At 45.8% G+C, this 144179-nt stretch overlaps 1 protein-coding gene and 1 long non-coding RNA gene across 8 annotated transcripts; one reads left to right on the top strand and one right to left on the bottom strand.

The window, feature by feature from the left end:
* Positions 1 to 8010: 8010 nt before the first annotated feature.
* Positions 8011 to 17768, bottom strand: LOC117015161 (uncharacterized). 2 transcript variants are annotated; one of them, XR_004421675.1, is made up of 4 exons: positions 17675 to 17768; positions 14450 to 14528; positions 13967 to 14065; positions 8011 to 8460 (listed from the first exon to the last, which is right to left on the bottom strand). It is a non-coding gene; the product is annotated as an uncharacterized LOC117015161 (long non-coding RNA). The 2 variants fall into 2 exon arrangements; XR_004421676.1 differs by lacking the exon at positions 17675 to 17768 and having other exon boundaries at positions 14450 to 14628.
* Positions 17769 to 31457: 13689 nt separating this feature from the next.
* KIRREL1 (kirre like nephrin family adhesion molecule 1) lies at positions 31458 to 142136 on the top strand. 6 transcript variants are annotated; one of them, XM_033093391.1, is made up of 16 exons: positions 31458 to 31497; positions 31720 to 31807; positions 124263 to 124412; positions 126203 to 126352; positions 131463 to 131620; positions 133522 to 133672; positions 134695 to 134800; positions 134947 to 135095; positions 135328 to 135455; positions 136130 to 136304; positions 136387 to 136487; positions 137964 to 138162; positions 139411 to 139518; positions 139692 to 139831; positions 140400 to 140477; positions 140730 to 142136. In XM_033093391.1, the coding sequence occupies exons 2-16, from the start codon at positions 31756 to 31758 to the stop codon at positions 141204 to 141206; spliced, it is 2322 nt and encodes a 773-aa protein (XP_032949282.1). In that variant the 5' UTR covers positions 31458 to 31497; positions 31720 to 31755; the 3' UTR covers positions 141207 to 142136. The 6 variants fall into 6 exon arrangements, with proteins under 6 accessions (XP_032949282.1, XP_032949285.1, XP_032949281.1 ...); XM_033093390.1 differs by lacking the exon at positions 31458 to 31497 and having other exon boundaries at positions 31577 to 31807; positions 124242 to 124412; XM_033093392.1 differs by lacking the exon at positions 31458 to 31497 and having other exon boundaries at positions 31578 to 31807; positions 124242 to 124412; positions 136178 to 136304.
* The last annotated feature ends 2043 nt before the right edge of the window (positions 142137 to 144179 follow it).

Below are 144179 nucleotides of genomic sequence, written 5' to 3'. Positions count from 1 at the left end.
AGATGTGGAAGCAACCTAAGTGTCCTTTGATAGACAGATGGACAATGAAGATTTAGTACATATACACAATGGAAAATTACTCAGCCATAAGAAAAGAAGAAATACTGCCATTAGTGACAACATGAATGGGTATTATGCTAAATGAAATTAGTCAGACAGAGAAAGACAAATGCCATGTAATTTCACTTATATGTGAAATCTAAAAAACAAAATAAAAAAACAGAGACAAACTCATAGCTACAAAGAACAAATTGATGGTTACACATGGGATGGGGTTTGGAGAATGGACAAAAAGGGTTAAAGAGATTAAGAAGTACAAATTGCCAATTATAAAAGCAATCATAGTTATGTAAAGTACAGCATAGGGAATATAGTCAATAATATTGTAATAACAATGCTTAGTATCAGATGGTTACTAGATTTATTGGGGTGATAACTTCATAAAGTACATAAATGTATAATCACTAAATTGTACACCTGAAACTAATATAATATTGTATGTCAGCTGTAACTGAAAAATAAATTAAAAAAAGAGTATATGGCTGACATTTGAACTTTTATCACACATTTCTCTCCGCTGCTTTCTCTCCAGTGAATTGACCCATACTCTTCCTCCATCTCAACATGAGCATCTCTATCCATGTATAGTGCCAGTTAGAATCTCAAAGAACCTTAAGGATTTGACCATGTGCTTCCACTGTCTTTGGGGACTAGGGGAGATGTGAGAGAGAGAAGGGAAGCAGTAGGTTGCTTAGCAAATCAACATTACAACTATCTTCATTATCATCCTTATTACTATCATCATCAACAACAGTCCAGTTTTTTTAACTTCCGGGATGGAGGTGCAGGGTGAGGGTCATGCTCATTTAGGTTGAGTCTTGGCCCTAAGGTGACACCTAGTCTAGCTGTGAAGACAGGCCAATCAATAACATGTATAAGGTACTTAATGTACACCTGGCACTTTGAGAACTTCATGGAAAGGGAAAACATGGCTCAGATAGTCTAGGAAGGCTTCATGCAAGAGGTGGGCTTTGAGCTAAAAACTAAATGAAAAGTAGCAATTAGGCCAGAGAATAGAAGGGCAATGCAGGCAGGAGGAATGCTGTGAGCAAATGTATAGGAAAGGATCAGACATGCCTTGATTGGGGAACCCCAATGGCTAGTGCTGAAATAAGAAGGGGAGTAATGAGTGATTAGGGTAGGAAGGAATTGGGGACAGTTTTGGAGGGTCTTGAACATCAGGTGGGGGCCCAATAGACCCTGGAGAGTTACTAAGCTGGAAGTCATCCCCACTGTGCCTGAAGCTAAGACCTACCATTTTATTTTATTTTTTATTTTTTAAAATTTTTATTGAGGAATATTGGGGAATAGTGTAAATTTCCAGGACCCATCAGCTCCATGTCAAGTCACTGTTTTTCAATTTAGTGGTAGGTGGTGCAGCTCAGCTCCAAGTCATGTCATTTTTCAAGTCAAGTCATTGTTTTCAATCTAGTTGTGGAGGGCGTAGCTCACGCCCCATGCAGGAATCAAACTGGCAACCTTGGTGTCATGAGCACTGTGCTCTAACCGCCGAGCAAACCAGCCATCTCTAAGACCTATCATTTTAAAACCAGTTTCCACACACTTACTTCTTCTCTTCACTGTCTCCCCAAAGATTAGACCAGACATTTCTGTACTGTAACATTAATCTGACTTTGAGGAGAACACCTTCTCACTGGGGTCTGGACTCTTTCCTCATACATTTAGAAGACCCAGCCTGGATTTAAGGCAAGGACCCTCAGCTCCCCTTCCCTTCCCCAGCCTTCACATCCCAGTTCCCTAGCTGTGTACTCATGTTATATCATAAGTCACAGTACCATAAACTACTTCGGAGTATATAATAAGTACATTATTTACCAATGGCCTGGCTAAATGTTCAGAAGGACAAATGATTAAGGCACAGATCTGTCAAAAATGTCCCATAAAAAAGTAATTCTGTGTCACCTTAATGGGCTTTATAAATTACTCATTCATGCCATTGCCAGATCACTCTCTGGGGTAAATTCTTCATACCTACTGATTTAGTGCTGAGGTCTGGAGAGGATGAGATGAATTATGGTAGCCAGTTGGGTAGACTCCCCAGGTTCCAGGCTATCTGCCAGAGTCCCAGGGATGAGGTTCCTGGAAACAGCTTACCATCCTATTTCACTACACAAGAATGCGGGGTCAGAAGTAGACTGACCTTCTTGGCCACCTGGAGGTTTGGCCTGCAGGATAGCTGTAGTGCCTAGGGCCCTTTTCCTACATTCACTCAGTGAGCATGCTTTCAGCAGTTCATGAGCCCCAGGCTCTGTGCTAAATTCTAGGAAGCCAAAAACAGAGATGTGTGCCCCTGTGAGCTCAATCTAATGATGGAGATAAGAATGACCATACAATGTGATCAGTGCTACTTGAGCCCATTGGGGAAATATCTAAGTCAGCTGGAGAAACTAGGGAAGACACAAAAGTGTGGGATTTAAGAGCATTCACTCTGCTAGAGAGGCCTTACTTCAACTCAGTCAAGATTGGCTGGGCTGTGGTGCTGTGAAAATGAACAGCCCTACAATCTCAGTGGCTTACAATTACAAAGGCTTATTGGGTTTCAGTTGAAAGCTCTGCTCTACCTCATTATCATCCTTTTCCCAGGACCCTGGCTCCTAGAGCTGCTGGTCAAAAGTGACACTTCCACTCCCATTTCATTGGCCAGAGAAGGTCATATAGCTAGCTATGCTTGAGCTCCACCGAGATAACCTGGAGAGAGAGTGAGAGAGAGAGAGATATTTGTGAACAGCCCTAACGCTTACCCCAAGTGCAAATTCTGACTCTATGATCTTACTAACTATGCAGCCATGGAAGGTTCCTAAACTTATTTATCTTTCAATTTCTTTAGCTATGAAATGGGGGTAATAATAATAACTACTATTTTTTGGAGGAATTGAATGAGACTATCTAGGTCATACACTTAGTACTGGGTCTGGCACATGCTAAGTGCTCAGTAGTTTGGTTAGCTGTTGTTATTACAGTTTCCATTATCAGCAATAGTAGTAATACTAGTGGTAGTATCATAGTAGAAGTGGACAGAAGAAGCTGAATATTGAAAAGTGGGTCACACCCACAAACACACAGGCACAACATATATCTACACTGACCTTCACAGGTGAACTTGTTCTGAGGTCATATCATTCTCCCAAAATCCACTCATCATCACCACAACACCACCTTCAGCCAGAAGTAGATGGTGGTGATGGCAGTACGGCAGGACTGAGCAGCTGTCTCCATCTTCCTTTCTCTTTGCACATGAGCTAAGCATTTGCCTAGTACGCTTACCCACTCAAGGCTTCAGGTACCTATTTTAATGCACAACCAGTGCAACAATACCATCTAAAGACCCAAGAGCTGAGTCAGATAATGTCTTGAATTCCCCTTCCATGCCCAAGCCTTTGACTCTTCTCTCCATCTACCACCACCCTCAAGCCTTGAAGCTCCCTTGGGCTTCCTCTGCCTTCTCAGAGGCCAGACAGACATCTATTCATGTGGTTCTTACGTCAGCAAAAAAGTGTGTGCCAAGGGAACAGGAGGAAGAAGATCATATAAACTGGATTATTTCCTGAGTGTTTCAAACCCATTGTTAGGAGGAGGGCCCTGAACTGTTTTTGACTACAGAGGTTCCCTGCCTCCATCATCAACTTTCACAGAAACTCTGAGGTTTAATGTGTGGATTGTTGTTTAGATTATCAAGGGTACATTTCTAGGCCCACAGTTTCATGGCCCTACCTGCTCTGCCTGAGCAAGCAAAGCGGCTGCAAGGCTTTATGTTCTACTCTAAAAAAGAAGATACAATTTTCTATCTTTCATAATCGAACTAACTCACATCACACTTATTCAGTTTGGGAGCTTTTCAGCACAGCTTGAGCATCAGTCAACTCTTCATTCAGTTCATTCCACAACCAGTCCCTACCATGAGCAAGAGGCTGTGCTGAGAAAGGTAGGTACACAAAGATATAATACTGTGCAGTTTGTGCCTTCTGAAATGTGCCACCTATTAGGGGATATAAGACATAGTTGCTGTGAAATGATAATGTAAAGCAGAAGGTGTTAAAATGTCAAGGGTCAGTAGACAAACAATAGCTCTCTGATGACACACTGCAGATAAAGGAAAAGTTGTGACATCAGAAATTTTCCTTACCCACATTCCAGCCTTGTAGACATGGTCCTAGCCTTGGAGATGGCAAGCAATCAGGGTCTAACTGCTGAGCAGAGGTGAACAGACATCTACAGATGTGGAAAGAGTGAGACAGGAGAAAGTGAGAATGAGATTGGGTAGGTTGGAGGCTAGTTCACGTGCCCCTCGCATGTTTCTAAAAGCAAGGGTGGGTCAAGGCACAAAGAAGGGAAACTGACAAGCTTTTTGCTCCTCCCGTGTAATACTTCTCTTATTAAAATAAAACCAAATGGGGCGCCAGCACAGTGGCTCAGGTGATTTTAGCCCGGTGCTTCTAAGGCTGAGGTCGCTGGTTCAATTCCCACATGGGCCAGTGAGCTGCGCCCTCTACAGCTAAGATTGTGAACAACAGCTCTCCCTGGAGCTGGGCTGCCGTGAGCAGCCGGAGGTTGGCATGAGCTGCAGTGGTCTACTGTGTGCTGCCATGAGTGGCTGGTGGCCAGCAGCCAGTGTGAGTGGCTGGCAGCCAGCATGAGCTGCTGAGTGCTGCTGAGTGCTGCCATGGGCTGCTGTGTGCTGCTGTGGGCTACCATGTGCTGCCATGAGTGGTCGGTGGCCAGTGTGAATGGCCAGCAGCCAGCGTGAGCAGCCGGCAGCCGGTGAGAGCTTCCATGAGCTGCTGTGAGCGGACAACCGACAACTGGCGACTGACTGCCTCAGCGGAGGGGGGGGGGGGCCAGGGAGTTGTGTCCTACACGACTAGACTGAGAAACAATGGCTTAAACCGGAGTGGGGGGGAGGAGGAAGAAAGGGGGGGAAATAAATAAATAAATAATAAAACCAAATATTTGTTGCATATCTACTAAGTGTCATGCACAGAGTAGAACACTTTCATTCTATTACTTAATCAATCTTCACAGCAACTCTTTGATGTGCTTTGAAAAACCTATTTCCCAGATGAACAAAATGAGGATGAAGGAATAAACTGACTCACACACTGATGAGTGTTGAGCCAGAATATGCAATCAGGTATTCTGAATCTGGCCTCCAATCTTTTCCCCTTACAACCAACCATCCTCCGTAGCTGGCCATAGTGAAACTTTTTGTTTTTTTAATTTATTTATTTATTTTATTTTATTGGGGAACAGTGTGTTTCTCCAGGGCCTATCAACTCCAAGACCTTATCCTTCAATCTAGTTGGATTGAAGTGGATAGTGCAGTTCACTGGCCCATGTGGTAATCAAACCGGCAACCCTGTTGTTCAGCGCTCACGCTCTAACCACCTGAGCCATCTAGCTGCCCTAATTTATTTATTTTTAAATTACAGTTGCCATACAATATTATATTAGCTTCAGGTGTACAATATAGTGACCAGAGATTTATATACCTTATGAAGTTATTACTCCAATGAATCTAATTAGTACCCATCTCATACCATGCATCGTTATCATATTATTAACTATATTCCATCTATGCTGTACTTTACATCCCCATGACTATTTTTATAACTGGCAATTTGTGATTCTTCATCTCTTTCACCTTTTCACCCAGCTTCCCCAAACCCCCTCAACTCTGGCAACTATCAGTTTGTTCTCTGTATCTATGTGTTTGTTTCTTGACTGTTTATTTTGTTTTTTTAGATTCCACATGTAAGTGAAATCATATACTATTTAGCTTTCTCTATCTGACTAATTTCACTTAGCATAACATCCATACATGTTGTCACAAATGGCAAGATTTTATTCTTTTCTTATGGCTGAGTAATATTCCATTGTAGTCGTATATCTGTACCACATTTTCTTTATTGATTTGTCTGCTGATGGACACAGGTTGCTTCCATATCTTGGCTACTATAAATAATGGTGCAATGAACATACAGGTATATATATATATTTGAGTTAGTGTTTTGGATTTCTTCATATAAATACCCAGAAGTGGAATTTCTGGGTCAGAGTGAAGCTCTTAAAACACTTATCAGATTGTGTTGGTCCATGGCCTAAAACCCTTCAATGGCTCCCAGTCCCCAGAATGAAGTCAAATCCTTAGTAGGAAACACAAATCCCTCTATGTCTGCCTATGTCTTCAACCTTATATCCTGTCAATTTCTGCCTCATTTTTTGTACCCAGTAATTAGAAGAACTAGCATTTATCGATATCTACAAGACCAGACAATTAAGTTCATGAACTCATCCTAGAAAAAATGCTACATACCTCATTGCTAAATATCACTACAGTCATCTTCAAAGTATTCCTCTTGGAAGCCATGCCCTGACACCAGCACACAGTCCACCCTTCAAAGCAATTTTGGAAATTGTTTTCTGGAATGGCCATTAGAGCTGTCATCATATTGCCCTTGATGTTCTGAATGTCATCAAAATGTCTTCCTTTCAATATTTCCTTTATCTTCGGGTAAAGAAAGAAGTCATTGGGGGCCAGATCAGGTGAGTAGGAAGGGTGTTCCAATACAATTATGTTTACTGGTTAAAAACTTCCTCACAGTGTTGTGTGAACTGATACTTTGTCGTGATGCAAGAGCCATGAACTGTTGGCGAAAAGTTCAGGTCACGTAACTTTTACAGCAATTCCAGAGCAACCTTGCTTAACTGTCCAGTTAGTACAAATTCATAATGAATGATCCCTCTGATATCAAAAAAGGTTAGCAACATCACTGCAACAAGTTTGCAAACTTAATTGTCAGACCTACTATGCACTAGTCACTTACAAGCACTTCACATGTACTAATATGTTTCATCCTCATGATAGATACTATTGTATCTCCGCTTTAAGATTGAGAAAACCAATTCACAGGTTTTCATAATTTGCCCAAAGTCACAAATCTTGCAGAGCCTCGGAGCCATGCCCAGGCAATCCAATTCTAGAAAAGAAACGCTGAGTTCTTGATGATTCTCACACACAAAAAGCTGTCTCAGGGTTCCATGATTTGACTTATATTCTTCCTTCCATCTGAAATAACCATTCTCTTATTTCTTTCTCTGGATAAAAATCAAGACCTGATTTAGTACTTATCTTTTCAAAGTATTTTTATTCTAAATTAAGAGTTTTTACATTTTTCTAGAGTGTATTGCTATGGAACCCAGTGAACATCTCTATGTTATCATCTCTGCGTATTTGTTTGTCTCCTCTCTTAGGTTTAAAGCAACTTGAAGACAGACCATACCATATTTATCTTTATTTCTCCAATCTTAAAGAAAAAAGCTTATCTACTTCGCCCTCCAGTTGTCACTCATTTCTTTCCTTCTCTTTACAGCATAACTTCTCAAACTATGTTCACTGATCAAACGAAGTACCCAGCTGAGCCCAGCACAAATAACCAAACTGCAGATTTATGAGCTAAATAAATGTTTGATGCTTTTAAAAAAAAAAAAACGAAAATGTCTCTCCTTGTATTCTTTCTTGAACCCACTTCAGCCAAGCTTCAACGCCCCTTCACCTTACCAAGCAGGTTTATGTCAAGGTCACCAGTGACATAAATAACCTTTCATCTCATTTTGGTCTTTGACAAAGTTGACCACTCATTCCTCCTAGAAATTCTCCCTTTCCTTGGCTTCCAGGACACCACACCCCCTTGTGTTTCACTCAACTTGATATAGGATTCTGGTGTCTGATGCCCGGAGATAATGGTCTCACGAACCTGAAGAATGAGAACGCAGACTCCGAAGAAGAGGTAAAGGAACAAAGATTTTTATTAAAGCGAAAGTGCAGCTCTCTTGCTAGAAGGGGTATCCAAAACTGGGATGCCTACTGGCTAACACAAAGGCTCTTTCATACTTTGTCTTGCATGCTTGGGGAAGGGAATTGGTGCCTTCTGATCCATTTTGTCTATCAGATTCACTCTGTTTGTCCAGCCTAAAGGGATTTAGAAATAACCCATTTATCCCTGGAAGAATGTTACATTGTTGCCCTGGAGTGAATGAATCATTCCAGAGCCTGGAGTTCTAAGATATGGCTGCCTTTGTTTATTCTACCAAGGACTTCCCTGTTTACCTAGCAACATGGTAATTAACCTGTCTCAATCCCCTCTCTGAAGACATAACTCTAACTGCCATTAGGGTATAAGGGCGATGACTGCTCTGGCTGCTTCATGCTGAGGAGGCAGGCAGCTAGTGTGGTCCAGAGGTCTATCTAAACGTCTCCAGTAGATGAGCAAATCCAGGTGAGGTTCCACACTCAGGACCATCTGGAGGTGGGTGGTCTTTTCCCACGATCCAGTTGTTATAGTCACTTGAACGATCGAAGCCAGCCAGTAGGTAATCTGCAAACTGAAATACATTGTAGGCAACAGCATGATATAATCCCTACAAGAATGAACAAGAGTAAAATGAGAAATGCCTCCTTTAGCCCAGTTAGGCTGGGAAGCCAGGAAGTAAGGGAGGAGAGATCAAGTCCATAAAACCCTTCTCTCTGTTTAATACCAGACACTATGTCGTGAATCTGTTTAACTTTGCCTTCAATTAATTGTGAGTTGTCAGAGAGATTAAAACAACATAATGCTTTAAATTCCTCACATCCATAGCTATGTCTTAAGAGTAAATAATTTATGGCAGCTCTGTTTTTGAGAACTGCTTCTCTGATCTGTCCTAACTCCTGCCCAATGGCGTGGATAGCCTGTGATGTAGCGTTTAGGACCTTTGCCATGGAGTAGGCTATTTATCTAATCTCTGCATTTAGGGCAATAGTTATAGCCGGTACTTCAAAAAGAGATAATGATACATACTGAGCTGGGCTGAATAGATGTACATCAATGTTACAGCTGGAATCTAGAGCAATGGGCAACAGTTAGAGCCAGGGCTTTGAGGTCTTTCGATAAAAGTTTTCCAGAGCCCTTTTTAAGTTTAGTTTGCTTATTTTACCTTTCCTCTAGGTAAGGAACAATGATAAGGAATTGACTGAGTAAAATAATCCCAAATCTGTGGTCTTTCTTTATCTTTACAACCGGGCTGTCTTCAGAGGAAAAAAATCTGGAGTGAGCAGTTGAGACAGAATAAATGGCTTCTATATTAATCAGGAAATTAACAGGCTTACCTGCCACGTCAGGGTCACCTGCAGTTTCACCTCTATGATGAGAGTACCTTGGGAGCCGCTGGGAACTTCAGGCCCAACAGTGATTGCAGCTATTTGTGAGGAAGGAGTTGGACCCTGCTCCCTTCAGAATAGGGGGCAATTCCTTCTCCAGTGCTCTTTAGTTTGCACAAGGGGCACGGCTGCTTTGGAAGATTAGGACACTCCTTATTCCAGTGGGCTGGGCTTCCACATCGAAAGCAGGCTCCTTTATCTGGCGTTTCCTCTTCTGGGGCTTTTGGGGTTCCTTGAGGTGGCTTCAGCCCTGGGTTGTCTATAACTGTGGCCAAAAGTTTGGCCTGTCTCTGGTCTTATCCTCCAATTTTACTATTCCTTTCTTTCCTCATTTCCCGGTCTCAGTTGTTAAAGACATTTAAACAAATTTCCTGGCCTTCTTTTAGGATCTGAGCCTCTTAATCAGGGATTGACTTAACAGTGAGCTAGAACCATTAGAATTCCCTGCTAGTTAGGAGAAAACATTAGGCTAAGCTTCCTTATATTGGCCTATATTTGATACCAAGGAAGGCACATGAACTCTAGCAGTTTTAAAATACAGAAATTTACTTAACTATTAGCAAAACTTAATTCTTATTTTTTTTGAGTAACCAAGGACCTGATTGAGACAAAATAAAACACAGAAAATTATTTTGATGACACATATAATCTTTGCTTTTCAGACAGAAAAACTTTGCCATAACATCAGTAGCAGAACAATAGTCTAACTTTATCTTAATAGAGAAAACTTAACTTGAATTTTGTACCAGCTTACTTTTGAGATTTAAATTTACTTAATTAATCACATTCAGCTTAACCATATAAAATGTTCTCAAGATTTTTCTTCACAACCTTTTATAAGTTTCCCAGTCCCTCTTAGTTTGTCTCCTCTCACTCATTCAGAAATAACCACCCTTAGGAAAAACTACTTTTTTTCAGTACCTTCAAAAATGCATTTCCATACCTTATACTGTTCTTGAAAACTACATCATTTCCTTTCATATTAATTAGAATTCATAACCTTCAGAACCTTAGTTTCTACTGAAAACTAAAAGCCAGTAACGAATATTTCCATTAGCAAATCCACAATACATTTTGTAACCTTCAAAAGTATAGGTTTGTTAGCAACATATCTACCAATTTTTAAAATTACATTAAAAAACAAATTTCCTGCCAGATCTTAAGTTCTTTTAGAATTTTTGTGACAAGAAACCAAAAAGTAATTAACATTTTAACATTGTTATTTTGAAATACCTAGACATCCAATAATTTTTATTTAATACAACTTAGTAAAACTGAAATCTTAAAGTTGCCAACAGATGCTGAGAAACCACGTCTAAGCATCCATATCATATAATTATTACTGAAGTCTTATCTAAAAGCTTACTTTAGTTAACTCTTTATTAGCTCTTAATTCTGAAGGCAATTATTACCCAAGTCATTTTCTTGACAACTTTTGTGACAAAGATAACATAAATATATTTTTGTAAACCCAGGTAAAACAAGATACCATATTAAATGTTAATAACCTTAAAAGACATATGTATTTAACTGAAAATTAAACCAGCCTTAGTATCAAATATTTTTTTAGATCACGTGATCCTGAAAAGTACTTGAGTTAATTTTTAAGTTTATATAGCGCTTAATTTTTTCTTTAAGCCAATTAAATATAATCTGGGAATACCATCTAGAGGCAAAAACACTATTATATATAAAACACAGACAATCACAGATATTAGAGATCATATATATATATAAACAGAATTATTAACAATTGCAGAGAGGTCCTGAGATTTTATAATTACCCCTACAATTGCAAAGTGGCTGGAATAAGGGGTGGGATGTCTGGCTTGAAAATTAGCTTCTTGGTTTTAAAAAGTGTCTTTTTTTTCCTTCAGTTACCTCAGCCTCAGGCATTCCTGGTTATAAGTGGATTAGGAGATGGGTGGAGCTCCCTTTTCTCTGAACTATCAATTTAGTTTTCTTTTTTATGTCCCCAATGAGGGCTTCTAGAAATCTGGCACGTCTGGTCATCCCTTCTGCAGTTATAGTTCCAGTAAGGATCAACAAAAGGCACCTTACCTCGTCCTGGGGCATTGCCTTATGGATTTCTGGCAAATACTTCATCTGCCTCTCGGTGGGCCACTTCTAAGATGTGATCCCTTTCAATAGCAGTATAACAGGTGGCCAAGATAAACTGAATATCTCTCAATGAGAGGTCAAAGGCCAAAGTTAAAGTTTGAAACCCATCTGCAAATCTATTAGGGTTTTCAGAATATTTTCCTCGTTTTTCTTTACATTGCTGGATATCTGTTATCAAAAAAGGGATTTGTGGGCAGGCCCGATGGCTCAGGTTAGAAGCGTGGTGCTCCTAACGCCTAGGTCGCCAGTTCGATTCCCACATGGGCCAGTGAGCTGTACTCTCTACAGCTAAGATTGTGAACAGTTCTCCCTGGATTTGGGCTGCCGTGAGCAGCCAGAGGTCGGCATGAGCTGCCACTGGCTGTTGTGTACTGCTGTGGGTGGCTGTGTACTGCCGTGGGCTACCATGTGCTGCCAGGAACAGCTGATGGCCAGCATGAGTGGCCAGCAGCCATCGTGAGCGGCCGGCTGCTGGCGAGAGCTGCCGTGAGTGGTTGACTGGTAACTGGTGATCGGCTGCCTCAGCCCGGGACAGGGCGGGGGGATATGGGAGGGAGTGCAAGTCTTATAATACCAGCATGGGTCAGGGAGCTGTGTCCTACACAACTAGGCTGAGAAACAACGGCTTGAACTGGAGTGGGGGAGGGGGGAGTGGAAGAAGGAAAAAAAAAAAGAAGGGGACTTGAACCCTCACCCTGTACCCTCCACTCCGGGCTCTTTCCCTAAGGGGAAAGATAGCGGAAGTGGGTGGTAGGATTTCAGGGTAAAGCATCCCATTGCTGGTGTGGGGAGGGCTAAGGATAGCTTCAGGATCCTCGGAGGGGGTACTAGCTGGAGAAGATGGGTATGGTGGAGGATGGGATTTCCCCTGAGAGGTTATAGGATCCTGTTGCCTTTGAGTAGCAGGGGGAGGCTATTATAGGGGATCATCTATAAGGTCTAAATGATCTGGGCTTTGATTTTAATCTTTGTTGGCATTGATTTCTTTGTTCCCATGGCACAGAAAGGGGTCCTGATAGAGGGCAATAAAGGCCTGAACATATGGAATTTCTGACCATTTGCCTTCTCTTCTACAGAATAAATCTAGTTGTAAGGTAGTATTATAGTTTGAACTTCCATTAGTTGGCCAACTTTCTTGGTCACCTAGTTTGTATTGGGGCCAGGCTGCTGAACAAAAGAAACTCAGACACCGTTTCTTCACAGTTTGGGTTTGGACTTGTCCCAATGTTTCAGAATACAGCCCAAAGAGGTGCAGGCACTTGAGGGCTTGTTGCCCATCTGAAAAAAAGAGGAGGGAGAGAAGAAGGATGTCCCTTTGCTGTCTCTTTCCTGCCATCACCTAATTCCAGGGCATTCCCTGGACCTGTGGGTTCCGACACTCTGTGTGACCAAACGCCAGCAACAGAGGAGACATGGGCTGCCAGGAGTAGTCTTGCTTACCCAGGCCATGCCACCCATGTTCCTGAAACTTGCCGTGATGCACCCCTATATTTGGTGGTGCTTCAAATATTTGGTGGTACCTGTGGGTTCCGACGCTCTGCATGACCAGATGCCAGCAACCGAGGAGGCATGGGCCACCAGGAGTAGTCATGCTTGCCTGGACTGTGCTACCCCTACTTCCAAACCTTGCTTTGCAGTACCCATGGGAAGGGGTATTTTTTGTGGTTGTCTGTTTTTGACCTGGCCCTGGGTGATAGAGTTTATGGCCAATGATTAAACACCTAACAGTGGAAGAGTGTATGCCATGACTTCTGACATCTTATAGGCCTACTGCCTGTCCCCCGAACCTTTTTCTTTCATCATCTAACAGGAAGCGGACTGTTGAGATGATACTCAGAACTTGGAGGGGGGCCACTTTTATAAGAGGAAACAAACTTCGACAGCTAGAAGGGAAGAGATTCAGAAATCCTATAATACACTCACAGGGGGATGCTACATGGCCAAGATGCTACATGGCCAAGTGAAGGCCTTACTAGTGTTCTGGCAGTGGGAGAGGTGGATTAGTAACTGGCTTAGATATTCTGGCTTCTAGGGATGCAGTCCTAGATGTATAAGGTGGACAGTGCAATCACCAGAAAATCAACACTAAATATGTGCTACACAAAACAACATTCTACTTCCTTACATTGACTGCAGGACCATTGTGTTGAGCAAAAGAAAAGATGATGTAGACGTGCAAGCCAGAAGAGTGGGCTCAAAGGTGGCCTGAAAACAGAAATGGGGCAGATAGAATATGGCCTCTCATAGTGAAAAGTAAGGCAGAAAAGGAGGATTGCTTGCGGTCCCCAGAGGAAATTGGCAAGGTGGCAAAAGAATAGAGGCGATGAAAAATTAAGTCTCCAGAGAGACATTGTGCCATACAAACATAGACCTGATGGATGCTTGGATTTGTCTTGAGCCCAGCAGGTCCTAAACGACCTGTTTCAAAACCAGGTTATCCTGTCACAGGAGTCTTCAAGCAGCAGACGCCCTACTGGCTGTTAACTGTCTGACCTGTACCCACAAAAGACGGCAAACAAGAGATTACAGAAGAATGAGCAAGAGGTTCGGGGGCCTCTAAAAGGAGCTTACCTCTACGCTGGTCTGCGCTGAAGGGAACTGAGGAAGTCTGATGGGGATAGGTCCCAGACCAACTTCTCAGTTCTTGGCATGAGATGGAAGGAAGGAAAGCTAGAGAAGAGAGGAAAAAGGAGGGGGGTCCTTAGGTCGGCACCCTGATGGGCAGTCAGTCCAGCAGAAGGAACCAAGGGGCATTCGGGACCCACCATAGAGTGGCTACAGCCAGGGTCCCTCAGTTGTCCCCAACTGCTTCTCCTAGATTCGCGCCACATTTAGAACCCATGGAAAGGAAGACGGTCAGGACAAGCCAACATTCCCGACAAGGTTGGGGGGATTGACTGAATTTTTTCTGTTAAACCTGTCCTCTGAGTCTTGTAGGTAAGCAGTCGTGCTAGTTGCTTTTAAATGGCTGATGGAGGCCCGATTTTTTGAGAGAGAGAGTCTTAAAATGGAAGCCTGAAGCCAGACAAGCGGCAGCAGAAGCAGTGTGCTTACCTCTCTTTCAATCCTGAGCAAGCCCTCAAATGATGCAGTGTTCTGGCGTCTGGTGCCCGGAGATCATAGACTCACGTACCTGAAGAATAAGAATGCAGACTCGGAAGGAGAGGTAGAGGAGCAAAGATTTTTATTAAAGTGAAAGTACAGCTCTCTTACTAGAGAGGGTACCCAAAACTGGGATGCCTACTGGCTAAGGCAAAGGCTTTTACTTTATTCTTTCTCTTTCATTCTTGGAAAAGGGAATTGGCGTTTTTCTGATGTATTTTGTCTATTAGATTCGCTCTGTTTGTCCAGCCTAAAGGGATTTATGAAATAACCCATTTATCCCTAGAAGAATGTTACATTGTTGCCCTGGAGTGAATGAATCATTCCAGAACCTGGAGTTCCAAGATATAGCTGTCTTTGTTTACTCTACCAGGGACTTCTCTGTTTACCTAACAACATGCCAGACTAACCTGTCTCAAACTCTTCTTCAAAGTCTCTTTTGCTGGCTCCCTCTCATTTCCCTGACCTCTAAACATTGGAGCATCCCCAATTTCAATCTTTGGATTTCTCCTCTTTTCTTATCTACACTCACATCTTAGGTGAACTCATCTAGTCTCATGACTTTAAATGCCGTCTGTGTGCTAATGATAACTTTATATCTCCTGTTCAGAATATTCTATCCTGAATTCTAGATTCCATTATCCAACTATTTACCGGCTATCTCTGCTTGGGTGTCTACTACACACCTCAAATTTAACATGTCCAAAACCAAGCTCCTCATCTTCACTTATGCCCTCTACCATCACCTGTCAAGACCTGCTCCTCTGGTTTCTTTTGTCTCTCAGTAAACGACAGTGCCTCATTCTTCCAGCCACTCAGGCCATAATCCTAAGAATCATCCTTGACTGTGTGTAGGGAGGAGAGGATTGCTGGAGGCAGAAGGCAGCAAGGCTCCTTATTTCTCTTAAAATCCCATTTTCCCCTGGGTCAGCCCTTCCCCAGGGCCATATTCTTAATGTCCCTCTCCTCTGCTCTAAGGCAGGTTTTGTTCCAAGGAGGTGACTGTGCAAAACTGTCCCCATCCCTCCCTCTCATCTGATGGGCCATTGAGCCCACAGAATTTGGTGGGGTTAATTCTGAGAGGAAAAATTCCCACCTCACCCCAGGAAGTTCTCTGTCTCCCAGAGATCCCTGGTGCAATAGGGAGCAGAGAGGGGGCCAGCTCTCCAGCTGAGAAGAGGGCTATAGTCTGGGCACTGGGCAGCCAAGGATTTATTGTGGCCCCTTCCCTCAGGCCTTTGTGGCTCTAGTTTATTTTCCAGTATGAAATGTAGGGATGGGGGTGTTGAGGGGATGGGAGGGAGGCTGCCTCACTGCTGGTGACCCTGGAGATGCTGACATTCTGAAGGCATCTCCTCTGGAGGCTCCAGCCTGCACATCCGTCCCCTTCCCTCGCCCCCCGCCCCAGGCTGCCTTTGGGTCACAACTACCAAATGTCCCCCACACCTCTGGGCTGCACCTTGCACTCCTGGGAGCAACTGCAAAGGGATCTGAGCCAAGGCTGGTGTTTTTGGTGGTGTGGGAGAAAGAGGAAAACTCTGCAGCCAGAGGTCTAATCCTGCTTCTGCCATTTGCCAGCTGAGTGTCTTCCAGCAAATCATTCAACAACCTCTCTGAATGTCAGAGGAGGTGGAGTCTGGGAACGTTGCTCCTCCTTCCGGAGTCAGAGAAGGTGAGTCAGACAATTAAGTTTATGAACTTGTTGCAAAAATGTTGCTAACATTTTTTGATATCAGAGAGATTATTCATTATGAATTTGTACCAACTGGACAGTTAACCAAGTTTACTATTTGGAAGTGCTGAAAAAGTACTATGTGAAAAAGTTAGACGAAAACGACCTGAACTTTTCACCAACGATTCATGGCTCTTATATCATGACAATCCAGCTCACACAGCACTGTCTGGGAGGGAGTTTTTAGCCAATAAACAAATAACTGTATTTGAACACCCTCTCTACTTACCTGATCTGGCCCCCAATAACTTCTTTTTTTACCCAAAGATAAAGGAAATATTGAAAGGAAGACATTTTGATGACATTCAGGGCATCAAGGCTAATACTATGACAGCTCTGATGGCCATTCCAGAAAAAGAGTTCTAAAATTGCTTTGAAGGGTGTACTAAGTGCTGGTGACGGTGCATAGCTTCCCAACGGGAGTACTTTGAAAGTGACCATAGTGATATTCAGCAATGAGGTATGTAGAAGTTTTTCTAGGATGAGCTTGCGAACTTAATTGTCCGACCTCATAGATCATGAAAAATAGAAAACACAAGATTCTGTGTTGTATTGTCGACGAAAAAACATCCAACCTGAGAAAACATGTAAGAGTTTATTTGAGGGCGGCTCAGTTGGTTAGAGCGCAAGCTCTGAACAACAGGGTTGCCCGTTTGATTCCCACATGGGTCAGTGAGCTGCACCCTCTACAACTAGACTGAAGACAACGAACTGCCGCTGAGCTTCCAGAAGGGCTACTGGATGGCTCAGTTGGTTAGAGCGCAAGCTCTCAACAACAAGGTTGCTGGTTCAATTGCCACTTGGGATGGTGGGCTATGCCCCCTGCAACTAGAGATTGAAAACGGTGACTAGACTTGGAGGTGAGCTGCGCCTTCCACAACTGGATTGAAGGACAATCTAGACTTGGAGCTGATGGGCCCTGGAGAAACACACTGTTCCCCAATATTCCTCCAAAAAATTTATTAAAAAAGAAAAAAATGTTTATTTGAGCCAAACTGACAACAATGGCCGGGAAGCAAAATCTCAGTGGATTGAGAAAATGCTCCACAAAATGGCTGTTTGCAGCTTATTTTATACAAATCAAAGGAGGAGGGTTACATGAAATCCACTGGTGGTAGATTTAGGGAATGGGATGAAGCAAAGCAGGGAAATCTCTGGGGTGGGATAAAAGTAAATTGGAGAGACAGGTACTTCTACATAGGTAGGTACAGGATATTTAATAGTTCACTTTTTACAGCACATGAAAATGGTAATCAGGGGACAAGAATAATAATGAGGGATTCTGTAGTTTCCTGCTTTGGTCCAGAAAAAGTGATTCCTCTGACATTCCAACGGTATGTTATCTTAGATGCAAAAAGACAACGGACAGGCTCACTTAAGGTAAAGATTGACCTTTGTCAAGGAAGCTACAAGCTAAATATGTGACTTCCTACCATATGGCCCACCTTAGTTAGGAATTTTTATTTTCACACCATCCTATGTGATTATTTTCAGTCTCCTGAGCTTGTCAGATTTAACATGTGGCCCTTTTGCATTCACGGTATCCAGGCTTTGCAGCCTCGTAGCTGAACAACCGTTGGCAGGTTACCTAACATCTCTGGGACTTTAGTTCCTTCATCTGTAAAATGGAGGAAACGAGTAGTTACTGAGAGAGGTAAATGAGATAACTCACAGTAAAGCACTTGGAATAATACAGGCTCATAGTAAACTTCAGGAAAAGTGCTGCCCACTATTATCATTATTATTATTATTCAGCATCATCTTAATAAATAAAATACCAATGCTGTAAATAGAGGTAAATCCAATTTTATGGGGCCTGAAGCTTATACAGTTCTTTGGGCAGGGTGAGGTGGGGGCTTTCTTAAAAGAAAGGAATACAAAATTAAAAATGAAAAATTAGGTACAAAAATGAAAATTTATTTTAAAATGAAAAAAGATCTTAACAAATTACAAATTGTAAAAACTTAACAAAACAAAAATTATTAAAATCTAGAAAAATAGCATAAATCATTTTTAACTGCCTGACACACCCATAAAATATTTTTTCTACTTTTTTGGCTGCATATCCTTTGATTGATTCTTCATAATGATTTTGCAACTTTTTTTAGAGAGAGAAGAAAGATAATTCAGTTTTCGTCTAGCATGACTGATTAAATTTTTTTCTTATTTTTTTTATATGCTTCAAAAGTGTCTTTCAACTTTAACATTGCTATTGGTAATACCATATATAATTTTTGGATTGCTGTTAAATTTGAAAAAAAAAAACAAAACAAAACTATACACTTTTTTTCATAATTGAGTGGAAAGATATCCAGACAATTCAAGTTTTCTTATGTTGTAACTAATCTGAAATACTTGTTAATAAGCTACACCAATCATTATTAACTAGTTCGTCCTCATTGTAGTAGCCTATTAGTTTTGTTATCTTTATCAAATCACCATGAACTTTCCAATGTAATCATTTTATAAGACAGGTATGGGTAAACAGGAATGAGCCTAGGAGGCAGCCTTTGATTGGGGTAAGGGGGTAGGGGAGTGAGGGTTGGGGTGGCTCCAACTTAAGTTTACACAACAAACGTTGTGATAACAAGTTTAACTACACACTTCTCCACCCCAACAGACAAAGCTGGACACAGTAGAAGATTCCAGTACAGGCTGAAGCAAATTACATTTTGGTTAGAAAAGTATAAAACCCCAGCTAAAGAGAAACTCAGCATAACTGTCTACTCTAGACTCTTGCCCCCCCCTCCCCCCGCAACTCCTCTGCCGGTGTTTCTCTTCTTCAATAAACTTTCTAACTTCTATTCCTTTGTGCCTCATGAATTCTTTCACAACCGGCAAGTGAGCAACCATGACAATCATGTGAGTTATTTCTCTTCATTAATTGGATTATTAAACAATCCAAAAATCTATTATAAATCTATCTCTTCCTCTTAATGTAATATCTCTTTGGGAATAATTTAATTTTTTTGTTACCATTCATTTCTTAATGTCAGAATAATTTCTATCTAATAATTTAATATGAGAATACACAAGAAACATTTTTCTATGATATATTTGTAATTTATACACTATATCATCAGGCATATTCCTGGCTGGAAAGAGTTTCCATTTTGACAAAGCATCAGTGAGAACCAAATTACTTGCAATGCTACACGTGATTAGAATTTTCCATGGACTAGCTTCTTGCTCCATACATCTCAAACACGGCTTCCAGCTTCAGGCACTAAAGGACATGTTCTTCTTACCATGACCCTCTGGTTCTGCATCTACATGTCCTGATGCTACATGAGTCAGCTTGGTGGCCACAGGAGCATTCTTGGAAGCTATTCCTGCACCAGGATAGGTAGCATAATCATACAGGCAAGTGATTTTGATCCACATCACATAACCTCTTAATCCAACCTAAATATACTCTCAACCCAATTTCCACTTATCCAGACCCCCGAAATGCCCATGACTTCTCTACCACCTGACATGAGGGGAGGAGGGGAAGTCATAAAGAAAGAAACAAGAGTCTTAATCATTTGTGGTTACAGAATCTTACTCTTGCATCTTTTATATAGAAGAACACAAACACACAGTCAGAGTGCCATCCAGGGCCTTAGAAGTGTCCTGAGCAATTGTGCTTCCTTAATTTTATGGTAAGTCTGCCTCTGGTGGTAGACTCTTAAACTAGGTATAATTTTAGATGCTTTAGAAGGTCTCTCTTAGTATAAAGGTTATCTATAATTACATTATTAGAAATTCATTACTTTTGTTAAAGCATTGCCCCAGTGCTAGCTCTCTTTTAAAATACGTGAGAGTGGGGGGTGGGCAAGATGTGGAGTTCTTCACATTTTAGTATAAACTCCTTCATCAGGGGAAGTTTAGAGCAGTAGGGAAGCTCTCAAGATTGTGGAATAAAGATTCAAAAACGCCAGACCTATCACCAAAGGCAAACTTCCTTCAATTCACACTTTTCTTGGGGAATGGATGTGCTGTAAGCCCATCTGTAAGCCCCAAATTTGGGGTTCCCTATGTAGGAAGGCAGAGTGAGGGAGAAATCCTATAGCATCGCATCATTTTTAGTCAATTTTCCATTCTAAGCAATAATAGAAAAGCATTACTGAACTGGCCCGTGGCTCAGGTGGTTGGAGCACCTGGCTCCTAGCGGCCAAAGTCGCCAGTGCGATTCCCACATGGGCCAGTGAGCTGCGCCCTCTACAGCTAAGATTATGAACAACAGCTCTCCCTGGAGCTGGGCTGCTGTGAGCAGCCAGAGGTTGGCTCCAGCTGCTGTGTGCTGCTGAGTGCTGCCACAGGCTGCTGTGTGCTTCTGTGGGCTACCATGTGCCATCATGAGCAAGCGGCAGCCAGTGTGAGTGGCCAGCACCCAGCGTGAGTGGCCGGCAGCCGGCGAGAGCTTCCACAAGCTGCTGTGAGTGGCCCACCGACAACTGGCGACCGATTTCCTCAATGGGGTTGCGGGGGGAGCCGGGGAGAGGGCGGGAAGTGGGGGGAACGCAAGACTCATAATATCAGCATGGACCAGGGAGCTGTGTCCTACACAACCACAACTAGACTAAGAAACAACGGCTTAAACCAGAGTGAGGGGTGGGGTAAGGTAGAAGAAGGGGAAAATAATTAATTATCTTAATAGCAATTTTTTAACAGCATCACTTCACTTGGTAAATATTTTTTTATTTTATTCAGTACTTTAAGCCACATGATGTTGACTTAGCTGAGGATGGATTAGAAAAACAAATAATTTTTCTAATTTGCTTCCTCCCCCATCATCTGCCCCCACTACCCAACTTCTGCTTGCGGGAGACCATGACTCAGGTCCCAATCTAGCTGAACCGTGGATAGTTTCTAGGTGCTACTTTCTCTGAGGTAAGTAAGCCTTTGATGGTGTATTTGTGAGAGGGAATCTCTCAGTCCACCTTGGCTTCTTTTTCCATTTAGACTAAATAGAGGTGGCAGTAAAATCACCCAAGAAGATCCAGAAGCAGAGGAGGGAAGAACAGACAAAAGTCAATGTTGTGAGGAGCATGGGGCAGCCAGGCGACTGTATATCTCACAGTCTCCCTCGCTGGTTCTGAGCTTTCTTCTCCCATGTAAATGAGGCAGGAGAGGGCAAAGCCCCAAGAATACAGACAGAGCCTGATGTTTCTTCTTTCATAGCGGTAATCCTCTAACAAGCCTCCTCAGAAAACTCCACTTTGATAACCCCAGCACTTGAGCGAGCCACACTGGAACCAGCTGTGAAGAGGCAGGCTATGGCCTGGCTGTATGCAGTGCCTTTGACAAGAGAATGAAAATCCTGGGATATTAGATAGAAACCAGGCTATAGAACACATAGTCCAAGGTCTCCAGGAATAGAAGAAACATGATAGAGTTTGACATAGTGGGTGAGAATCCTAAGGTCACATTTACTTGCTGTGTGCCTTTGGTCAAGCTACTTAACTTCTCTCTACCTCAATTCCCCTACACAGAAGTGAAGATGATGACATCCACCTTGTCATTGTGAGGATGAAGAATAATGCCGGTACAGTTTTCTAGCACAGTGCTGGACATGTTGTAGATGTTCAAGAGGGATGGGTTCACAGAAGGTACAGATATTTGATTGGAAAAACATTCTTGGGGCCAGCCCGGTGGCTCAGGTGGTTGGAGCTCCATGCTCCTAACTCCGAAGGCTGCCGGTTTGATTCCCACATGGGCCAGTGGGCTCTCAACCACAAGGTTGCCGGTTCAACTCCTCGAGTCCTGCAAGGGATGGTAGGCTCCACCCCCTGCAACTAAGATTGAACACGGCACCTTGAGCTGAGCTGTCGCTGAGCTCCCAGATGACTCAGTTGGTTGGAGCGCATTGTCTCAACCACAAGGTTGCTGGTTTCGACTCCTGCAAGGGATGGTGGGCTGTGCCCCCTGCAACTAGCAACGGCAACTGGACCTGGAGTTGGGCTGCGCCCTCCACAACTAAGACTGAAAGGACAACAACTTGACTTGGAAAAAAGTCCTGGTAGTACACACTGTTCCCCAATAAAGTCCTGTTACCCTTCCCCAATAAAAAACAAAAACATTCTCTAAGCATCTGCCATGTGGCAGGTTCTGAGCAGACCCAGAGGGAGGAACTAATGTGTGAGGAAGGTGCACGTAGTTTGAGAAGTAGGCAAGACATGTCTGTACACATGCCTATAATAGTGAACAGGTGGCCTTAGGAGCAGAGAGTAAAGTGGTAAAGTCCGTGGTAAAGATGCATCTGACTTGGGCCTTGAAGGAGGAGTTTTGAATGGAGATTCATGGTAAAAACAAAACAGAACAAAAGAACATCATGTGGAGGGGAAAGCATGTACAAAGGCACAAGGGAGTGAAACCCTAGGGACTATTTGGGGAAAAACTAATGGATTAGAGATTAGGGACCACCTGGCACATGTGAATAAAGCTGGAAGGCAATAAAGCTGCCCCTGGAGCCCAAAGGTAAGTTAAGGCCAGAGAGGGGATGACTTTGCATGTCTTCAGTGCCTGGCTTAAGTGTTCATCATGCACTAGGAGACAGGGAATCATGACAAGTTTTTAATGGACATTTTTGAAGAGACAGCTCCATTCTTCAGAGCATCCAAGTAGGGGCCTGGCCCCGTGTGGGGACAGAACCAGGAGTGCAGTTTCCAGGCTCTCGTCCTCACGTGGAAAGGTACTTACTCGGGTAGTAAATGGCCATCAACTGTCATTGGATAGCCAGCAGCTGTGGCTAGTTGGCTGTCAGCTGTAACCAGTGAGCCATTGGCCACTAATATAACTGCCATGGATAAGCTAGCAGCAAATGGGAGCTAGCAAGAAGATGGTGGCTGAGCTAGCAAGTGCGGATTGCAGCTAGCAAGTGGGGTTGGTTGTCAGAGAAGTGGACAGCAGGTTGCGGATAGTGTGGCTCCTGCTTCCTGTGTCTCCAATGCAGCTGCCAGTAAGAATATAGTCGTATGACTCCCCTATCTATGGCTCCGTGGGTGTTCCTTTTTGGCCTCACCATATCCTGTGTTCTTATGTGGGGAGCGGGACCAGACATCCCGCCTGACACCCGGCATGACACCCCACCATTCTGTTTCATCAGAAGAACAAAGAATGTGTCCACCATCGAACAGGAGAACAAAGGGGGCCAATGGGCAGAGAAAAGTACTAGGGAGTTACACCATTATAAATACACTTTAGCACCGTGTGACTTAGCCATAAATCGCCACACTGTGCTCAGGTGATGTCCCCGACTCTCGGCTGTATTTATAGCTTTGTTCACTGTTCCCCGGGATTTTTTTCACATTCCAGCTAATATGTGTCTCCCACACACACACACAATCACCCTGAAGAAGAGAAGATAAACTTTCATGCCATTTCTGCTCTTTTTCCAGTGCCTTGGAAAGATGATTTTCTGGAACTTACCAAGTGTCTAGTTAATGGGGGAGTTCCTCTTGTAGTTTAACAGCCAGTCCTCTGGCTGTGTACTCTGTAAAATAGAACAAGCTGCCTCTCTACTATGGGAAATACTTTGTAGAATTCAGAATAAGGAACATCTCTCTCTCTTTTTTCAGTCCTAAGATGCTACTATGTGCCAGGCACTATGGTGACAGCAGTAAACAATAGTGAGACAGTCTTCACTTCTACAGAACTTACCATCCAGCAGGGGAAACAGACACTGAATGCTTAATTACAAGTGTGATTAATGTTACCAGTGGAATTAGAGAGTGCTTGGGGGCAATAACAAGGTGATCTAACCTGTTTGGAGGAATTAGAGAGCCTTCCATGGAGAAATGACATTCAGTGTGAAGTCTGAGGGATGAGTAGGACTTAGCCTAGGGGATGAGGTAAGGGTAGGGCCCCAGGTGGAAAAGAACATTGCAGGTAAGGGAATAGTGCATGTGGGAGCCCCAGTGGTAAGAGATATGTGGCCAACTCCAAAACCTCAGAGAAGCCTAAGAGCTGGAGCATAAGGAGGAAGAGGGATAATGGGGAGCACTGAGGCTGGGGGACAAAGCAGCTCCATCCAAGGCAGGCTCAGGTAGCTGACGGAAAGATACTGTGTCTGATCTTTGGGGAAAAGGTGAGTATTAAGCCAGGGAGTGAAGTGGTCAAATTTGAGTTTGAGAAAGACCACTGGGGCTGTAGACAACAGCACTGAGGAAGGGTCTTAATAGGTAGCAAGAAACTATTGCTGCTGGTCAAGGCAGGAGACGACAGAGGGAAGTGACAGTGGCGAGGGAAGGAAATGGACCACTACCTTGGAAATAACAACAAACAGGAAGAAATTGGAGACTGATTGGGTATGAAAAGGGAGAAAGAAAGAGCAGTCAAATACAGACTGGGGGCGGTCTCTGATTGGAACAACAGGATGGAGGCTAGTGCCATTTTTTTTAAAACACATTATTGAGGTATGATTGACATACAAAAACCTGTGCACATTTAATGTATACAACTCGATGAGTTTGGAGATAATCCATGAAACCATCACCACAATCTATACCATTAACATATTCACCACCGCCTAAAGTTTCCTCCTGCCCCCTTTATTGTGAGTTTAGGTTGTGATAAGAACACAACATAAGATCTACCCACTTTGCAAATTTTTAAGTATAAAGTATAAAATACTTTTTGACTAATACCTCCCCTTTCCCTCTTCCTCCATCCCTTGGCAACTACCATTCTACTCTCTGGAGGCGTTATTCATGAAGGAGGACCACTGAAAGAGTAGCTAGGTTTCCATCATTTTTTTTTCTCCTTCCAGGGCAACTTTGTCCTCTGGCTATGCTTTCCCCTGGATCTATTCGCAAAGTCTCAATTCAGGCTCTACATGGGGAGAACTTAGTGTGGGTCTGGAGGAAGATGGAGGCTCCCAGCTGAGGGCTAGAGAAGGGAGGGTAGAGAAGGAGAAACTGTTATGGCCTGATGGAGGAGGACTTGCTACCAGCCAAGCCTCATCACTGCTGAGTCTTGAAGGCTGAAATAGAGGCACTGGAGTGACATTAACACTATCTGTCCATTTGGAAAAACCGCCAAAGGTAGCCAGACCTTGTCTGGCAGTTACAGCTAGGCTGTTTCCTGGCAGAGACGCTGGAAAGCCACTGGGAGGAGGGAGGAATGCCACTAGTCTGGAGTGTGGCTGTCACATGCAGGAAGGCCTACCACGTCAGGTGCAGGAAGTGGGAGTTATGAAATGGGTCCCTGACCCTGGACCTCGGAAGGAATCCTGACTAGCAATAGGCCTCAAGAGTCTCAAGAAGCAGTTCTCAAACAGGGAGCATTTATAGAACACACCTATGTTCCCTAACGCAACCCCTCAGCAGACATCTCCAAGGAATGGCCCCTGACTCCTTATTAGAGGCTGAAGTATCACAGGGCCATGGGAGTGTCACAGCTGGCAGGAAACTAAGGCCCAGAGATGGGAACTATCTTATCTAAAGCCACCCTTTGAACTTCGAAGATCCTCATTTTCAATTCTCAGCTCTAGGAAACTTTCTTTGATGCTGCCAAGCTGAGTTCAGTAATTCTTGCTATGCACTTTAAAACAACAACAACAAAAACATGGGCAGTTTTCTATCTTTGCACCTCCCAACTCAGTTTTAATGATTTGCTGGTCTTTCGCACTAGTCTATGAACTCCTGGAGAATAAGGGGGCATGCTTTATTCAAATGTGTATCCCAAGTGCTTAGCCCAGTGCCTGGTGCAAAGTACACTTTTAAGACACATTTGTGAGATGAATAGATGGATGAATGTGTGACTGAATTAATTAATTAATTATTTAATTTTAACCCAAACTCTTAGCAAGCCTCTGTTGGAATTATAAGGGTGAGAGTGACACTGTTAAGGCTCGTACTTTAAGTTAATGGCTTCACTTATAATAAGGGTCAAGTAAGCCTAACCCTTATATCCCTATTCATCTAAACCCTATTCAATATCACCCTTAAACCTACCTTGATGTCCAGTGACCTTAATACAACTTCATGCCATAATCTTAGCTGCCAACTTAATCTCATCTCTAGCTTGGATGCAAATATAAACCATAGCCCTGTAACCTCATCCTGATACTAATGATGGGATCTAATGATGGGTGGTTCTAAGTTTTTGAGGAAGCACTGGGGATTGCTAAAGTTCAGGAGACTCAAGACTTGGAGTAGGACCCAAGGGCCAGAGGAAGAGGACAGACTCCCCTCTTCTCCTTAGTATCACTTGATTCTCTGGTTTTCCAATACCTGTAGAAGACCAGAGCTACATAATGGTCAGAGCTGTTTGGACATAAGGGGGCCTTTATTGATAAAAGCATTTGGAATAAGTCTGGGGTGCAGAGGTGGGGAAGTTGGAGTTAGCGAGATATGGGGGTGAATCCTTATCTAAGAGGCAAGAAGCCTGGGTTCTCGTCCCAGTCCTACTCTAACTGTAACTTGCTTGTGACCTTTGACAGATCATTTCACCATCTCGAACGTGAATGGACTTCACGTTGTCTGAGGCCTCATCTAGTTCTGAAGCTTAATGTTTAAGTCATTAGTTCATATAACTTTCTCCATTTTTTTCTAATTAAATCTATTGCCCACTCTTCCCTCCTCCACACACCCACTCCCCACCTCAATGGCCCTGCCCAGGGCCCCTGAACTTTAACCTTCTCTCTTTTTCGGAGCTCATCTCTTTAACCGGTCTGCTCATTTGAAGCAGGACTCTTCCAATCCCTGAGAGCTCAGGCAATGAAATCCTCATTAAACCTAATAAGAGATAACTGGTCCATTTAGCACAAATTGTCTCCCCATGTTGGAACTGCAATATGAAGCACTGAGAGGGAAAGGGCTGAAAATGAGTGTAAGAAATAGATAACAGTTGCTCACAGGCGAGGCTAGCATGGTAACACATGGTAACACATCTAGGGGTCTGTTTTGGCCAAGATCATGTTTTCTAAAACTGTGCTTTAGAGCAGCTTCAACCTATCCAAATCTCTCCTTAAATACTTTGGACACTTCTCCTCAGTAGATAGTCCCTTCTAGGGTCTAGCCTTTAGTCATTCAGCTTCAATTGCAGTACTGCTCCCTCAGATATTCTCTGACACCCACACCCCATCCAAAGAGCCTGACCTCCTTGGTCCACCTTCCCCTAAGGGACCACTAAGAAGTGGTCAGGATGCTTCAACAGCTGCTACTTTTCTTCCTGCCCCCACTTCCTCCCCTGACAGTGCAGATCTGAGTCTCTCCCCATTGCCATTGCGGTTGTCCTCTGTCTCTGCTCTTATTCTTATTCATCTCAAAAGCTGAGCATCTTAATGAAAAAGAGAACAAGAGAAAATAGATTGGTATTCAGTAGGAGAGCCCAAGGCCTAATCTCTGGAAGGACTTGTGCAGCCACCTGGGTGATAGGACACAAAAGTGGAAAAGGAATGAGGGAAAGCCCCTTTGCTAGGAGGACTTTTGAAAAAGAGGTGCATCTCTCACTGCTCTGGTTACAGTCTCTGCAGCAGGAGGAGGGGTATGGTGACTTCTGACGGTTCCTTACTCTTGGGGACTCAAGGTTTCCTTTATGGTCAGGATTATTTTCCAGTCTGAAAATCAGTATCGTGGCCTTTCCCTGGTAAGCAGCAGAAAAACAATCCTCTGCCCCCTCTAGGGGGAAAGAGGACAATTTATAGAATGGTTCTGCTGTTCTTAGCCTTCTTAGCCTTCACTGAGACAAATAATTCATTTCCATCTCTCAGAGTGGCTTCTCCTGCTGATGGTCATAAATTGCCTTCCTGCTTACTTTCTGACCTGTTGATCTTTTTGCTTTTGTTTTCTAAAAAAAAAATAAAAAAGTATTAATATTTCTCTTAACTCCATATATAACTTTTGGCAGCTTCTCTCCTTTTTTCTGAGTGAAGTAGTGTCCTTAGGAGGATTATTCCCTCAGCTTCCATGCCTGCTCACTTCTGTCTGGGCAGGGCCATATACATGAGGATTAAAACAATTCGAATTCTGCAATAGGAAGATTTGAAAGTTCCCTGCTCTGGGGAACTCCCAAGCCGAGAAAAATCACAGCTAGCATCTACTACTAACCATTTACCCAGCACTGTTCTAGGAGCTGTATGGACATTGACCCACTTAATCCTCACAAGCACCCCATAAAGTAAGTACTATTATCATCCTTGTTTGCAGATGAAATAACCAAGGATTAGAGAGGTTTAGTAAATAAACTGCCCAAGGTCACACCGAAAGTAAGGAGCAGAAGCTGGATTAGAATCCCCTTGGGCTGGTTTTAGGGCTCATGTGCTTTGTTCTCAACTGCTCTGCTGCCTCTCTGATGGGGAGAGGGTACCCAGCTTCTTCCATTCCCTCAGGGAGCTCCAGACTGAGGTGATATGCATATCCCTTGACCCCAAGGAGCCCCAAGTTTGATAGGGGAAGCAGATATCCTCTCCTGGGGAACTGTGTCTAGTCTGGTGATGGGCTTTGCCTTTGTGGTCATCTGTCTGATACTGGGGACTCAGCCCCAGGATGCCCCCAGTTTGATGAGAGTTATGTGATTAAGCTCCAGCAGACTCAGTTAATCCAATTAGACAGAACTGTGAACGTTAGTGTGAGATGAGAATGAAGCAAATTTGGAAGGAACTTCATTGGAGTTTTCCCTAGAAGGAGGGGAGGGTATGCAGAATTGGCAATAAGCAGAACCGCTGATGGAGGGAAGAGGGCAAGGACCCCTGTGGTGCACGGGCTTGCTGAGGACAATGCCTAGAAAGCAAGGGTTTGCTTAGCTCAGGGGTTCTCAACCCATTAGAATTACCCGGGGAGATGTTTAAAGATACTCATGCTTGGGGCTTCATCCAAGAAGAATTAACATTTGAGTGAGGCAAAGACACTGGTGATTTTAAAAGCCCCTCAGGAGATTCTAATACACAGCTGGTGTTGAGGACCACTAGCTGGAGTTGGGGTCCTTAAAATCTGGAATCTGGGATGTTGAGTGACTTACTTATGTGAAGGAGATTCTGGAGAAGTATGTTTGCTATGAATTGAGCTGGTAAGAAATTGAGATTAAAGGGAGTGGGGACAGAAAGTTAAGGGACAAAGAGAAAGGTAGATTACTGCTTTGGCTGTCAAGGATTTGGAAAATTTGGTTCCTCTGTCGCTAGGGTTTGGAGGTGAGATAAGAGGCATAAGGGGCAGTGAAAGCTTTGATAAGGCAACCCCTCTTCACACTGAAAATAATCATCAAATCTGAATACTAGAAGCTGGAAGATGGGCAAGAAGCACTAAGTTAAGAATATTCTCTTTCCTCGCTTCTGAACTTTTTCTTAACATTCTCCCCAGTCACTAGCACCATGGGCCTCCTTTTCATGCACCTTCATGCAGAGTGAAAAGGAGAAAAGGCTGCCTTACTGATACTCCAAAAACACCACTACATCAGGGCCTTTGCACTTGTTGTTACCACCTACCGGTTACATTCTCCCCTCAGAAGCCCCAATCCCTGAATTCCTCAGTTCCTTCAGGTATCTGCTCAAATGTTACTTTAGCAGAACAACGTTCCCTGACTACCTATAAGAAGAGCAATTTCACCCTCCCTTCCAGTCCTTACTCATTTATCATGCTTTATTTATTTAAAAGCATTTACTACAACGTGGTGTATTTTATATTTTTCTACTGTCTCTTAATCCCCTCCAGAATGGAACAGTATGAGGGAGAGATTTGTCAATTTTTTTCCCCAGTACTTATCTCCAAGGCCTAGGATTGTGACTGAAAGATAAACAGGCACTGAAGAAATATTTGTGCAATGCATGATTAATGAATAAGTAAATGAAAATCCCTTATGTATATGCACATTGATGTGTGGCTGTATTTGTGATTATATTCCTATTTCTCTGGGTTAGGTACGGCTCTTTATTCTTAAACTGTTTGCCTGTGTATATGTGTTTTTTAACATACGAAGGACTCTCTGGGTCTGTGCGTAATGTGCTTATAGATATGAGCTTGTGTGTTTTTCTGCCTGTGCTACTGTGTCGTCCAGTTGTGTGTGGATGTGTCTGGGATGTGTCTGGTGTGAGGATCCGTGGAAGAAAGAGTTGTGTTCACCCCACACCAGCAGAGGGCACCAGAGAGCCACGCGCTGCCTCACAGGGGCCGAAATTGAGAAATCTTGGCAGGTAGTGTTAGGGACCCAGGAGACCTAGAATCTGCGAGGAAAGAAGTGGACACCTCTCCAGACCAACACAGTACTATAAAATTCTGCAATTCCTGTTATTTCTCCTCAACTCATTCCCCAGAACCCAGATGTCCTGGCACCCCGAGCAACCCTGGGAGAAGAAGCATCTTGTTACAGGTTGGGAGTCAAGCTGGGCTCCTAACAAGGAAGGGACCACTACTGAATGCGTTACTCGCACCAGGAATCCCCTCCCTTCCCAGTACCTATATCTCTCAGCCCCAAAGGATCTCAAACTCCTTCCTGCTTGGAGATCCTCCTGTGGCTGCCCTCTTTGGCCCTTCAAAGCCGTGGATGGAATTGGCTACTTTCTCCTGGATGGGTAGATGTCCTGGATGAAGGAAGGAGTCAACTCTGCCTCTCCCCCAGCCAGGGCCAGAAGAGGACTCCAACACTTACCCTGGCCTCGCTGTGTGCTGGGGAGGCCTCCTGGCAGGGACTCCAGGCTGGTCCAGGAAGCAGATTCTGCAGCTCTGGGTTTTGTGCGGCGGGGCGGGGGGAGGGATGTATTATCCCCAATCATTCATTAGTCAATTGAGAATTCTCAGTTTGGGGAACCTAGGGGTTAGATTTGGGGTATGGAATTAACAAGGAAAACAAAAGGATGTTATGTTTTTTTATTCCATGAACTGTTTGCCTCCCTCGCCCACACACTTACACACACCCAAACACGGAGATACACTCACACACCCCATCAAGGTCCTCCACTGGGCTAGAGGCTTGTCCTCAGCCCATGCCCCGCCTCCCCAATCCACTGCGTAGTTCGGTAGCCCGGGACCAAGAATGTGAATATAAAATGGGAGGGAGGCGCTGGTGGGCAAGGGTCCAGCCGTCTCTGCCCCAGCGCCCGCGATTGTCACGCTCGTTACCCGCTTTGCCTTTGCCCTCGACCCCTTTTTCTCTTTGGTCTCTTTCCATCTCGGTTCCAGAGAGTGTGTGCGCGCGCGTGGGGGGAGGTTAGGGGAGGGCTGTAGAGGAAGAGTAGACGTCAAAAGGAGGAGGGAAGGAGGGAGCAAGGGAAGGAGAAGGGAAGAGAAAGGGAGAGCAGAGATGAAAGAGATCCAGAGAGATAAAGCTTGAGACCAGAAATAAGAAAAGGGTGAGGGGGAGGAGAGAAGAGAGCAAGAGGGAGAGGGGCGGGGGGAGCGAGCGAGGAACCGGACTGGGAGGAAAGATAGATAAAAAGAGCGGAGGGAAGGGAAGTGAGTTTGTGCGCGCGAGTGTGTGCGTGTGCGCGCGTGTGTGCAGGGGCGGGAGCGGGCGGGGGCGGCCCGGGCTCCTCCTCCCCAGCCCGCTCCTCTAGCTCCCTCGCCAACTCCAGGCCCAGCCGCGGGCGGGCGCACGGCGGACGGACAGCATGCTGAGCCTCCTCATATGGATCCTCACTCTCTCTGATACTTTCTCCCAAGGTAAGGGCTCCAGGCCCGCCCCGAACTCGGCTCCCACCCGGGGGCTGGGGGACCGCGCCCCGCTGGGGGGCGAGCAGCCGGCGGCGGGTCCCCAGGGTCGGAACGCCACGAGGCGGGTGCTGTGTACCGGCGCGGAGCCCTGGGGGCGCGGGCGTGGAGTAAAGCGGGCTAGAGAGAATGAGTTTTCGGTTGATTTGCCCAAGTTGCGTCCTCTGGCTGCGCGGGAGAATGGAGGAAAGAAGAGACCCGAACGCTCAAAGTCTTTTCCGGAGCCTCTGGCAACCCTACCTACCTCCACCCTCTGAGGCCGGGAGCCGGACGCCTGGGTCCTGTCTGAGGGGAAGTCTGGGAAGAGGGTGGGATTTCAGATTTGGGAGGTGGGAGGTGCGCGGAAAACTAGGGACCCAGGCTCGGTAAGGTGTGCTAAGGAAATCCCCCTACTTCAGCCTAGCCCTTCTGGGGACCCAGTCAGAGCCTCTGCTCCAGACTGCCTGGGGCTGCCCCTTCAGAGGAAGGGAGGGGTGCCTCGGGGCTCCTGGAGGGGATTTGAAACCCATGCCTGCTGGAGAGGAGTGGAGTTCCAAAGGCAGTTTCAGGAGGGCTTGATATTCAGGGGGCCACTTGGGGGCCGAGGGTTAACATCCCACTTTGGGTCCGGAAAGTGCTGATGTCGGGAGCTTATTTGGAACTGGCAGAGGTGAGGCAGGGAGCTGAGGGAGAGGTTGAGAAAGACGAGGTTAGTGTATCCTCATCAGGCAGGCCTGGGGGTGGGGGAGGGAAGGGGAAATAAAGGGCCCAGATTCCAGCCGGGACTGGGCAGTCTGTGGGAGTGGATTCTTGCCTTATGGGTCTGACTCTAAGGAAGATTTAATACTGCTGAGCTAGCCACCACCCCCCAAATGGAGCTGATACAGAAATTGATACACAAACACCAAAAAATAATCATAGACACTGAAACAGACTACTCACCTACCAAGACAGACATACCCACAAGCATCCCTCACACTAAGACAGACACATATACAAAGACACTGACACATCTAAGGAAGACAGATTCCTCTCCATATCCGTTCATGCTTGCACATTCATGCACCCAGACACATCAAAACTCATAAACACAGTACATGCATGCAGGCGGACATTTACAAGGACACAACGCACACGCGCGCGCTCACACACACACACACACACACACACACACACACTGAAAACCTATAGCCACCAGCCGTCCAGCAAACAAAGAAACTTGAACACACATTCATATAGGCAGACACCTTTGGAGATGTACCGACTACAAAATGGAGGAGGTGGTCTCTTTTTGGGGTGGGGTGGGGATCTGGGAAGAGGGAAGTCAGCTTGGATAGAACACACCATCAGTCATTGCCCTGCTCTCATTTCCGTTCCTGGGCTGATAGGTGTGTGTTTAGGGCTGGGCTATTGTGCTCCTTTCCTTGTGGGGCCCCTCCCCAGCTCCAAACGAAAAGCCTGGCTGAGTTGGTGGGCATGGGTTTTGATCCATCTTTCCCCTTAGGGCACTCATGCCCCCCACCCTCTACATTTAAGATATAGGGCACACATTGATGGTGTGAGTTCAGTGGGAATTGGTGCTGGGGGAAAGGAGGCCTGGTCTTGGGGTTGGCAGGCCAAGTCAGCCACTTGGCAGAGTTGGAAAGATGACTTAAGTTCTGACTTTGTTCAGTCAGGCTGTTAGGGAGGAGGAAAGAGGGTGGGAGGGAGGAGGGGGCAGCTGGGTCAGTATTGGTATGTGTTGGGGGCAAGCTTATGTCTGCCCCTCTCCAGCAGCCCTAATATTTCAGCAACATGGATATGAATGAGCTTCAAGGAACAAAAGCTGCAGTTAGCAAACAGGAGAGACATGTGGATTGAATCCGAGAGAAGAATGGTCAGAAAGAGAAGTGTGTTGTGTGCTTTTCTCCCTTTGGAAAGGGGGGAGGGATTAGGGGTTAGCTGAGCTCCCAGGTTCCTGCCTCAAACAAGGGTAAAAGCTAGACCTGATGAAAGTATGCAAAAGTATTTGGTGGGGGAGAGGGGAGAATACCAAAGAAAAGAAAGGGAGAGAATAGCCCAGAGGGGAGAGGAAATCACTGCTCAGTGTTCTGAGAAGCTGAACAAGGACTGGGATGGAGGCAGGGAGGGAAAGTGTGGGGACTTGGGGAGACTGGGACACTCAGGAGGTGGTGGGGAGGTTGTAGGAGCTCCTCTTCTTACCTTCCATCCAGGGACTGGGGCAGTGAGAGGAAACGGGGGATTGCTAGGGGGTTGAGGGATGGAGGTGGGAAATCAGGAGAAGGTGGCAGGAGAAGGCAATTGAACTGAGGGGAACAGAGAGGAGAGAAAAGAGAGATTCAGCATAGGCAGAGAAATAATAATTGCATTTTAAAGAATTTCAGTGGGCTTCATCAATCTTCATTTTTCACTAAATAATTTTCTGTATCTTATCTAAATGAAAACCATTATCCTTACCCCTGTTTCCATCATGCTCCAGCTCCTCATACTGATTGTGCTGAAAATTGAAATATTTATTCATTTTCTAGGATATTTTCTCACTCCCCAGTCTCAGAGAATAGAAATTGAAAAAGAAAGATTATAGCTAATCAGGGCAATGTGAGATGACGGGCTGGCTCAGTATGGGAGCTGCCTCCAGGGTGGGAGGTGGAGGTAGAGGTGGGAGAAAAATCTGTCCCTCTAGCCCCCAGAGGTCCCTTAGGTATCCCTGCTAAAGACTGGCAGAGGGGGAGGGGGGAGGAGTAAAGAGAAGAGGTGTGAAGGCCTAAATTCCCAATGTTCAACTCCCTGAACACAGCTGCTTCCTGGCAGAGTCTGGAAGGAAGAGTAGTTGGGAATTGGGTCTCCCCTCCCCACACTACACAGACATACTTACTTCAGATGTCCCATTTCTGCCTGCCCCAGCCCAGAGTAGGCTTTGAGGGTGAGGAAGAGGCAGGGGGAGACAAGGCAGAAATCAGCATACCAGGTTCCCCACTCCTTGACTTTGATTGGATTCCATCTTCCACTCACTTAGACCTAAAGGGAGGGTGTGAACCCAGTATTCAGTGCCTAGTGTTACCTCTGGCCGCAGCCCTGGACGCTGAGGACCTGGATCAGGTGGACATGGAGGCCTCTAGGCCTTCCCCACTTCCGCTTTTCACCATAGCTGCATGGTTGGTTGTCTTATACTGCCTCCGTTCTCCAGTGTGGTGTGGAGAACCAGCCGCTGGTCCCAAGCCACTGGCCTCCAGTGCTCCCCACTTGACCTGAGAACTGCAGACTCTGATGGAAGCTCCTCAAGGCCCTCTATATCCTTAGGGAGCAAGTCTTAATTTCTTTATTGTCCTTCCAGTTTCTGATACAGTGCTACACATGTGGTAAGTGCCCTTAAATATCTGGTCAATTGATTGATTTGATGAGAGTGCTAAAATATTAGAAGGAGGCAGTATTAAATTGTGATTAAACCCCACCTCTGGCCACTTGGTAGTCTGTTCAGCTTGAACAAGTTATGTGCCTTCTCTGTGCCTCAGTCTGCTCATCTGTAAAGTGAGGATAGAAATAATACCTTGCAATGGCAATTAAATGTGTAAATTTATTTAAGTGTGTGGAAGAGTGTCTAGCATAGAAAGAAGTGCTCAATAATGCTTCTGCTATGACTTTGTGACTAGATATAAATGGATAGGCAGTTGAGTTGGCTGTGCCTCCTTTCCAGCTCTTCTTTATGTTTCCTTTTTTTGTTTTCTTGCTCCAGCTGCCCAGATTCTTGATCCTGGGCCCCAGTCCCTCCTCTTGTATCTCTCATGGAGAGGACAAGGTTGTGGTGGACCCACAAGGGGAAATTTGACCAACCTCCCCCTGCAGGACTCCGAAAAGGTCTGGGGAGGGAATTTGGAAGAGAGTCAAGTGGAAGAGGTTGGCATTCTGGTGAGAAAGAACCAGGGCTCTTGTGAGAAATAAGGAGGCACAGTAGCCCGATGGCAGCATTTCATTCTGGAAATATTACGGATCATTTATTGAGCCCTGTGCTAACTACTTTATCTGCATTATTTAATTTCATCAATACAACAACCTCCTGAGATCAGCTCTATAATTATCTCCATTTCATGGATGAGAAATTGAGGTTTAGACAGATTAAATACCCTGCTGACCTCAAAGCCTGCCTTGCACCCCTTCCCCTTTGCCAGGAGTCTCACATACCAGCAGGGATGGATGCTAGGACAAGGTTTTTCCTGGTCCATAGCAGAATGAGAATTAGGAGGAAAAGGGAATGTCTATCTCCTAAAGATGAACTCATTCAGATGTTTAAAACAATCTTTTATTCTGGAATTCTGTCCTTCTACATACTTTATTGTTGAATGGTTTTTCTTTGATCATATGGCAGTGCTCATAAGTGGCTTTTTAAAAAAAGGACTTTACTTGGCAAATGAAAAGATTCTCAATCTTGTGTTTGTTACTAATATTAAACACAGCCTTCCTTATAGGTCCATGAACTACAAATTTGGGAACTTCCATGCAAGGCCGACTCCTGGAGAAGTCCAGAGTCCTACAGAGGTGAAGCGCTGAGTGGGGGCCTGGGGAGAATGCCAGGATAGTCAGCTTCCAAACCAACCCAGTCCCTCACAGACATGGTTGCTGGGGTGTTGGCTGGTCTATTCCAATCTGATATGGGTGGTCCTGCTTTGGCCTAGGGTAGTAAAAAGTGATTGTACAGGTAGGCTCCATATCAAAGCATCAAAACGACTTTTTATTGAATTCCTACTGTGTGCTTTTTATATGTATTATTCCTTATTCTTTTTAAAGACCTCCTGGAGTGAGTGTTACCCCCATTTATAGATGAGGAAACCAAAGCTGAGTTTAATTAACTTGCTCAAGGCCATACCTGGGGTGTTAGATCCCAGATTTAAACTCTTTGTCTCACTTCAAAGCCCAGACTCTGCAAGGCAACCTTCCCTGCACAGTCACAGCACCTGCAGTGCCTCTCATATGTAGAGCCAGGCAGCTCTGCAGGGGAGAGAGAAGGACTTCTTCCTTCTCCTGTGCCCCACAACAGCAGACAGGCTACTCCTGGTGCCTAGCTCAGCCTTCTTCCCCAAGGCTCAGCCCCGGGCACCTAGTCCTCATCCATCTCTGTGCCTTGCTTTGATAATTATGTGTTTTATTCATTGGGGTGGAGAACTGTACATACTGCCCCTTGTCTGTCAGGAGGAGGTTTGTAATGCCTCAGACCCCTTTCGAGTCTTAACTTTGTAAAGTGCTTTCCAATTTAGCAATTTTTGCATGTATTATCTCATTTAATAGGCCAACCTATGATGTAGGCAGAGCAGTTATTTCACCATTTAATAGATGAGAAAACAGAAACCTAAAGAGGCTAAGAGGTGGAAGTTGGGCTGGAAGGAGAGGCTAGGGGGCAAATTCCTTAATTGTTCCAAAATCAATATCTGGGGGCTGTTTCCAGCTGAGGGTGGGGGAAAGTCCAGCATCCAGAGCTGAGAAAGCTGTGTCCCTCCTGACCTCCCAGCTCCTGTCTGGTCCTTTCCGATGGCCTCCTGACCATTTTACTGGGCGATCTCCTAGAGGAGGCTTTAACCTGGCTAGAGGTCTAGGGGTTGGTGGTTAGCAATGAAGGAGAAAGAAGCAGCCATGTCTTTGTCCTGAAATGTGAAGCCAAGGAGAGGCAGTCTCAAGAGTCAGGAGAGAGATTGGGCTCATTCCAAGTGAGGGAGAAAGTCACATTCGTGGAGGGCCATGGAAGGCCAGCTTTGTGTTTTGCATGTGTTAGTAACTAATTTAATACTGACAATAATCTGTTAAAGATAGGAGTTATCTCCATTTTGTAGGTGGATGAAGAGAGACCCAAAGAAGTTAAGCAGATTGTCCAAGATAATATAGCTAGTAAGTGACAGCTAGGACTAGAACCTAAGCAGGGAAGTTGGAGTTGGGAATGGGAGTGATTCCCAGAATGAAACTCCTGAAGACTGGCATGTACATGTCTTCCATACCACTGCTGCATGCAAGTCTGCAGGTGCAGTCTGTCCAGCGTGTGTGCCCACAGGCAGTTGCATAGATTCACATATGCCCTCACGTGCATTAGCACACAGCATTTTTCACCACCATACACATGTGGACAAATATCTCGAACTTTACCCTAGTCCTTCCATTCACCAGAGCTTTGGTGTACAGCCTTGCCATGTGTCTGTATACCATTTTCCTTCTAGCTATGGCATCCTTAGTTTTTGAAGGCACTACTTTTTGTCTTGTCTTACATGCTCTGTATCCCCTCTGATGGGTGCACACACCATAAGATTAAGGAAGTCAGAATCCTTGTGTTTCCCATTCTTGCCAACCTGCAGTCTAGCTCTTATACCTTCCTGCCCCTGATTCAGGCAATGCGAACCTGATTAAATTCTTTGAGCACCTAGAATGAAAGATGCTCTGACCCCCAGACATTGCCAATGATCACATTTTTCTTTCTTTTTCCATCTCACTCTCTCCCTCCCATCAGCTCTCTCCAAACTTCCAATTTCTTCTTCCCTCCACAGTCTCTCTCTCTCTCCAGCAACTTTTATTAACGTCTGTGTCTCCAAGGGCTGATGCCTCATTCTTCTCTGTTGTCCTTGAGACCATTTAACAAAATTGGGATTGTATTGAAATAAATGGTCCTTGTAGCCAGCCAACCTTGTCAGGACTAAGGGTCTTAAATCTAAGGACTAAGGGGTGGAATTGTCTAGTACTCCCTAGCAAATTTCACTAGTTTACCAGGAGATAATGCTGCGGCTTCCTTCCTCTGGTAGCCTAGTTCTGGAAAGGTGATGGGAGAATCTCCCAGAAGGCCATGAGGCCTGGGTTTTGAGGCAGGGAAGAGACAACAGGAGCTCGAGTCTCTGGTGCTTTTGCCCACAGGGCTGTCCCACCCCAGGCTAGGTTAGGAATCACAGATTCTTCTGGACAAGGCCATTTGATGTTTTACTTCTCTGCTCCTTGTTTCCTTCTAAAGCAACATTAAGAGTATATTCTCACTGGGAGATGTGTGGGGAGAGTCAGGACTCAGTTCCTTCATTCAATGGAAATGTGTTGTATGCTTGCTATGTGCCAGGCACCGGTATTGCAAAATGAATAAAATACTATACTTGCCCTTAAGGGTCTCACTTCCTGACTTAAGTGCAAATTACTGAACTTCAATAGACCTTAGTTTCCTCTTCCATAAAATGGGGAGAATTATTTTTTTCTGATCAGAAAATGTATGATACGCAAAACTTATTGGTAGGCTTTATGGGGTATTTAAAAAAATGACATCATATGGTCCCTTCCGCCCAAGAAGCTAAGCTGTGCACGTGCAAAGAAAGATTCCTGGTAATGCTAGATTGGTGCCAAGATAGCAGTGTGCACAGTCAGAGCTGGTGAGTTCAGGAGAGGGGAGTTTGCTATGGGCTGTAGAGACCCGGAAAGGCTCCATGAAGGAACAGGGCTTAAGGATGGACAGGATGTGGATGTGGCAGGAAGATGGAGAGCATTACCAGACCTGCCACACTTCCCTTGCCAAGGTGTAGCTGCCTGGATGTGTGGGGTACATTGAGGCTGGTTGCAGCTGTAGGTTGAGGAGAAATAAATGAGGTGATCCAGGACAGTAGACTGGGTCCAGAGCCTTGAAAACCTTGAAAAGCCAGTCCAAAGACTGTCTTGTAAGAAATGAGGAGCCAGGGATTTATGGTTTTTTTAAGCAAAGAATGTGTTAAATAGATAATCAGGGTTTGACCAGGAAGACAGTGAGCAGAAAACCTCGGAGAAATATCAGTTCCCCCTTGGAAAGTCTCAGATCTGTGACTTGAGTTGGGGAGGCTGTGGAATGATGAGAAAGCCTTCCTACTCTGAGAGTCCTCAGGAATAGATAAAGGTACCTGGAGGCAGAGTTAAGTGAAGATAACCAAGAGGAGAGCCCTGCAACCTGGTGGATACTATCCTGAGCTCTTCTTCATCTGTTCCCTGGAGCCTAGGCTGGGTCTGCACTGCCCAGAGTCTAGGGCAACCATTTGGTTTCATCAGAGGGCCAGTCCGTGAAGTTTCAGTCCTGGGCTCTTTCCTTTGGTCTGTGGCCATAGATGTACGTTCATTTGGGGGTTGAGCTTAGAGACTTTTAAACCTCTGCGAGGAAATGAGCTCTGGTTTTTCAAATGGAAACCTTTGAAGAAGGTTCCCGCCAAGAGGGTAAGAGCCTGTGTTCAACTAAGCAAGTATTTTTTTAGTCACTGGGCCTGACACTCACCTAGGCACCAGGATAAAGAAGTAAGTGAAATTTAGTCCCTGTCCTTGAGGCACTCACAGTCAGGTGTGGGAGACGGATGTATAAACACTTATTGACAATGGTGTAAGATAAAGGTTGTGAGAGAGGTATGTGAAAAATGCTGAAGTCTTAACTGTCTGAGGCAGATGTGGAGGTGGGGAGGGAGAGGAGTGCAGGAGGGAGCCTGGCAAGGGGAGGGGACCTCCACAGATGTGAGGCTCAGGGGCTGAGGCTGGAGCCTCTGGACAATTCCTGATTGTGCCCCCTGCTCTGGATGGAAGGAGCTGAGGAATCTGAAGAAGTGAGCTGAGGTCCCTCCCAAGGATTATGATTTCCGGGAACAAAGGCAGTTTATATAAAGCGCGCTTTGCCCAAATCTCCCAACCTCTTTGGCCCAACTGTTCCCTCCTCCCTACCCCACCCCCACTGCCATTCAACTGAGCTAATTTCTAAACTAACTTTGTCCTTGTAATCAATTTAGCTGAGTTTCTTTTTCCCCTCCTTTCTGAATTCTCACTGGACCGATCTGGGGCCCTGCTCGCTCCATTACCCAGCATTGTCAAGCCATGAGGTGCTTTTAACTGCTTCTTCCCATTATTCACCTAACTGGGAAGTTATTAAAAGGCAAGAGAATGAGATGGGCACATGGGCACAGAGAGAGAGAGAGACAATGGGAGGGGAGAAGGCATTTTCAAAGGAGCAGAAAGCAAGGATGGACAGGTTGGCAGGTGGAGCCCTGAGAAAGTTGACATCTTCATCTTGATTCCCTAGTCAATCAGAGCTTTGCTCTGGACAGCATGATTGCTGGGTTTTATTCCCCAAACCCTGAGAATTTGACTTGCTGCTCTATGCCTCACTCCCAACCTCCCTGGAAATCTACCAGCTTGACCTCACTGTGTGATGGGGTGGGGGGCCTTCCCTCTTTGTCCATCTCTCCTACACACATACTGACGGTGACTACTGCTGCCAGTGCTGTCAACTCTGTGGCACCCACCCCCAAGTCAGCTACTACGTGGATGATGTTTGATCCTAGACTGATGTACCTATTACTACACACACATCTGGGAAGTCTCACCTCATCAGGCAGTGGGTGAAGTGAGACTCCAAACTCATTTTAATGTCAATTTGAGCCACATATAATTAGAAAGGAAAACCTGGTTTTGCAAAAAAATCAAAGGCATTACAAAACCAAGTTGAAGTGACTTCTGGATTATCTGCACCACTGCTGCTCTCCATTTATGCAGAAAATTGAGAGGTGAGCTTGTAAAGCCTGCATCTAAGGGATTTAGTTTGTGCACGTTGCCTTCAGTTTCATACCAGGGTCATGTCACAAGACTGGCCTCTTTCAACACAAACCCAGAATTGGGTAATCCCTCAAGTGCAGCGGGACCTCCTTACCAGTGGGCCTGCGGAAAAGACAGCCTCTTTCCCAGTGGGGTTGCCGCCTGTGCAATCATGACAAAGTCATTTAACTGGAGCCTCAGTTTCTCATTTATAAAATGGAGGCAATAATACCTATCCCAGTGAGTTGCTGTGAGGACTGAATGAAGGAATCTATATTAAGAAACAGTATCTGGAACACAATAGATATTCAATAAATCATAACTATTATTAACATTGCACAGTGCCTGTTTTTACAGATCACAGTCCAAAGCAGATCTGAGGTAGTCAGACAATAGGATGAATGAAGAACAAATAATAATCCAAATACAGATAAGTCTCTGTTAACTGTGCCCAGAGAGGTGACCAGTGATGTTATCCCTGAATTTATGGGTCTGTGGGAGCTCTGAGATGACAGCACAACATAATGGAAAGCGCCTTAGCGTAGAATTAGGTCTGAGTCCTGGCTCTGAAAATTGAGTGGCCTCTTCACCTTTGTGAGCCTTAGTTTCCTCAGCTGTGAAATGGGGTGACGGCAGCCACTTATCTCTAAGTCCTGGAAAAGCAGTCCTAGGATGTGCGCAGTAAGCATGTCCATCATTTTAGCCCTGTCTCTCCAGAAGATTTCAACTCAGTGTTTTAGAAAAGTGATTCTCAAACTTTAGCCAGCTTATAAAACACCTAGGGATCTTGTTAAAGTGCATATTTTCATTCAGAAGGTCTGGGATCATGTGGATCTTTTGCATTGGCACCAAGCTCCCAGATGATGCTGATGCTGCTCGTCCTAGGGCCATACTTTGAAGTGTTAGAGGATGCTTTCCTCTAGGGAAATAGATCTTCATTCTAATGGGAGGTGAGAGAAAATAGGATTCATTTAACTGAATTCACTTTTCAGTAGCTTAGTTGTATAAGAGATCTCAGATGGGCCATTGCTTCAGGAGGATCTATATGCGGGGACAGGAGCGGGTGCAGTGCTTGTCAGCATGCCCATCTCTGGTCCCAAGATTAACCTGCCCCACCTCCTCCCTACCACCTCACAAGCTCCCAGCCACCCCCAACCCACCCCACTAAGGGTACACTCATGCCCATAGCTGGCAACTGCAAAGTTGAACAGCAACCAGGCAGTATGTTGGTGGAAACTCCTCCATGCCTGAGCCAGTTGATCATTTTCACTCGATTTTTTTTTCCTTTATGAAAAAAGTCCTCATTCCAGCTCTCAATATGATATAGATTTGAGGGAATACATTTTGACAGAGCTGTTAGCCAGGGCCTTGACCCTGTTGGCTTTGGCTTGAAAATTGGATCATTAGCAAATTGTGTGATTTGGGAAGGAAGGTGGTAGACTTAACTGGGAGCATGATTGGGGTGGGGGGCAATGGAGGAACATCTCTGGACAGGTCAGTTTCTCATACTCATATAGAGCTAATGGTTGTTTAGCCAACATGATGAGCTAATTCACTCTCTCCCTCCCTTCTGTCTATGTTCAGAGCTCCAGGCTGGAGAGAAGACCCACAGGGCAGAAAGAAAGAAGCTCAGCCTTCAGAATTCTCCTGATTCAGTGGGGGAAAGCTTGGTCCTTATATCTAGGGAATCCTGTCCACTAGGGGAAACAGGAATTCCCATTAATTCTTCATTCTCTCCTCTCCCCCAGAAAACAGACATGTATTCGGTCCTCTGCAAGAGCAAATGGGGACTTATGCAAACTACGCACATAAGTCCTGAGAGCTTTGAGAGTAAATCAAGAAGTTTAGGCTTCCTAGAACCTAGAACCTGGGATCAGGAATGAAAACGAGGAGATGATTCTTTAAGAATCCCAACATCTTTGCACACTCAAGATGTCTCCTTTAGGTGGGACTACTGTGAATCAACTGTGACACATCAGTATTTGTGCTTTTTCTGAAAAGAAAGGAATTTCATTACCACTCTCTGCTCACTTTTATATTTAATAATCCCTGGCAAGCAGGAAGTTCTTTGTGTCTAAGCTGACCCCTCCTGCTCCTGCATGAAAAAAAACAAACAAACTGTCTTATTAGGGACTGTAACTGAATAAATCTCTAGTATTCTCTATGTCTGGATAAATAACATTTTCCCCAATAGGTTCATTTTCTCTCACTTCAAGGCAAAGCTCCTCATAATAAAGAAGCAAGCCCAGAGAGTTCATAGGTGAGACTGCCCCTGAGGCCCCAGGTGAGCCAGAGTAGGTTGTCTCCTTAGAGGTCAGATTTGCTTTCCAGCAAACTACCAAGGCTATCCTCCCAGTCTCCCCAGTCAGGGCCTAAAAGATAATGTTCACAGGAACCTGGCTGAGTCACCATGCCCTTACTGGTCTAGTTTCCCCTTCTCAGCAGCTCAGAGCAGCTGGGGCCTAGAGGGCTCTTGTGTCCTTTACACCTTCTCTAGCTAATGGCCAGAGGGCCCCTCCTCCTCTCTCCATGTGGACCAGGCTGAGAGATGCCCTGGCATCTGCTGCTGAACCTCTAGAATAGTGAGGGATGGAGAGAAGATGGCAGAGGTAGGCCTCCCCATAGTCAGGAACTGTTCTAGCTTCAGGGTAGGAATATTTTCCTTTTGGAATCATACAGGAATGCCCTCAACCCAGCCTTGCCTGGGTTGACTTGGTGGATCCCAAGTGACATCCGTGTGGGCAGAAAAGGAGGGGAGAGGGTGCCTGCAATGGGATGTCTGCCTTTGGAGATTTCCCAATCTGATGAAGGAGTGGGGCATTTCCCTGGCATGCTGGACCATATGAGGTAAATGCAGACTCTTAGCTCTAAACTTGAACTTGAGAGAGGAGACATGGGATATCTAATTATAATAGGGGAGATGGTTCCCGTTCCCCATCTTCCTCAGGGTCTAGACACTTACAGAGATCATCTAAATAAGGGGGGGAAGGGTATTTTGAACCCTGAAGTGCATATGCACAGGGGAAGATGGAAAGAGATACTGGAGCTGGGGAGTCAGTTAAAGAAGGTTCTTTGGAAGGGCAAGAGGGAACAATGGAACGGGTGGGAAGGACCGATAGGGCAGGATGCATTGAAAAAGAAGGTAGCAGAGACCAGCCTTATAGGAGGGCTCAGTGGAAGAAGAGTAGGGGCCAGGAGGAGGTCTGGCCAGTTAGGGCTATATGAGCTGGAGGCTCTGGGAGCTGAGAGCTTCAGTGTCACCTCGTAAAGCTGTGGCCCCAGCAGCATTCACACCCGACTGTGTGACAAAATCCCACATGCACAGGCAGCCATATACCTCAGAAGAGGAATGGTGTTAAAGTAGCTCCTGCTCTCTTGAGGATAGGGCTGAAAGCAAGTCCTCTGAAGAGGAAGAGCTGACTTGTCCCGGGGAGAGAAGAACTTGGGTCCTCTGTCTTCCTGGAGGAGACAGTGAGGCTGTTACAATTTTCCTCCAGTGTGGAGCCTGCCTGTGAGGCAGCTTGCATTTCAAGGGTAGCCATAGCCCAGCGTCCTGGAAGTGCTGGCTGGTGGCCTGGCACCGGACAATCTGCACAGCCCACTCTGGCTGTCATCCACCAGCAGAGCCACACACTTCAGGGCTCCCAGCTGCTCTCTGCCCCTCAGCTGGATGCTCCCTGAGCCCTCTTCTTCCTGCCGTCCTTCCCTATCTGTCCTGTCATTCCCAGGAGTGAAATGCGCCCTGCTCCTGAAGCATTTGGTACTTGATAATTTGTGGATTATAGCTAACTCTCGATAAAGATTCCCCTAATTGCTTGGCTCACCTCAGGTTCTATCATCAAAGCAAAGCCTGAGGCCCCCCTCTCACCCTCCTTTTCTTTTTATTATCTCTTAATTAATCACATTGGCTTTCACACTTAGCAGATAATTACAGTCTCCTGGGCAGGAAGCTCATTTTCATAACCTCCTGCTCCAAGCCCAAAGCCGAGAGGGGTGGGAAGGAAATAGGAGAGTGGGAAGAGAAACTCTGGAGGCAGGTAGGGCAGTGGGTGAACACACAATATGATATGTAGAAGATACATTACAGAATTGTACACCTGAAACCTAGGTAACTTTACTAACAATTATCACTCCAAAAAACTTTATTTTTTTTTAAAAAAGGAGGCAATATAGAAAGAGCACTGCATTGTGAGTCTAGCTGTGAATTTGAGCCCCACTTTCACCTCTAATGGAGTGACCTTATGCAGTGATCTGGGCCTGTTTTCTTAACATAAAATGAGAAGGTTCTTTCTGGCTAGTTTTCCAACTCTTTGCCATCCTGTGGGTGTTCACGAAAAGGACTGGTTCTTCCTCAATGAGACCGTGGTTCTCTCTGATTTGTTTTGTGTGCCAAGGCTGGAAGAACTGATTTCAGAGGGCCAGAGCAGGGATACCCCAGAAGAAGCATTATTTGCTCAAGAACTAGTGTAGAAGCAAACGTTTTCTACATTTCCAGATCCGGTCTGGACTTAGGATAAGGAGAACAGGAGTCTCCCCCCACCCCAATACCACCATCACTCTCCTGGGGAAGGAAGGTGCAGCCTACTCTAGGAAAGTGGGGGACCCTGAACCAAGTGGATGGGTGCATGTTGATAAGAGTCTCTCCCTAAAGAAACATTCTCTGGCTTCACCCTGAACTTTAGCTTTGGTCTTTGAAAAGGTTTTGCAGAGTCTTGTGAGAACATAAACATTTGGCAGATTTCTTTCCCTGAAAGCTATTTCTTCTCCTTTCTTTTTCTGGGAACTTTCACCGGCAAGACCAAGGCCCCTCCACCCTCTCCTCCTTCCTCCCGTTTTCCTGAGACACCCATCCCTCCCTCCCTCCTCCTCCCCAAAATGAAAACAAAGTAAACTGGTGGATACTGGGAATCATCTCAGAGCAAACTGGGCCAGAAGAAAGGATTGAAACAAACAGCTCTACCAAGAGGAGAAGTTATAAGGAGGGAGGAGAGAGAAAAAATAAGCAAATGGCATCAGTGGTGAAAAGTGAATTCCAGACATTTAAAATTCTTTTGGTTTTAATCATCTCAGAGGCCTACCAGAGCAGAGCTGTGGGGGAGGGGTAAAAATGAAAACCAGAGCCATCCACTAGAAGCCAGTGCTCAGGAATCTCTGTAAAGACCTGAAGCCTTCCCTAAGGAGGCTTCTCACTCTTCTCCACCCGTGCTCTCCACTGCCCTCCACCTCCCACATCTGATGCTCAGAAGGGTTACCACCCCCAGGGGCCCTTCCTGGCTAACCCTCTCCTTTATCTCATTTCACAGGCTCAGTTTATACTCAGTTTTAAAGCACTGACCTTTAAGTTTCCTACCAGATTGCAAGTTCCCCAAGGCCCTGGATTATGTTTTGTTAAAAACAAAACAAAAATAACAAACAACAAACGCCAACCACTTTCATAAGTCATGCCTGGGCCTTCTTGGTGAGGGTCAGAGCCTCAAAGGAGCTTCTGCTCCTGTGTTCCTCCTTTGTAAATGGATTTGAAAAGATGAGCTGAGCCTGCAAGAGACTCTATAGGAAGTGGGAGGCTGAGACGGAGCCTGGCAGATCCCATTGCCTACTCTGTGCTGTGTTCTATGTTGGGAACTTTAGGATGGTCTCAAGGACTGTCTTGTGAGAGGCCTAGGGGACATGGTAGTTTTCTTGCCTCCTCCCTCAGTGGTGGGGCTGGTTGTCAGGAAAAGCAGCAGGTAAAGCCCCTGGGCACTGGGGTGGGGGTGAGGGGATTCTAGGCTCATCCCTTTCCTTGGCCTGGGGGACAGAGTAGGTTTTAAGGTAAGGAAGGGAATCAGGAAATCTCAGTCTGGTAAGGTGATGAGTGGCCAAGTTAAGAGGGAAGTAGCACCTGGGGTTAGCCTGGAGAAGCTCGAGGAGGCCAGGGAAGACATGTGATGACATCCTAGGAGGCAAGCTCAGAAGCAGCCTCTTTTCCCAGTCTGGGTTCCTTCTCAGAGTCTTCTTTCTGAGCTTTCTCCCCCAGCGTTATACCCACCCACCACCACCACTTTGAATTCTCTATTTCTCTTTCTGCATCAGGAGAAAGCTCTTTTCATTCTCCTCATAATCAGCTGTTTTTCCTTCTTTCCCCCCACCTCTTTCCCTCAAACTTTGATTCTTGGACATTTGGACTTTGTTTCTTATAGAGCACCTCCCACTCCTTGTCCCCAATAAGATTACAGTGAGAGTATATTAGAGTTGATCTTAGACTGGGAGTCAGGTGACCAGGATTTTCATCTTGACTCTTCTTGGGCTCTTTCTTCTTGGGTAAGTCATGTGTCCTTTCAGGGCGTCAGTTAATTCAGCTATAAAGCAAGGAGCTCACTATATGATGCCCATGGCACCAGACATGCTCATCAGCTTCTGGATAAAGCAGCATCTGGAGTTCAGACTTCTTGGGATTGAATCCAGGACCTGCTGTCTCCTACCAGAGTGACTCTGTGCAAGTCCTCTCACCTTGTAAAAGAATAGTGGCATTTGCTTCATAGGGTGGTGATACAGAGGGCGTTAAATAATCTGTGTAGAATGCTTGGCAAGGTACCTAAAATGCTGTAAGGCTGCAGTTAGTATATGTTAGCTCTTGTTGTTAAATTTAATCCTAACATTCTATGGCATGGAGTAACAACAACAACAAAAAAGCCCTTGTTTTGTAGTCAGGAGATCTGGGTTCAGATTCCAGCTTCCTTCCTGACTTTCTGTGTGACCCTGTACAAGTTCATTTCAAGTTACGAATATAAGTTAATGTAAAGTCCTTGGGGGAAAGACCTTTTTCTGGCTTAGTCTTGCATCAACGCACCACCACCACCTCCCATGCCCCCTTCTAGAACAGTGCCTGGCATAGGTACTCAGAGAACATGTGTTAAATGAATGATTGAGTATAAGGTACTAATCTATGAGCAAGGAAATTGAGGCTCTTAATGGAAAAAGGACTTGCTCAAAATGAATAAGCTAACCCATTGTTGTGGGGGCCTGTTCTGTGCACCTTAAAATGTTTAGCAGATTCCCTGGCCTTACTAGAAGCCAGTAGCACCACCCTCCCACATGTGTGACAATAAAAAAATGGACATTTCCAAATGTACCCTGGAATGAAAGTGCCCCAAATGAGAACCACTGAGCTAACCAGAGGAAGAGCTAGACCTAGAAATCAAGTCTTTCAACTCCCAGTCCATAGCATTTTCTAAAATGCCATGTTGTTGTCCATTTCTCCCTTTACCCAAATATTTAACCTCAACCCCATATCTCATAAAATTAAGAGAGATGTTTATATTGTTGAGCAGTAAGTAAAATATTTTGTCTTCCAGCCTATTTCAGAAATGATTAGATTCCCACCTAAGCCATGACTTACCTCTATCCAAGGCTGGGGCTAGGGAAGGAGTAGGCAGATGGCAAAGAGCCACCTGGACAGTCCATTGGCAGTGGGTGGATGGAGGCCCTGACGTCCTCTAGAAACATCTGAAGTCTGTGGTAAGGATTGCTGGAAGATCTACCACATCTCTACTTTAAGCAGATACAAGCAGATCCAGGTGGTGCCTGACAATAGAACTGTTTTGGGTCTCAGGTGCCTGCTGCACCCCCCTCTTCTCACCTCATAGCCCCTACACCCCACCCCCTCTAGCTGTAGCTGCTGAGATTTCTCAGATGGCCTAGGGCACCTTAGGGCACTGTTTGAAAATCACAGATTCAATCTAACCCCTGAAAGTTACCAATGAAAACCAAGACTCAGGAGGGTAAGTTATTCACTGCCCCAGAGCAGACACTACAAATGAAGTTCCACCTTAACCATGCTCTTTCCCCACCAACACATACCTCTCATCGGTTTGGAAAACCACTGCTTCACCTCCATGGACTTCCCTGCCTCTCCCCACCATTCCCAATTGCACAGATCAAAAAGCCCTTTCTGGGTTTAGGGGTGGTGGTGGTGAGATAAGGATCTATTAGAGGAATTGAGGCCCAGAGAGAAAAGTGGTAGTCCCCATAGACTATGAGGGACACTGCTCCTGGGACTGCCAGCAGATGCCCCACCTTCCTGAGACACACCCTTATCCTTCAGCCTCTGCCCCTATCCTTTCTGAGGGGCCTTCTCTTGCTGTCATGGCAACTAGGGCATTACGGCCAGCTTGGAAGCCCAAAGATTTGGGAGAGGGTTTAGAAAGGAGGCAGGTAGAAGGAGGAAATGAATGAGCCATTATGATAAGGAAACAGAGCCGGGTAGGGGGAGGGCAAGGCAGAGAGGAAGGTGAAGGGAAAAAGGGAGAGAGAAACCTCATCCATTCTAAGAGAGAAAAAGGGGGGTGGGGGAAGGAAGAGAGAGAGAGAAACCTTAACTTTTATTTAAAATCAGAGAGCAGTTGTATGCCTGGAGTCGTTGCCAAGGCAACGGCAAAGAAGGAGATAGCTTGTGAAGCCATGAAAACCCAGTAGGGGTAAATGTTTAAAGCCAGGAACAAAAACCATTGAGAGATAATTAAGTAACAGACTGCAGGTTCCAGACTCCTGCCCATTGTCAGGGGACTTGACCTGAGATTCCAGCCTGCTCTACCTCTTTTCTTCACCCTTTACCTGCCCTTACCACGAGGATTTCAAAGAAGTAACAAGGGAGCCACAGGCCTTCCTCTACTCTTCTCTTTAGCAGAGACTGCCCTTCTCACTCCAGTCCCAGCTCCCCACACCAAGGCTGAACAAGCTTTCTCTCCTGAACTATTAGGAAAAATAGAGTCTTTGTAGGTAAAACAACAAAAAAGGCTTTAGTCAGATAAACGTAAGAACTTTTGGACACTGAATTACTAGATGGATAGTTAGGTTGTAGATTTTCTTCCATTGGATGATCTCCAGGGTAAAGGATTCATGTCACTAACAGGCTGACTTCTGTGTTGACTGTCACCCTCCAAGTCTGATAATGGGTTCTTTCTCCAAAAAGGGAGGTACATTCTAATCTGGGAGCTTTGTCTGGCTGCTTAACTGTATTTAACGCTACCTCTAATTCCTCTTTGAGTCCTCCTTAGGATTTTTCCAACAGGCTTAATCTTCCCAAACTCCAAGATGGCCGAAATCTTAGCTGATAATTTTGGGGTTAGGTATACTCTGCAGAAATTAAAAAAAAAAAAAAAAAAAAAAAGCCAAAGTACTTTTTATTTTTTAAATGAATCTCACTCAGTCACCTCACTCTGACCCCAGACATCACAACTGCTGGCTGGCCCCTTGCCCCATCTCCTCAGGGAAATAATCTTTTGAGTTCTGCCTCCCCTACCTTTAGATGCCTCCCAAAAAATCGTGAATATCAGAGAAGGCTGTGATGTTCTTTTCTTCCTCTCATCCCAAGATGTAGCTCTGAACCGAAGGCCAAAATAGCTAAGTAGCAGGAGTCCTGTTTTATATCTGCAGCTTTCCCTCCCACTGTTATCAGCTACCTCCAGTCCATTCCTCCAGATACTCTAAACTTTATCCTTAGACTAAGCCAGACCATCAGATAGTGGCAAACTGAGACTGAATAGTATCGGCCCCTCAAAGAATTGCTTTTACTGAGCAGAGTACTTGGCACTGTTCCACCAGCCCAGTCTGAGGAATTTTCTAAGTAGCAGCCCTATGAAGCTCCTTATTGTATTTATGGTAGGGATGTTGCCCAGGACATGGTTCAGCACGTCACAGTGTCCTTTTATGAAGATCCACAGGAGAAAGTTCTGTAGTGGTACTTTTTCTAAGACACTGGTTAGTTTTTATTTTGTGGATACTGTAAATTGTGTCACTAACTTTGATTCTTTTCTTTTTGCACTGGCTGCTTGGGGATACCCTTGCAATTTATCTCTGATGAGACATTCAGGATCTTGTGGCATATATTTAATATATTATCTTTACCTCAACCTCAGTTTATTTTTCCTGTCTTTATTCTCTTTCCCTGCTTGTCTAATCACCACCATCCCCACCCAATGTCTAGTGTCTTTTAATTTTTTGTTGATATCATTGACCGAATTTGTCTATGTATCGTGCCTCAAATCTTGTAGAACAGATAAATTAACTAAATGAGTTAAGATATATAAAACATATAGCATTAGTGCTTGGCAAATAGTAAGCAAACAGACACTCAATTCAGCTATTTCAAGTAACCAATAATAAAAATTATCTCGGGGCGGCTGGATGGCTCAGTTGGTTAGAGCGCGAGCTCTCAACAACAAGGGTGCCGATTCAATTCCCACATGGAATGGTGGGCTGTGCCCCCTGCAACTAAAGATTGAAAATGGTGACTGGACTTGGAGCTGAGCTGCGCCCTCCACAACTAGATTGAAGGACAACAACTTGGAGCTGATGGGCCCTGGAAAAACACACTGTTGCCCAATATTCCCCCAATTTTTTTTTTAAATAAATAAATAAAAATAAAAATTGTCTCTAATTTTCCTTTCAGAGGTGCTGTAAAGATCAACCCGGGGCTGTGACCCTGAGGCTGTGGGGACCTACTTGAGTCTCCAGATTAAAGGCCATCTGTAAACAGTTAACTCCCAATGGACTTCATGAGAGGGCGTCCTCCCCCTCACCACGTGGATAACATGCCCAGCCCAGCCACTGATTGCTGCAATCTTTTTTTTTTTTTACTTTGGAATGCATCATGATGATGATAATAATGATAGTAATCAGATTTGCCTTGCTTATTAGAGTTGACTTGCAATGCTCGTTGAATGAGTTCTAATTCCCTGCTCACCCCAAGACACAACTGAAAAGTTCTGGGTGGCAAAGGGAATCAGTCTACCTGGGATTAAGACTTTTCCATGGAAAATCCTCAGTGAGAAACCTATGTGTGAGTAATTGAGAGCTGTTGGTTTTTCGTAAGATCAGTTATGCCTATCCAGGAGAGAGAGAGAGAGAGAGACCAAGACCACCAGCAGATAACAGTAAGACAAGAAAAGGTTGACAAAATGTGACCTCTGTGAGCCCTACACAACCTGATCTTGATCTTGTCCATTCATTTCCAATTGACCTTTCATTTGGTCCTGAGGGAAAAAGAAAACAAGAACCCATTACAGCTTTGCTTTGTTCAACCCTGCATTTATTGAGCACTTACTATTTGCTAAGCACTGTTAGGCGTGTGGATGTACAAAGAGAAGAGAGTTCTCTTTACTTCCTGAGGGTGGGATTCCAGTTCTTTCTCTTTTCTCTAAGTTGGAAAATCTGTTCAGTGGATACACAGCCCAGATAATAGGTATCTTTCTAAGCCTTTGTCATTTTTCTCCTTTCCCCCCTTTTTCTGCTCTTGCATTTCTCAAGATCCATCTTCCGCTAACTCTTCTCTCTCATTTCCTCAAGGTCTTTTTCTCAGGTCCTCCCTCATTTTCTCTGTTACCTCTCCCTTTCTTTCAAGGTCCTTATTTTCCTTTCACATATTCAAAGTCTTTCTCTTTTTTTCTATTAAAATAAATTTTTGAGAAAGAAAATAACTCCACTTTTTTTTTCTGCCTTCTATCTTTCAGGGTTTTTTTTTTTTTTAATCCCCCTCCCCCACAATTACTTATAAGAGGAAAAATACAACCCAGCCCTCCCAATCTCTTAGTTCTTTTGCTCAGAATACAAAAGATCCTTCAGATTTGGAGAGGAAGGGGGAAAACAAAAAAAGAAGAACTGAAAAAGAGAGAGAGAGAGAGAGAGAGAAAGAGAGAGAGAGAGAGAGAGAGAGAGAAAGGAAGGGAGGAAGGAAGGAAGGAAGGAAGGAAGGAAGGAAGGAAGGAAGGAAGGAAGGAAGGAAGGAAGGAAGGAAGGAAGAAAAAAGATTCCAGTTAAAAATCTTCATCAGGGTCAAAAACCTGACAGAAAATCTTTGTTTGAAGGGAATGTGAAGGGGGAGGAGGAGGGAACTGGCAACTAACAACTCTCAACCTCAAAAGGCAAATATCTTGAGAGTTGAAGGAAATCTGGAGATAGAATTCTCACTGAAGTATTAGAATAGCTTTGGTTCCCCTTTTAATCAGAGAGTCTTCTTTTTCTGAGGCTTGTAGAATATGCTGAGAAGAATTGTGGGGTGGGAGGGAAAGGGAAGAAGGATACCATCATTTTTAATGTTACCCTAGGTCAGAGTCAGGATGATTACAAAGAAGACCTCAGGCCCCAATGCTTTGCACTACTGGTCCTGACCTTAATACTTTCTGATAAAAGAAATGAGAATAGAGTAGTACGCAGAATAGAGGAGTGGTGGAAACTGATTTAGTGTGGCCAATGATGGCGAAGCTAGTGAAACCCTAGTGGGGGTTCACTAGTGGGCAGGTGGAAGGTTACATGGTTCTGTTGCCATGGAACCAGGATGAGAAGAGATGGATGCAACATGGGGATGGTGTATGAGAAGGTATGTGTTATGTGGACATAGATGGGAGGTGGGGGAACAATGTTCCAATTGGTCGTAACTTCTCCTAGACTTTGGGCAGGAAAAAATTCAGAAATGTCCTTTGGTTTGAGGAAGAGTGACAGCAAAGGGCAACATGGGGCATTATTAAAGGGGTGTCAAAATGGAACAACTAGAATGAAGAGGAAAACACAAAGCTGGATACCTGGACAAGAGAACACTGGAATAAAAAGGCAAGGGCAAAGGGGGGCAGGAACTCATCACTCATTAAGCCCCTATAAATGCCTACCTTCCCAGAAGGCCTTGCTGATAGTGGTGGATGGACCAGCTTGAGAACTATTTGTGGCAAGTGTTTAAATCCCAGGCTGCTTTTGCCCTGGCACTTGGTATCCTGCCATCAATTGATGTGTGATGAGAGAATATGAACCAATTTTAATATTAGCCTGAACAAAATGTAATGAGGAAGAGAAGTTGCTTCTGCTGTTCTGGTTACTGCAGCAAAGAAGTTACATAAGGTTCATTCTAATGACTTGGGAGCATCTTCCGCATTCCTGCCCCCCATATCTCTGGCTTGAACCAAAGAAATGGAAGCCCAGAGCTTCCACCCCAGTCCTCTAGAAGTCCCAGAGACAGAGGTACCACCGAGAGCAGACCTAAGACCCTCAGCCTGCAAAAAAGACACTGGGCAAGGGCACAAATTGAACAAGTCAGTAGATAATGAACATGTAAGCAAAGGTGAAAAGAGGGAGGAGAGGGCAAAGGATAGAGACAGATGGAAGAAGGAAGGAATAAAGAGCTGAGGCATAGTGTGGCTCCTGTGTCTGGGACAAAGAAAGAAAAAAAAATTACTGAGTTATCCTGAGATAACTGCAGAACACGATGAATTCGGGAATGAATTAACTCTGTGTATGTCCTGTGTTATTATTACTACAACCTAAGATAGGGAAAGGACAGCACGTGGAACATTTTGGCAGAGGCTCTTTGGGTGGTTGGAAAGGGAGCGAGGGAGGGGGTGGCAGTGGGGGTGACTTCCTGGGGGTGATATTTCTATGGAATGTTAAGGCCACAGACATCCCAGGCTAAGCTCCACGTGGCCCCTTAGAACAGGCTGCTCACTCAGGGCACTTCATTTGGGTGGAGGGAGGCAGGAGTGGAAACTCCAGGCCTAATTGCGAGGTCTCTCTCAGCTCTTCCAGGGAGCATAGGGCAGGAAATTCCTCAAATTCCAGGCTTGTAGGATCATTGCTGAGCTTAACCGCAGAACAAGGGAGAGAGGCAGAGAGGGCTGCCTCCTCTCCATCTTTTTTCCCTTGCAGTTTTAAAGCAGCAGCAAATTAGAAGGGTTTAGAGTGGCTGAGCTGAGAGAGGCTCCCAAAATAATAGTCCCCTGTAAAGAAAGTCCCAGGTCTGGGAATCCCAGATTAACTGGCCCTTTAAGGTTGAGGTCCAAAACAGATTGCTGTGGACTGGGACAAGGGCTTTTCCTAGGGTGATTTTTAATTTTTTTTTCAAGGCTCTGAGGAATAACTAGAGGAAAGGAATTTGCTTTAGGAGAACCTGAGCAAGAACTGTCTTGTTGGAATAAATGATTGCCAAGTAGGGAGTACTTCAGAAGGGGTCTTGGGGTTTACAGAGTTTCCTTTTGCTCTAAGGGGAAAGCCAGTCAGACCTCTTAGAGCACTAGATGAGGAAGTGAAAGTAGATGCTGTTCCATATGTCACCTCCATGCTCCTTCAGCCTGAATGACCACTTTTACCCTTCCTTTGCCCTCTGAAATCTGGATTTTCCTTCAAGATGCACTTTAAATGCCTCTTTTAAGGTAGCCTTCTCTACTCCCCCCCAAAAATAAACTTTTTATTTCCTTCCGGCTTCTAAAACAAATTGCTTGAATTTCAGTATACTTATTTTCTATCTTAATCATAGTGAGCCATTTACTTCTGCCTCTCTCACCAGATTGTAAGACTCCTGGAGGACAGGGAATATATCTTGTTCATATTTGTAACTTCCTTCTCTTACTTCTTCTCTCCAGCACATAGCAGAGTGCCTGCCACAAAGTAAGTACACACACACACACACACACACACACACACACAATGCTTGTTGAGTGACTATTCCAGTTATTTCAGTGTGGTTTGTCCACTTGGTGGGTCCCTATAATGAATTTTTAATTTGAAGCCTGATTCCTCGTCCAGCTAACCACTTCTACTCCTCATACTATAACTTAATATGTGCTCAGAGAATGCAAACACTTTTTAAATATTATCTTCAGTAGAACATAATTAGGTGCTGCTAAAAATTCATGATTATGCTTTCCAACGCCAAAAGGAAAAGGCTTTTGTGTTATCCATACTGCTGCTCTTCCTCAATAGTGAGGACAACTGAGATGTGAATGTTTTCGTCATAATTGATGATGGGACCACCTTAAAGGGCAGTTGGAGGAGGAAGAAGCAGTGGCCTCTGTAATTCTTCTCAGTTGTGAGCATCCTGGGATTTGCAGAGAGCACATATTGTTGGTGGTCCCGCCCTCAACAGCAACCTAAAAATGTCTAGTGTGGGTTGCAATCAAGGAAATATCTCCACCAAAACCTCAAATATTCATAGTCAAAAATGCTATATCACAGACTTCATCCTAGGGCTGTTATATTCTTTCTTGGGATGGGATTATAAAATATTTTCAGTTCTTCTTCAGACCTGTGTGTCCCCTTTTGTTATCAGAACTCTTTTCTGGATGACCAGTATAGGTGTTTCATTGCATTTTAATGCAGTTTCTCCACCAAAAAACCACAAAATAAAACCAAAAAATAAACAACCATAATTGAGCTGGCTGCATGATATCAAAATGACTCCTTGTTCGCCTAATTCAGTCAGTTGTTGAAAGGATCACAGTGCCAGGCATTACTACCATCCCAGTTTCCTTCCTGACTACTAAATGAGTTGTGTGACTTTGAACAAGTTCCTTGATCTCTCTGGGCTTCACTCTGCCCTAACATAAGGAAGTTGGGCTAGGTAAAAGCAGAGGCTCATTTTAGCTGTAACGGTTTTTATTTATATATAAAATTACTATGTTTTTAACCTTCCTCCCTTACCCAGGGAAGACTGAGAGGGCCCCAGAGGTTGTGTGGATGTGGCAGCTATTGTGGGCTTTATGAAAAGTGTTTTACTTAGTCCCTTAGTTTAACTTGTAAGGTTTCAGGAGTAACTTATGCCTGTACTTATCAGGAAATATATATGTGCAACTGCAGATAAATATAATGCAACCTGAGGCGTTGAATGCTGAAGGGACAGGAAATAATATTGGGTGTGGTTATAGATGTTGCTTGTTTGGCCAGACTTCCTTAAAGGGATAAGTCTGGAGCAGGGCTCAAAAGGAGGAGACATGACATGGATTGCAAGGGGAGAAAGAAATCTTCAGATGTGTGGGTGGGGTCGGTCAGGGGTTGGGGCTTGGTGGCAGCTATTAAATAAAGCCTTATACACCTGGCTTCTCATTAGACAGCTCTTGTGGGTTCTTTGAGAAGTGGGTCACAGAATGAAGCTTGAGAGACTACATTCAGATTTCTGGTCATAAGAAATTAGGAAAGGCAAAAAAGCAGGGAGGATGTGGAAAGGGACATTGTCCTCCAAATGAGACCAGTGGGATATGACCAGTATGGAAAATATTATAAATATGTGGAGGATGGGAATCTCAGAATTAGATCTATTCACTAATTTAACTTGTGCTAAACACTAACCTGTGCTGGGATATCCATTCCGGAAGGAACCTTAGAGGTGATCTATTCCATGAACTAGGAAACCGAAGGCCAGATAAGTGATGGGACCTACCCAGTGCCACACGGATGATTCTGATTCCTAGTACAATGCTCTTTCTGCTACAGCTAAGTACCACCCTTATTCCTTGACCTCAGTTCCTCTATTAAATTTTCATTTAGTGCCTGAGGGGTTCCCCTGTGTACAGAGTGACCTAACACTCCAGGATCTCTACTATAGATGTGCTGCCCCTACAGGCAAAAGTCAGAACTTGCCCAGATCCTTTGCCAACTACCCAAATCTCCCCCAGTTTTGAGATTTAAGCTTCCCACAGTGCTCCTTGGCCAGATTGCACAATAACTTAATCGGAACGGAGGGAGAGGGTCCAAGTATTCAGGCAGGTCCTGCTCTACTAGGCTCCTCCCATCCACATCTGTATTCCTTTGAACAGTGTAAAGTCATGTGCAGGCCTTCTGCTAAAGTGCCTAGACCCTCTTTCCAGCTTGCTTCTTCTTCCTGTGGACTCTAATCTGCATAACCATGGAAATGAGGAAAAGCCTGGGATTTGGGCAAGGAGGAGCCAGGAGCAACCACCCTAGATGATGTTAGGGTCCACAGGTGTCTTATGAAGTTCTTTTTGGAACTCTGTGTAGCCCCTACTTTCTCCTCTCCACAGGTTTGGCCTGCAGCCATGAAGTGGGCCAAGCAAATTCACAGTTCTGGCTCAGAAAGCTATGCCGTTCTCTTCTGGCCTTGGCAAGGGCAAGAAGTGCAAGTTGTACCCTCAGTGATCATTTCACCACCTGTTGTCCTTTGTGAGTGGTAGGGAATGGCAGGAGTGAGCTGGCCCCAAATGAATGGGGCTATGCTTTATCATCCTGTTTACAAAAAACCTCCATCACCCTCTTATTTATGGTGAGGCCTCCACACTTTTATAGACAGTCAATTGTATGTTTTCATTTCAGTTAGCTTCAATCTGGCAAGCATTTATTGAGTGCCAGGCATTGTTAAGTACTGAGGAAACAGAGATGATACAATATGGTTACCTGCCTTCCAGGAGTATACAGTTAAGTAAATTTTTATTTAAAACCAACAGCATCCATCTCAGATATAGCAAAGAGACTGACTGCAGGGAAAGGTATTTTAGGATAGAGAACAAGTGGCATAGTTATGGAAATCCCCTGACTACCAGACCAGCCAGCAATTCTCCTTTCTCTGATTAGAATGCAGCTTAGTGTATGATGGAAAGAACACAAGAAAAGGAGTTTGAAGACTTTGGTGTCTTGTCCCAGCATTGCCATTAATACTTTATATGCATCAGGCAAATCAATGAACTGCTGTGGCACTCAGTGTCCTAACTCTAAATTGAGGTGCCATTAAATAATATTTTAGGTCTCTTCCGTCTTTAAAATGGAATCAATTTAGGAACTTCCCGGAAGAAGTACCATTTTAATGTTTAAAAAACAGGAAGGAAACATTAAGTTATGCTGGGAAGGGCATCCCTGTTGTATAGTATCTGGGGAAAATAGAGGTGAAAAGGAGTGAAGGGAAGGAGAAAATGGAGACAAAGGGTTTTGAACAGATATTATGAATAGATAGTGTAGGAATTGGTCAACATGAAAGATGAGTGTGGGAAGGCTTTTGACCCAGTTGTACAGGATCACACCTGAAAGCATAACGGTTTGTAGAGGGGAACTTGAAACAGAGACCTGGCCAAAAGAATCCAGATGTTTGGATGTTTTTCCTAAGGCAGTGTTCCCCTCCACAGCTTCGTAGTATTGCCTGGCCTCAGAATTAAAGGCAGCTCATCACCAGGTGCATTTTTAGAAGGAGAGAGGGTGGTGTGGCAAAACCAAGTCAGTAATTCCTCAAAGGTTGGAACTGCTTGCCCTAAGTTGAGGGAACCAGACTAAAAAAAGAGGTCGTCCGTTTGGATTCCCTCAGCAACTGCTATGGGCAGCCCAGGTGTGGCTGGGAGACACCTTGTCACCAAGGTGACCCATGGTAACTCCTACACAGAACTCCTTCTCCTTTGTGTGGAGAAGGCATTGTCAAATTTCTTCACCTTGGCCCTGATTCCACAAGCTATTCACTGTCACTGGGTCTCATGTTTGGAACTAACTAGTGGATTTTGAATGCATCAGGGCACTTAGAATGAGAAAAGTCAGAAGTGTCCTCCCTCAAGTTTTTCCCCATTCTCTCCTCCTACCAGGAAAAGGATGGGATGTATACAAATTCCTCAAAATATACATTTCTTTCAGTGTGGTGGAGACACTGAGTGGGAGAAGGGAAAAGGATAGGAGGAGGAGGAGAATGAAGAGAACACAGTAAGAAAAGGGAAAGAGAAAAATCGGGGAAATGGACCAAGAAACAGGAGGTGGAAAATAAAGAAAGCATAAGAAAGAAGTGGAGCTAAAGAACAAGAGAAGAAAGGAAATAAGGATTCTGTGGCAAGGGACAAGGCTAAGGATGCCACAGGGAGGACAGGTGGCTCAGAGCAAGCAGCTGAAACAGGAAACAAAGGAGAGAGAGGGAAGGGGGTCACAGCAAAGGGGACCTTGGGCAACAGGAGGAAGGAAAGGCCAGGGGAAAAATAGCTAGAGAAAAAAGTGGGTGGAGGAGAGACGATAAACAGCAAGATGAGGAGGGAGAGATATAGCCAGGAGTGGGTACACAGGAGAAAAAAGATATAACAAGATAACAGGAGGAGAGGCCAGAAAGGTGAGGGGACCTGGAATGGGAAATGGGCGCAAAGGAGATAGGAGAGGGCAAGCAAAAACAGGCAGAAATCAGGGAGGGAGCTGCAGAAGAGGCACACATGGTTGGTTTAATGAGCCACTCTCCTCTTCCACTCCACAGGAGCACAGCTAATTATGCCTCTACCCTCCTGGGCAGTAGGAGGTCAGGAGGTCTGAAGAAATGCCCTCACCAAGTAAAACGGCAGTGGGGACACAGCTAGGGGCAGGTAAGAGTGCTGAGCTGGCAGGATGGCAGAGGTACCCCTACCATGGATCAATCAGGCCTCTCTCAGACTGGTGGCCAGCACACTGCCAGCCTGAGGTGGGAGGGGACACACCTATTTTGCTTTGCACTCTGGTACTGCTGTCCTCTTGGGGAAGTCATAAGAGAGCCAAAGGCCTGGAGAGAAGGGGGCAGGAGAGGAAATTGCTGTAGGCAGCGGTTTCCCTAGCCCAGTATTACTGCCTGGTATTAATGCTTCATCTCTGAATCTCAAAGGCACAGAAAGCAAACCAGGAGCAGGTGAACCTCCAGCCTCAGGCTGTTCAAGCTTCTTCCCTTTTCCTGTCCTGCTGGGTAACATAGAAACTGACTTTAATATACTAACACCCTGGACTACTTATCTGGGCTCACAACTGATTGAACACTCTCTAGGTCCCATGGAGGACGGAGGGGTGAATGGGACCACTGTCCCATGAGCAGTTTATAATCTAGTGGGGACTTGTAAAAGATGGGGGACAGTATATGTAGGGGATCTGAAGGAGTGAGACACTATGGAAAAGTGGAAAGAACATGGTTTTTGGAGTCAGACACACTTGGTTACAATCCCAGCTATATCGCTTATTAGGTGTGTCAGGCAGATTTCCAAGCATCAGTTTCTTTATGTACTAACTCCGTGTCAGGCACCTTTCTAAGTGAAATTAATGTATTTGATCCTCACAATGATCCCATGAGATGGGTATTTTATAGAAGAGGAATCTGCAGCACAGAGAAGTTAAGTAACTTGCCCAAAGTCTGACAGCTAAGACATGACAGAGCAGCTGGGATTGCAGTCAGTCTGGCCTGGAGACCATGCTAACTGCTGTGCTCTGAAATGGCGATAATGTAACTGAGCACAGGGCTATGGGAAGATTAGATCCTCCTCAACTCAAAGTACTTGGCACATAGTAGGTCCTCTGTATATCTCTGTCATCTCAGAACAAGGCCGTAGATGCTAAACTGTTATGTGAGGAGCATAGGAAGTTCAGAGCCAGGACAAATCACTTCCCATCAGGATGCCTTGGGAAGCTTGACCATCATGGAGAATTAATAAGAGTTCAGTCTTAAGGACAGGGTAGGTACACCTCAAGAGAAGGAGTGATAATCTAGAGGCCACTTCATAGAGAAACAATACTCCTGCCTCCCAGCTGCACCCCATGCTGGTTTTACTAATGCTATTTCTCCTTACTCCCCTGCACAACCCCTCCCCCACTATCCCACCCTCAACTACTGTCAAGTCCCTAATATAAGGCCTGCTCACTCTTGCCTCCAGGCTTGGAACATGCCACTGTCACTACCTGGAGTGCTCTCTCACTCAACTACCAACCCTTGACCTGCATGTCCTGAACCAGCCTCAGTGCTCCTGTGGAAACTGTGACTTGATTTGCCTTGTTTGCTGCTCAGCGTCTCCTCGGTGCCTGGGTCCTCAGGGTGTACTGCTGCATAGTCATTTGCACTGGTTGATTTATTACTTAAACAAACCCTTATGTCGGGGAATGTGTAGGTGTGTGCCATCCAGAATGGCTAGAGATGGGTTAATGCAACTTAAATGAAATTTAGGGATAATTTGGGCTATTTCTTTTCTCTTTAGCTATTCCCAAAGCTGGGTGCAAATCCAACTTTTCATTGTAGGAACCGGCTTTTCCAAGGATCTGTGAAGTATTCATCCCATTTGCTGATGATGTGCCAGTGAACAAGACAGTTTCCATCGCTGTGAATGGAAAGCACAGGAGACATTTTCCCCCTGATAAGCCATGGGACAGACCCTTTGGCATCTTAGGGGTTTGCTCAGTTATTTTTGTTTGTTTATTTTTGTCCCTCTTTTTCTAAGTAACAGATATATAGCACTTTTCAGTTTACTAAGTGTTTTACAGTCCCTTTGTTTAATTTTCACTATAGTCCTGTGAAGTAGATTTTTATCTCCATTTTATAGGTACACAAACTGATATTGAAAGAGGATAATCCTCTTGCTCTGTAGCTTGGTAGAGCCGGTAAATCCAGGTAGAGCCAGGATGCAGATCTTGCTTTTTCTCCAGGTATTAGTACATGTTCCACTGCACAGCACTGTCTGGTGAAAATTACCCTACCCGGAGGCTTCATTTCTCTTTTAGTTGGAATAAATGACCTTTATCTCTGTGGTCATCTGCTCAAACCTTTATTAAGCCCATAATTGTGTCTGGCTTGGTATGGATAAAATATGAAGAGATACATATGGCTCAGGCCCTGCCTCTCCCCCACCCCATTCTCCCCCTCCCCCACCCCCCGGGGATTGGGGCTGTAATCTAAGCCAAAACACTGACATGGATAAGCTTGTGCAGGGCAGAATGAAAACAATAACCTAATGTGAATCGACAGCCAAGTATTTACAAGACTGCGCAAGGCAAGGATAAGTGCGTTTTAGGGGTGAGGAAGAATAAACAACTCTTGTCAAGCTGCCTGGGCAGATCTCCAGTGCCAGACTATGGGAGTATATTTTCATACCCATCCTAATTCTGTCTCCTCCTGCTGTAACAAAACTCTCTGTGTGTGTGTGTGTGTGTGTGTGTGTGTGTGTGTGTGTGTGTGTGTTCTGGCTGCCAGTGTACAATTGGGTTGGTTATAAGGCAAGTAGTTATAGGAGTCCTATATTTAGATAATGATGGAAAAATTTTTAACCCTCCTGTAGCAATATAGTAAAATTTACTCTCCTCCAATATACATCAAATTTATCTCTTAATACCTAGCTTGTATGAGATGAAATGAACACCTGTAATATAGGGGAGAGAGAGAGAAATAGCAACTCTGAAATCAGAGAGCTATGTATTTTAATCCTAGGCCTGTTAATATTTAGTCACTTTTATTACATTGAGCAACTTATCTGAGCTTTCCAAGCCTCAGTTGCCTCTTGTGCAGCTGGGAAAATTATCTCTACCTTGCAGGGCTATGGAAAGAATTAAGTGAAATTGTGTATATACAACATTCTCTAACCTGAAGACTTAATGGATTTTTGTTAAATTTTTAATTTTATATTTTTAGTATGGGATTCACGTGGTACAAAATTAAAAAAAAAAAATGCAAAGGGGTAAACAGTGAAACTTCTCTCACATTGTTATCATCTAGCCATACTTCCTCTTCTCCTTATGTATTTTGGTTCTCACAAAATCTCTGTGTAGTAGGCAGGACAGGGTTTAATATCCCTATTTTTCAAGAATGGAAACTTAAGCCCAGATAGATTAAACAATTTACCTAAGGTAACCCAAATGAAAATGGTAAGATTAGAACCCAGATCCCCCCTAATAGTAAACCACATTTACTATTGTGGTGTTCCACATTTCACACTAGAAGCCATGGTCAGAGATGGAAAAAGTTACTGAATTTTGTGATTTTGGGGACCATTTTGACTCTTTCAAAAAATCTTATGAAAGATATTGATCCCCCACCACCACCTCATGCCGTTCAGACTCGCACATATAATTTTGTATGGTTTCTCTACCACTAGATGCCCAAACTATTCCAATGCCTTCTTTATACCCTCATCGGGGTTTTAGTTCTGTGGGACTTCTCTGGAGAGCAATGGCACATGCCCAATGACCTGCAAACAGCCTGATCCCCAAGAAGCCCAGGGTTCTCGAGTCAGAAGATCTGAATTCCACTACTGGCCATGGCATGTCTTAGTTTTGTGACATTGGACAAGTCCCTCAATTCTCTGACCTTCACTTTATCCATCTATTAATGGGATTGGTATTCTATATCCCCAAAGAGTTGTCTACTAACATTTATAAAGTCATTTTGCAAACTAAAGTTATAAACAAATCTATTATTTCTCCCTGCAAAGCCTAGAGGGAGTAAGGAAACCAGAAAAGTAGACTCATACTTGGAATTTTATCCAGTGGCTTAGAGAATGCCCATACTACTTGGTGGAGGCTGTCCAGCTATGCTGCCCTCTCTGGATTTGGCACCCAGAATCAAGGTCCCCAGTAATAGGTATGAATGCTGACTCATGTAACATTGAACATCCCATCATCAAATCTCAGCTCCATTTGCTTGTCTCTGTCCAAAGTGAGTGACAATTCCATTATTAAGATGTGTCTCATTAAGACATCTGTAAGATGGAGCCAGCAAACAGCCTGGTAGAATTGAGGCTGCTGCCTGGGAAAGCTTCCTCTCCCTTCCCCCATTCATTAGTGATTATGGGAGGTTTCATTCCCCACAAAAAAAGTGTTAATTAGACATCATTCTGAACAGGGATATTACACAAGTGAATTAAACTCAAACCAATCAACAAGTCAACTCTGTGCGTCAGGTCCCCTGAACGAGAAGAGAATTGTAGGCAGTAATGGGAAACAGTAGGATGTCTTCCCAAATATAGAATAATAAGTAGGAAGATTCCCTTTGGTTCTAGCAGCACTTCTTTGATGGCTGATACCTTTGTTCTCCTGCCTTCTTTGCCTTCTCATTCCTTTCTCTTTATTCCCTTTTTTTCCTTCTCTGTAGCGCACACACACACACACACACACACACACACACACACACTCACACACACACCTGTCCATGGAGCTTGGAGAGTTAGGATTCCATTCTTGTTACACACACTGGTCTGGACTACACGGTAGACTTGGGTACTTCCTGAGTATCCTGGTCTTTAGGCTTGGGTTAGGGTGAGGATAGAAAAAGACTATACCTAGTCAGAAGACCTCAACTGCATGCAATCTTTTCTGTCACTCATCACCTTTCACTGTGAATGAGTCAATGAATCTTTTAAGACCATTAGTTTTCTCATCAGAAAATAGGGTATGTAATATTTGCATCCCGTAGATATACAGTAGGTACTCAATCAGTATTTGTTGAATCTAATGGCTGGGCAACATCTGGAAACACTTTGTGGCGTGGCAGTGAATTCCTGGTACTGATCACCCCCTGTGGGCAGAGTGGGAAAGAACCAGAGGGAAAAGAATCTCATTTTGAGGGCTCCCATTTGATTGGGGGAGAGATTACTGAAGCTTGAAAAATGTTTTAAAAACATGCAAATGAGAACAAGATAGGGCAAAACTAGGTATCAAACACTTGCTGTGTGATAGGAACTGGGGGACTGGGGTCTTCTGGGGAGATAGAGCAGAATGGAGAAGTGGAGGAGGGGCAGGGATTTTTTTGCCATGGGAAGGAAGCCACTTACACAGAAGCCTGGAGATGCTGGAGAGGATGAGGTGGAGGCTGGGTCTGTGTGGCTGAAGCAGGAAGTGTGAACTGGACCAGGAGCAGAGAGATGAAGTTGGTATAGGTAGGGAGCTGGTTGTGAGGGCAGGTTGACTTTCCAGTACCACCTAACAGGTTCTCCAGTGAATGTATGAAATTGGATTGATGTGATGGGCTGTAAAGGAATTGTCTCTTGGATTAGTAACAGTCAGAAGGGTACTAAAGGCAGAATTTAAAAATTATTTTCTTGGGTGGCCGGATGGCTCAGTTGGTTAGAGCGTGTGCTCTTGAAAACAAGGTTGCCTGTTCGATTCTCACATCGGCCAATAAGCTCCACCCTCCACAACCAGATTGAAGGACAATGACTTGACTTGGAGCTGATGGGTCCTGGAAAAACACAGTTTGTTCCCTAATATTCCCCAATGAAAATTAAATTAAAAAGTTATTTTCTTTAGGAACGGTATGCAGAGGGATAGCGTGTGGAAAGAGAAGTCCTTCCCAGCGTGTCTAAAAAGAGATGAGCTCTGAATATGTTTTTCTTTAACTCCAGTCTGTCCTAAGAGTAAGAACTCTCCTCCCCACACCGCCCCACCACACACCAAGCACCTTTTAACTAGTCCTCAGTCTCTTTCCCAACCTAGGATGGGGACCCCTGCTCCTTTTTGAAAGTACCTCCACCACTATTCCTATGATGCCTGTTTACAGAAAAAATGAGTGGCTACTTTCTCTTTCATGGAGCACCTCACAGTTCTGGGCCAGATGGTGAGCTTTTTGGTGTTATTACTCCATAGTACCTTTTCTTCCTTACTTTGCAGCTCATTTTATTGCTCACCCCAATCAGGAAGTTGTTTGATCCTTGTCTCAAAGCCTACTGCTACAGTCCATTTTCTTTTGTTTGGCCCTTGACAAATGGTCACTAGGTACTATGGAACTAACTCTTCAGAGGTAGACTGAAATTTTTATTCATCGTTCCCCTCTTGGATTCTAGGTGCCTCAGTTTCCCATACATTCCCCTCTTATAATTTCCATTGTATTTTATATTCAAGTACTTGGCATGCTCCATATCCCTGAAACCCAAATTCTAATAGGATCCTGAGCAATGCCCCAAATAGAAGGGAGTTGCCAAATCTCTGTTAATTTGTTACCTGGATGTTTTACAGGATGGTGTGCGTGCACGTGTGTAAGCCACTGGTACATATTATGTTCCTCCCTTGTAATCTAGTGAAAAGAATGCGTGTATTAGGAGTCAGGAGATGTGGGTTCAAGTTCATAGTGTATTTTTACTAACTGTTAGACCTTAGGGAAGTCATTGAACGTTTCTGATTCAGCTTCCCAGGGTTAAGGTTTTGTGGTTCAAAATGTAAAATAAGTATGAAAATGATTTTTTAATTATAAAGCTGTTCATCAAATGTATAGTATTATTTTTTGCCTGTTCTATATTAGTCCTGATGTCACTTAACCCATCAAGGGGTTGAGGAATAGGAGGCCCTTATGGATAATCCACAAGTTGGGTAGCTAGAGTAGACATATGTTTAAATAATGCGGGGCTTCCTAGTTATTACTGCAAATCACATTTGATTCTCATCCCACCAGATGTATATTTATTTTTCATTAAAGAAATTGAGGCATGCTAGAGAAATCCAACATTAGATTCTCTCTACTCCGTATTTTCTACCTAATGGACATTTATGTTGAATTGTGTGTATGTTTGTTTGTATTTATTTTTGCCGTTGTTTTGTTTTGCTTGTATCCTTTTCTTCTACCTCTTTTGGTACATATTGTATATTAGAATCTGGGAATTGAAGCAGGAACTGGTAGGAGCCAACTTTCCTGCTTCCTGGCTAGGCAGCTATTGAGGCACCCTCCTTACCTCTTATAAGGGATCAATTACTTATCACCCATCAGTTTCTTTTTTCCTTTTGGAAGGAAACCTTTTTATAAGAGTCCCCTTTGGACTGGGATCCTAGGCAGTGAATGTCACCATAAAAGGGAGGGCCAGATGCTACATTGCTGATGTACACTTGCAGCTGTGCTTGTGGATACTGACAGCAAAGATTACATAGCTCTGCCTGTCTCTGGCATCTTTGATCCATCAGTGGAGGGGCAAGGGTATCAGGAGGAAGACAAGAAGAACCTGACCTTCACAGTAGTAGGGTAAATATGAAAAAAGGAGGAATATCAGGGGGAGAGAATTAATATGTAATGAGTACTCTACACTAGACACTTTGCTAGATATTCTACTTACTCTTGACTCATTTAATTTAATTCTCATGGAGCCCTGTTAAATAAGAATTACTAACCCTATTTTTTGGTGATGGTGGAGTTGAGATTCAAACCAAGACCTGTCTGACCCCAAGGTCCTAGCTCTTTTTGCCAGTCCACAATATCTCAGGACCTCAGAGAACCACTCTGATGAAGGAGACAGGCCATGTCCCTCCTAGATGGAAACTGAGTGGCTAATAACAGTAACTGGATGTTTGGATGACTTTAGCCACAGTCTACATCCTACTAGCAGTACTACCAATAATTTGGGAGGAACATGCCTTTGCCCTTTAAAAATACTTTTTTTTTTACCATCCCCAAAGTTTGAGAAATCTACAGAGTCCTATCGAACTACACAGAGCCAAGAGGAGAGATGTTTCCAGCGGTGGATTTATACGTAGGCAGAATGTACTGTCAGTCTGCAATTCTCAACAATTTTGGAGAACAAAAGTCTGGAGAAATATTTCTCTTAAACCAACAATAAAAACCAAGGAGTACTGAAATAATTCAAAAATGTTATTGTTTGTTCTTTGATATAGAAGGAAGCTTGAGCCTTGACATTGCAGGACAGGTGGTGTCAATAACATAGACTACAATGCAAATGGCATCCCCTGGAGTATGCAATTTTAAAAATGTATTTAATCATTCATTTATTAATCATTTGTGGAGACAGAGTCCTGGGGAGCATTTTCCAGGCTCTCGGCCTCACTGGGGGTTGCTGGCTCGGGTGGTGGTTGGCTGTTGGCTGTAGCCTGCATGACACATTGCTTCAGACTTATTTTCTGGTTTGACTCATTGAGAAGGTTACTGTGGTAAACTTGTACTCCTGAGTATACATATTGGCTGGAGGTGTTTGGAGCAGTGGTGGACAGTTAAGATGTTTTAGAGAGCCATGCTGGGATGGAAAATGCACAGCTCCTTTACAGACCAGGGCATAATGGAACATGCTTCATGATCAAATAACAGAAAACAATCTGTTGTGTAACCTGTGTTCACAAATAGTGAAGGGGTGTATTAGTTTGCTAGGCCTGCCATAACAAAATACCACAGACTGGGTGACTTAAACAACAGAAATTTACTTTCTCATGGTTGTGGAGGCTAGATGTCTAAAATCAAAGTGTCGGCAAGGTTGGTTTCTTTGCTTGGCTTGCAGATGGCTACCTTCTCCCTATGTCCTCACAAGGTCTGTCCTCTGTGGGCACACCCCGGCATCTCTTTTGCATGTCCAAATTTCCTCTTCTCATTAGGATACCAGTCAGATTAAATTAGAACCCATCCTACTGGCTTCATTTTTACTTAATTACATCTTTAAAGGCCCTATTTCCAAATACTGGGGGTTAGGGCTTCAACATATGAAATTTGGGGGTGGGGTACACAATTCAGACCATAAGGGGGCACCGGAAATGAGAACAGAGAGGGCTCCTGGACATTTTCAGGCCTACTTAGGACCTGCAAAAAGGACAGTAAAAGGGTTCATGGATGAACACAAAAAAGGTTTTGTGTTCTCCCAGACGAGGCACAGCCCATGTGAGAGAGGTGGCTTCATAGAGGGGATATCCCACTGACACTGGAACCTGGTGCAACCTTGGTCAGCCCGCTGGGGCTGATGTTCTCCAGTGTAAAGTGAAGGGATTTGGCTGGATGGTGCTGAGGCCTCCTGATGGCTTTCATAGGTCTAACGTTTGAAGGGAAAGCATGTAAGGAAGGCAGTTTGGGGTGGAGAGCAGGCTGACTGGAGAAGAAAAACTGTGGGAAAGAAACCCCATTATGACAGTTAAACAAGAGTGAGGACGCTGAGGGTGAAGGCCGGTGGGCTGGGTGGCATGGCTTGGATTTCCTGTATGCTGAAGGGCCTTGGCAGGTCTGCAGTGAACTTCTGTGAGCTTTGGACATCAGTGGGGCCTAGGCTAGGTACAGTCTCAGCTCTTCTCTTGAGGGTTGGCTTTCCTATGATAGAGAAATCCCAGAGGATGCCATGGGGACACTGATGCCATGGTGCCCACTGATGCTATGGGACCCACTGTTACCATGCAGCAACAAGTTCAGATTTGGAGTCCTTGACACCTGGGTTCAAATCCTGGCACTGCTGCTGACTAGCCTTGGACCTTTGACAAGTTACTTCATCTCTTTATGCTTCTGTTTCTCTGTATGTGAAAGGGGTTAATCATACTGCTTCTCAGTGTGTTGTGAGCCTTAAGTAAATCAGTGTTTATAAAGTGGTTAGCAGAATGCCTGGCATACTTAATTGTTCAATATAAGAATATTACTTGAAATTGTTAACTATCAAACCCCTTTGTCCTTCCAAACCCTATTAGTGACTCCCCTCCTCCAGGAAGCATTCTCTGACTAAGCTCACAGGACTCTGGTTGCCTCTGTATGCTGAACCTGGGCTCTTGTGGCCTTACTTTGGGTTACCGAGTAGTTGTTGGATTGTTGTCCTGAGTGTCCTAGAAACATAGTCTCCAGAGCAAGGGCCTATTTCCTCTTTTCCTTACATCTCTCCTCAGGCCCAGAGCAGATTTCTGCTCACAGGGCATGGGATGAGCCTGGGGGGACTGACTGATTGACTCCCTGTGACTCATTCCTGTTTCCTCACCAGGAAACCGTCCCAGGCTCTGTGTCAGCCAGATTCCAGGAGGACCAGTATGCCAACTGCTCTGTGGCTCTGATTGAGTGGGGGCCTGGCTCTGTGCCCGCAAACCTTCCTGGGAGGTACCCCTCAGGCCTGTTGCCCATCTGCTTGGCTGACAGGGGAGGGAGGACCGTTATTTCTTCCTTAGACAGGTAATAATGCCTGAGGGATAGAGGTCTATGCAGACACCCCATCGGTTCTCCCCAGGTTTGAGCTGAGTCTTGTGCATCCATCCATTTTGCCATTAATTCAACAAGTGTTTACTGAGTCTCTATCTGTGCCAGCCATTGTTCTAGGCCCTGGTGATCAGTGGAGATGAGGTAAACGAGGCTCTGCCCTTGTGTAGCCAGAGGGACCTGGTTAGTCGTGGTAGGAGTGGGTAGAGGACAGTAGGTAAATCAAAAAGAACATATCAACTATGAATAAGTGTTATGATGCTGAAAATACAAAAGACTGACATTTTCTAGTTCCTTTAAAACTTTCTCTTCCTCTTTTAAGAAGTGCTTGTTGGTGGATAGTAGGAGAAACTGGTTTTAGCCCTCAGAGATTTCATAAAATGAAGACTTGAACACAAAGCACCTCCAGGGACTTTGTTTCATTCACTGCTATAACTTCAGAATCTAGAATAGTGATATATAGTAGAATCTAGAAGAGTGATCGGCTCTAGAAGGCTGAGTTAAGACGAATGTATGTGGACATTGCAGAGAGGCAGATCTCCATAGACTATAAAGAAGTTTTTTAATAGCCAGAGCTGTCCAGCAAATAAAAAGGGTGCTTCATGAGACAGTAAGCCCCACTGCCCAGCAGGGTTCAGGAAGAGCCTGGATGACCACATGTTGGGTACGCCGGACCTGGGACTTCTGATTGAGAGGGAAGTTGGACAAGGTGACCTTCATTTTCCCTTCCAACACTGAGGGTCTACCATTCTTTCACCACCTCTCCCCTGGCCCAGCCTCCCTGGTCTTGCATCATAAATGCCTGGACTTTGCTGACAATGCCTATGTGTCGCTTGTAATAGAGTTATCCATGAACAGGAGCCCTGACTGCTCAGCATTGAAAGGGAAAATCACTTGGAAATAGACTTCCCTTTCCTGACCCTGCAGCTCCATCCCCGTTTTTATTTTTCTGTATCAAATTGCCAACGGTAAAATTGCTGGATGCACAGCATGTGCTGTTTGCTTCCTTTATGGCCTTTCGTTCCCACCAGTTGGCCAGTGGAGAGAACAATTAATGGCAGGATGGAGGACATGAGAATAACAAGGGCTGAGCAGGGTGTGGAAGCCTGACAGCCTGGGGTGGTAAGGCCAGGACAAGCGTGCACTCACATTGTCATATGCCTACAATATCCTACCCCATATCCCACACCAATTCATTAAGCTGATTTTCCTCCAACCATTCAGATTGTTCCTGAACCCACTATGTTGAGGGGTTGTGTCTGAGTGCAGTGTTCCCCTTGCCTCCCCACCCGTTCACGTCTCCTAATAGGCCAACTATGTAGATACAGTCTGTCCACATATTGATTTTCTGTTTCTAGGCCTTCTTTCCAAATGGCCTAGATGTTGGTTGCTATCTGTGTTGGTGTATTGGTCTCAGAGGGAGGTCCCAGAAGGCAAAGGATGTGTCTGTCTTGCTCTTTATAGGGAGCTTCACTTGTCACCTCTGGGTGTTGTTGTTATGTTTTTTGTTTTGTTTTGATATGTTTGGTGTTTTGTTTTTTGGCAACCATGCCATCTCCTTGAGGGCTGTTGACTTGCTTATAAAGCAGAGCTCCAAAGAGAGGAGACAGTTGGTGCACAAGAGTTCTCCAGCTCGGAGCATGAGACTGGGTCTCCCTTGTGTATTGTCCCTCTGGACCATTCCTTCATTGCTGCTCATGCCTGGAGGAGTGTTGGAGCCCTCAGTTCATTCATTCATTCACTCATTTATCTATTCAATTAGCCACATTTATTGAAGGCCTTCTATGAGTCCATTCCTGGGCTTGGCCTCTGGCAATGTAAGAACCAACTTTTAACCGTATGTCTAACAGGGAATCAGACATGTAGACCAATAAATGCCATAAAGCATAGCAAGGAAGCCCAATAATAGAGGTAAGAGGTGGTGAGCAATAAAAGAAAGAGTAGAGACTTCAGAGTCAGACAGATCAGGATTCAAATTCTGACTCCAGCCTTTACTAACTCTGTGACCTACTTAAGCCCACATTTAATGAAACGATTATGTCTATCTTCTAAGATTTTTGTGAGGGGGAATTAAATTAGGTAATACATAGCCAGTACCCTATAAGTATGGATCTCTCTTCTCCATTATCTGAAAGAGTATAAAAGCAGTTTACTTTGCCAGGGTTAAGTTAGGGCTTCACAGTGGAGGTGGGTGGTGAGCTTGATCTTACAGCACAGAGAGAAATTGCACAGGTGAAGATGGAGGGGAAGAACATTCTAGAAAGTAAGAACAGGTATTTCCTTAATTCCCAATGCCGGTAAGGAAAAAGGCCTGACCTATTCAGAGAAAGAGGGCTAAAGTATGTGCTGTGGAGTGGGTGGCAGGAGATAAGGTGGGGTGGAGATTAGAGATCTGGCTATGAAAGGCCTTGGGTATCCAGTTAAAGATTTTGAATTTTATCCACTGCAGATAAAGCTAAAATTGCCTTTATCTCAAAACAATCTACATACCATACAATCCACATATACCAATCTATGGGTGGCTCTGTTCTGAACCCCCATAGTAATGTAGATGCTAGACTCTCCCTCACAGGGTTATTATGAGATGAGGTAAGACTCAGGAAATGAAAGCACTTGATAATCTGCAAAGTGCCATAGCATATAACAATAGCTAATGTTTATTGAGTGCTTAGTAAGTGCCAGGCACTGTTCTGTGTACATTGTCTCATTAAATCTTCACAATCACCTGAGGTAAGTACAGTTATTCTCCCCAGTTTTGTAGGTGAGAAAATGGACTCACAGACAGGTTATACAACAGGACGGGCAGTCTGGCTGTGACCTGTGCTCTTAACCACCGGCTGTACTATCTTTTTGTGGTGTATTATTGTAAGTCATGTAAAGGATCGTTATTCATCATAGTGGGCACTCAAGTACCTACTGTAAGGAGGTGGACTGAGGGGAGGCAGGGAGAAGGTGCATGCAGAATGGGCCTTGAGAGTCACATTGGGAAAAGAGAGTGGATGGAAAGCTCCTTAAAAATAAAAAAGGTGGGGTGGCCAGGTGGCTCAGTTGGTTAGAGCGCGAGCTGTAGAGCTTTAGGTTGCGGGTTCAATTCCCACATGGGATGGTGGGCTGTGCCCTCTGCAACTAAAAGATTGAAAATGGTGACTGTACTTGGAGCTAAGCTGCGTCCTCCACAACTAGATTGAAGGACAACGAGAAACACACGGTTCCCAAATATTCCCCAATAAAATTTAAATAAAGTTAAATTAAATTAAAAAGGTGACATAAATGTAAGATACCTTTGTGACCAGCAGGCATCTCATCTCCTCTTAAGAACACTGACTCTAGGCCACCCCTCCCCCATTCCTGCTTTTGTTTACCTCCACCCTGTGCTTGGCCCCTTCTGCACTCTTCCCTTCCCCCAACCTGTGGCCTCCACCCCAGCCTGGATCAGATATGGCCTTTGTCTTTCTGCCTGACTGCTCCCTTTCAGGGGATAAAGGCCTTCTGTGTCTGGGAATACTAATCATTCAGGGGAGCCCAAGGGGCAGCTTTGGGAAGTCATATACATGACTCCCCAAATAAATGCCATTTCTCCCCATGCATTACTATTTCTCTTCATTACCTTACCCTAGCCTGGGTACCCCATTATGGTTAAGTTCCAGGGGCTGTGGAGGAAGCTTCTGCTTTCCTGGTGCCCTGCTTATGGGAACAGGAAACAAGAAAATGTGCCTTCTGGAGAGGTACTGGAAGGGAGTTGTGAACCACAGTATTGGGTGAGGCTTCCTCTTGTGCTCCCACTAAGACTAGCTTAAGGGGTTGCCAAGAGGGGCTGGGAATCCTGGCAGGCTGTGCCTGTTCTCTGGTGGCTGTCCCTGAGTAGACACCATGTACTCCTTCCCAAGGGAGGGAGGGCACCAACTACTAACTAGCTTAAGGTGAGCAGAAAGCCATGGTATCAATGACAAAAAGGCTAATGCAACTTTATGTCTCTTTACAATCACAATTATTGCTAATAGCTACTATTTACATAGCATTTAGTATGGCTAAGCACTATACATACTGGAGTTCATCTAAACTTTGCAGTCATATTTTATAGATGAATAAACTGAGGCTTAGAGGGATTACTTCACTTGTCCATGGTTACATTACCATTGACAATGCAGCACTGAGGTTAGGATCGGGCTCTTATTTATTTATTTATTTGTTTGTTTGTTTGTTTTTTTAAGGAGTTTTCTTGTTTTTGTTTTTTTAACTTTTATTTATTTTAAGTTTGTTTTTCCAGGACCCTTTAGCTCCAAGTCCAGTAGTTGTTTCAGTCTAGTTGTGGAGGGCATTCACACTGGCCCATGTGGTGATTGAACTGGCAATCCTGGTGTTAATGAGCATTGCGCTGTAACCAACTGAGCTAACCAGCTGCCCCCTCTTTTTTATTTTTAATTAAAATTTATTGGGGTGACAATGATTAGTAAAATTACATAGGTTTCAAGTGTATAATTCTGTAATACATTATCTACGAGTATATATCACATTGTGTGTTCACCACCCAGAGTCAGTTCTCTTTCCATCACCATATATTTGACCCTCTTTACCCTCTTCTACCATGCCCCACCCCCCTTACCTTCTGGTAACTACTAAACTATTGTCTGTACCTATGGGTTTTTGTTTCTTTGTTTGTCTTGTTCCTTTGTTGCTTTCAGTTTTATATGCCACATATCAGTGAAGTCATATGGTTCTCGAGTTTTTCTGTCTGACTTATTTCACTTAGCATAATAATCTCAAGATCCATCTAGGTTGTTGCAAATGGCACTATTTCATCTTTTCTTATGACAGTATTCCATTGTGTATATATACCACATCTTTATCCAATCATCTATCGAAGGACACTTGGGTTGTTTCCATGTCTTAGCCACCGTAAATAAAGCTGCAATGAACATTGGAGCATATATATCTTTACAGATAAATGTTTTCAGATTTTTTGGGTTTGGGAGAGGGATTGATGGGTCATATTGTAATTCTATTCTTAATTTTTTGAGGAACCTCTTCACTGTCTTCCATAGAGGCTACACCAATCTGCATTCCCACCAATAGTGTAAGGATTCCTTTTTCTCCAGAGCCTCTCCAACACTTGTTATTATTTGTCTTGTTGATGGCAGTCATTCTAACCGGTGTGAGGTGATTTTTCATTGTGGTTTTTATTTGTATTTCTCTGATGATTAGTGATGTTGAGCATCTTTTCATATGTCTATTGGCCATCTGTATGTCCTCTTTGCAGAAATGTCTATTCAGGTCCTCTGCCCATTCTTTTATTTTCTTTTTAAAAAGATTTTTTATTAAAATTTAGCCAACATACAATATTATATTAGTTTCAGGTGGGGACTAGGCTAGTCAGGGGGATCACGTCCTAAACCACTATGCTCTGCCCATTTTTCAATTGGATAGTTTGATTTTTGTTTTTGAGTTGTATGAGTTCCTTATGTATTTTGGATATTAGCCCCTTATTGGAGGCGTTGTTTGCAAATAGCTTTTTCCATTCAGTTGGCTACCTCTTTATTTTATCGATGGTTTCTTTTGCTGTTCAGAAGCTTTTTAGTTTGATAGAGTCCCATAATTTATTTTAGCTTTTATTTCCTTTGCCTTTGAGGTCAAATTCATAAAATCCTCTTTGAACCCAAGGTCCGTAAGTTTAGTGCCTATGTTTTCTTTTATGCAGTTTATTATTTCAGGTCTTATGTTTAGGTCTTTGATCCATTTTGAGTTAATTGTGGTATGGTGACAGATAGCTGTCTAGTTTCATTCTTTTGCACGTGGCTTTCCAATTCTCCCAGCACCATTTATTGAAAAGGCTTTATTTTTCTGCATTGTATGTTTTTGTCTCCTTTGTCAAAAATTATCTGTCCATATTTATGTGGGTTTATTTCTGGATTTTCAATTCTATTCCATTGGGCTGTGTGTCTGTTTTTCTGCTAATACTGTAGTATTATTGTTGTTCTGTAGTACAAGCTGAATTCAGGGAGTGTGATACCACCAGCATTATTCTTTTTTCTTAGGATTGCTTTGGCTATTCAGTGTCTTGTGGTTCCATACAAATCTGATGATTGTTTTGTTCTATTTCTTTAAAAAATGCCATTGGGATTTCGATGGGGATTTCATTAACGGGCTCTTTAATGTCAAAAGACTTATTCTTTAATCCTATTTTTTCATCCTAGTGCTGCAAATTACTAGCTTTATGGCATTAGGCAAATTATTTCTCTCAGGCTCCAAATTTCTATCTGTAAAATGGGGTTAATAATAGATGTATCATAATGGTAGATGTTGAGAATTCAGTGAGACAGTCCATGTAAAATGACAAGCTTAATGTTTTGAACATTGAACATTTATTGATTCATTTAGGAGATGTGAGATGGATACCAACTCAGTGCCACGAACTGTGTTACATGTGTCGACAAAAGAACATCCAGCCTGAGAAATAGTCTTGTAAGAGTTTATATGAGCCAAACTGACAACAGTTACCAAGAAGCAAAATCTCAATGGATTGAGAAAATGCCCTGAAGAATGGTAGTTTTACAGCTTATTTTATACATTAGAATCAAAGGCGACATAAGAGGGGATTACGTGAAATTCATTGGTGGGAATCGGGAGAAAGCAAAGTGAGATCTCTGAGATTGGATAAAAAGTAAAATAGAGACACATACTTCTGTTACATTGGTGGGTACAAGATAATTAACATTTACAGCACATAGAGGTGGTATTCGGGGAACAAGTTAATAATGAGGGGTTCTATGGTCTCATGCTCTGGTGGGAGGTTTTACCCTGCAGGGTCTGGAAAAGATTATTGTGATGTATGTTATCTTAGATGCAAAAGATGAAAAACAGGCTTACGTAAGGTAAAGATTGACCTTTGTCAAGAAAGCTACAGGCCAAGGATGTGACTATCCGCCATGACCCACTTTTAGTTAGGAATTTTTATGTTCAATAATTTTTATGTGCTTATTTTCAGTCTCTGAGTTTGTAAGGCCCACCGTGCAAGTTTCCTCTGAGCTTGTCAGGTTTAGTATGTGGTCCATTTTTCATCCACAGTTTCCCCTTTTGGTCATAAATCAATCGGAAAGATACAATGATGACCAACCTTTTGGTTAGTGTGGTCCCGTAGTGCTAGCAAAGCTCATTCTTAGTAAGTCTTAGTGTTAGCATTTGTCTTGCTGAACGGTGGACCACTGGGGATTGGGCAAGACCATAACCTTAGATGGCAGTCAAGGCCAAATTTTTGGAAAGATGAGCAAAGGGAGACTGTCAGATCCTATATGTCTTCATTAAAAATATTCCGGCGGCCGGTTAGCTCAGTTGGTTAGAGCGAGTGCTCTTAACAAAGTTGGTGGTTTGATTCCCACTTGGGCCAGTGAGCTGTGCCCTCCACAACTAGATTGAAGACAATGACTTGAGCTGAGCTGCCACTGAGCTGCCAGTGGGTGGCTGGATGGCTCAGTTGGTTAGAGCGCGTGCTCTTAACAGCAAGGTTACTGGTTAGACTCCCGCATGGGATGGTGGGCTGCGCCCCCTGCAACTAGAAAACGGCAACTGGACTTGAAGCTGAGCTGCGCCCTCCACAACAAGATTGAAGGACAACGACTTGACTTGGAGCTGATGGGTCCTAGAAAAAACACAAAAATACAAATGTATTAAAAATATGTATATATATATATATATATATATATATATATATATATACACACACACACACACACACACACACACATACTGGATTATTTCTAATCTTTAAGCTATCATGATCGAGTTTTTTTGCCTTTTTTTTTTTTTTTTACATTTTGTTTTTCTGCATCTAGTATAACATTTATTTACTAGGAACAAGAGCAACAGTATTAAACCACTAGCACTGATTAGGAGCAGAAAATATCCAATACTAAACAAGTATGAGTCTGAGGGGGAACAAACGTCACAATCAACCAAAGAACCCTTTACATGTATCATCATATTTTTTTTTATTAAGCTAATAATATGTTTTCCTCCCTCATCTACTCCCATTTGTACCTTACGATAAGTTTGGCCAGATGAATGAGGACTCTCTACTATACTAGTTCATGATCTAGAAGTTCTACTTTTTCTTCTGGCCAATTAGTTTCCATAGAAATGACTTCCCAGGGAAGATTAAGTTCAATTTCCCAATACATTGGATTTTCAGTATCAATATTATCATAGATTTCATTAACCTGAGGTAAAGTTATTTTGCTTATAATTTCAGTATTACACCACATTCCCATAGCATTTAATGTAACCTTGGTGTCATTACAATAAAAATCACTTAGTATAACAGAAGAATTTTCTACCCCAACAAAAATGTCCCTTTCTATTATTTTTTAATATGGTCCATCTACTCCCCATTGGAAGTATTCTAATCTGATTAAGGATGGTTCTTTTTTTTTTTTTTTAAGATTTTATTGGGGAAGGGGAACAGGACTTTATTGGGGAAACAGTGTGTACTTCCAGGCCTGTTTTTCCAAGTCAAGTTGTTGTCCTTTCAGTCTTAGTTGTGCCGGGCGCAGCTCAGCTCCAGGTCCAGTTGCCGTTTTCTAGTTGCAGGGGGCACAGCCCACCATCCCTTGCGGGCGTTGAACCGGCAACCTTGTGGTTGAGAGGACGCACTCCAACCAACTGAGCCATCTGGGAGCTCAGCGGCAGCTCAGCTCAAGGTGCCATGTTCAATCTTAGTTGCAGGGGGCGGAGCCCACCATCCCTTGAGGGAGTCGAGGAATTGAACTGGCAACCTTGTGGTTGAGAGCCCACTGGCCCATGTGGGAATCGAACCGGCAGCCTTCGGAGTTAGGAGCATGGAGCTCCAACCGCCTGAGCCACTGGGCCAGCCCTAAGGATGGTTCTTATACCAGCCAGTTGAACTACTGAAAATCTTAACTTAGGATTTAACTGAGGTGTCTGAGTTTTTAAGATACAATGTCATAGGTCACATCTTCCATCTAAAATTTTCCAAAATGCAAGGGGACCATAAGTGTCTGGCCTGGGCTTCTGCACTTATAGTGGACCATTGTTTTATAGCTGCTTCAGATTCCATTTCATTAAAATTGATAATAGGCCCTGTTGAGTTAGGGTAAGGCACGTTCTCATTGTTAGGTTTGTGCGTGAGTTTTTATAGTCTGTTGAGTCCCTTCTATACATTGAGCTAAGGTCTCGTTGTCTTTCCATGTTGTTCCCATCCTGTTCCTTCTTCTTGAAATAACATTCCCTCTATACGACCTATTTTAGATAGAGTCTTTTTCTAATGAATTGACATTCTTCATTAACTGCAATTTCAGCTTGTCCCTGAATACCAAGGCCAGGCCCTAATCCAGCCCCAAGTATTCCCCTCTTATAGAGGGCCAGTGTTGTCAGATCCACCAGGGTGTTGTTGCCATTGGGTGGTTATGGTCTGGGACCAATTGGGGTACACTGAATGGACCCCAAAATGTTGAGTTTCCCATGACATAGTTGGCTGCCGGCCACTCACACAGGCCACCGGCTGCTCATGGCAGCACACAGCAGAGGGTGCAGCTCACTGGCCCATGTGGGAATCGAACCAGTGACCTCGGCATTAGGAGCACGGTGCTCCAACCACCTGAGTCAGTAATACCTCTTTAAGTTTACTTCCAAAGAGGTTGGAGAGAATTTTTTATTTTATGTCTTTTTGCCCCCTTCTTGCGCCTCCCCTCCCCCCACACCTGTTGTTTCTCAGTCTAGTTGTGGGCCAGCTGGTATTATGAGCCTTGGGCTCCTCCCACCCCCCACTCAACAGCCCACGGCAGCCCACGGCAGCCCACCGCCCCAGCTCCAGGGAGAGCTGTTGTTCACAATCTTAGCTATAGAGGGCGCAGCTCACTGCCCGTTGTGGGAATTGAACCAGCGACCTCAGCCGCTAGGAGCATAGCGCTCCAACCACCTGAGCCACCGGGTGGGCCCTACTTTTATGTCTTTTTTAATAGACCAAATCTCCTCGTTGTAAGCCATGGCCTTTGAAGTCTTCATCTCCCAGGACCACACTGTGAAATGAATCAGTTACTAATTTATAAATTCCTTTAAGCTGGTTAATAAGCCCTTGATAATAATGTATAAAGTCTCTTTTTAGTAAGATTGGTTCGTTTATATGCCCCTTCATCCAGATGCATAGAGTGACCAATGACTATTTCATAAGGAGAAAGGCTATGTTTACCAAAAGGAGTAGATGTCAGGTTGAGGAGTACTATAGGGAAAGCCTTTGGCTAGGGGAGATTAAAATCTTCTGAAATTTTGGCTAGTTGAATTTATTTTTTTAAGATTTTTTTCAATCTTAGTTGTTGAGGGCGCAGCTCAGCTCCAGGTCCAGTTACTGGTTGCTAGTTGCAGGGGGTGCAGCCCACCACCCCTTGGATGGAATCAAGGAATTGAACTGGCAACCTTGTGGTTGACAGCCCACTGGCCCATGTGGGAATTGAACTGGCAGCCTTCAGAGTTAGGAGCACGGAGCTCCAACCACCTGGGCCACTGGGCCGGCCCCGGCTAGTTGAATTTTGATTGTACCATTGGTACATTCCACCAGTCCAGAGGACTGGGGGTGATAAGCACAATGAAAATGCTGTAGAATTGGCCAAATGTTACAGATGGATTGCATTATTTGGCCCAGTGAAATGAGTCCATCAGTCACTATGTAACTCAGCAGGAATTCCCCAATTGGGAATTATTTTCCAGTAACAATTTACCTATAGTTAAGGCTGTTGCTCTCCTGCAGGGGAATGCCTCAACCCAGTGAGAAAACATACAAATTATAACTAGTGTATATTTGTATCCCTGAGATGGTGGCATTTGGATAACATCCAATGGCCGTACCTTAAATGGACCTAAAGGAAGTGGGAAATGTCTTTGGGAATCTGTGGAGTTGTTTTCCTGGGTTATATTTTGAACAGATAGAACATCTGCTATACACTTTATGAGGTACAGTGGAAGAAGGTTTCCAATAATATTGTTTACTCCATGAAATCATCTTTTCAAGATCCCAATGGGTTAGCTCATGTACATGTTGAAGTATTGGCAGTTGAGCCCCCATAGGTAAGATTGGTTTCTAACTGGGTCCAAACCATATCTATTTGCCTGGGTCTAAGGTTCTCCCCTTTTGTTGCCCTATCCTCTTTTCTTCTTCTGTAGGTGTCTGTTGGAACTGTAAAAGAGAGACCTTTATTGATCTAATAGGGATCAAGGAGCATTCTCAAATCTGGATAATTTGGCTGTTTAATGCTGCCTCTTTAACTATACTGTCAGCTAAATGATTTCCTTTTACTTCCATGGTGGCAGCTTTAGAATGTCCTGGAATTTTAATAATTGCCAATTGTCCCTGTTGCTGTATGGCATCTAATAATTCTGCAACCTGTTTTTCATTCTTTATGGGCTGCCCTGAGGAAATTAAGAAGCCTCGCTGCTTCCATAAGATTCCAAAGTTGTGCACTACCCCAAAGGCATCGTGACTATCAACGTAACTACTGGCTACTTGATCTTTGGCCAATTGACAAGCTCGAGTTAGGACAATTAATTTGGCTTACAGGGTAGATCTTATTCTGGTAAATAAGAACTTTCGATTATATCCATCATCATGGAAGTTATTGTATATCCAGCTAGGTAATGTCCCTGTTCATCTTTCAGATAAGAGCCATCTATAAACCAAATTAAGTCAGCATTTTTAATTGGAGTTTTCTATAAATCATTTCTAGGAACAAGAAGGTAGTCAGTAAGCAAAACACAATCATGGGTGTCTCTACCCTGTAAAGAGGGTAATAAAGTTGCTGGGTTAAGATTCTTGCATTGAATGAAAGTAATATTAAGTGCAGAAAGCAGGAGTACTTCATAAGAAGCCAGCTGACTGACAAAGAAATGTTGACTGTGATGAGAGTTCAGTCAAGATTCAACAGAATAAGGAATATAAATAGTTAAAGGGGAGCCCATAACTATCTCTTCTATTTGTTTGCATAACTTGGCTGTAGCTAAGATGGCCCTCATACAGGGAGTAGCCCTTTGGCTACTGAGTCTAATTGCTGGCTATAATATCCTATAGGTGATCTTCATGTATCTGAATTAGAACTCCTAAAGCATTTCCTTAATTTTCATATGTGAAAAGAATGAAAGGAAGTTTATAATTAGCATATCCCAGAGTGGGACCTTTAGATAATTCTTCCTTTAGAGATTATACAGCTTGTTTTTCTTCTGAGTTCCATTGAATTGGGTCAGGTTGATCTGATTTTAATAAGACATATAAGGGCTGGGCCATTAATGAAAAATTTAGAACCTCACTATGACAGTATCCAGTCAGACCCAGGAATTCTCTAAGCTGTTGTCTTCGTTTTGGAAGAGGAAAGGATAGGATTCCTCTGAGTCTTTCAGGGTTAATCAGTAGCTCATCTTTAGATATGAGATGGCCAAGGTATTTTACTTGGGGCAAACAAAACTGAAGCTTGTCCTTTGAGACCATATGTCCTTTTATAGCTAGCTCTTTCGATAGGTAAATTTGTCCTTTTGGGAGTCTAGTATTGTCCTAGAGCATAAAAGTAAATCATTCACACTGGATTAGAATGGAATCTCTGGAAAAATCAACATCATTTAAATCAGCCTTTAGTATCTGAGAGAAATAGTTGGGACTCTCTGTATATCCTTGGGGCATCACAGTCCAAGTAAATTGGCGATCTTCCCAGGTGAAAGGAAAGAGATATTGACTATCTTTTTCTACAGGAATGCTGGAAAAGGCACTACATAAATCTGTTACTGAAAAATATTGGCAGTCCACAGGAATGGCTGATAATAGGGTATGTGGATTTGGAACCACAGGATGTCTGGGAACAACTATTTTATTTATTGCTCTGAGATCCTGTACAAGTCTTCATCCTTTTCCATTGGGTTTCTTTACTGGAAGGATAGGAGAATTATAAGAGATCGCACATGGATTTATAAGCGCCCCCCACTCCCCAGTCCGCCTTTTAAGTAATCTTGTATAATGGGCATGGGGACAGAGTCCCAGAGAGCAGTTTCCAGGCTCTTGCCTCCTGTGGGGAGGTGCTGGCTCGGGTGGTGAATGGCCATCGACTGTGATTGGTTGGCCATCAGCTGTAACCGGTTAGCTAATTGGCTACTGATGTAACTGGCGTTGATTGGTTGGTTGGTTGGCAGGCAGAGAAGTGAATGGCGGACTGAGGATCCTGTGGCTACTACTGCGTGTGTCTCCCCCGGCCACCAGAAAGAATATAGTGGTATGACTCCCCTATCTATGGCTCCGTGGGTGTTCCTTTTTGGCCTAGCCATATCCTGCATTCTTATGTGGGGAGCGGGACCAGAGGCCCCCCGCAGGCTGCCCCGCATGACAATGGGCTTAATTCCAGCCAGTGTATCAGGTCTTAAAGGATGTTGGCAAATATTAGAGGCAAAGTATTGTCAATAGTTATTTTAATAGGAGTGGCTGACTTAGTCTTGCCAATATCTGTACCAGAAAGGGCCCAAAGTTGCATTGGAATATCGTGCAATAAACCTTCAGTCTCAAGATTAGTTACCCCTTATGGAATTAATTACTTTAAAATCATTATTTTCCCAATTGGCTCAGTAGCTGATTCATTTAGTTCTAAATACATTTCTCCCTTTTGGAAAAAGGATATGTGGGCATCATGAGTTGCAAGAAAATTTCTCTCTATCAGGTGAATTGGGGCAAATTTGGCTAGTAAACATATACTAGTTCTGACAAGTAAGTTCGCAAACTCATCCTAGAAAAAGTGCTACATACGTCATTGCTGAATATCACTATGGTCACCTTCGAAGTACTCCCCTTGGGAAGCTATGCACTGATGCCAGCGCCTAGTCCACCCTTCAAAGCAATTTTGGAACTCTCTGGAATAGCCATCAGAGCTGTCGCCGTATTACCCTTGATGTTCTGAATGTCATCAAAATGTCTCCCTTTCAATGTTTCCTTTATCTTTGGGTAAAGAAAGAAGTCATTGGGGACCAGATCAGGTGAGTAAGGAGGGTGTTCCAATACAGTTATTTGTTTACTGGCTAAAAACTCCCTCCCAGACAGTGCTGTGTGAGCTGCTGCATTGTCATGATGCAAGAGCCATGAATTGTTGGCGAAAAGTTCACGCAGCCTTTTCAGCACTTCCAAATACTAAACTTAGTTAACTGTTTGTCCAGTTGGTACAAATTCATAATGAATAATCCCTCTGATATCAAAAAAGGTTAGCAACATCGTTGCAACAAGTTCACGAACTTAATTATCAGACCTCGTATGTTGCCCTGTAACATTCCCTAGTTGAAAGGAAACAGGTTCTGATTTAAAAACAGACATCGATTGATTAGATATCCCTACCATTTATACAGAAGCTTTACTCTGAAGGAGAGGGCAACTTAGTTTGGTGGGGTTAAGAACAGATAAAGTAACCCCAAGTGTCTACAAGGGCCTTAGTAATTTCCCCTTTTATGATAATTTCAATTTCTCCTAAAATATTAGTAAGGAGAAGGGGAAATACCCATTGATAGTCCCCAGAGTAGCCCTATGCTTTCTTCTATTTCTTTTCTAAATCCCATTTCAGTTTTCTACAATCCTTAAGGTGACCTGACTTTTTACAATAAAAACAGACTCTTCTCTCCCCTTGTCTAAGAGACCTTTGGGAGGTCTAGCTTAATTGTTAGAGCTGTAAGTTCACGATTTTGACAGCTTTGTCTTTTTCTGTCTTTTGAATAGTTGTAGATAGTTTATCAGCCAGAATTGCCAGTTCATCAGTACATGTGGTTAACCAGTTTCATTTATATTGTTTAATCAGTTACAAGCTCTTCATCTAGTACTTCCAAAAATGCCAAATTTAGTAAGCGATCATTTTGATGATCCTTAAAACTGTCTGGAGACAGACCTGAGTATTGTTTAAAGTTTTTTTGACACGTTCAAAGAAATCAAGCACTGGTTCATCAGGCTTTCTTTTACATTGCTGGTCCAGGTCCTTTTTCCAAGGAAAACCCTCAGGTATGGCTTGATCAAACTGACAGGCTAATTCCCCACATTTTTCTCTCTCCGTTTTAAAAAGTCCTCTACAGGAGTTTCCCAGAGAACCTTATTCAGCCATTCTGTTGCTTTGCTCTGAGAAACCAGCAAGTATATTAATTGGATTCATAGGCCAGAATAGTCAGAATGATATGTTCTAACAATTAAATCAAATTCCTTTGCAAACCCATCAAGGTCCTGGAGAGGTTCTGGGGAATCTTTAGTAGATTCCTTTATTCTATTTTAATCTAAGGAACATATACTATTGCTGGTCTCCTCTGCCTGAGACTGGCTTTTCCCTAAAGGGAGCTGCCAAAATTTCTGCTTTATCTGATCTATCTTGGTCTGGATTTCTATTCAGTTTCCCCTAGGTCAGTACGGAGTGGTGGTAGAGGAGATATAGAGGAGGTAGAAGGAGGAGAAAGGGAGGGGGAGGGCAAGTCTGGATAAGGCAGCTCAGAAAGCAAAGCATTTATTAGTTTCAGAAACCTTCTTTAGTCTAACATTTTCTTATTAACTTCCTGTAGAGAAAAAAAAATTACCTGTGCTCCGCCTAGAAGCTTCTAATTTCCAATCAAGATAAGCTTCCCATTCACTCAGTTTAATTTTAGAGCCAGCTTTTTCCAATTGAGCACAAAGAAAAATCAATTCGGAGGTGTCAAAAGTTCTCCACTTCAGCCATCTCAAGCTGATAACGTTTTTAGTTAAATTTTCCCATTTCTATAGGTACTTGCAAGTTGAGGTTCCATATGAATTGTTTATGTAGCCTACAGAAGTATTAATGGGGTCTGGGCTTCTTGGGGTTTATCGACCTTAGAGGCACAATTTCCCATTTTAGTTTTAGTTTTCTTTGGATATCTGCAGAGTCTGAACAAATTTCTAGGGATATTATGTGGTGGGTTAAAGTGTGCTACTTAAGGGTTGAGCTCCAAAGTGCTGTAACCTCCCGAGTTGCTTCAACCCTCTTACCTGTCTAGGTTTCTCGCCCCCCCCAGCCCCCACCCCTCCGGCTGTCTAATACAATCATGAGGACTCAGAGCAACTAGGTAACCAGCCTTTATGTGCGCATCCCCGGACGAGTCAATTATATAATTACAGTTGTGTTGGAATTCCCTATGGGGCCCTGCTCATTTTGAGGAATACCCTCAAACACCTCCCCATAGATTCTTAGTCACCTAAAAATACCTGAAATTCGAGCTGTAGGGAGTATATGCCCCTTATCTTCAGAGCTGAACAAGTTCAGACTCTCATTTATCCAGCAAAAGTTTTTTGTTCAGACTCGCAGTGAGTAGTTCCAATTGAAAAGCCAAAATTAAAACCAGCTTCCCATTTGAACTCTTATCCTTTAGCACTACCCCAAAGATTTTATAAGAACATCTCAAAAAAAGTCAGACCACAAGCAAAGGGAAGGTCCTGGATTCTAAGAAATTCACCTATGTTCACCCGATGCAAAGAGGAGAGCAGTGGAGCTCAAGGGGCCCCTGCTGGTACTTAGCACTGGATCCGGGACTGCGGGGTGGTCCGGGGTGAGCTTTGGAATCCTGCTGGCTACACCAAGTAAGTGGCGATGAAAGAACATCTAGCCTAAGAGAAAGCTTACAAGAGTTTATTTGAGCGAAACTGACAACAATTGCTGGGAAGCAAAATCTCAATGGATTGAGAAAATATTCCAAGGAATGCTAGTTTTACTGCTTATTTTATACATTAGAATCAAAGGAGACATAAGTGGGGGTTTACATGAAATTCATTGGTGGGAGGAGGGAGAAAGCAAAGTAGGGGAAATCTCTGAGACTGAATAAAAATTAAAACAGAGAGACACATACTTCTTTTACATTGGTGGTCACAGGATAGTTAACCAGCACATGGAGGTGGTATTTGGGGAACAAGTTAACAAATGACAGGTTCTGTGGTCTCATGCCTTGGTGGGAGGTTGTACCCTGTGAGGTCTGAAAAAGATTTCTGTGACATTCCACAGGTATGTTATCTTAGATGCAAAAAGAAAATAGACAGGCTCGCTTAAGGTAAAGATTGACCTTTGTCAAGGAAGCTACAGGCCAAGGATGTGACTACCCACCATAACTGTTAGGAATTTAGTTAGGAATTTTTATGTCTAGACTATCCTATGTGGTTACTTGCAGTCTGAGTTTGTGAGGCCCACCATGCAGGTTTCCCCTGAGCTTTTCAGGTTCGTATGTGACCCCCCTCCCTTCTTTTTTGGCCACACATGCTGGATATACAAAAGTGAGCAAGATGGACATGGATCCTGCCTTTATGAAAACAAGCAATATCTACAAGGACTGACAAGTGCCATATATAGGAAGCATTATGTAAAAGGCAGCTGTAAAAAAGTAGCAGAGAAGGAGGTAAATCCACCTCTGTCTACCTCCAAAGGCAGTGAGGTAATGTCCAATACTACTGCTTTAGGGATTAATGTGAAATCTTGCATAGGAGGGAATGGCCCTCTGCATGGAGGAGGGAACGGCTGCACTTAGAAGTCCATGCCAGAAGAACTTCCATCTTTTCTGGATACCCATTTTAATGAGAAGTGAACAAACTAGACTTCCCTAAAGGAGGATTGCTAAAGCTTCTAGAAATCAGAACGTTTATTTATTCATTCATTATTTTTAAAGTACCAGGCACTTTTTTTAAGTGCTAAGGATATAGCAATGAACAAATTAAGAGGAAAATATTTTTTTTTTTTAATTTTTATGGGGAATATTGGGGAACAGTGTGTTTTTCCAGGACCCATCAGCTCCAAGTCAACTCGTTGTTTTCAATCTGGTTGTGGAGGGCGCAGCTCATTGGCCCATGTGGGAATCGAATCGGCAACCTTGGTCTTATGAGCACTGTGCTCTAACCAACTGAGCCAACCGGCTGCCCCAGCAAAAATATTCTTACGCACATGGACCTTATAAGGCTCATGAAGCAGAGACAATTAATTAATTAATTAATAAGTAAAACACATGGTAAGTTGGATATTGATGTGTGCTATGGGGAATAATAAAGCAACAGAAAGGGAATCCAGAATGTGGTAGAGCAGTGGTGCAATTTGAAGTAGTGTGATTAGGGAAGAACTTAGAAGGTGATAGCTAAGAAAAAAAAAAATCTAAAGGAAGCAGACATATTGGTGGGGAGTGGGGGCGGGGGGGGTTTCCAGGCAGCAGGAACAGCAAATACAAAGGTCCTGAAGTTGTGGTATGCCTGGTGTGTTTGAGGAAAAGTCTAATATGAATGTAGTGAAGTGAGCTAGGTTTACCCACTTCACTACAGGTTTAAGGGCATAGCCTTCAACAAGACAGCTCTCACTTCAGATGCCAGCTGCATGTTTGGGAGTCCCCAGGCCATGCACACTTCTGACCAACTGGCTACAGATTCAAGTGTTCCCATGGCTGCCTCAGGTTCAATAACTTGATAGAACAACTCACAGAATTAGGAAAGTGCCACACTTAAAGTTTTATATTATAAAGGAAAAAAATTAGGACCAACCAAATGAAAAAATGCATAGGGTGAGGTCTGAGAATATACCAGGTATGGAACTTCCATGGTTTCTACCTGTGGAACCAAGCCTTCACCCCCACAGCACGTCAAAGTATTCACCAACCAGGTCCCCTGAGTCTCAGTGTCCAGAGTTTTTATTGGGGTTTCATTACTGAATCACTGGCCTTGTGATTGAACTCACTTTCAGCTTCCTTCCTTTCCCTCTTGGTCAGTAGGTCAGGCTGATATCAGTGGCCCAAAGCCCAAACCCTCCAATCTCATGGTTGGTCTTTCCAGCAGGACCAGCTCTCATCTAGAGTCCTTTCATTAGCATAAACCCAGGTGTGGTCCAAGGGTCCACCATGAATAACACACTCCTATAATTTGGGAAATTGTAAGGGTTTAGAACCTCTGTCCCAAGAACCCAGGATAAAGACCAGACAAGTGATTACAGGACAAGGACCTAAAAGAATCACAAAGACTTGGGTTTTTACTTTGAATGAAATCAGAAGTTGGTAGATTTTCAGCAGAAGTGACATGATATAATTTCTGTTTTTAACAGTCTCGCTGTTATGTTAAGAACATACTGTGTGAAGAAAGGCTGGAAGCAGGGAGACCTATTAGGCAGCTACTACAGTAATCAATGGTACTAGCAGAGGCCATGTGAAGTGGTTGTCGATGTAAGAAACATCCAAACCTATAGAGACTTTTAATAACAGTTTATTTGAGCCAAAATTGATGACATGTGCTGGGGAACAAGATCTCAAATGCTCCGAATAATAACAGTTTGCAGTTTCTTTTATGCATTTGGAATTAAGGAGGGAAAGTAAAGAAGATTACTTGAAGGTAGGAGAAAACAAGACAGGGATTGGATTATAGGACAGTTAAGATTATGTGCTCTGAGAGTGGTTGTACCCTCAAAGGGTATTCTGGCACTACAAAGGTGTGTTAACCCAGATGCACAATAATAGTAGATGGGGCTTACTTAAAATCCTTTCACTAAAGAAGTTATAGGCCTGGGGCATGACTGCCCATCATGACCTGCCCAGTTAGGAATTTATGATTTACTACAGCACCTTTTTTTTGGCCACATGTCCATCTCTGGAATTATTTGGAAATGAGAACTAGTGGGATTTACTGCTAGATGGCTGTAGGGTGAGAGAGGAAGATGACTCTGAAGTTTTGTCTTTAGGATCTGAAGGGATGAGGTTGTCATTTCCTGAGAGGATCAGGTTTTGGAATGGAAGATCAGGAGCTCAGTTTTGGACATATTAGTATGAGATGCCAATAGGACACCCAAGTGGAGATGTTAAATGAGCAGTCTGACAGATGTGACTGGAGCGTGAGGGAGAGACCTACGTTGGACAGATCTGCTAGAACATCAATATAGAGATGGTATTTAAAACCATATAACTAGATGAATTCACTGAAGGCATGAATGGAGAGAGAGCAGTGAGCTAAGGACAGGACCCTGGGACCTTGGATCACTCCAACAAGAAGACAAGGAAGAACTAGCAAAGTAGACTGTGAATAGAGCAAGGAGGTGGGAGAACTAGGGGAGCAAGGGATCCTGCAAGCCCAGGGAGGCAATGATCAATTGTCACAAATGCTGCTGATCCATCAAGCAAGATCAGGACTAAGATGAGGATTAATGTTGGATTTAGCAATTTGGAGGTACTGGTGACTTTGACCAGAAAACTTCTGGTGTGAGTTCATGAGAGAATGGTAGAATTATTATACAAACTTAAGTAGTCTCGCTGTAAAGGAAAGCAGAGAAATGGGGCAGTCGCTGGATATAGGAAAAGAGTTTATTTTAAAAAGCAGAAGATACAGCCCATTTGTATGCAGATATTGGTGGAGAGGAAACAGTAGTTTAAGAAACGAGATGTTTGGTCATGAGAAGAGGAGATTCTGGGGGGCATGTCATAACTCTCCTCATATGCTTAAAGTACTGACATGGAAGAGAATTAGATTCATTTATGTGAGTCCAGAGAGAAGAGCTAGGACCAACGGTTAGAAGCTACAAAGAGGAGGATTGTAGTACAGCCTAAGTAAGAACTTCATGCATCCACGTTAATTATTCAAAAAATTAATGCTATGTAACTTTACTCACAATTGTCATCCCAATGAACTTTAATTAAAAAAAAATTAATGCTGAGTGCCTGACCAACACTGGCCTAGGTACCAAGGATAAAGTCATGAAAAACACTCAGCTCCTCTGGCTAGTGGAGGAGAGCTCCATGGGCAAACAATTGTTAATACCATGTGGAAAGAGCTGACAAGGACCTCTGTATCTGACTAGGGAGGGGAATGGGGTTCTGGGCAAGGTCAGGCTGGGCAGGGGAGCCAGAAATGTCCACTGAGGGTATTCCACCTTCTGATAACTGAGAAGCTATTTGGCCTAAATAAATGAGGCTTAAAAGGTACTTGAACCTCAGTTATCAGGTACATTTTCTGGATGACTAGGTCATGTAGATACAGCCTTAATAAACATGATCGCTGATAGATGGGTGGTGCTTTATCATTTACACAGCACATTTAATCCTCACAATAGCCCTGACAACATCATTCTGTTACCCCTGTTTTATAATTGGGTTAACTGAGGCTCAGAGCAGTGAGTCTTGCCTAAGGTCACATAATTATTATAAAGATGGAGCTGGGCCAGAATTAAGTTCATGAGTCCCAGTCCTATGTACACAACCTGCCCAGAGCTGCCAAGCACTCAGCCATGCTGATTATAACCTGCTCTGACCCATGCACAAAAGTGCTTTGGGGCCAGGGTTTGGGTCTCTTGTGAAATGTTTCATAGTCTGTGCCCCTCCCCTGATTTATTGGAGCTTTCCTCAGTCTGGTTCCCACACTTTAATCTGCTCTGATTAAGCCAGACAGTTTCCTGTCCTCAGCCTGGGACTTTCTCTCCTGTTCCTTCCCTCTGGCCCCAACCCTCCCCTTTTTCTTGACACATCCTGTTACTTCCAGATCTCTGGAACCCAAGAGTGACTTAAAACTGGGATTCCTTGGACTTTGTGGACCAGCAGTCCTTGGGTTCCTATTGAGTCCAAAAAATTAAAGAGGGGGGAATGTATCCAAAAACTGTAAATAAGAAGGGTGGAAGGAAGAATAGGGTAATGATAATAAAAACTTAACCTTTGGCTTACTATCTATCTATCTATCTATGATGAAATACTAATATTAGCTCCATTTTACAAATGAGGAAAGACTGCCTTACAATGAAGTAAAGCACATCACCCCAGGTTGAGGAGCAGAGCTGGCCACTGTATTGACATGTTTAGCCGCTATGCTCTTCTGCCTCCCTTAAGAGGAAAAAGGAGGAGAGAAAAACGAAGACTAGGAAAAGTTTTTCATTTAGCATAATTATTTTGAGCCTCCGGTGTGCTAAAGCTATGGGGGAAGAAATATATCCTAGTTCCTTCCCTCATTGAACTCAGACACAGAATCACAGAACATCAAAGCTGGAAGAGATCTCAGATATGTGGTCCAAATTGGGACACAGAGAGGTGAAGTGAGAACCTAAGAAAGGAAAAGGTAACATACATGATGCACACAGAAAAATAACATAAAACGTACAAGTTAGCAGTTCAGTGCAGGCCCTTAACAACTACAGCTGAACGTCTAAAGGGTCTGACAATTAAGTTCACGAACTCATCCTAGAAAAAGTGCTACATACCTCATTGTTGAATATCACTATGGCCACCTTCCAGGTACTCCCCTTGGGAAGCTATGCACTCATGCCAATGCCTAGTCTACCTTTCAAAACAATTTTGGAACTCTTTCTGGAATGGCCATCAGAGCTATTGCCGTATTACCCTTGATGTCTTGAATGTCATCAAAATGTCTTCCTTTGAATATTTCCTTTATCTTTGGGCAAAGAAAGAAGTCATTGGGGGCCAGATCAGGTGAGTAGGGTGGGTGTTTCAATACAGTTATTTAGTTACTGGCTAAAAACTCCCTCTCAGACGTTGCCGTGTGAGCTGCTGCATGTCGTGATGCAAGAGCCATGAATTGTGGGCGAAAAGTTCAGATTGTTTTTGTCTAACTTTTTCACCCAGCCTTTTCAGCACTTCCAAATAGCAAACTTGGTTAACTGTTTGTCCAATTGGTACCAATTCATAATGAATAATCCCTCTGATATCAAAAAAAGTTAGCAACATCGTTTTGACTCTTGATTTGGACTGACGGAACGTTTTTGGTGGTGGAGAATTGGCTGACTTCCACTGTGCACTTTGACGCTTTTTTTCAGGGGTTGTATTAATACACCCATGTTTCATTACCAGTGATAACACGGCCCAAAACATCGCCTTGCCTCTCCAAAAGGTCTTGGCAAACTTCGACTCTCCTTTGCTTTTGTTCATCGGTGAGCTTTTTCAGGACCATGTTTGCACACACCTTTCTCATGCCAAGATTTTCTGTTAAGATTTTCCTAACTGTTTCTCTATTGATCTTTACTTGGTCTGCTATGCTTCTCACAGTCAGCCGATGATTTTGACACACAATTCAACGAAGTTTTGCAATGTTTTCATCAGTTCTGCTCGTTACTGGCTTCCCTGACCTCTCTTCATCAGTGACACATTCTCTTCCCTCAGAAAAATGTTTAATCCATTTTTACACTGCAGTTTTCTCCATGGCATTATCTCCATAAACTTGGACTAATATGTCCCTGATTTCACTTCCACTCTTGCCAAGTTGAACTAGAAATTTAATGTTTGTTCATTGCTCTAATTCAAGCTCAGACATTGTCATGATGGCACACAAAAACATGCAACAACAATAGTGAATGACACTCAGCAAGACACCACCACTAACACCACCACCACCACCACACATTGACACTAACACAGCTGTGAGACACTGATATACCAAAGTTATGAAACCTTACCGAGCTATAAGTGCTTACCAATGTAAGCATATGGTGGCAAGTTCGCGAATTTAATTGGCAAACCTCATATTACAGTAAAAAAACGTGTGCTGGTTGTTGCCACAGGGGGGGAAGCAAAGTCCTTGCCCCCACAGCTGGAAGAGGAATTGCAAGGGTAGGGAATAGTATGACATTGACCAAGAGAGTACAATGCATTTAACATCTTTGAGTAAAATGAGCAGTCTAATTTCGTTGGAGTAGAGCTTACTTTTAAGAGAGAAGTGTAAGGTAAGGTAGAGATGCTAAGGGGTGTAGTACAGACTGAGCTTGGGGATATCAAGAGAAGCAGTCAGGTGGGGCTTATCAGGAAAGGCTTCCTGGAAGAGGGGGCCTTTGGGTTGCGTTGAAGAAGAAAAACTTGGATCAGGAAGTTAAGAGGCAGAATGAATAAAATGTTTGTAGGACAGGCAGTGTGGGAGGTGGAAAAGGAGGACAAAGTCAACTTTGGGGTTCAGTTAGTATAACAAATGTTAGTTGAGAGTCTAGGAGCCAGACATCCTTGATAAGTATAAGGATGAATTAAAAACAGCATCTGTCCTCAAGGAGCATATAGCTCAGTGCTTCATAGCATGATAGGATATATACGTAAGTACCATGGAGCTCAGGATGGAGCCTTGGCCCAGGCTGGGGTTTAAGGAAGGCTCCTGAGGCACTAAGTCTGAACAATGTATTGAAGGAAGAAGAGGAATGAGCCAAGTGGGAGAAGAGGGGAACATGCTGAAGTGGAGTACTAAGGTAGGATGCAGCTTGGAGTGTGCAGATACCTCTGACGCTCGGATTTCTAGAAGATATAGTGCATGTTGAAGCGAGCAGAAGATGATGCTAAAGAGATGAACAGCAGCTAGGTTGGACCGACCTTACCTAATTTGAACTTCATCTGAAGTCATTGCGGAACCATTAAAGGGTGTTTTTCACAGGGTGATGATGTTAGACTTATGTTTTAGAAAGATCATTCTGGCAACTGTGTGGAGAATGGATTTAAGAGGAGCAAGCTGGAGGCAGGGGAAGCAATTAGGAAGTTATTGTAATAGTCCAGAGGAGCGATGATGAAGCCTTCAATCAAGGGAGTCGGTGTGGAGAGGGACAGACAGAATTGAGACATTTAGGAGGGATGTTCAGTGGTACCTGGTATGAGGTAAGGCAGAGGAAAGAGTCTGGGATGAATGCCCGAATAAAATGAGGGTGAGGAAGGAGCAGAGTCGGTGGGCAGAAGGATTAAGGAAATGAGGCTAACAATGCCCACATCACAGCAGTCCCTGCAGTCCTGTGAGCTGGAGCCAGAGTCAGAGTCACAGCTTTTATGGACTGAGCTAGTCTCAAGTATTGGTGAGCAATTCCTGGAAATCCCTGGGTAAAGACCAAGGACTTGGCAGGTTTTCAGGTTTAGAGCCAAAAATCAGTATCTGAAGGTGGGGTTTGGAGGAGAGAGGGGTGTGTGTGTGTGTGGGGGGGTGTTGACACATGGTTGAAGAGAGTGTCTATAACATTGGGCTGGGAATGCCTAGGTTCCAGGGACTGCTACACCTCTGATGCGTACAATACCTCAGGCTGCAGCACTGTCCCACACCAGCAGCCTCCTGGCGAGAACAGAGGATCAAACCCAATCCCCTCCATCCCAGGGTTCTGCAAAGACTCAGGGATATCAGATGGAGGACATGGTGGCTAACATAAACACAGGAGTCAATCTTTAGAGGCCACTCAGCACTATTGTATAGAATGTTCCATGTTCAGGGACCTTTATGATGACAGGGAACTGGGGTGGGGTTGGGAAAGATGGCACCTGATTAGGAGTCCAGACAGACCAAGTTATGTTTCTGGCTTTGCTATTGACCAGCTCTTTGCTATTGAGGAGCTCACTTCACCTCTTTACGACCCAGGTTTTTCATCTGGATTAGACCAGCTCATGTGGGTCTCCTTCAGCTCTAATCATTTCATGATTCTGAAGAATGCAGTCAGATAGCTGCTGTCCATTTGACCATTCCCTGGTCTCACTATCTACACTTTCCCAATTCTTTTCTTGATTCCTGAAAACTTGAGAGCAGGAAGTCCTCCTTCATGTCTACACTCCCTTTTTTCAGCTTCATTATAAAATTTATTGGGGAGAAAGAACATCTGCTTACCATTGCTCAGAGCAAAGGCCCTCTCCTCAGCTTTTAGTGTTGTCTAAAGTACCCTCAACCAATCTCAGTGTGGACATGGGGAGGACTCTGGTAAGTGGAGGGCAACGACCACACAGACAGCCCAGTGGGGTTGTAAGGTTTGCTCACACTCACACTTACACTCAATGCTTTCACTGTCCTCCTGCCTCTATGTCTGTGCTCATGCTGTTCCCTCTGCCTAGAAAGGCTTCCTCTCCTTCCCATGGGCTTTCCTGAAGCAAAAAGAGACATAAGAACCCTGACTCTCAGTTCCTCTGTCCAGTTTTTGTCACATACAATCATAGATGATAAGCTGTTGTTGTTATTATTAATGGTTCATGGTTACACAACAAGTACCTATAGATGAGAGTTGACATTAATGAAATAATAACAATGTAACAATGGCTAATATTTTAAAGTACTCACTATGTGTATATCTTATTTAATCCTCATAACTGTCAACATTACCAACAACTAACACATAGCCACAACAACACCAACAACAGAATAACTGTCACTACATTTGACTTGGGGTTATCTCCTCTTTGGAGGGACACAGTAAATGGATAACTACTCTCTTCTGCCTCCCACTCTTTCCCTTCCCCTAACTTATTTTCTTTTCTTGCTTCCTCTTTCTCTGGGATGGGTGAAAGAGTAATTTTTCAAAAATCTACCCATCAGTGGCTCCCATCATTTACAGAATAAAGTCTATATTCCTCAGAATGTCCTTGGATGGTTGCCAGGCCATCCCATACACCACACCCTCCTTCTCCAGAATTCCCATAATCACCTTCATCCTCTGTCTGGTTACCCAGACTGAAAATGTTCCCCATCCCCTTAGCTTCCACATTCTCCAAACCATTAAATCCTGTTGATTCTACCTCCTCCATATATTTCATATCCATTCCATTCATTTCTCTTTATCCACTGTCTTCATTTAAGGTCCTTATAATTTCTCTCCAGGAGCAGTGCTGCAGATTCCCTGCTGTGCCCACCCTCCCTCAATGACTGACAGAGTAGTCTATCTAATTCTTCATTCACTTCCTTTAACCACTGTGATAAAATCTAAAGTCTTGATCCAGCATGCAAAACTCTACATAAGCTGACCCCAGCTTACCTCCCTTTCTCCATTTCTGTTCCCTCTCACTCTTCCTAGTTAATCAGAACCTTGCAGATGCCATAGTCCACCAAAAATCCATGCCTCGGACCTTTGCTCAGATATTCTGCCTTAAGGAACTTATCCACCCCCACCCCTATACTCCTCTTATCTGCTTAGTGAACACCTTCCATTTTTCAAATCTTAGTCTAAGTGCTATTCTCTATGAAGATTTCCTGACTACCTACCTCCACCTCCCAGACCAAATTGACCATTTCTTTCTCTGTGTGTCCATTATATCCCTTTCATATTTATATCATAGTCCCTATAACCCCATGTTGCACTCTGTGTTAAAGTCTGTACTCCTTGGTACATTTCCTTGAGAGGAGGCTTGTGGGATTCCACTTCTTGCCTCCAGCCTCCAGCACAGTGCCTGACACACAGTAGGGTAAATAAATACACATTAAGTGTCTAGTAGATGAATAATGAACGGCATTCAAGACCTGCCACACTCTGATCCCAATCTGCCTATTCTTTCTTACCTTCCTTAAACAATAAAAATGCAGCACTTTACCAGTATAATTGGCAGGCATATGTAGCTTGCAAGTGTATTTAAGGAGATTATCACTTTTAATCCTCAAAACCCTGCCCTTCCACAAATTCCCAGAGCTCCAGCCACACCACACACTTCCTGCCTTTGTCTTCATTGTTCTTTGTGCCCAGGATCTTTTTACTTTCATATTTGCTGGTTCAAGGCTTAATTTTGCCCCTTGCACAGACACTTCTCATATCCATTCTCTGGAATTATTTTTCCCACCATTGGAATTATTTCTTTCCTAAACACCAAAGTTGATGATTGGCCTCAGCCCAGTGCTTAGCATAAACTGTCACATAATAGGCCCCCAATACTTGTTTGCTGATTAGAATTGAACTGAATTAATTGTTTAGGTTTCAGAGTTCTTCCAGTTTTTGCTGGAAACAGGTGGAAGGGTAATCAAGAAAGTGGTGGGGGAATGGGTTAGGGCTGAAGTGAGTGAGGGTGGAGGCAGAGGGCAGACTGCTGCAACTTGACAGAAACTCTTCACAGAAGTTATAAACAACATTTCTTGACAATAAGTTGGCTGTGGATGTTTATGGAAGCATCATTAGTACTACTATTTGATTTCTGATTACCCCAAACATCTTACCGAGTGCTGAGTAATCTGCTGATGACCAACCCAGTCCGTGCCAGAAACTCATCATGGCATTTTCCCAGAATGGTTCTCAGATCCCACTCCTATCACACTATCTCAAGAGTCAGAAGCATCTTGCAGATCTATCCAGCACTTGCACTTCACAGATGAGGAAACAGGGGTGCTGGCTCAGCCACAGTCTCCCTGGTAAGTAAATGGCAAAGTTAGAGTTCAAACCCAGTTCTTCTGATTCCCAGCAGATGTTTTTTGTTATTCTACCTCCATCAAATTGCCATTAGAATTCCTCATCCTCCTATTGCTTCTCAGCCTTTTTGCTAAGATCAAGTGTAGAGTTCCTCATCCTCTATCTTCCTCCATTCTGTTCATTTCAACAAATATTTAATCGAATATCTGCTCCTGCAGAGAGGCCTATGCAGGGGGACATTGAAACAATAGAGAGGTTAGGAAGATGAAATTCCTGATCTTGACAAGTTTACTGCCTAAACTATGGATGGCTGTGGGGTGTGATGGGAGTGTATACTTCACTAAGCATCATCAGTGAGGGCTTTTGGCTTTCTTGCTGTCTCCTTTCTTGGGCCATCCACTATCCATCCCTGTTTTACCTTTGATGAAAAGGGCCCTGAGAGGCAGTGCTATCACCTGATTGAATCTAAGCTCCAAGCACTTTGGACATGCCTTGCCCTCTGAGTGAATGAGAAGGAAGCAGCCCAGGGTGCCTAGCCTATTGTTGGTCCTCCTGATTAAGGTGGGAGCAAGGAAAGAGACCAGACTCCTCAGTTGCTACAACCTGACATTTGCTGTCATTACCAACAACTGTTTGTAGCTCCACAGCCCCACTCTCCTTGATCCAGAGCTACGGGTCCCAGAGAGATGAGCTGGCAGATCTGAGGACTTGGATAGCATAGATCTTTGCTGAGAAATTGAGGAGGGGTCTGCATTAGCAGCCTGGATGCCCCCAACCTCATAGGCAGACACAGCAGCCCCCTCCCTGTATCCTGGCTGTCCAAACACTTTCTCGGGAATTCCAACAGGCCATTAATTTGTGTGCCTTGCAAATAAGAATTTACATGACGCCAGGGCTGCCTGGGCACCTTCACTGTATCGCCTTCCAGACACTGCAGATGTTGAAGGCTGGCTTAGAAAAGAATCAAGCCTCCCCACCTTTACATCTATGCACCCCTCAGATAAGGTTTTAATTAAAAATTGATTCATCTGTCCCCCTGCCTAATTACAATCTTCCTGCACTGCCAGCAGAGTGCACAGACATGAGCCCAATGCCCTCAAGGGAGACTGGGGTTGGGTCCTGGGACAGGGATGGCAGTGGTTTTGTCAGCTTTCCTTCCACATCCATCACATGAGGCCTTTTCTCTCACTGTTGAGCAGGCACTGGTCTCTGCAGGCAGGACTCTTCCTCCCTCTCCCTCCTTCCTCCCTATTCCCTGGCTGGTGATTCTCCCAAGGACAGGATGCAGGTCAGCACCTGCTTCCTTCCTCCTGCTTGGGGTATACGCCCCCTGACTCGCTGTCTTGCCCACTCCTTTCCTTCCATCCCAAATGGGCAAAACCAGCCCCTGTTTGTCAACACCATTCCCTTTTTACCTGAGGGCCTGTCTGGAGGCCACTCAGCCCATCCAGGACACTTATTCTCAGCTCCTTCCTCACTGTACTCCTCTCTAATCTACTCTGTTCCTCCTCTTCTGTGAAGTCCTGTAGTAGTGACTTAGGGCCCATTGTCTATCTAGATCTTCTGCCCTTGTGTCTACGTCCTGAGGACTTGTTTCTCATCAGGTTGGAGCATCCTTCACCCTCTGTGACTCCTCCTGGCCATGGCAGGAAGAGGTGCTGCACCTGGCAAGGCACTCAGTGGTGGCCTGGGTGTAAGAGGCTGGGTCACAGCTCTATCTACCCTCTGCCAGAGATTCCTGAAGGTTGATCAACATGAGGTGGGAGAGGCAGGGGTCAGCTTGGGTGCCTTGCCTAGGTCAGGCTGAAGTGTTTGATTCAAGGCCACAGGTAGAGGAGGAGTACCCTGAAACTGCCCCGTGAGTGCCCGTGTCCTCTACTCTCAACCATCCTCTCTTGGCCCCTGGTTGTCACATGTCATGGCTATCACATTTGGCTCCAACAATAATTCCTCTGCCAGAAAGCAGGAGGAAGAAATCATTTCCCAGCTCCAGCCGTGCAGCTGTGAAATATGATTTCTAAATTGTTAATAATGCATCACATTTAGATAGCACTTTACATCTTCTAGAGTGGCTGGCTGGGTGGGGTGGGAGGGGTGGGGGCTGACTGCCAGGTTTCTTTCAGGACTTTTCCTGTGGAACATGTGCCTGATCCTGGGTGCCTTAGTTTCTCTTTCTGAAACAGGGAGGAATCATTCAGTCTTGGCCTTCTGCCAGGGTGTGGAGGTACCTCCCCTTTTCACCCTCACCCCTTTCTTCCAGACCTGCATTTCTCCTTCATTTACCTTCTAGAAAGACTCCAACATTTTCATTCATCAGACCCTAGCTAAGTGTCTGCTGTGTGTCTTAGGGCCTGGGATGCAAAAGTCCCTCTGCCTTTGGGGGCTCTTGGGAGTGGACGGTATAGATGTGTGAGTCCCCTGCTCTCAGTACAGTGACCTAAAGCAAAGGCAACTGAAGGATGACACCCTCCTCTCTGCTCTATTTTGGGGATATGAGGGTGTGAGATGCTCTCCGTAGGCTGCCAGGGCTTCCAGGGGGACCCAGCTAGCTTACTTCTGTGGACCCCATGGTCTGTTCAGAGCCACTAAGCCTGTAGGGTCTTTGCCCTTCTAAGACCTTGAACCTTTCTCAGCCCTCCCATTATGGACCTGTGCCTTTCACATATGTGTACCCCCATTTTTTTCATTCCTCTCCAGGGTTTTTCACAGACCTAAACTATTCCACTCTATCCATGCCACTGAGCCCTTTTCCACCTATCATTCCAAAGGCTTGGAAAATGTCTCTATTTCCCAGCCTACATCTGTAGGCACCATTTCCAGAAAGCCTTCCTAGAGTGCTCTGAGGAAAAGAGAAGGTGTGTAGTGGTTATGATGGGTTACCCCAAGTTTTCCCATTGTTCCCACCCAAAGGACAGCTGCTTTTGATGCACTGGAGTACCAGGACACTGGTGCAGTAGTCAACCCTCTGAAAAGTATATGGAAATTCTATTTTTGTAAAATCATATTCTTTTTGAGGAGAACTGGATTTCTAGTTACTAGGAGCCCTACTGTTACCAACTGTCATTGCAATGTCTTTGGACCACAGTGTTCTGATCTAAAAAATGAGGCCATTGGAAATGTGGTCATCAGGGCTTTCTCTAACATTCTTTGATGACACTTCTACTTCAAACAATTCTTTGGTGAATTATTAGGTAGAAAGGAGAAACCCTTTGATAAGCATGTAATTGCCTTCCAACTGATTGATTTCATAGAGCAAGTTGGAGGATGTGTTTTCCTGAAGGCTGTCTTGCCTGTGCTCTGTAATGTCTTCTTAGATTGCTTCTGTCTTCAGCCGAGTCTGTGGCCTGTGGGTCTGGCCTGGAGTGGAAGCTCCCAGAGGGCCAGACCTAGGGCTCCGTAATTCTGTTTGCACTTTGTCCTGCACCACTGCTGGTTGCAACTAACAGCTTTGTGGGGCTGGGCTTGAGAAAAACGCTTCCCCTTGCCCTCAGCCCTTTTGACTCCTCACTTCCTAGGAAGACAGTTCCTCACAAAGTTTTCCCAATGGGTTGTGCTGCCGCTGCTGTTCAGCTGACACCATAGCTGACGAGTTATTAAAAATCCTTCATTATTATTCTGAACTCTTTCTCCCTCCTTCCTCCCTGCCCTGCCCCAGGCTTCCAAGGCCCATGGCTGTCACTGAAAAATGCCTGGAGGCCCCTCAACAAGCAGAGGCAGGCTTTCTACCTCTGTCCTCAAAGTGGCCCCAGCAAATGTGGTAATAGGTCTCTCACCCAGAGGCAATGGGTCTCACCCAGGGCTGGGGGTTCTCACATCTGAGCTCCTGATCCTGATTTCAGCAGAACTCAGGGAGCCTGTGCACATGTTTCAGTGCTCAAAGGTATTTATATCAAGAAATAGTTGGAGAGGAATTTGTAGTCTCTCAGGGATCCCGGTTAGGGAGACATGTCTGAGGTGTGTATATTCCAGATGATATCTCTGACCTGATGGTTCATCCTGTGGGGAAAGACTGACAGACTAAGTCTATCATCCCACTCCCTGAGCTGGGTGCAAACCCATCTCATCCATCACACATCCCGAAAATCAGATTCGGCTGCAGCAAGAACAGAACATAATACTCTGCTCCTCTCCCAGGTACCACAGTGACAGTTCCTGAGAGATGTGGAGAGCCTTGCTCCTTGGAATTTCAAGGAGGGAGGGGCAGGGCCCAGAGGGAGAAGTCCCTGCTCCAGTCATGTGACAAATAGGCAGAGTCCCCAGAGCAATTCAGCACCTTCACAGGACCCTCCCTACTGCAAGGCTTCCAATGGGCACTCTGTGAAGGAAGGGTTCCTGTGTCCTGTGTCTGAGCAAGGGATCCCAGGGTCACAACTGTGAGTGGAAATTCAGGCTCTGCCTCCTGAACTGGAGTCCATTTACTTATTTTCTGTCACATTTCTTTCTGCTCAAACATACCTCTTCACATCTAACTTGCTCTTCCTGGTGTCTCGAGCATCAGGTTTGTTTGTCCTGGAGCTTGTTTAGCCCCACTTTCTAGGACCCTGTTCTTGGGGCAGAAAGCTCTGGATGGCTGGATTAGAAACAGAAATGACCATCCATAATAAGACTAAGAATTCAAGGGCCTCCGTTCTCACCTTGATTTGGCCTTCAGGTTGAGTTGTTATCTCTTGTTTGTCTCCACGTTTTTTTGCCCAGGTGAATTGTAACCATCTCTCCAGAGGTGTGGGGGAGAAAAAAATAAGATTAGAGTTAGTGAAGTGAAACTGTTATTAGGGACAGTGGCCTTTAGGATTGGGGTGGGGATATAGTCAGAGCTTGCACTTGAGATTGACCAGTGCTTAGGAGGGATCAGGCTTAAAGCAGAGGTGACTGTTAAAGACGGGAGTGAAGATTTGGTTTATGTGCTCATTGTTTCAATCAACCTCTACTGATCACTTATGCTGACCAGACACTGAAGGAATTTGAGATGTGTTGCCTTCAAGAAGCTCATGTTCTAGTTAGGGTTTGGGGTTAGAATGATTGTCAGGATTAGGTTTGTGTTGGAGTTAGTGGTGGGGTTGAGGTTGGGTTAGGGGTTACTGATGACGTAGAAATAAGGATTATAGATTATGTATAACCATACAGGTTGGTAGGAGGTTTCTGTTTAAGTTACTTCTTCTGAGACGCTGCTCCATAATTCTCCCCCTCCCACTGCCCACCCAAACTTATCTTTGCTGTCTAAGGCTTCCTGCACTTACTGGAATCCATTTAATGACAGCAACCATCTGCCACCCCTCTTAGTGATCAGTCCCTTCGTCTTTCCTCCTCCACTCCACCTTCCCCTTTCCTGGCAGGAGTCCTGCATCCTTCATTCCCGGGGTGGGGTCCTGATGACTCCTGTCCTTTCTCACAGCTCATGTCCTGGGAGTCTCTGAGCCTTGTCCCTCCTTCTTCATCTAACTTACTGTCCATAGTAACCATATGCACCCACCACACCCTCCTTCCCTGGCACCACTGCTCCTTCTAGCCCCAGGCTCTCACACTTCTTTTACACATTTGGGACCGTTCTGTCTCCAGTGGAGTTCTCAAGGTTCTCTGGCCTCCCCTGTTTCCCCTCTTGCCCTTAAGCAACACTTCCATATCACTCCCTCCCTCCTTCACCTTTGATCCATTTTCTAGGGTCCCATCAGAAGTTCCTTTTGGCTCTTATTTTAGTCTGCCCTGCTTCCTCCATTACCTCTCTTCAGAGAACCTCCAGCTCCATCCCTCCAACTCATGACCCATTGGTCTCGAGAAATTTCTTCTCATCTCCCCTCATTCATGTGGGGCAGAGCCCTCAGAGGATACCTGCCTCTTTTGGCCTTCCAGCCAGGAGCAAGTGATTTTGGTGGGAAAAGATACAGGTGTGGAGGAATGCTGGAGTCGGGGCGTGGAGTAGGGAAGTGTCTCTTCCTTCCCTGTTTCATTCCAGGGTGAAATGGCATGACTCCAACGTCACCGTCTTCTCTCTCCATTAACCGCATGCTGATTGTTTAGGGGGTGTGTCATGCAGGGTGTCATGCAGGGTCTCAGCTCCTGCTCCCCACATAAGAACACAGGATATGGTGAGGCCAAAAAGGAACACCCATGGAGCCATAGATAGGGGAGTCATACCACTATACTCCGAGCCTCTCTGCAATCCACGCTTGCTAGCTCAGCCACCATCTTCTTCCTAGCCCCCATTTTCTGCTAGCATAGCCACGGAAGTTATATTAGTGGCCAATGGCTCACTGGTTACAGCTGACAGCCAACTAGCCACAGCTGATGGCCATCCAATCATAGTTGATGGCCATTTACTACTCGAGTGAGCACCTTTCCATGTGAGGGCGAGAGCCTGGAAACTGCACTCTGGCTCTGTCCCCACAGGATGGCTGGATGAAAAGCCAGGATTTCAAGAGTGGTTTTAGGAAGGAAGTTCCAGAATTACCTGAGCAAAAGTCAAACTACTCCCATTCCCACCTTCCATTTCGGAGAATCTGCATATACACTTGCTGAGGGCCAGGTGTTCAGAGGCTTCTGTCTGTTTCCCACAGTCCTCCCTGTTCCCCAGCCTCTTCCTCTGCTTTTTCCTTGCTTTTGGAGCTCTCCTGTGCTCCCATGAGAACCTCTCCCCACCCCACCTCATCCATCCTTCTAAGGACTGAGAGTTTGATTGACTCTGATATCTGGGGAAGACATAAGCTGCTCATTGGAATGCATGGTGCTCTGTCCCCCTTGCAGGGAGATAATCGAGGAGGAATATTGGCTTCTCCAGGAAACAAGGTGCTAAATTTGTTGTGAGATTGGTGTCACAAGCAATCAAAGAGAGCCTCTCCCCATGGAGGGCTGGGCAGCTAAATGAGAAATCATTAGATTATTGCAGAGACCAGGGAGGTGAAGGAAGGAGAGACTCCCCCTACCTATTTTGTTTGGGGGGCGGGTTAGGGAGGGGGGAAGGAGGACAAAACCAGGAGATTGAAAAGGGAAGGAAAGAATCAGAGAAACAGAGGGTGGGAAGGAAGGGGCAGGCTGCTTTCTCCAAGGTTACTGCTATGCCTACATGTTTGTGCCCTCTTTGTCACGGGCCCAGTCAAACCTCTATATGTAGCATTTTGTGAAGCTTTAGTGAGCACCTTCATCAGTGACATGCTCCTGAACTGTGGGCATTTCTGAGGCTGACACAGGACACAGGACAAAGACACAAGTGAGCAGGGTTGGGTTTCCCAGAGCAGTGAAATTTTTGGTGAGTACAGAAGTTGAAAAGAACACGTGTGAAGAAAAGTTGATGAGAGTACAGGCCAGAGGGGTTGGTTTAAATGGGATGGGAGAGGAAAATCAATACCTTCTTTACAACCCCTCTGAGAAGACTGGAGAAAGGGAATTTGAAGGATATATAGCAGGCCCTGGATGGGTATAGGCCTGCTAGGAGATGGCAGGATGGCTGACATGTATCCACATAAGTTGTTCTCTCCTTTCTGCTAAATACTTGCCTCCTTCATGGAAATAAGGCCACAGAGCTGCCCTGGTTTTCACCTGCTTTGGGGTCTCCAGAGCAGTCATCAGTATGCATGGCCTCGAAGAGAAGGCCTCTTCATGGACCCTTGCCATGAACTCCAACTTGGTCACAACCACCATATCCCCCATCAATGTCTTGTCAATTCCGACAGTGGTCAGATGAATAGATTTCCTCTCCTTGGACTTCCCCTGTTCTTGGAGGGTCCGTGGTCCACCTGACCAGCAGACTGAGTCAGACAGAGCAGCAATGATCAGGAGTAGATAGACCAGAGCTTCCCAGCCCGAGCCTCCAAGAGCCTCCAATCCCAGCATCATCCACCCTGGGTCCTCCCTTCTTTATGCCAGTCACTGCCTATTGAGACCCTCCTCCTACAGCTGTTAATTACAGAGCCTCCACTTCCAGGCTCCCTCTGTTCCCTGCAGCAAATTAACATTTTTGTGCCCTTTGCATGTGTAAAATGAACCAAGTTAGAGGGATCAAGTCAGCAGCCTGGTCAGAGCTGCTTTTACTTTATGCAGGATTGATCCACATGACCCTAACTTGGGGCCTTTAGAAGTGCCTTTGTGGGAAATCTTTTTAATGGAGATTAATTAGAAAAGCCTAGAATGTCCTAGTTATAGGCAGAAGTGTCGCATTCTCCCTTTTGGTGGGTACATACCAACACTTGCATATAGACATGCAGTAACACACATAAGCTCACTAGACACATGAATGCAGACAAGGACACATGTACCTCCCCACACAACACACACACACACACACACACACACACAAAACACACATATTCACATCACCAAACAGCTGCCTTATTTGTTCTGATTCTTCTAAGCTCACCCCTGAACCTTGCCAGGTTGACACATTGTGGCTTGGGTCAACCACAGCTCCCACTTTTGTCTTTCTGAATTTGGACCTCTTTCTTTGTGTCTAGTTTCTCTCAACAGCTTAGAAATTTCTGGAGGGCAGAGACTGAGGAATGCCCAGAAGGAGAAAGAGTTTAATTTTTAAAGAGATATGACCTTGGTTCCAATTTCTTTATGTGCCTGAATTCCAACTACTCACTGGTCTTTTATGTCTCCATGTCTTGGTTCATGCTGTTTCCTTTGTCTGAAATGCTCTCCCCCCGGTTCTCTGGCTGTCAAAATCCTTCTTGTCTTCAATGTTCAATGCAATTTTAGTAGGTAAATGTATGTTTATTGACTATCTACTCTGTGCCAAGCAAGGCCTCCAATGTCCAACTGTAGAAAGGGTCTAGAGCTAACAAAGGCCAACAAGGTATGAATCTCAGCCCAAGGGAAGAGTAGTATGGAAGTCAGACATCTGAAAAATGCCACTTATTTATTGATCTAAGGCTCTTTCCTCTGTGTCACTCCATCATGACACTCATCATGCTGTATTGCCAGGATACTTGGGTATGTCCACTAAACTGTAAAATGGGTGATGGCAGAACCAGATCTGTCTTATTCACTTTGCATCCCAGAGCCTAGGACAGTACCTGGTATATAGGAGACACTAAAAAATATGTTTTTTGTTTTTGTTTTTAATTTTGTTTTTTTTATTAGGGAAGGGGAACAGGACTTTATTGGGGAACAGTGTGTACTTACAGGACTTTTTCCAAGTCAAGTTGCTGTCCTTTCAATCTTAGTTGTGGAGGGCGCAGCTGAGCTCCAGGTCCAGTTGCGTTGTTAGTTGCCGGGGCATAGCCCACCATCCCTTGTGGGAGTCAAGGAATTGAACTGGCAACCTTGTGGTTGAGAGCCCACTGGCCCATGTGGGAATCGAACCGAAAGCCTTCGGCGTTAAGAGCACGGAGCTCCAACCACCTGAGCCACTGGGCCAGCCCCTAAAAAAAATGTTTGTTACATGAATGTTGAGTTGAGTTGACTTCTTCTGAGTTCAGGTGCCTTATACATTAATTTTTAATTCAGACAATCAAAATAACAAGCATTTGTTGAGCACCTATTATGTGCAATGCACTTTTGTTCTAATAACTTTGGAAGGTGCACAACTAAGATATATCTGTTGCCCCAAGAAGTTTACAATCTAGTCGTGTGAAAAAGGAGCCAGAATAAAATACAGTATAGCTACAAACTAAACTACAGGTCTAAATAAAACATTGTTATGTTCAGGTCTCATTGCTATCTCATTGAAGGTTCATTATTAATTGCCATGGGACAAAAGTTTTACTTATATTTTGACTTCTATGCTAGGCCATTTATTTTGAATTGTTCTTTTCCCTGCAGATGGCTCTGTTCAGAATTGCTTCCTTTATACTTTGGTATTGCAAATCGTTTCAGTCCACCTTGATCAAACTGTTACAAATTTATTATTTGATAGGTGTGTGTCCAAAGTAAGAAGAAAATATTTGAGGTGTGTGAATAGAATTTTTAAAAGTGACAGAATTCAAAGGGATCTTAAATATTATCCAGAACCCTCTGGAACACTGCTTTGTGGGGAGAGACTAGAGCCCAGCCCTTAGTTTAGTTCCCTTTGGAATTAACCCACCCTCAGCTCCACCCTCCCCTTGGCTAATCCTTTCAAAAATTCCTTCCATTTCTCAAAGATTTCACTCCTTTTCTTTGATCTAAATGCTCTAGACCTTCAGGTGGGGCCCTAGGGTGTTAATCCGCCCCCAGACCTGCCCACCTATCTGCCTGCACAGCCCCCTGGCCTCTGCTGACTGCCCTCCAGACTTCTCCAATTTTTTTCCTCTCTCCTCTGTCCTCCTTAATCTTCTCTTTTTTCCTCCCAGATGGTCTCATTACTTTTTTTTTCTTGATTCTTCCCATTTTTATTCATCTTCTCAGGCTTCTCCATAATTTCTTTCTATATCCCCATCATGCAGGGTGGCATGCGGGGTCTCTAGTCCCGCTCCCCACATAAGAACGCAGGACATGGTGAGGCCAAAGGAACACCCACGAAGCCATAGATAGGGGAGTCATACCACTATAGTCTCACTGGCTGCTGGGGTGGAACACAGGAAGCAGGAGCTACACGATCCACAACCCGCCGTCCACTTGTCTCTGCCAACCAACCTCACTTGCTACCTGCAATCCACAATCCACACTCTGCCCCTTGCTAGCTAAGCCATAGCAGTTATATCGGCTGATGACCATCTACTACCTGATCCAGCACCTTTCTATGTGAGGCCGAGAGCCTGGAAACTGCCCTCTGGGGCTTTGTCCCCACACTCCACCCCTACAGGGTCTCGCTTCACAATCTACATGACAGGCATCTTCTGCGAGGGTCCCTGTGCCATATTACCCTACAGGCACCTATGGACAGAAATAAATAGTAGACTTAGGAACCAACAATGCAAATCCCTTCCATCTGGGAGGATACATGCTAGCTTTTTGTCCTGGGAAAGGAGGGTCACTGCCACTGGCTCCTTTCCCGGTTTGTGGTAACAGATCTTTAAGGCAATGCTTGGGGTCCCTTGTATAGTTTCAACATGTAACAGAACAGGGGACCCCATAATAGCGAAAGCACATAGATTCCCCGCAAAATCGGGACCTCCATGTCCTATAGTCACTTGTGGTGGCCACTCGGTGACCACCCCTGGCATCATTTGCAAATCATGGGTCAAACCAGCCCCTCATGGGGCTATCAGACCCAACCACCGACAGTGGGGGCTTTTGACCTGCCAGGGCCAAGTTCATTGCTGCTGTTCCCCTGCTTTCAAGCATGTGGGTGCTCGCAGCAAAATGTTTCCATTTCTGCCATAGCCTGGCTTTAACAGAGTCTCACTTGTGGTAACCTGTAACTGAATGGGAGCAGCAGTCCAATGTAGCAGAGCTTTTACTGGTGCGGGCCCTCCCTTCCGTGGTCTTTCATTCAGGATTCTCAAGATGTCCCATAGACACGAGGCCCAATGGTGCATTGTGGGATGGTGTTTTGACACCCGGAGGCCTTGCTTCAAAAGGCCGTTGTAGCGTTCAATCATGTCAGCTGCTTGTGGATTGTACGGGGTATGAAAGAACCATTGTACGTCCATCCTGGCAGTCCAGCGCTGCACTTCTTGCCCCATAAAATGGGTACCCCTGTCGCTTTCAATGACTTGGGGGCGACCATAGAGGGTGCACAGTCGTGTAAGAGTGACCACTGTACGCTGCTGATCCACAACCCGCACTCCACCACCTGCTAGCTTAGCCACGGCAGTTATATTAGTGGCCAATGGCTCACTGGTTACAGCTGACGGCCAACTAACCACAGCTGACGGCCATCCAATCACAGTTGATGGCCATTTACTACCTTAGCCAGCACCTTTCCACATGAGGGCGAGAGCCTGGAGACTGCACTCCTGACTCTATCCCCACACTCCACCCCTACAGGGTCTCACCTCACGATCTACATGACAAACATCTTTCGCGAGAGCCCCTGTGCAAGGAGACTGGAGGTGAATGCAATATCCTGGACACAGCCAGGATTTCTTAGGGCACGGCCACCCTCTCTGGGCACAGCCAGACCTCCTGGACTCAGCCAGAACCTCTCAGGGCACTGCCACTCTCTCTGGGCACAGCCAGACTTCCTGGGTGCATCCAGGGTTCTCACATATTCTCGACGGCAGCCAGTGGAGACACAAAAGCAAACATTTGCCAGTTCCACTGCATGGTGGTACGTTCCCAAGCAAACAGTCAAGCGGTCCATTAAATTAGGGATGGAGCCCATTCTCCATAGTCCACAGTCATTCGCCAGGGCTGTGCGTTAGCCTCACAATGTGTGCCCTCTCCGCAGGGAGAGGGCTCCAAGTCCTTCCCAACCTGGGGGTGAGGGTCTTAGCAAGCACTTCCCAGCCCACAGGGCTGCAACGACCTTCGCTTTCTCCGGCCTATACTGGTCAGAGAACTGTCCACACCTTCTCACCCCTCCACGGGGGTCCAGCTCTCCGGCAGCTGCTCCTCCTGGTCTTCCTGAGACTGAGTGTTCATATGCACAACCTGCTCCACTGCCCTTCGGAGAGCTTTGGCCGTCACCGTACCCTGCTCACTGCGCCATGCGTCATGCAGGGTGTCATGGCGGGTTCTCAGCTCCTGCTCCCTACATAAGAATGCAGGATATGGTGAGGCCAAAAAAGGAACACCCACGGAGTCATAGATAGGGGAGTCATACCACTATAGTCTCGCTGGTGGCTGGGTTGGAGACACAGGAAGCAGGAGCCACACTATCTGCAACCTGCCGTCCAATTGTCTGTAATCCACAACCCGCACTCCGCCACCTGCTAGCTTAGCCACGGCAGTTATATTAGTGGCCAATAGCTCACTGGTTACAGCTGACGGCCAACTAGCCACGGATGATGGCCATCCAATCACAGTTGATGGCCATTTACTACCTGAGCCAACACCTTTCCACGTGAGGGCAAGAGCCTGGAAACTGTACTCCTGGCTCTGTCCCCACACCCCCTTTTACCTCCCATCTTTTAGTGAAGGAAGATTCTAGGTACACCCCCATCTTCCTCCCACCATCAGTGCAGGACAATCAGGTTTTGGGGTGTGCCCTGCCCCTGGAGAAGGGGCCTCTCTGTAATTGGGTGGCTGGCTCAGAAGCCACTAGGAGTTTGGAGACATGCCCACCCCAAATACCTCTCTTTTTTGCTGACCCTCAATTTCTTCAAAATAAAGCTGTTGAGTTGATCAAAGTCCTTTCCAGCTCTAAACTTCAGACTCTCTTTCTAATTTTCTTCTCTTTCCCTTTCCTGCCTCTTTGCCTTATTCTCTCTCTTTTGTACCTGTGTCTCCTCAGCTCCTTCCTACCTAACCTTAAAACAGTCTCTTACATCTTTCTCACTCTTCCTGCCACCAACTTTCTCTTCATCTACTTTGCTCTCTACTTTCTCTCTGTGACTCTCCCTGTCCTTTCCTCTACAGTATTCTCAGTTTGTCTTTGCACATTAGGCTATTTCTTTCCGTGTCCTGTGTCGCAGTTTCTTTTCCTCCCACTTGATGGACTTAGGGATTTCTGGAGACTCAGGCAACTGGGTCCCTCCTCTGCTTACTTCTGTATGTGGTGGGAGAGGGGTTAGGCCTATCATCTTCTCTTGCCTTCCCACCCGTGCTCCTGGTGCCTTACTCCAGCTCTTCTAGCCTTCTCTGGCTTTATATGACTATCCTAGCTTCTGCTCTCTCCTTCCCTCTCTCTGTCTTTTGCTCTCTTTCCTCTTATCCCCTGTCTCCTATTTAAGCTAAATCCTTGCTGGCCACCTGCCTCCTCTTTCCTGCACTGCCCTTCCCTTGCCCACTGAAGCCAGGAAATTCAATTTTTCAGCATAACCATCCACCATCCCTGCACCCCCCTTTCTGTTCCCTCCTGTCATACCTGCTGTATCCAACACCACTTGGGCTCACAATGCCATTGTCCTTCCATGAAACATTCTCAGGGTTTCCGGCCAGGGCACATTTGCATAGAGTTGTCAGATCAGATTTAGTCCAAGTATCTTGGGCTGGCAGGGTAGAAGGGGCTAGAGGTCCAAATGGGGTGGGGGAGGGGGTGTTCCAGTTGCACCTACCAGTCTTTTTTAGTTCGGGAGTTCAAAGTCAATGTGAGTGGGCCTGGGTTGACAGGTCACTTCAGAGACCCACAAATGCTTGCCCTCTATCCTCCTTTTTCCTACCATGAACCTAGTAAAAAGGGATATAAGAAACTCTGATGGGAGTTCCTTACAGGGAAAACAAAGATTGGCCTTTCTTTTCCTATCGTGGATACATCATCTGGGTCCTCTCAGCCACTGTCTTAGTGTAGCAAACCAACAAACCTCCCTCTACACCCCTGCTGGGAGGAAATGCCAGAATGGCCCCAGATATACCACCTCTCCCACACAGTCTGAGAGGGATGGGCACAGGGCTGAGCCCTTAGGCATGTCAGCAAGAGCTGGCTGAGGTCCCAGCAGAGCAGAAGATGCTACGGCAGAATCTTAGAACATCAGAGCCAGAAAGGCTCTTGGGGGGCCAAGTAATTCAGCTCCCTCTCTTACAGTTTAAGGAAGCCGAGACCCAGAGAAGTGAAGTCTCCCCAAAGTCACGCAGCTGGATGGTGGCAGAGCCAGGACCAATAAGCCCACACCTCCTGACTCAGGGCCAGAGTTTTCTGTCCTTGGCAGGTGGTGTTGGGCCAGGTACCCTTACCTCTTTCAGGATTCTGTTTCTGCCTCTTTTGGTGACTATTCCACTGGCCCAGACCAATACACTCATGCACCCTGTCACTATGAATATCACCCAAGGCCTGCAACCAGCCTCTGTAGCCGCCTCTGTGGTCTGCTCAAATGCAAGAAAACCAGATTGTGGCCACTTGTAAAATCCCATCTGGTCCCTGAAAAGATTCTCCTTCGGCTGTCCCTACCATACCTCAGCTTTGGAGGTAGACATTAGGGTGTCTTGGCCAAACAGGTTGTGGGCAAAGAGGAGAAACTGGTTCTTCTGCCTATGGGTTCAGCTTCCTGGGATGAGAAAGGACCAAAAATGGGAAGGTGGGGAATGTGGGGAAGGTCAGTGGGTCAGTTAAGTCAAGACCTTTGAGGCCCCTACTATTCCCTTTCATTTTTACTTCTAACTGTGAAGTGAAGGCAGTGCGTTGATATTGTAAATGCTGGTGGGCAGAAGAGTGGGGGGCATAATAATTTATGAATGTTTGAAAACTTGTCTTTGGGAGGTGAGGTGTGTCATTTCTGACTCTTAATCTGATATCTATATCACCTGACATCTACTCACAGCCATATCTGAGATTCCCTGCTGTGAACAAGGCAATGGCGCTTTCTGACCCCTGATTCCTTACCTGTCAGCGGAAAGGGTTACAGTCTCGAAAGTCACATCACATTTGACAGTTTCAGATTCTGGGCTGGGCTCTGTATAAGGCAAAAGCAACACACCTGTGCCCCTCATGTCCCGTCAGCTGGGCAGGTCTAGTGCTTCCCTCCTGGGAGCTGCTGGTCTAAGGGTCATAGTGAACCTGCTTCTCTGTCTTCCTCTGTGGGCCAGTTTCTTTCTCTCCTATCTGCCTTCACTGTGCCCTGCTCCAGCCAGCACTCCCTCCTCACCCTCCCTTTCTCTCTCACTTCCTCCCTTCTCCTCTGCCTTCTCTCCTCTATCAAAAGTGCAAATCTCTCTTTCCTCTTTGCTGGCCCTGCCCAGAGAATTGCAATCCTCTTTTCTTGGTGAGAGGATCCAATGGATGGGGCCCTCTCTGGCTGTTGTATTTTCATAGAACATAACAGGAATGGCTGGGGTAGGGAGAAATAGTCTTGGGGGAAGCAGGAGAGCAAAGATGTGAGAGCAGAGAGAGGGAGGAAGAGTGGAGTGTGGAGAGATTTAGTTCCATTTGAAAGCTGTCAGTATGAATCAAAGGCTTCTCTTTGAACCAGCAGCAATCTGGAGTGGAGAGCATGGGGACTGCTCTGGCCCAGGGGGTTCATTACTGCTTGTTTGATAAATCCAGAGAGACAGGGCCTGGCCTACACTGCCCCCCTCTCCTGCAGCCTGGATCCCTTGGCTTCTCGTGTGCTTGGCCCTACTCCCTCTCTGGTTCCTGCCAGGCCTGGCAGGCAGGGAACTGGGAACATGACTGCCAGGGCACGTGTGCCAAGATATGGGTGCAGATGAGTACCCATGGGGTGCAGAAACATGTACTTTAATGCAAAGGTGCAGGGTGTGTGTGTGTGTGTGTGTGTGTGTGTGTGTGTGTGTGTATACCAGTGAAGATGTGTGCTTGTGTATTATGGTACATGTGTGCCCACAAAAAGTATACAACGCATGTCTGAAATCTGTTAGCATTTCCAGACTCTCTACTCGTATGGTAGATTTTGAGGTCACTTAATAATTCTCAGTCAAAAATGGGATTCGACTCCTCTGTCCTCACCAGGCATTTGTGGGGGAGCCTGGTATTAGCCCCAAGGACAGACCCAATGGGATGAGAGATGTGTTCACACACAGAGACTGTGATAGGTGGCTTTTCCTGGCCTAACTTGGGACCCCAGTACTGTGCTGAGGATGGAGGAGGAACTTGGAGAATAGCTGGAAGGCAGTGTCACCCCAGGAAGATCAAGGTTGAGAAGAAGACGTAGGATGGTGCTAGAGAAGAGGTGTCCTGGGTGAGAGGATAGTATCAAGGGGAGATGAAGAGGCCCAGGGGACAGGTTTTCACAGTGACCAGAGTCTGAGCTAGGAGGTCCCAGGGGGTGGTGATAGGTGGGAAGAGAGTCGTAGCCAGACTATTATGATGGCATTCCAGGGTGAGCAGGTGTTCTGGCCCCTTGCTTTGCTTATTGGCTTCAATACTGCCCAGCTGTGTGCCTAGAGGGGTAATGCTTATCTCTCCGAGCCTTAGATTCTTATTGGAAATACTAATGGGCCTCACCCGTCTTTTGGGTACATTAAGTGAACTAGTCTCAGTGACTTAAAGGTTGGCATTTCGCGAACCACTGAAACCTCTCTGGATGCTTCTGATGGTTGTTCCAGACTAGAGAACCATTCTCCCTTCATGCAAGGATATTTATATCAAGCTGCCTCCTGTGGTTGATGGCATCATGTAGGGGCAAGTCCTGCGTGAGTGGAGGACACTGGCCAGCCCCAGATCTGAGGAGCACTGCCCTTCCAGGAGGTAAACAGGGTTGAGAAGGAAGTCTGAGGCATAAAGTGGAGCTCAGAAGTGATAGATGGATGAAGAGCTTAAGGGCACCAGAAGTTCTCTGGGGTGCGGACCATGAGTCCAGTTCATTTAGGAGAAACTTCTTGGATATTCCTAACATGACATAGTGCCAAGAGCAGGGACTATGCAGCCTAAAAACCTGAGTTCAGGACCCGCCTGGTGGCTCAGGTGGTTGGAGCGCCGCGCTCTTAGCGCAGAGGTCAGCAGTTCGATTCCCACATGGGCCAGTGAGCTGCACCCTCTACAGCTAAGATTGTGAACAACAGCTCTCCCTGGAGCTGGGCTGCCATGAGCTGCTGGAAGTTGTCATGAGCTGCCGTGAGCTGCTATGAGCAGCCGACCGATGACTGGCGACCGACTGCTTCAGCCGGGAGGAGCACAAGGCTCATAATACCAGCATAGGCCAGGGAGCTGTGTCCTACATAAGTAGACTGAGAAACAACGGTTTGAACAGGAGTGGGAGGGGAGGCGGAAGAAGGGGAAAAAACAAAAACAAAAAACCTGAGTTCATTCCCATCTCTGCCACTTGGTGTCTGTACCTTAAGCACCCTGAGCCTATTTCCCTTTTCTATGAAATGAAGATATAAACCACCACTGTTAGTGGACTTTAATGCTAGAAATGATGTCTATAAGGCATCTGCCTTGGTGCTTAGCACATAGTTGGCATCTTATAATTGGGAGTTATTATTAAGGATCACTGCTGGGATTGAAGGGACAAGAAAGGTAAATCAAAGTGTCTCTGTTCTCCAGGGGCTCTCAGGGGAGTGGGAGAGGCAAAACCACAAACACAAGTAACTTTTAATATAAGAGAAAGGCTATAATACAACCTGGAGCCCAAACAATGCAGAGGAGGAATATGGGAGGGAATTATTCCAAGTGGGAGGCCAGAGATGCTTTGAGTTATGGGGTGAGGTGGTGAGAGTGGAGGAGTTAACTGAAAGGAAGAAGGTCTGGGAGAGGGGCTGAGTGGAAGGAAGCTGGTGGGAAGTCAGGATTTCCCCAGCTCTGCCCGCCACACCTCCCACACTTCGTGAGAGGCGCAGAGCTCCCCGGGGAGACCCACTGCTTCTACTTTCTCCCCAGAGTCTCTCTGAGCTCCCCTCTCCCTCCTGACCTGTTCAGCTTTCACCTGCCCAAAAACCCTGGCTACCCTTCCTAGGAATCTTCTGTCCTAGTGGCAACACTGGTAGGGCCAGAGGACACCTGGAGTCTGAGATCCCCCAGCCCATGGTAACATGTCTGAACCAAGACATCTCAGAGACAAGGAGCAGGAGATGGAGCCCTGCCTTTCCCTCCCCTCCGCACCCTCTCTTACCCTCCGCCACTACACACTCACCATGTACCTCCCTGACCTGTGCTCTTTGTCTTTCTTGTGTCTCCATCTCTCAGTCATCCTCAGCCTTCCTTCTTTTCTGCCTCGGCCTGGGTCTTCATAACTCCACAGGTGGGGTCTTTCCTGGTGCTATTCTCTCTGGATCTCCTTTTTCTTTCCTGGCCTCTTTTCAACCAAAATCTCCTCTTCCCTTCTTGCTTCTTCTCCAGCCTAATTTCTCTCCTTTGCTCTCCCTCTGCATCTGTCTGGATTTCTCAGCATCCTTTGCACCTCCTGCTGGATCTGTGCATGCAGGTGCCACTGTGCCTGTGTACAGCGGGTGTGCTCTGCCTCTTCACATGGCTGCCTTGGAGCTCACCACATCTGTGATGGTGAGGGAGTGAGATCAAAGCAGGAGGAAATTCATTTAAAAACACACGTGAATTCACCTTCGCCTTAGACTGGAGCTGCCAGACAGGCAAGGCCATTTATTCAATGCCACTAAGGGAGACTAGTCTGTTTTCCCAGTTTGTCTGTGGCCAGGCCCTTCCTGATTCCCCTCCCACCTGGCTCCTGGGCCCCACAGCCCCCCATTCCTCTGCATTTCTGTTTGGCACTGGTTTTATTTCCTGGAAGCAGCATGCGGATGCAGAGATGGGATGGAAACTTTGCCCCCAGTCCCAGTTCAGGCCCTGCTCTGTGTCACAGATGGTAGAAGGCCCAGTGTCATGCAGGGTGACAGGTGGGGTCTCTAGTCCTGCTCCCCACATAAGAATGCAGGATATGGCTAGGCCAAAAAGGAACACCCATGGAGCCATAGATAGGGGAGTCATACCACTACAATCTCACTGGCTGCTGGGTTGGAGACACAAACTGCAACCCACCGTTCACTTGTCTCTGCCAACCAATCTCACTCGCTAGCTGCAATCCGCCTCTCTGCAATCCATAATCCACACTCTGCCACGCCATGCCAGAACGCCACACCTCCACACCACACCACTATACCTCCTTGTTTGCTTAGCTGTGGCAGTTGTGTCAGTGGCTAATAGCTAACCAGTAACAGCTGATGGCTAACTAGTCACAGTTGATGACCACCTGAGCTAGCAGCTTTCCATGTGAGGCCAAGAGCCTGGAAACTGCTCTCTGGGGCTCTGTCCCCACACTCCCCCACTACAGGGTCTCGCCTCACAATCTACGTGATAAGCGTCTTCCGCGAGGGTCCCTGTGCCATATTAGCCTACAGGCACCTACAAACGGAAAGAAATAGTAGTCTTAGGAACCAACAATGGTAAATCCCTTCCATTTGAGAGGATACATGCTAGCTTTTTGTCCTGGGAAAGGAGGGTCGCTGCCTGGTATGCGGGGCGGCCTGTGGGGGTCTCAGCTCCCGCTCCCCACACAAGAACTCAGGATATGGCTAGGCCAAAAAGGAACACCCATGGAGCCATAGGTAAGGGAGTCATACCACTGTAGTCTCACTGGAGGCTGGATTCACACGACGTGCGACCTGCTGTCCAATTTTCTGCCAACCGATGACTCCCTAGACGTAATCCGCCGTGCTAACTAATCCACGCTTGCTAGCTCAGCCACCATCTTGCTAGCCCCTATTTTTTGCTAGCGTAGCCACTGCAGTTATATTAGTGGCCCATGGCTCACTGGTTACAGCTGATGGCCAACTAGCCACAGCTGATGGCCATCTACTCACAGTTAATGGCCATTTACTACCTGAGCCAGCACCTTTCCACGTGAGGCCGAGAGCCTGGAAACTGCACTCCTGGCTCTGTCCCCACACTGCCACTGGCACCTTTCCCGGTTTGTGGTAGCAGACCTTTATGGCAGTGCTTGGGGGTTGGGAGCTACATTGTCTCCACTCACTTCCTCCACCTCTGCCTCAGAGTCTCCACTGTGGGGCCCCTCTTCTAACAGGCGGACCCGAGCTTCCAGAGCCTCCAACTGGGACACCTGGTCTGACACCTGAGATATTTCATTAAGCGCATCTTCTATGTTGAGACTCAAGGCAGTGAGGAACATCCAGCCCACATGGCTGGCTGTACCCTTCGCCTTCTCCGGCAACCGCTCAGCTAGAACCTGCAGGGCCCTCTCCACGCTGGCCGGAGAGCCATCCATGTCCTCCCACCCCTCCTCAGGGGTCCAACTCCTGAGAACAGTGGCCACTGGGCACCACACTCTGTGTAGGGGCCATCTGTTCTCCTGCCCAGAGACAGACGCCATTTCTACCTGGCCGGAATCTTGCTCGCCACTCCAGGTGTCCAAGTGGGTGGTGGCCTCGGTGTAAGGTGTCCATAATCCTTGAAGCCTACAGCAGCAGCAGATCACCAAAAGTAAGGCAACGCCTTCCATGGCCAAGAGGGTGGTGTGCCATCTGGAGGCTTGAGTCTCCCAGGCAGACCGTGTCTCCCGTTCCTGGTGCAGCTCCTCACAGGCCTCCTGAAGCTGAGCTTTGACACGCACAAACTGCTGCACCATCTTTCGGAAGGTTTTGGCTGGCACCATACCCTGCTTGCTGCACCATTTGTCATGCAGGGTGACAGGCGGGGTCTCTAGTCCCGCTCCCCACATAAGAACGCAGGATATGATGAGGCCACAAAGGAACATCCACGGAGCCACAGATAGGGGAGTCATACCAGTATAGTCTCCCTGGCGGCTGGGTTGGAGACACAGGAGGCAGGAGCCACACGATCCGCAACCTGTTGTCCACTTGTCTCTGCCAACCAACCTCACTTGCTAGGTGCAATCCGCCTCTCTGCAATCCATAATCCACATTCTGCCACGCCACACTAGGATGCCACACCACTACTCCACCTTGCTAGCTTAGCCGCAGCAGTTATATCAGTGGTTAATGGCTAACCGGTAACAGCTGATGGCCAACCTGTCACAGCTGATGGCCATCTACTACCTGAGCCAGCACCTCTCTATGTGAGGCTGAGAGCCTGGAAACTGCTCTGTGGGGCTCTGTCCCCATACCCAGCCATGTGTGTGTTCTCGGATTTGTGTATATCTCAGCTGGGCCACTGGCACTGGTTATTGATGCCTTCTTGACAGTGAAAGACACAACCAGTATCTTCTTTTTGGTTGTAATGCCACCAGGACACCTCTGCCCTTCCGGCTATGTCCTGTCTGGTGTCTGCATCTCATTGCTCACTTTCTAGTCTTTTTCCTCAGCTATTTCCATATCTCCTCATCACCCACCCCCATCATTGCATCAGAACCTTCCAGAGTTCTGTTTCCCCCACCCAGCCTAACTCTACTCCCTCTTTCAGGGAGCCTCCGACTGCAAGCCCTGTATCAGCACTGTCACTCCTGTCACTTCAGGGAGAACCCTACCTGTCCCTCCATTCCTGCACTGTGTCTGCCTCTGCTGTAGTCTGTGAGCCTGACCAGGGGCTGGGGTGCTCTGCCTCCTTTCCTTGATGGCAGTTTCACAAGGCAGGGCTGTTTACTCACGGATTTGCTTACCTTCACTCCATCAATTAGTAGACGTACTCAGAACACGTGCTGTGTGCTTGGCAGCCAGGCCCTGTGCCAGGTGATGGGGCTGGAGCTCTGAGTGACACAGTCCAGATGCAAGAAGTTCCCCCGCGGCAGGGAGGGGGTGGACAGTGCAGTGTGGACCTTCTATAGCAGAGGTGAGAAGTGAGTGCAAAGGCCTCTGAGGGCATGCAGGTCAGTCATGGAAGACTTCACAGAGGAGGTAACTATTGGAATCCCAAGGGAAAGGCCTGTGCAAGAGCATGAAGTGGTGACAAAAGTAGAGTGTGCAGAGTAGAGGGAATAGGACTTGCTGATGGCAGGCTTGGGGCTTTCTCCTGATCATGAGCCAAGTCAGGACAACCCATGGGCCTCTGGACTGTCTCAGATACTGTCTTGGCTGCAGGGGCTGTTCTGGGGCCAGGAAATATTTGTAGGCTCAGGACCTAGACTGCCTTTCTATTGAATTAAATTCCCTAGACCCTTCATTTCCCATCCTCTCTGGACTCTCTTTTCAGGGTCACTGCTTCCATCCCCATCTCCTAACTTGCTTCAAACAGGCCTAAACCAAGAGGGTATTTTACTTCAAAGTCCCAAGGATGACAGATACCTTCTTTATCATGTTACTGCTCGGGTTTCTGGCAGTCCCTCTACTTATCTAACCTCTAGGAATAGAGAAGGGTCACAGTTACCGTTTAGTGGGTACATGCAAGGGAATGCACGCAGTGTGTCATATACTTTATCCCATTTAATTTTTACAACACTCTGGGAAGTAAGTGTTCGCGTCCCCCAGTTTGCCAACGGGGCAAATGAGGCTTAGGGAGTTAAGTGATGAGGTCACATGTTTAGGAAGCCACAAAGGCACTATGCTAACCTATGTCTGTCTCCTCAACCCGTGCTCTTAAAAAAGGGACTTTTAGTCCAAACTTGTCATTGTACAAGTGAGCAAATGGATGCTGGAATGGAGAGTGACATGCCCAGGGTCACACCACTCCTCCCTCTGACAATATCCCCATCTCTCTGACTCTGACCCCAAGGACATCCCACCTCTGTCCTGCTGGAAGGTCAACTGCATCCTTGCACCAGTGGACAAAGAGCCAGCTTCTCACTGTCCTCTGGAGACTTCAATAGGAGACCAGGGTTCCCAGGCCCCACACAGGAAAGCCATGAATATAAATTCAATCTCTGAGCCCGGGCTCACAGACCACCCCACTCCCAAGCCCTTGACTTGGGCTCTGGGGGCCCTAGGAAGGAGAAACAGGAGAGTGGAGAGTTTGCAGCATGAAACTGCACTAGAGAAATGCGCAATGATATGAATAAATTTGAATAATAATGAGGGCAATGCCTGAATTAATAATGCTGGCTATTCACCTGACCCACTCCCTCCCCTGGAAATATGGGTGAGCCTATCCTTTGCTTCTTTAGAAGACATGGATGAGATATCAGGTCATCAGAGTTAGGTTGCTACTCACAGAGTGTGGGGGAGGAGCCCTGTTTCTGCAGACCCAAAGAGCTAGATCTGCACACTTAACAAAAAAAGGCTGCCCCTTTGTATTAAATCATATGCTGGCCATCAGTCCATTCCTGGCCCACCCCCATCTCCCTTTGTCCTCTTTATATGCAGCAACCAATGTGGATGTCAGATGTTTAGGGAAATTCAGAGGAAAGAGCATGGCCCTTGGCCTTGAGCAGAGGTTCCCGTTCTGGTGGAACAGATAGAACAAATGCCCCACTTCACCAGCTGTCCTCTACCCCATGATAAACAAAAGCATGGGCACAGACTCTGATAGCATAAGACAGGAAATCCCATGGATAGAGCTGTGACAGCAGGGCTGAATGATGGGACAAGCTGTGCTTGCCCAAGGAGCTAAGGGACCAAACTAGGAGGACTTCCTGGAAGAGAGGAATGTGGAGCAGGTTTGAAAAGAAGGGAAGAAATGAAGCTGGAAGAGGAAAAGGAAGAAGGGAGGGGATGAGACTAGGAGACTAGGATAATTTAGAGGGAGGTTTTGGAATGGGGAGGGACACATTCCATTTACTTACATACAAAGTGATGGAGGATCAGAGAAATTTTGGAAAGTTCAGTTTGGAAACAGTTGGATTTGGAGATTGTGGTCTCTACAGAGTTGAAAGGGGAAGGAGTCCCCTGAGTTCTGTGGAAGACTGATTTCAGTTACAGTGGTTGACAGATTGGGGACATGGGTAGGAAGCCGCAGACCTCTCCTTTTGCTGTCTCACAGCCCCTCCATTTTTTCTCCTCTTCCCCACAGTCAGGCACAGGAAGCTAAGGCACTGCTCCTAGAGCTGTGCACAGTGTCCAGGTCTGCCCCCCACAGGGCAACCAGACTGGTTGGAGTGTGTGGGTGGGAGCAGTGTGGAAGAAGAAATCACCATCCAATTCCCTGCTCCATTTAGGCTCCACAATTAAAGACAATTACTCTGCAGTTCTCTAATCAAATGCTCCCGGCCGAGCTGCCAGCCGGGCAGCCATGTGTAGCTCCCACAGCCAGAGAGAACAAAGTCACGTCGCTTCTCAGCTCCTACAATGTAGGAGGCCGAGCATGTGCCAGGTGTCCATGTGTGTGCCCTCATGCTCCTGTCATGTGGGATCCAAGGTTTAAACACACGGAACAGGGCGAGTATGCCATGAAGTAGGTTCACAGCCACTTTGTTTTGGATACACAGCCACCCAGGCAGTTTATATACACACCCGTGGACATCCCTGTCCCCTAGAAGCTGCCCTTATGTACAGGATGCATTCATGGGGAATTCTACTTGGCATAGTTGCACACGTGTGTTACCTCATGTTGGCTCACACGGCACATGTCCAAGTAGAGGTACAGTGGTATATTTATGTCTCAAAGGTTGAGGGGGACTGTGCTATCACCAGCAGAATTTATTTGTTATAAAGTTCTTAGAAGAGAGAAATGTGCTTTACCCATACTTTGCTTCAGCCTCTCTCCTGCACCCTACTCAGGCAATGTCTGCTCAGAGGCCAAAAACTCATTTTAATATCAGCCTGAGCATTTTTTATTTATTCAACAAGCCTTTATTAAGCACTAGAGCCAGTGCTGAAGCAAACTGATACGGATGTGGGAGGAGGCGGTGGTAGAGGAAGAACCGAGGACCTAGGGTACCAAGACTCAGATTCGAATCTCAGCTCTGCCCTTAATTTACTGCCTGTCCTTGGGTAAGTCACTCATCTCCCTGGACCTCAGTGTCCTCCTCTGTAAAAGGAAAGGGTTTGACTAGCCTAGTCTCTAAGGCCAGTATATAGCACTGCACTACTTTCTATGATTGCTAAGTATTTTGGCTCCTGAAAGCATTCCCATGGGCCATGGAGAGACAAAGGAATCAAGGGTGAGCACGTGACGTCTTGGAGGGAAGGGATTGGGGCTAAAGTAGGGCAGGTACTGGAGGATCCACCTGTCCAGTCTTCCTCTCTCTCTCCAGCCTAATGCAGTGTGGGAACAAGTTCCTGGGAAGGGTAGCTTCTTGATGGAGCCCCTCTGCTCATGCATTTCCTTATCCAGTGCTGGCTTTGGCTTTGCCAGGGACCCAGACCCGCTTCAGCCAGGAGCCAGCTGACCAGACTGTGGTGGCCGGACAGCAGGCTGTGCTCCCCTGTGTGCTGCTCAACTACTCGGGGATCGTGCAATGGACCAAGGACGGGCTGGCTCTGGGCATGGGCCAGGGACTCAAAGGTGAGTGGGGCCACCCAGCAAGCCCAGCATCCAAACTATCCCATCTTTGCAACACTCCCCCCGAACCCACCCAAACAGACTCCTGGACTCAGCATCTTAGTTTCACATCTCACCACATTCTTTCTCTTTTCTTTAGCCCCTCCTTTCTCATATGTGTGGGTCAGACTCTCTCCCTGTCCTCCTGAGCTGTGTCTCCACTGCTTTCCAAACCCCACAGCTCTGCCTTTCCTCCTGCTTGTGGGCTCACTCAAAAAAGGCAACGGAAAGCCTGGGGATCAAAGGAAACCAAGAGATCTTTATGTAAAAGAGCTTCAGACAGACAGACACCAGGAGAGCTGCTGCTGCAGACAGAGATGAAGTAGGAGGTGCTGGAAGATAGAGTCTCCTGCAGAGCAGAGGAGAGACAGGAAACTTCCTTGTCCCATAAGTGTTTCATGCCAGGCTGGCTTTGCTCCAGTCTCTCCTGCCCCTTGTCCAGGCAATGTCTGCTCAGAGGCCAAAAACTAATTTTAATATCAGCCTGAGCACTTTTTTTCTTTTTTTGCCTGAGCACTTTTTAATTTATTCATTCAACAAGCCTTTATTAAGCACTATGGAGCCAACATAATGAGTCGGTAAAAAAATAAACAAACAAACCAAACAACCAACCTATATTCCAAAGAAAATAAAGATACTTTTGGAAAGGCTGCCTGGCAGGGTGGATGAGGAGTCAAGAAACCTGGTGCTAGTCCGGCTTCTGCCTCCTACCAGCTGGGTGACCTTAGGAAAGCTACTTCACCTCTCTGGGCCTCAGTTTACCACTGTGTAAAATAATATAATAGTCACGGACCTGTCTGCCTTATAAGTGAGTTTTGAACCTAATGAGAGAATATGCTTTGTGAAAACACATTGTTCACTGTAAAGCAGAGTAAGGATAAAAATATAGGAGGGACTGTATGTTTTTATTTTTATTGTTGATTATTTGCTATGGATTCCATGTACAGGACAAGTGGGGGAAATTTGTGTGTATAGAGCAATCTGTATAAAGGAAAGAGATGATTCTGGTAGATCTATTGATAATAGAAACAGAAAGAAACTGGGAGAGAGAGAAAGAGAGATCAATAGATATGTAGTGAGAAGAATCAATAGCTTCTGGACAGTGGGAAATAATGGAAGGGAGCTGATGGTGGGAAACTGGAGAGGGGAGGGCAAGGGAGACTAGATCGCAAGGGCCAGAGGTTGAGTTCCACATGCCACAGCCACAGCTTCTGCAGCTAACAGAAATCTCTGGTTTAGGGGCTCCTTGAGGGAGTTGGGCCTCATCCATTCCTCCCTTGCCCAGTGAGCCTTGGGCTTCCCTATAAGTCCCCAGTGAGCTCATGTCTGTGCTGCAATGCTCTATATTTCCTAGCACCCACGCACCTCCTCTTCTCTCCCTCTCCTTTCTTCCTACTGTCTGCCTTTATTTTTTTTTCTCTTTATTTCCTATTATTATGAGAGACATTTGTCTGCAAACAGCTTCGGAGATTTCATCTGCTCCTGCTCATCCCCTACTTATGCTCACCACCCCTCCCGCCCCCTCCCAACCTTGCTGTGGGAGGTTGTGACATCACAGTGTCCACATCTGGGACCTCATCCTCATCAACTGGGATGGAGTCCCCAGAGAGGGTAGAGGGAGGAATGCTGGCCTGGAATGAGATGTAGACCCTGGCATGGGCATAAGAAGTGGGTACAGGGTGTTCCCGGTCCTTCAGGCTGGCTTCCAGGTTGGGACGGGGCTCACGCTGGGCTCCCCCTTTCTGTTCCCGCAGCCTGGCCGCGGTACCGGGTCATGGGCTCTGCAGACGCCGGACAATACAACCTGGAGATCACAGATGCCGAGCTCTCTGACGATGCCTCTTATGAATGTCAGGCCACGGAGGCCGCCCTGCGCTCCCGGCGGGCAAAACTCACCGTGCTCAGTAATAGCCCTCAACTTCCCACAGTGCTCTCAGCCCACTCGTCCTGTCTCTTTCTCTTGGCATCCTGGCAATCCTTAACCTTCTTCAGTTACCTCTTTCATTTTATACTTCTCCCTCTCTGTTTCTGGCCTCGTGCCTGCCTTCACTGTCCCTCTATCTCCCTAGCTTTCCCTCCCCAACTCCTTTTAACTTCTAAAGCCAAGTCCAGATTGAAGAAAGCAAAATGGAGACGTGGGCAGCCACTGGCAAGACATGTGGGGTGGGTGAGGTCTGGCATCCTGTTCTCAGGCCACTCAAGGACTGGCTGTGCCTTCTGGACATAAAGCTTTCCCCACCAGAGCAGAAGAGTATTGGGATGACAGAGACCCAGTGCTCGCTTTCCCAGCCTCTCCTGGCAGACAGACTTGTTGGTGAGGGAGCTTCTCCCTTTCTCTCTCCAACTCGGCTGCCTCAGAACCCCGGAAACTGCCCTTTTTGCTCCTTTTCCTCCTCACTCAGCCCTTCCTCCCCTTTGCTGCTTCCTTTCCTCCCTCAGCACTCACACCTCCTCCTCACATTCAGCTGGAAGCCTCCTCAGAGAACAGGGAAGCAGGGCTGGAAGGAATGGGCTGAGAGCTGAGGACTGGGGCGGTGGGGTTCTGGCTGCGTCTGGATGGGGCCCTGGAGGAAAGCATGTCTCTCAGCAGCTGCCCAAGGGGCACAGAGCATATGTCCCTCTATGGTAACAACCAAAGCAATTTGCATAATGAAGGGGTTCTCCTGCACATAGTACAGGAATGAAGCCAGCTCTAACACGCCTGCCTCTATTGGGCCTCTCTTGCTGGACCTCTGGCTCTAACAGTCTTTCTGTCTCCCTCAAGCTCAGGGGCTCTCCCTAGGCCTCCACCTCTGTTTTGTTTTCTGTCTCTGGCTCTGTCTGCCTGTGACCTTCTCTCTTCTCTTTTGTTATCAACCCTCTCTTTTTTCCTGCCTCCATTTGATCTGTCCTGCTCCCTCTCTTTTTCCTCCCCTAACGAGAAATTGTTGAAGTGGGGGAAGCCCCCAGGATGGATGGGAGGAAGGGGAGCTGATACGAGTGAACTTGGATACAAGGAAGTTTTTCACCTGGGCAGGGGAACATGACAAGTCTTCCAAGTGTGGCAGGGAGAGGCCTGGACTGGGATCAGGAGACCTGGGCCATTGTTGCACCCAAGAGTCTGAAGAGGTCATGACCTCTGGACATTAGTTTTCTTGTCTGTTATGTGGCAAAATGACATCAGCCTTTTCTTAACTGCCACTTTGCTGCTCCCTGTGCAAGGAGTTGTAAAACTGTGAAGGTCTGGGCAAATGTGAGATGTCGGAATAAGTAAGGACTGGAGGGATCCCACAGCCAATTTCATTGGCTATAAAGGCCCTGAAGGACTAGGACTCAGGACTAGTGGATGACTTGCTTTTCTTCTCTGGCGAGGACAGAATGGGAAGAATTACTAGTAGCAAGGAGTAGGATTGAAGTTAGGGAGCAAGAGTTAATTGACCACCAGGAATGGGCATGGGAAGACAAAACATCATCTTCCATCCCTTGTTGGAGTGTATGTGAGCTCCATGCTGGACGAGGCATTCCAAAGGAACCATAAGATTCTTAGGAGACCTCTCTTTTTTCTCTCCCCAACTGTCTCTGTTTCGGGTGCTAGAAAGTGCTACTTCTGCCCTGGAAAACTCCCATCCTAATGAAGCGGCCCTGATAATCTTCCTTTCCCTTTCCCACCCAAGCACAGAGACAGAAATAAAGAGAAATGAAGAAATGAAGGCCAACCAAGCCCCTAGGTATTGTAGGAACAGGGCTTATGATGGTGTCCAGTGGCTTGGTTCTATCAAGGAAGGCTTCCTAGAAGAGGAGAATATAAATGGGAACCACAGATTGAAGCGTATCTCGTTAAAAAGCTTGCAAATCAATTAGGGAGAGCCACATCAGTGAGGGAGCTGACTGTCTAGTTTTGACTGCATGGTTGGTGTTAAGGGTGTGGGCCTTTGTAGCCTATTTGGGCGGACAAGGGGAGCAAGGAAAGGCCCCAAAAATAATAAAAGAGATGAAAGATTAGTCTGACCGCTTCTTTCCCTTCCTTGTCTCTCTTGAATTCTCAAACTACCTGCCACCTGCAGCCTTGAGGACACAATAATGAGGCAGGACATTTGTCATATCTTCCTTCATACACACAGCTTTTGCTCATGGTAGTCCAGGGCCCTCTCACTGGGCAGGGCAGAGTCAAAAGTGGGCTGTATCCAGTGCCCAGTATCAGCCTTACTGCACATAGCCAGCCTCATCAGCTCCACCCACCAGCAGCTATACCCCTCCAACCCCCACCCCAGGCTAGGCTTCTTCACAGAATGACCTTTCATTCTTCCTGCAGCAGGACTTTAAGAAGCTGCCTCCCACCCCCCTCAGACACAGACATAATATAGACCTGCAGCTCCCTCATTATTCACAGTGATAACAACTTGAGTGCAGCAGTGAGAAGCATAGTCCGGGGTCAGTAGGCCTGGTCCACCTCTCGCTCTCCTGTCTGTGAGCACATTTGCTTAACCTCCCTGAGCCTCAGTACCTTATCCTTAAGTTGGGGTTAATCGTATTTATCATGAAAGGATTAATGAAATATACTTGATGGTGAGGATTAAGTGACATCATATACATAAGGCACTTTGGCTGACACTTGGTGAACATTCAGTGAGTAGTAGAAACATTGTCGATTGCATTACAGTTCACACATGTCCTTACATCCTGGATCTCATTTCCCCTTCACAATAACAACTCTGGGGAATGGGTGTTAATGTTCTTTTTGAAATTTTACAAACAAGGAAACTGAGGCCACAGATACATGTACATATTAATATGCAAATTTGTCACAAACCATAAAATTTGTTCATGGACATAGACATGGAAACATGCTGTCCAACTGATGGCTGAGCAGACACCTCAACAGCCTATTTTCCTTTGCCCCAGACATGGAGAGAAAGGTGGGCTGATGACAGAGGTGACAGATGGATGGTCTTTCCCTGAACAAAGGGAAAGGGCCAAGCTTACACAGGAAGGGAGAGCTGATGGGAAGAGAAGCCTGCCTTCAGGAGGGATTTCTTGTATCTGGGTATGGTATCCCTTCATCCTCCCTATCCCCCCGTAGAAGCACAAGGCCTCTGCTCATCCAGGACATTCCTCCTGGGTGTGCCAGCAAGGCATGATCTTGAGGGTCCCAGGTGGACCAGGAGATACTGACTGGCAGCTCTTTATCCAAGTCTTTCCACCTTTCTCTCCTTTCTACCCCATTTCCAAATCTGCACCCATCTGGCACTGGAACCAGGTGCACCAGTGAGCAAAGAGGAGGAGCCAGGGATTCAGTGGATGATTCACTAGCCAAGAGTTGGATACACTGATGGTTCTTGTCCAAGCAGTAAAGCAAACACATTCCACACATCACACATGCCCTACACTACAATCCATATACGATGCCTCATCTGACCTTCATGAGGGCCCTGTGGGCAGGCATGTCTCATTATGTCTCTGTTGAAGAAACAGACTCAGTGACTTGAGAGACTCAGCCAACATCACATGAGAGGTAAATAAAGGTGCCAGGATTTGAAACCAGGGCAGCCTGATTCTAAATGTCATACTTTTCCCATTCTACAACTCTGCGTGCACGAGTTGAGCAAAATGATGGGACAGGCTACAAGTAGTTCCTTTCTCCTAGAAACCCCAGAGTGGAGACCATCATTTCATAAACTTTAGGACAGCCCTGCCCACCACTGTACTCCATGGGCCTCCCAGGGTTCACTCTGAACAGTTCCCTTGGAGAGCCCCCTCTGAGTCTTTCCTAGTCAAAAACAAACAAAACCCTTATTTCTAGCCTGATGAACACTAGGTGGACCACAAAAATTATAATCAAAATTTGTCTGCCTTTATCTCATCAAACACTTATTCAGTAATTCAGCTAATATCTCCCAGGACATGCTCACTACCGAGTTCTGAGCTAGTCACTGGGGCTTTAAGAGAAAATAAGAAGTGTCTTCTGCCCTCAGGGAACTTACAGTCTGGTTCACCTGAGCATTTAGAAGTCTGTCGGCATAGGACAGGGAGAGACCCCCTGATTGCCTCGTATTAGACATCTGCAATTCAATTCCTTCAGCACTTCACAAGGGCCTACTTTGCTCACGTTCTGGGCACTGGAGACTGTAAATATTAGTGAGGCAGGGTCCCTGCTTTTCCAGGAATAACGGTTTGATGGCGGGGTGTGGGAAGTGGGGAGGGCAAGGAGGTGTGGATAATCACCATAAGTAACCCAAACACAAGGTACATGGTATGAGGAGTTCTGAGTGACTTGCCAGGACACAGGTGGTGGTTTGAAGGGGGGCGTGGCGTGGCATGGAAGGCCTTGTGCAGCAACTGGGATGCAAACAGGATGGATAGCACTTCAACAGGAGCTCTGAGGGAAAGAAGAGCAGAAGCAAAGACGAGGTGATGAGAGTGCAGGACTTGGCCTAAGGAGCCCTGAACAGCAGGCTGAGGTGCTTGGAACTCATGCTCATGGCAGTTGGTAGCCATTGAAGGTGTTTGAACAGGGCAGTGGCAGTCTTAGCTGTGCTATAGAGAAAATAACCTGCCAGCAGTGATGGATGAGTTGGAGCCAGCAGGGACTAGAGTCAAAGAGTCCATTTGGGAGGCTGCTATAATGGACCCACTCATCTGGCTGCTCCAGGGCAGAGGAGCAGGAGAGAATGAATGGAAGAAGCTCCATGGAGGTAGCCACCTTTCTGTGCCAGGCCCTCCAAGGTATGAGCTATACTCAAACCCTGACTGAGATAGTCTAGCCCTTTCCTAATTTGAGGCCATTCCCCTTATCTGTATGTATCCTTGAGCAATGGCAAGGGATATAGTACCAGAATATGGTACAGGCTGTTGAGGGCCTTGGGTGAAGCCCCCACAGGAGCACAGATAAAATGACTATATTAGGGAGTAAGGGTGGCATCGCCTCACCCAGGAGTGGGTATGAGGAGGGAAGAATGCCTCCAGAGACAGGGGTTTTGGTTATCAGGGTAGTGTTGTCTGAACCCTGGACTGAATTTGCTTTGCTCTGCCCCACAGTCCCCCCAGAAGACACCAGGATTGATGGAGGTCCTGTGCTTCTGCTACAGGCAGGCACTCCCCACAACCTCACGTGCCGAGCCTTCAATGCCAAGCCTGCTGCCACCATCATCTGGTTCCGGGACGGGACGCAACAGGAGGGCGCTGTGGCCAGCACGGTGAGACCCTGCCTGCTCCTCCAGCTCCTCTTGGTCCTTATCTCAGATCACCTTTCCTTTCTCACTTGGGTCTGACCATAGACTCGGGGCTGCAGATGAGAGAAGAGGCCTTTGAGGTGATCTGGTCCAACCCTCTCATTATACAATTAGGAAGACTGAGGCCCAGAGAAGAGAAGTGAACTCCCAGGTTCACAATACTATTCAGTAGCTGAGCGGAGACCAAGAATAATAGTAATAATAGCTATGTTGATGAAGCACCTACTGTGTGCCAGGCACTATGTATGCCAAGCTCTTTGTGGACAGTGTCTCTTAATCCTGACAGGAGTTTCATAAGTTAGGGGTTATTTCCAACTCACAATGAGGAAACTGATGGTCAGAGAAGTTGAGTGACTTGCCCCAGGTCACACAGCTGGCATGCATAGAGCTGGGGTTTGTACCTGGGTACAGGTACAGACAGTACTCTCTCTATTGAGCACCTTGACCTCTTTCCCTCATCCTCTAGTTGGCACATTTCCTCAGTTAGCCGGGGAGACAGGGATCATTGTATACATTTCATAGATGAAGAACTGTAGCAGAGAAAGACATCAAGTGATTTGCCCAGGATCAAATGGCAAAGTTGATAGTGGAGATGGATCAGAATCCAGATCTCCTGTTTGGCGTTCCTTCTGTCGTCTGGGGGCTTTTAAACGTATGTGTACCCAGCCCTTTACTATGTGCAGCAAGAGACACTTTTCATTGTAGGGAGAAGTGTTTCCCCAAAATGTCGCTCACCTGTGTGCCTTAGAGGGTGGTCCCAGGCAGAACCTGGATTAGCTCTGCCCTTGACACCTAGGACCATTCACTTCTCTCTGGCCTTAGTTTCACCATTTGACAAATGAGAGTTTGGCCTCGGTGGTGCTTAACTTTTTCACCACCAAGAACTCTCTTATTTTTCTCCTCTAGGATTACATGTATTGAAATATTTTGGCAACCAAACAAGCCGATTTGTTAATGGCCACTTGTCGTCCACCCCGCTTTTTTAATATTCCTTACTTAAAGACCTTGGTGCTGCAAAGCAGCACAAGGGAGCTGCTGTTACTGCACTGGGCTGGTTCTGCTGTGGCCCAGGAGAGACATGTACATTGCTGTTAAGGTGCAGGCCTTACTTTGGCCAATAGTATGGTTTGCCTTTGGCAGTTTGCAATAAGGAAACAGCCCCAGGGTTCCTTTGACCATAGTTAGGGATATCAGGTTGGATACCACAGAGCCAGTTAGAGACTTTTGAGCCTGAGTCCTTTCCCTGCCCTCAAGGAGTTTATGGTCTAGCAGGAGAAACCTAAGATTGGAAATATCCAGACATGATGCCTAAAAGGCATGGCAGAATGTGCCTAGAGCCATGTGTAAGACACACTGCCTGCGAGACAAGTTCAGGCTACAAGAGAGTCTTATGAGAGCTGCAATGGCTAAGGAAGCCTTTGCAGAAGAGGAGGGACTTAAGCTGAATTTAGAGAATTCCAGGAATGAGGCTCAAAACCATGGGGAAAACTGTGCTACACACAGAGTGAACTCTAATACAAACTATGGACTTTAGTTAGTATTAGTATTAATAATGTATCAATATTCGTTCATCATTTGTAATACATGTATCACACTAATGATTCATGTTAGTAATGGGAACTGTAGGGTGGAGGAGAAGAGCATATGGGCATTCTCTGTATTTTCTTTCAATTTTTTTTGTAAAGTTAAAACTTATCTAAAAAATAAAGTCTACTAACTGAAAACAAAACCTGGGTAAGAGGTTGGGTCTGGTGGAGGCGGCTGAATTTCAGGTTAAAGTGCTTCTCCAGCATAAGCCCAGTTCTGCATCAGTTCACCTTGAGATGAGTTTGACCATGTCTCCCACCACCCTTGTCCCACCCCAGGAACTGCTGAAGGATGGGAAAAGGGAGACCACCATCAGCCAGCTGCTCATTAACCCCACAGACCTGGACATCGGGCGCGTCTTCACCTGCCGTAGCATGAATGAGGCCATCCCAAGTGGCAAGGAGACTTCCATCGAGCTCAATGTGCACCGTGAGCAGGGTCCCCGGGGGAGCTGGAGGGTTGGAGTGCGGTGGGGAAGGGAATGTGAGCACTCTTGGAGAAGCACAGAAGAATCCTCCAGGGGCCCTAGGAATGATGCTCACTTTCCTCATCCTGTGAATATTCCCTGGTTTTACCAGTGGGCACTGAGGGTGGTGAAGAGCCATCGGCTACGAGTTGGGCAGTTCCCGGGTCTATACCAGTATGTGGCTTTGCGTGATGATTTAATCTCTCTGAGCCTCAGTTTCCAATTTTATATATGTGCAGAAAATAAAATACAGGCATACAATCCCTTATCCAAAATTCCAAACTAAAAGTATTTTGGTGGCTAAACCTGACCCGAAACTCTGTCATCTTTTCTGTAATGCACTTAATCCGAATAGTCATATGTTGCACTGCAAAGGTATTAATATATGTTACTATGGGGTGTTGCCATACACTGCTGGGGTTTTTACATAGTAAATCGTCTATGCACACCATGTACCCTTCTAAAATTTGAAAAATTCCAAATTCTGAAACACATAGTCGTTTCAAGCGTTTCAGATAAGGGATTATGGACCTGTACCTGCTTCTCAGGGTTGTGAGCATTAAATGAGATATAACGTAAGAGCATCTAGCATGGAGTATTCAAGCTGGTCCGTGTTCAATCAATTACCTCTGCCCTGGGCAGGGTGGAAGTGTGGGCAGCGATTGGTGAGATACCCCACCCCCATCCCTTTTAGTGAGTCAAGCGAGCCCGCACTGGCACCTAGTGGCCACCATTGGCCATTACACCCACTGACTGATTTGTCCCTTCGGTATAATCCTTGGTGGTCAGTCACCCTTAGACGGCCCCCTAGAGGCTCTGTGGGGTAAAGGTGAGGAACACAGATTATTTATTGGAACTGGTACACTGCAAACTCAAATTCCCAGGTCCATCCCCACACAGTGGTGGAATCTGAGTATATGTGCCACGGAGAGAAAAAGAAACGAGGTACAGAAAAGATCCTGACTTCCTGTTCTCTGTTTTGCAGACCCTCCTACAGTGACCCTGTCCATTGAGCCACAGACTGTGCAGGAGGGTGAGCGTGTTGTCTTTACATGCCAGGCCACAGCCAACCCTGAGATCCTGGGCTACAGGTGCGAGGATCAAGGACTGGGAGCACTCTGGGGAGGGTAATGGAGAGGACTTGAAACCAGGAGTGGGCTGCTGGGGAGGACAGTGCCACTGGATGTGGGTAAGAAGGCTCCAAGCCCTGACACCCCTGTGTTTCCTCCTCCCCCAGGTGGGCCAAGGGGGGCTTCTTGATTGAAGATGCCCATGAGAGTCGCTATGAGACAAATGTCGATTATTCCTTCTTCACGGAGCCTGTATCCTGTGAGGTTCACAACAAAGTGGGCAGCACCAATGTCAGCACTTTAGTAAATGTCCACTGTGAGTAGCTACAAGTACAAGGGCCTAGACAGAGAGCAGGGATGGGGACATGGGGTGGGGGCAGAGGGCAGGGGCCTGTAAAGGTTCTGGGTGGAGTGAGGGAGGCTCCAGGAAGCTGAGGAGACCGGGAATAGACACGGGGAGGTATCTGGGCAGGAGAGGGTAGAGAAGGCTGATTGGAACTTACCCTGATGACAATGAGACCCTAACAAGCTGCTTCCTTCTACCTCAGTTGCCCCCCGGATCGTAGTTGACCCTAAACCCACGACCACAGACATTGGCTCTGATGTGACCCTCACCTGTGTCTGGGTGGGGAATCCCCCCCTCACCCTTACTTGGACTAAAAAGGACTCAAACATGGTAAGACGCTTGCTGCCTCTCCTGGGTGCTGGGAAGAACAGGCACAGCCACCAGTGGGGAAAGGACATGGTCGCCATTGGAGGAGGGAACAAAGGAATTGCGGCATCATTTTTGAAGTTGAACCTGGGATATTTCTAGGGTCTTGGGATTTGGAGGAGAAAGACAGTGCTTGCAATCAACCCCCAGCCTCCTCACAGAACAGCTGGCCAGTTCAGTGGCAGTGGGAGGGACACACTGACCTATGTGTAGGAGGAGGCAGAGGGCCTGAGAGGGATTGCAAAAAATTTGGTGAATAAATGCTACATGGGAAGATAGGGGACCTGGAATGGGTCACTAGAGAAGAGAAGGTTGAATTCTTTAGCACTGTGGAGACCTGCATTAAATAGTTTGGGCCAATATTTCAGGAAGAAGGATTTCAGAGTGAAACTTCCACTAGAGCAGATCATCTGAAGAGGCTGCATCCTCTGTGAAATGACCACAGCCTCACCTGCCCTCTGACCCACCCATCTCTGCCCCCAGTCTGTGTGCAGAGATGGTGTGTTTAAATGCCAACCTATTTAGAGTCAGAGGAGGGACCAGACAGACTTGGGACCCCGTTTCCCTTCTGGGAATTCACTTGCAGCCCTTCCTGCTTTCTTTCCAATGCCTCCCATGCGGGGCCCACATGAACCTAGGGGCCCAGGCCTCCTGGCTCCCCACCCGAGGCTGCTCTCTCTGCCCAGGTCCTGAGTAACAGTAACCAGCTACTGTTGAAGTCTGTGACCCAGGCAGATGCCGGCACCTACACCTGCCGGGCCATCGTGCCTCGGATCGGAGTGGCTGAGCGGGATGTGCCACTTTATGTCAATGGTGAGTGTTCTGAGAGGGGCTGGGCCTGGGTGGGCAGGCATTGTAAGTTCCAGCTGACCCTGACTCCCTCTTCTGCTTGCAGGGCCCCCCATTATCTCCAGTGAGGCGGTGCAATATGCTGTTAGGGGTGACGGTGGCAAGGTGGAGTGTTTCATCGGGAGCACGCCGCCCCCAGACCGCATTGTGAGCGCTGGGATTGGCATAGGGCATGAGCATGGCCAGCCTCCTCCTTCTCTACTCTACACTTTCTTTGTCTATGCTCCTACTTGTCTCTACTTCCAATCCTCCAACTTTCTGTCTCTCTGTCCCTTTCCCCGCTCAAATGCCACCTCCCCTCTTACTTGTTGTATGACCCTGAAAAAATTACTTAGTGCTTTGAACCTCAATATCCTCATCCATAAAACGGGTACAGCACTCCTACCCTAACAGTTGCTATGAGATGTAATTGTGACAGCAGGTGTGAAAGACCCAGGGGAGCCCCTCACTGGATTCATTGTTAGTTCCCCTTGGCTACCACTCTTACTCTCTCTTCTTCCTCATGTCCTTCCCTTTCCTTCTGATCTTTCCCTTGGTTTCTCCCCTTCCCTTTTCCTTTCAGTCCTGCCCTGTCAGCTCTCCTTCCCACCCCATCCTACATGGCACTCCCCTCCCTTCTGCCTTCCTCCTCAACCAGCTCCCTCACCCAGTCCCTCACTCCTCTCCCCTCTCCCCCACACCATGAGCCATTAATTCCTTCCATGACCATTAATCGTCACACCCCTCATCACATTTAATGACCATTTGGCTAACTCCAGGGCTGCCCAAGGATACTTCATTACCACGGCCGCCCGGGCAGCAGGTGGCTTGGCTTCTGGGGGCTTTGCTTACAGAGCAGGGAGGACTGATCCTGGAAAGGTGCCAGTTCTCAGCCACTATCCACCCTTCGGGCTCTACACAGAGGGAAGGGACACAAAGTGGGGGCTGCCCCCCAAGAGGCCAGGGCTGAAGGACCCTGGGACACCCCTCTCTGATAATAACTCCTCCCCATTATGAGACTCTGTGGCTGGGTTTCCAGAGTCAGCTAGGCGGGTTCCTGTGGGGCTAGATTTAGGTTGGCTAAAGATAAGGTTGAAGATTGAGTAATATGGAAGAAACCTTGAGAATTGTCTAGCCTGTTCCTCTCACTTTACAGATGAGGAAACTGAGGCCCAGAGAAGGGGAGGGAGGCCACACGGGAGCGCCAGGACTTTAGCCCAGTGTTCTTGACTCCCTCATCCAGGATTTTTTCTACAATACAAGGGGTTCCTAAATGCTGGTTCATTGGGTCAGCTGCACCCACATCACGTAGGATCCTTATAAAAATAGAGATTCCTGGACCTCTCCCCAGGAGATTTCTATTTAGGAGATAAGCACCTGAGAATTGTCACTTTAAAGAATGTCCTAGACATGTTTGAATGTTACTGACATATGTCTCAGTCATGTTTGGGAGCTACTATTTCTCCTAGACTGGAGGTTCGACACTAAGATTTGAAGCAGCACGTGTGACTTAGGTTTGTTGCAGGGTGTGTTGGGCTGGTCTTAGGGGTACACAAGGCACTTGGAGTAAGGATGCCTTGAAGGTGCGTCAGGTGTTCCTGCCATCTGCCCCTTCCTTACCCCTTCCTGCCTTTCCCACCCCAGGCATGGGCATGGAAGGAGAACTTCCTAGAGGTGGGGACTCTGGAACGCTATACGGTGGAGAGGACCAACTCAGGCAGTGGGGTGCTATCTACGCTCACCATCAACAACGTCATGGAGGCCGACTTTCAGACCCACTACAACTGCACTGCCTGGAATAGCTTCGGGCCAGGCACGGCCATCATCCAGCTGGAAGAGCGAGGTGACAGCAGGGTTGGCTGGCAGCCAGGGCCCAGGGCAGCTGGGGATTCAGCTCCCTCTTCTTTCCCAGGGCCAGGCCCAGAGAGAGACAACTGTATCTTGGGCCTCCCCACCAGAACCTGGCCTTGTTGCTCCACTGGGGAAATCCACTCACTTTTAAATGTTTATTGAGCATCTGCTATATGCCAGGCCCTGCACTAGGGGCTGCAGAGACCAATGTGAATAAGACAGAGTCTCTGCCCTCAAAGAACTTTAGTTTAGAGAGGAATTTACAGAGTGGCAGCAAATGACTTCAGGTGGAGAAACGTCAAATTATCTGTGGAAGGGAATAACACTACCCACATCATTGGGTTGGTATGAAGATTACATGAGAGAATATTTATAAAATACCTGGCCTATAATAGGTGCCCAGTAAGTTTTGGTTCCCCACCTTTCCAAGAATCCTTAGTCTGATAGGAGACACATGTTCCCTCCCCTAAGACACTTCTAGTATGACTTTTTTGGAAGCTTCCAAGCCTGAAGAGGGAGAAGGCTTTTTTTTCTTAACTAGGTATTTGACATGGGAGATAGGGGGAAATAACTGGGGATCCATTCAGTTCTGTCTTAGTTGAGGGTGCCAGCAAAGGAATGGTATGGAAGAAGACAGTAGATAGAATAAGATGGTGCTCAGCAAGCAAGACTTTCTGGAGGGGAAGAGCCTTACACAGATCTGATCCATCCAGAAAGGGAGAGAGAGCTGGAGGCAAGAGTCCCAGGTCCTTGTCAGCTCTGGGGAGCAGGAGCAACCAAGGAGGACTGTTTAAGCCTTGGGTGGGTGGTGCAGATGGAGCCATCACAATGGTGGGACAGGTGATAAAAGTGGTCAGAGCACACATGGCAAATTGAAGACTTTGGAGACAGCTGACCTCAGACAAGAGCCCAGCCCAGGAAGGAGAGACCAAGCCTCACAGCAAGGTGGGCTGCAGGAGTGGGACAGACGGATCACCAAGGCCAATGTCAAGTTGATGCCCAAACTGCCAGGATGAGAGGTGACCCCCGCCAACTCTGATCTAGCTGAAGCTCAGGCCTAAACCCAAACACAATGCAGACCTTCCTCTCAAGTCCCATTGACTTAAACCAAACCTGTACCCAATCCAGGGATACTAGTGGAATTTATGGCCTTGTGGACAGCCTGGCCTTCAGCCAGTACTGAGCTCGGAACCCCAGGGTGGCTCCTTCCTTACCTCCTCCTTTTCTTCCTCATCTGAAGAGGTGTTGCCCGTGGGAATCATCGCTGGGGCCACCATCGGCGCGGGCATCCTGCTCACCTTCTTCTTCATCACCTTGGTGTTCTTCCTCTACCGGCGCCGCAAAGGCAGTGAGTATGGGCACCGTGGGCCACAGCCCGCCCCTACTGCTTCCAGGGCCCCCAGTAGGCAGCGCCTTAGGGGCCCAGGAGGGTGACATTTGCATTTCCCAGCCCAGGTGGGTACAGAAACAGCCACTGTAGAGGCTGGCAGAAAGTATCCAAGCTGCCTTTCCCTGACCCAGGTCGCAAGGATGTGACCCTGAGGAAACTGGACATCAAGGTGGAAACAGTGAACCGCGAGCCACTCACCGTACATTCTGACCGGGAGGACGATACCTCCAGCATCTCTACAGCGACTCGGGTCATGAAAGCCATCTACTCGGTGAGGGTCCTGTTCCTCCCTGGCCCACTCCCTTCTTTATACTCTTGGGACTGGCCCCACCCCAGCTTTCTAATCACTGTTACTCACTCCTCCCTCGGTTGGCTTTCCTTAGTCCTGCCAAATGTGCACATGCACATGTTCACATAATCACACATGCACACACACTTGAACACACTCCCAGGCTGGTTTCCCGCCAGCAGAGGATAGGCAGGTGGGGCCCCCCCATAGGCCTTTGCCCCATTCTTGACCCCCCCCCCCCAGTGTCAGAATTGGAAATCCCTAGAAATTTTCTCATCCAACTGTCTCATTGCTGAGTCCCAGAGAGAGGCAGTGACATACCCAAGGTCACATTGTATATTAGCGACAAAATTGGTGCTAGACCCCGGGTCTCTGGCCTCTTCCCACCACATCATAGAGTCTCTGCTGGGAGAGGATACAGAACTTGAGCCTGCCCGTGATCCCAGACCCTTCCTGTTAGTAGATAGCCTCTGGTTATGGGGATGGGGTTGGCAGGGGGGACAAGAGCAGGCCCTCCATCTCCTAATGCCACTCAACTGCTGCTCTGCAGTCCTTTAAGGATGATGTGGACCTGAAGCAGGACCTGCGTTGTGACACCATCGACACCCGGGAGGAATATGAGATGAAGGTGGGAAAGTGGGAAGGGGCCAAGGGCATGACGACCGGGTGGGAGCATAGGGTTCCAAGGGCCTGAGGGCAGAGGGGAGGGCAGTTTGGGGAGGGATGGTCAGGAGGTTTCTTGAAAGAGCAGAGGAGGTGGAGAGGTATTGACTGGGGACACAGGGCAGAGCCCGAGGAGGAGGCCCCAGGACGATGGCAATGTTTGACCCCCCCACAAGAGGGAGCTCCCTCCTCCATCATCTTCTCTCATTGCCCCCAGGACCCCACCAATGGCTACTACAATGTGCGTGCCCACGAAGACCGCCCATCTTCCAGGGCAGTACTCTATGCTGATTACCGTGCCCCTGGTCCTGCCCGCTTCGACGGCCGCCCCTCTTCCCGTCTCTCTCACTCCAGCGGCTATGCGCAGCTCAACACCTACAGCCGGGCCCCAGCCTCCGACTATGGTCCTGAGCCCACAGCCCCTGGCCCTGCTGCCCCAGCTGGCACTGACACAACCAGCCAGCTGTCCTACGAGAACTATGAGAAGTTCAGTTCCCATCCCTTCCCAGGGGCAGCCGGGTACCCCACCTACCGACTGGGCTACCCCCAGGCCCCACCCTCTGGCCTGGAGCGGACCCCATTCGAGGCATATGACCCCATTGGCAAGTACACCACTGCCACTCGGTTCTCTTACACGTCCCAGCACTCAGACTATGGCCAGCGCTTCCAGCAGCGCATGCAGACTCACGTGTAGGGGCCAGAACCTGGCTGGGGCATCTCTGCGGAGCAGAGGAGAAAATGTTCCCTGATATTCAGGGGCGTTGCTCATTGCTCCTGTCCCCAACCAGCCTTCCTCCTCCCACTGTGGCAGGTGGGGAGCAGGTCTACCAGAAACACCTCACCTGAGGATGGTGCTCTGTGCATGCCCCAGCTTCCTGGGCCTGCCCTTCCCTCTTCTTCGGGAGGATGTGTCTCTTCTGACCTGTGTCACACCTGGCCCCAGCATGGGGACAGGAAAGTGAAGGTTGGGGAGAGCAGGGGGGGCAATTTTTAACATTCCCTTTTTATTCCACCGCTCTGGTCTCCCATAAATGGGATGAGCAGGCTTTGGCCTAGGGGACATGAAGTGTAGGGGTGAGTGGCTCTGGCACATATAGGTGGAAACAGGATGGCCTGGCCAGTCCCTTTGTCATCTTCATTCATACCCTGGTGCATATCTCCTTCCTCCGGACTGCAGAAGGGACCTTGGATTTATTTATCTCTGTCTACAGAATAGCCTTGCCACTGAGTTCAAGTCCAGTCATCATTCAGCTGAGATTAAAATACCAGTCATCCTGGCTGGACACCTGTCTGTAAGCCTGCAGAGGGATCCAGGTGTCTCCAGTAGCGCTGCCCCCTTTCCTTCTCCTCTATGATGGACTAGCCAGATAAGGCAGGGGGTCATGATGGAGAAAGGAAAAGTCAGAAACCATGGTGTCCTGATTCACCAGCAAGACAGCTATGTGCTACCTAGCAGTTTCCAGAACCCACACTAGGGGGAGCCCACCCAAGCCCCCTTCTTCTCAATCTGCCCCACTTCCTTGCTTGAACTCTTGAGCCTGTCTGGAGGGTTGAGGGTATGTGTATTATAAGCTATTTTTTAAAGATGGGGAAAAAAAAGAAAAGAAAAGAAAAGAAAAAAAAACCTCAGTTGGAAAATAAATAAATAAATAAATAAATAAAGCTGTAGGGATTCTCCCACCCAAATACAAGTCCCAGTGGAAAGGAAAGGGGCATCTGTTCTTCTTCAGCAGATTCCTAACACTTTCCATCACTCTTTTGATCTCGAAGCACTTTGAATCCATTTTTAAACATTCAGGTGGTGAGACTTGTCTTGCAAGTGGGCTCTGACAGGCTTAGGGAGAAGACCTGGCTCTCAGACACCTTGTCCAACCCTAGAGCCACAGCTGGTTAGAGGCCACTTTCCAGGGAGTGTGGGAGATGTTCTCCTTAGATGGGTTTTGGTTGATTGTCCTTTTTTTTTTTCTTGGACCAATCATATTCCTCCTTCCACTTTCAGTGCCTTGAGCTCTGGTTGACCTGCCATGTGTGGGTAGCTGTGCAGGGAGCAAGTATTGTGAGACTCAGACATGCTGTCAAGTTTTGCAGAGTTTAGGGGACAGAGAGGTGAGGGGACCTGGAGAGGAAGGGGGCCTGGTAAGAGGAAGAGCATACAGGATAAGGTGGTGCAGATGGCACTGTATTCAGCTGTGTCCAGTGCTGCCACTGCCCTGCCCCCCCATGCACGCACACATTCCACATGGCCCTTTTTAGACACCACCTGCTGACCAAAGAGAACCAGCACTCCAAAGAGAACCCATACCTCTGTCTGGCCTCCTCTTTCCAAGAAGCAGAGTCTGGAGTGTGCTCCTGACTCACTCAGCCCAGACTGGATGGTCAGGGCCTCCCATGCAATGCCCAGAATGTGCATCGCCCTTTCTTGCGATCACCATTCATTAGTCATGTTTGCTTTAATGACTTACATGCTTATCAGCCACGGGCCATTACAGCCCTTGCAGATGGGTCTGTGGGGTGACATTCTCTGCCATCCCCCTGCTGGTAGGAATCAGCTAATGCCAGGGAAGAAAGCTCCAGTTTCAGCCTTGCAGCTGCCTCTTGCATCATCCTCCATTTCAGCAGGGGCAAGCCGGGTGCAGCCACCCTTCCCGAGACATGATCCAGGCTCCCAGCCATATTTGACCCCTGGAAGCTAACACCTTCCTGCTCAGTCCTTTTATGTGAGCTCAGTGAGAAGGCAAGTTCAGGGCACTGGTTCCTTGGCAGACAAATTCATGCATATTTCGATTATTTTCACAGAAACCAGGAGCCATTGGTAATGCAAACAGTTAAAATCTAAAGATGGTGGCTTTTTGAACAGGTATATTAAAAACAAAACAAAAAAATTTTTGTTTGGGGTTTGGCCAGATTCTCTTATTTCCTCTTTTTTTTTTTTTTTTTTTGGTTTAAATGCTGGGCCCATTCTGCTAAAGTGATGGAGAGGAGGGGGCCATTAGTTTTCTGATGCCTGATCAGAAAACTTTTGGTGGCTGATCAGCCGCCAAAGCCATCTCTGTCCGCTGCTACTGGCACTCTGGTCAGATCAGAATCTGAATTGAGACCTGCTTGTTACACCAAATGGAACCACTTTTCTGGAGAATGGGAAGGTACCCTTGAACATAGAGCTTTGTTGTCTAAAGCTAGAGGTCTTTAGTAGGGTGCCTCAGTACTTGATGTGGTCAAATTGGTGGTCCTGACCACCTTTGACTGTCTTGTTTTGGTCAAGGGGCTAGGAGTCAGAAGACCTGGGACCCCATTCTGAAGCTGTCATTTACTGAGTAACAACTTAAACTCTTCATTACCCGTAACTTTCTGGTCTGTAAAATGAGAGAGAAGGGTTGCGCAAACTAGAATTATTCTGCTCTTTTTGTATTTATTTGGTGAGGTGGAGAGGTCTGGCCATCCTTTTCAAGGAGCTAGGAACAGAGCTGAGGGATGGAGGAGTTGAAACGAAAGAAGCTTTCACCACTGGCTTCATTATCTTGTCAAAAGTATTGTGAATGAATTTTCACTAGGAATCTCTTGACCCCAAACAGCAACAAAAGCATACCCTAAACCTCAGTACAATTGATGTGGGGTTATCCTTTGGGACATTGGGTAACTGTACTCCCCACTTAGAATTCTGACATTT

The sequence above is a fragment of the Rhinolophus ferrumequinum genome, chromosome 22 (genome assembly GCF_004115265.2).
Source record: "Rhinolophus ferrumequinum isolate MPI-CBG mRhiFer1 chromosome 22, mRhiFer1_v1.p, whole genome shotgun sequence".
Taxonomy (NCBI): domain Eukaryota; kingdom Metazoa; phylum Chordata; class Mammalia; order Chiroptera; family Rhinolophidae; genus Rhinolophus; species Rhinolophus ferrumequinum.
Note: the sequence above shows the minus strand (reverse complement) of the source record. Positions and strands in the feature narration are given on the sequence as shown.

What these genes read in the sequence shown, in the direction of transcription:
- KIRREL1 (XM_033093390.1), top strand. Translation starts at nt 31,756, where the DNA reads ATGCTGAGCCTCCTCATATGGATCCTCACTCTCTCTGATACTTTCTCC. An exon ending in CTAAAAAGGACTCAAACATG is followed by an intron (nt 135,456 to 136,129) that starts GTAAGACGCTTG and finishes ACATGAACCTAG; the next exon opens with GGGCCCAGGCCTCCTGGCTC. An exon ending in GGGAGGAATATGAGATGAAG is followed by an intron (nt 140,478 to 140,729) that starts GTGGGAAAGTGG and finishes CATTGCCCCCAG; the next exon opens with GACCCCACCAATGGCTACTA.